A 144,179-nucleotide genomic window follows, 5' to 3' on the forward strand; every position below is an offset into this window, starting at 1 on the left:
ATCTTGTAACTGGTTGAAGGATGTCACGTGGGATTTGTTTTCCTTTTTGTGTGTGTGTGTGTGTTGGAGCATATTTTGCATTTCAGTTCTGGCCCTTACTCCTGCCTATGACCCATTTTGAGGTAAATCATATTATAATTTTTTGTTAATTTGGACGATCATATGTTTTTATACTGGGTTGGTTAATTGCAGCTGCATGTCATGCTTGTGCGGTCTCTTATTATGTTATAGCGTGAAGGTGAACCCCATAAATTCTTAACTTTATAATATGTATTTAATGTCTGTTTGAATTTTATGATATTGTTTATGATATATGTATTCTAGTGATGTTAAATTAATGTTGTTATGGGAAATCGCTAATTAGTCTTGTAAAGGGTTAAAGCTCAACTGTCATGAGTTTTTAGCCCCCCAGACTATAACAATGTTGTTACAGATGTCCATAACATGAGTGTAATCATACCTTTATGGGTCTTCCTCCTTTTATAACTTATAAAATACATTTATCCAGCGGTCTGACACAGTCGGATAGGTGTGTCTTAGGGTTCGCAAAGCCCTGCCACGCCTATCCTCTCCTTTCAGCGCTGGGATCGCTGAATAGTAAGATGCAGCACATGCGCCCCTCCCTTCCTCTAGTACTGCACATGCACAGTGAGCACATAGGCAGCGGGAGGCAGCGCTCGCTCTGTCAATGCAGGGCATGGCACGTGCACGTCAGGAGGGGCGCATGCGCTGTGTCTTACTACACAGCGATCCCAGTGCTGAAAGAGGATAGGCGTGGAGGAAGCGGGGCTTTTCTAACTCCAAGCCACGCCTATCGACTGTGCCAGACCACTGGAAAAATGTATTTTCTAAGTTATAAAAGAAGGAGGAAAACCCATAAAGGTATGATTACACTCATGTTATGGTCATCTGTAACAACATTGTAGTAGTCTGGGGGGGCTAAAATCTCATGACAGTTGCACTTTAATCGTCTTGGGTATATAGCCTGAGTGATTCCCCCTATTGACATTCCTGATGAAGCTGCGCATGGGCAGCGAAACGTGTTGCATCACTGCACATTAAATATCCATTCCAGGAAGGCTGCGGACACCACATTGGTTCCACGCTCTCTCCATTGTCATGTGTGAGTTCACACAACCTAGTTTGGTAAGCAGCTGTTGGTTTCCCTCCCCCAACCCTGCCAGCTCGAGATCCTGTTTTTCTCTTATTGTAAATATAAGGAAACCAAAGAGAATGGGGGAGATTCTCAAATAATTTTGCACCCCAAAAAATCAATTTTGCACCAAAATTTTGGCACGAAAAGTATCGACCACATTTTCAAAGAGCTTTGTGCTGTAGTTTACACCGTTCACGTCAGTTTTGTAAAAGTGGGCGTGTCCACATATATTGTCTGCTTTACATTATATTTTCAAAGGGATGAGAGTCCAGTTTACATCAAAAATTTCACACCAGCTTTTTGATTGTTGATTTTGATTTTTATTGTTATTGTTTGTTTTTTTTCTTAGTTTTTGGGGGGGGGGGAAAGGTGTTATTTGAGTAATTATTAAAAAAAAAGAAATAATTATTGAAAAATATTATTCATTTCATTATGTCATCAAAAAAATTCCATATTAACTTTCTAATATGATTTTATTTAAAAAAAAAGTTCTTCCTTATATGTCTTTTTACATTTTAAAAATGTGGCCACAAGGGGTCTCCCTAGGAGTCCCTGGCCGCAAGTTTTTGCATTGATTTCAGACTCACGCCGGCCTGGTAGTGAGTCCAAAATTGCAGACCGCTGGCTGAGTACGAGACCAGCTCAGCGCAGCTCTCTGCCTGTCAATCAGCTCTGTACACAGAGGACAAGCAGCGCTCTGTGCAGTGAGGGCAAGCAGCAAACACTTTAATGCCCAGGACGGGAAAAGGGGTTAAATAAACCAAGAAAAACCTCCAAACCCCAGTCACCAAAGTGACGGGGTAAAAAACCCCTATTGAAAATTCCCTCCCTAACTATATATATATAAAACTTCACTTTTATTGTACTAATATTAAAAAAGTCCCCTGTAGTGAATAAAATTAGCAGGCTATTCCCTCAACTAGTGTTACTTCTCCTATCTGGAGTTCACAGTAATATGTACTTGACAGTGGCTGCAGACCACTGTCTATTGGGGAAAGTGCTGCAATTAAAATGTAATCAATCTGTCTCCCCTACATGTTTCGTGGTATGACCCACATCCTCAGGGGTTAAGAGACAAATGGCCACGTGTATATGCAAGTGCTTCCTTTTATAACGTCCTGGGAGACGCTTTCCTAGGAGTGTATCCACCTTTTCCAGCCCACCGGAGCACCTGAAGGCTGAACTAATTTACGCAGGAAAAGTCATCAACTGCCGAGCCGAGAAGTTCATGACGAATCGAATTAACTGTAAGTTCGCTCATCTCTAGTGACTACAGCTGGGAAATCTATCAGGCTGGTAACTATACTTCCATTTTTTCCATCTATATTTTGCTGCATCGGAATCCTATCCCATTTGCGGAACATTAGAACATTGTCTGGACTATCAGTTGCCGGATCACCAAAAGATTTATTACTATAACATTCTATAGCAGTGCTTGATATCGGTGTATTCTATGATACAATGATTTTATTACATATGCTTTTATAATATTTGTTTTACCTCTGCACAAGGGCCCTGTGCTACGAGGCTCAATTGCATTTATTGTACAGTATTTTAATAAAACTGTATAACAATTTTGCATCATTAAATTGAAGCACGATCCTAATACACATTTATAATTACTCAATCATGTATCAGGCTATCTGATACTAGCCTTGAGGGGTTGGTTATTGTTTAAATTCTTTCTTTCAGATTTGTAAATTACTTCTATTAAAAAAAAATCTTTACCCTTCCAGTACTTATTAGCCGGTGTATGCTACGGCGGAAATTTTTTTCCTTTTTGAATTTATTTTTTGTCTTGTCCACAGTGCTCTCTGCTGACACCTGATGCCCGTATCAGGAACTGTCCAGAGCAGAAGCCCCATAGAAAACCTATGCTGCTCTGGACGGTTCCTGACACGAAAAGAGGTGTCAGCAGAGAGCACTGTGGACAAGACAAAAAATAAATTAAAAAAAGAGTTTCCTCTGTAGCATACAGCTGCTTAAAAGTACTGGAAGGAATAAGATTTTTTAATAGAAGTAATTTACAAATCTGTTTAACTTTCTGGCACCAGTTGATTTAAAAATAAAGGTTTTCCACTGGAGTACCCCTTTAAGGATCTGCAGCATTAAGAGAATACGTGGCACATTTTTTATGTTGCAAGTAATTGGGATTTGTTAAAACTGAGGTTGGTGGGGACTTGCCAAAAAGCTAAGGGGTTAGTCAAACAGGATCTAAGGTTTCCCCCAGATCCTGCTGTTGGTAGAACTCTAAAGACTTTTACTCCAAACAGTGGCGGAATACAAACAGGCTCTATTACGAACTGGTCCGGAAAAGGCTGCAGCAGACTTCGTCACCTGTGTATATTACATATCCCAATGTTATGCTTGTAATTTGAGTGAGCATAACCTTGTGAGGCAAAGACAGAAAATAGCTCCTGGTATTTTGCCTAAAGGAGCTTAAAGGGGTACTCCGCGCCTAGACATCTTATCCCCTATCCAAAGCTGCGATCTATGGCCAGCACCCCGGCGTTCTGAACATTTATATTCAGAACGCTGGGTTCGGGCTGCTGTGGTCGTGAAGTCACATCATGCCTCCTCCATTCAGGTCTATGGAAGAGGGTTGACGGCTGTGGTTGTTCGTCACGCCCCCACCCATAGACATGGAGGGGGCATGGCGTCATGACCAGGGCCGTCTGAATACGGCATTCTATAAATGTTCAGAAATCGCTGGGGTCCCAGTGGCTGAACCCCCCTCGATCAGATATCTTATCCTCGTAGATTTTACTTTTATATTTTAACACCTTACTAAATCCAATCATCTATAAATTTTATTCTGCTAAAGATCCAGATTACTTGGTCTAGCACTATAAATCTCGCATATGTACTCTATTGCATGTTAGAGGAAATGAAACAAAGCACAAGTGCAAGAAGATGCACCTCAATCCATCAAATGCCTCAATGAAGAAGACATGGAGTTTCCACACCCTGTGAAAGGCCCATTGTACAGCTTCCAACAAGTAACACATCTTTGGGGATGATCTGTTCTAGTCCTAGCCACTTTCTTTTCCATGCATTAGGTATAAAAATCTCAGCTGTAGTGACCAGCATTCCAACACGTTCTAGTGATGACGAACTCCTTCTTCAGGCTAGTTACCCAGCAATGATTGATGATACCTCAGACCAACAGTAGCGGATAGGGAAGTTTGGCTGCAGTTCAGTGTTATTGTAAGAAATCTCAAATATTTATTCCATCTCCTGCACTCACTGTAATCACATTTTCACCATGTTGCCAGGAAGGGAGCTTTGACATAAAGCCATAAACTGACACAGGCGACCATTGTTGCACTTATGCAATTCTAATCACTAAAATATTATTAAATACTTCTATATTTTCCTAACTGTAGAAGTGGGGCATCTTAAATATCATTTTAAATTCAAAAGTCATAAAAACATCCTTTTATTATTGCATTTAATTTGTTTATTTCAAACAGACTGCTTAGAATGGTTTCCACTGAAGTATCTCAAACACGTGGAGTCATAACCAAGTCTAATATTACAGGTATAGAGCTAGAATATAAATCTGACAACTTAAATTAAAATTAAGCAAATACAAAAATGTATTGTAAAAAGCAGCTGTGGAGACCATGGCAACTAATCAAAAATTAAGAGCAATATAAGGGCAGACTAGATGGACTATGTGGTCTTTTTATGCCATCAATCTACAAATGATTGCTTATAGTCCGTATGGAGGGACACTTTCAAAAAGGCTTGACAACAAGCGACCCTTCTGGCAGGTGAGTATTGTCTGCTTCTAAGGGCTCATTCACACTATGGAATTTCTGAGATCCCAGTCACAGATTTTGCTGCATACAGAATCTTCCCCCGGAATATCTCTGGTTCTGTAGTGTGAATGGGCCCTAACTGGGACTTGTCGGTGAATATTAGAAGATACTCAAACATGTGATTGTATGGTAGATATAGCATGTTGTTATCGATCTACCAACCACATCTACTAAGTTTATTCCAAACGGACTTTTAGTAAAATAATATTTTGTTCCATTGGTTCTGATCTTTCCACTAACTCAGATGGTGCTCCTTGTTCTTGGGAGCACCGTTTCTAAGCCAGAATGTGGGTGCCCTGCGGGATTACTAAGGGGACATGGAGGTTTGATTTGTAAGCCATGGCTTTCTAGTTTTTGCCTTGGTGCCAGCTCTCCACCAGAAGTCTGCTGGACAGTGCTGAACACAAGCATCAGAATAGGGCTGAGAGCATTTGTTAAATGGATTAATAGGATGGACCATTTACCGGATGGAGGCCAGGCATGTCAATAGTGCTCTTTTTTTTTTTTTAAAACCATGAACCCCTGTGTATTACAGATACCACTAAGCAGCATCCACCATAGGTATCCATTGGATGTATGCATCAGGTTTTCACCCCGGTCAGATCAGATACTGAAAGATAAATAAAACACTGTGTCAATTAGCCTTTAGTAGACTAAACAGTTTATGAAGCAACTTGTATTATGGTCTATTCACACGTACAGTATTCTGTGCAAATTTGATGCGCAGGATTTTCTGCTGCAGATTTCAATGTAAACTGACTGAACACAGCTTGAAATCCTGCCTCTCAAATCTGCGCAGAATACTGTACGTGTGAATAGACACTTAACCTTTAAAAGGACGCAGGGCGTACCTGAACTCCCTGAGCCCGGGTTCCGGTATATAACGCGGGGTCACGCTGTGGGACCCTGGGCTAATAGCATGCGGCACTGATCGTTGTGTCGCGTGCTATTAACCCTTTAGACACGGCGTTCAAAGTTGATCGCCGCATCAAATTTTTGGGGTCTTTTTTTCCTTTTACCTTTTGTGAAAATAAAAAGTATGGGGCAACACCAGCCTGTTAGTGTAAAAAAAACAACAACTTTTTTTTACACTAACCGGCTGATGTAGACCCCAACTTTTCCTTTTCATAAGGGGTAAAAGGAGAAAAAGCCCCCAAAATTTGTAACACGATTTTTCCTGAGTATACCCCATATGTGGCCCTAAACTGTTTCCTTGAGATACGACAGGGCTCCGAAGTGAGAGAGCACCATGCGCATTTGAGGACTAAATTAGGGATTGCATAGGGGTGGACATAGGGGTAGTGTAGTGTTTTTAGGGTACATTCGCACTGACGGGTTTACAGTGAGTTTCCAGCTAGGAGTTTGCGCTGCGGTAGAAAATTTGCCGCAGCTCACACTTGAAGCAGGAAACTTACTGTAAACCCACTCGTGTGAATGTACCCTGTACATTCACATGGGGGGGGGGGGGGGGCAAACCTCCAGCTGTTGCAAAACTACAACTCCCAGCATGTACTGACAGACCGTGCATGCTGGGAGTTGTACTTTTGCAACAGCTGGAGGCACACTGGTTGGAAAACCTTCAGTTAGGTTCTGTTACCCAATTCAGTATTTTCCAACCAGGGTGCCTCCAGCTGTTGCAAAACTACAACTCCCAGCATGTACTGATCGCCGAAGGGCATGCTGGGAGATGTAGTTATGCAACAGCTGGAGGTACGCAACTACAACTCCCAGCATGCAGAGACAGCTGTTTGGGCATGCTGGGATTTGCAGTTTTGTAAAATCTGGAGGGCTACAGTTTAGAGACCACTGCCCAGTGATCTCCAAACTGTGGACCTCCAGATGTTGCAAAACTACAACTCCCAGCATACCCAGACAGCAATTGGCTCTCTAGGCATGCTGGGAGTTGTAGTTTTGCAACAGTTGGGGGCACACAACTACAACTCCCAGCATGCCCAGACAGCCATTTGCAGCCGGGCATGTTGGGAGTTGTGGTTTTGCAACATCTGGAGGATCACAGTTTGGCAACAACTACACAGTAGTCTCCAAACAGTGGTCCTCCAGATGTTGCAAAACTACAACTCCCAGCATGCCCAGACTGTCTGGACATGCTGGGAGTTGTAGTTTTGCATCGTCTTGAGGGCCACCGTTGACCACTCACCAGCCAGTCAGATCCCTCTGCAGCCTGCCGGATCCCCCCTCATCGGGAGCCGCCACCGGGTAAGCAACCGCTTTCCCTTCTCTCTCACCCCGCTGTGCCCCGCTCTCCCCGGACTTCCACACTTGGGCGGAGGTCCGGCAGCAGCGACAGCGGGTGCGTGGCGATGGCGGGGGCACTTACCCAGCACACCCGATGGCTGATCGGGTTAATCAAACGGGATCCCGGGGTTTTGGGGCGGGAGTGGTCTCCCGCGGACACCCCGGGACTTTAGCGGGAGCGCACACTTCATGAACGCCGCCTTTATACGGCGGAATGCACTAAGTTATCGCATTATCCGCCGTATAAATGCGTCGTTCTGCGCGAAGGGGTGAAGCCGATCTTCTCACCTGCCGGAAACAACCGGCGGTGAAAAGTTCTGCCCCCGGGATGCAGCAGCAGCTGCAAATATGTGAACGACGGGTATACCCGTCATTCTGCGCGAACGCACTTCAGCAGCCGACGGGTATACCTGACGTTTTGCGTTAAGGGGTTAAGCTAACAATCGGAGTTTACAAGTTTTTAATAGCCTTAGCTGAATGGCAGCAGTTTTTCCAATGGTTTACAGCTTCAGTCTTGAACTATTGACCCTCCATTCCCTTCACTTATACAAGTGTCTCTAGTCCTGCAAAAAACATATTTACTTAATCCCTTATCAGTGAGAGGCTAGGTTACCCATGGGTTCCTGTAACAGCAGAACACAACACTATAGAAAGTATAAGTATTGCCACTCCTAATTGTGCGTTGCGTGCCATATAGTGAAGCACATGAAAAGCATGCTTCTTCACGGTTACGTGAGGCACTGCATGCATTGGTCTTTATTCATACATTAATTATAACTTTTTGTGAATTGGGACATTTTTTATTCCAATCTAAATTTAGTACCCAAAATTTAGTCCGACTCCTCGACTCCGCAGCCCTTCTCTGGACAGTTCCTAAAATGGACAGAGGTGTAAGCAGAGAGCACTGTGGTCAGGCAGAAAGGAAATTCAAAAAGAAAAGAACTACCTGTGGGGCATACACTGCTTGAAGGATTAATATTTTTTGATTAGGGAGCACAGCTAGCCATCATTGAAGCCGTCGGGGCCACAGCCGCAGCTAACGGAGCTGGTAAGTGTAAGTCCCCGTCCAGGGGACTACTTGCCGGGCGGCCCGAGAGGGACTTTATAAACGTAATATCTTCACCATCCCTGGGGGCATGAACAACCCCCGGGGATTGTGAGGATAATGATTTTAGCATATATAAAGCATTGCCAAGCTTTATATGCTAAAATCTGCTGATTAGTTCCCTTTAAGGTCACTTTTATTGCAGTTTTTTTGGTGGACAAGCATTAAATGTATCATGTATGTAATAAATAAATTGCAATTCCACCCAAACTAACAATTTTTACAACACCATTTCTTACTTTGTAAACCAAGTTTCTAGAGCAGCACTGAAGGTGGTCTATGATAAATGAAATGACCACATAGACAAGTCTTCAGATGGCCTAAAAAGACAAGTCTTCAGAAATCAGTTATAAGGTCAGTTTAAAAAAAAAAATGCACAAAAAAATATGCAAATTAGACAAAGTAAACAAAAAAAACAAAAAAATGTATAAATCCCCCCCAAGGACAGAAACAATAAAGGACTTCTATGTTCTCTTTGCTTGCTTCTTGCTGTTCCTCATTCTTTTATTGCTGAATAATTTCAGAGGTAAAAGTAGGAGCTGGATATTGCTCAAATACACAGTGATATTTGTTCAGTATACAACATTGCTTGCATAAAAACAGATTCAATACAAAAGTGACACAAATTTAGAGGTAAGCACAAGGAAAAGACCAGCAAACCAAAAGTCAATCAAAAAATAATAAAAATAACATTATGGCCGACATTTATCAGTCTTTAGACAGTTTTTGTGTCTAGAAAAGGCGCAAAAAAAGTCAACATGCGCTATCTGGCAAGCGAGCCGGGGGCCCCGTACAGGAGAACGCGGGGAGGCCCAGCGGTCTGACCCCCGCGATCTGAAACTTATCCCCTATCCTTAGGATAGAAGATAAGTTTTTCACCACTGAACTACCCCTTTAATAAATGCGGTGCTCCTACACATTACCAGCACACAAAAAAAAAAAAAAGTGTAGAAAAATGCTTCACTTACACCTACAATGATAAATGCTTCACTTACACCTACAATGATAAATGCCAGCCTATATGACGATGAATTTTCTACACTGCCCTATTTGTTCTAGATCTTATACAAGATTCTAGATACAAGATTCTATATCTTATACAAGATTCTTCCTTAGGCACTTGATATGTGAGGTAATTGAAGCTTACCACTGTTCTTTTGTAACATAACAGAATGGCAAGCATGGATATTTTATCATGTGCATCGGGTTATTTTTAAAAGGAGGCCATTTTTGAGAGTTCTCTGTTCATCTGTGCATACTGCTCCTTTAGACGCGATACAGCTTTATTGTGCTCCTCGTCTATCGCCAAACGTCTCTGCTCCTGTTCCTTCATGAATGTCTCCCACTGCGAGCGAAGCTTCTCATGTCTAATTTTTGTTGCTGTGTTACTCTAAATGGAAATGAAAAAATATATATATAAAATTTATTACAATGGAAATACAGATACATAAGTGCTAGTACACCAACCACAGCAAGGTCAAAAAGGCCTGTAAAAATGTTTTTTCCTCCACCAATACCCTCATTTCCCCCTCCAGGCATGAATCAGGATCAGTTTTAATGGTGTTTTGAGGAAAACATCACACAGTTGACAATTTCTTGTTTAACCCCTTAAGGACCACGGGTTTTTCCCACTTTCATTTTTTCCTCATCACTAGAGATGAGTGAACTTACAGTGATTCGATTCGTCACAAACTTCTCGGTAGTTGCTGACTTTAGCCTGCATAAATTAGTTCAGCTTTCAGGTGCTCCGGTGGGAGACTCTCCTAGGACTGTATCCACCTTCTCCAGCCCACTGGAGGACCTGAAAGCTGAACTAATTTCCGCAGTTGCTGACTTTAGCCTACATAGCCGAGAAGTTTGTGACGAATAGAATCATTGTAACTTCGCTCATCTCTACTCATCACCTTCTAAAAATCATAACGCTTTCAATTTTGCACCTACAGACTCATAAGGGCTTGTGTTTTGTGCCACCAATTGTACTTTGTAATGACCTCAATCATTTCACCACAAAATTTACAGCGAACCCAGAATAAAATATTTGTTGGGCAAAATTGGGAAAAAAACTACCTTTTTTTTATTTTGGGGGGCTTCCGGTTCTACTCAGTGCACTTTTTATAAAAATGACAACATATCTTTAGGTCCATACGGTAACAAAGATACCCAATTTACATAGGTTTTCTTTATGTTACTACTTAAAAAAAATAAAAACTTATAAATACATGCACCAAAATTTGTATGTTTATAACTTTACTTTAGGGTATGCAAAGTGACCAAAAATACGCAATTTTGGATATTGGAATTTTTTTTTATGTGTACGCCATTGACCGTGTGCTTTAATTAACCTTATATTTTTATAATTCGGACATTTACGCACACGGCGATACCACATTTATTTTTATTATGTTTACATATTTTTTATATGGAATATGGGAAAAGGGGGGTGATTTAAACATTTAATAAGGAAGGGGTTAATGTTGAAAAAAGTCTATTTTTTTTGTTTTGTTTTTTACACTTTTAAGAGGAATCATTTGATTCCTCATACAGATCAATGTGGTGCCATAGAATGGGGAGATCCACCCCATTGGACCAGCAGGGAGCAGTTAAAAGGTACCTTAGATGCCGCTGTCAGCTTTGATATCGGCGATCTAAAGGGTTAATAGCCATTTGCGGTGATCGCCGCATGTCTGCTATCTGCCGGCCGGTATGACGCGGGTTCAAGTCGGGAGCCCGCTCCATACTGCGTTAACAGCACAAAGACGTGTATATGTCCTTGGTCGTTAACCAGTTAAAGAGTACCTCTCATTATTTTGTTATATTTTATAATCCTCCCAGTTCACTGCCCCAATCATGATTAACCACCCCCTGCCTTTATTTTTATTATTTGTTAGGTTTCTACCTTGATATTGCTCTGCATTTTCTGCTCAGTCTAAGTCAGATTCACAGTCAGGGAAGGGGCATTCCCCAGCAGGCATGATATCATCTGAAGCCATACAGGGCAGAACGTTCACCCTCACTCTGCTACGCACAGCCCAGAGCAGTTCAGTGTGTGAGATGATCTCTGATTGGATAAGGCTGCACACACACCCCTCAGCATTTCCTGATTTTGGACTTCTGCCATGCCAGCAGGAGTCCAAAGTCTGTGCAAAAGATGGGGGAATGTGTGCTCTGGACAAGTAGGGAGACACCTAGTAGCAGCTTTTTTAAACACAAAACATTGAAAACTTCATTTTTAAAACTATGTACATTAGAAATAAATGTTTATTTACCATAAGGAGTGCAATAGCAAAAATTAGTTTTAATGAGAGTGCCCATTTCATTAAAGGACTCATGACCCATTCATACTTTACTATAAAAAATGTTCTACCTCTATGATTATTATTTCAAAAACACCAAAATCTTCCATCTCTTGAGATCCTTCCTAAAACCCAATTAAAGAGGTACTCCAGGATACAAAACCGTAGGGGATAAGTGTCAGACTGCTGTAAACACAACCACCTCCCCCCACCCCCTTACGGGGCCCCGACTCTCCTTCCAAATGGAGTGTGTCGACCATCACACAAAGCGGCCGACGCGCCCCCTCAATGCATCTCTATGGGAGAGTCGGAGATTGAACAGTGCAGCAATCTGGCTCTCCCATAGAGGTGCAGTGAGGGGGCGTGTCAAGAGAAGGGGGGGGGGGGGCAGGTGTTGACCACTGCTCCATGAGGTGGTCGACATAGCTCCATGCCAGTGTACAGGTGATATCAGGGGTCTCACCCGTCAGACCCCCCCCATGATCTGACACTTAGGGGATACTCTTAACTGACTCTCCCTAAACTCTAAGGCTTCTTTCACACTGCCATTAGGACACGGCAGTGTTATTGCCATCGGGGGAGCTGGGGGAAAATTGCGGGAGAAAAAAAAGATATTGCTTACACAGTCTTTTTCTCCCGCTACAAAATAATGGTGCCCGAAGGACTCCTTTATAGTAAATGGGATCCATCGGGACCCATTATTGCCCGTTATGCCCCTCCCCAATAATGGTCGTTAAAGGCTGGAAAAAAAAAAAAAAGAGCCCAATGGCAGTTTAGGAACGGTACATAACGGCAGTGTGAAAGTAGCCTAAGCTAGAATTCTTGCTTACAACGAAGAATCTGAGCAACACTTCTAAAAGTTAGGTATGAGAGTATGCAAGCAGTCACAACAGCCGGATCAAAGGCTCCTGAAGGCTAGACAAAAAAATAACTAGTATTAAAGATGAGAAAACAGTTTATTCCATCCAAACAGATTTCTTGCTTAGCTAGGAGACCGATATGGATCTTTCAATCAGAAAGTGGCACAAATGAGGTATTATATTTGCTAGAAACGACATTGTCCCAACCAGTTTTCATATATTTTTTTTTCTTTTTTTTTCCACATTTGTTTTTAATACAGATTAACAAAACAAGACTTTAACTTCCCCCATCCCCCTTAACCTCCATCCCCCCCCCCCCTTGCTGCAGGAAAGAGTGAAGAGAAGGGAAGGGAAAATAAATGATTTCAAAATACGTGAATATTTCTGACCAAGCTCTAACATCCGGGGCCTAGGGGATATCCACCTTCTTGCTATGAGCAATCTAGAATAAAAGAGATATCTGGTTACCTTATGTCTACTATCTTTTCTTTGATCCTTATTATCCCCTTCTCCACCAAGGATGGCCATCTTGGGGCATATCTTAATCTCCCTTGCAACCTTCCTACCAATTTCCATATATACATCATACTATTTTCTAATTTCAGTGCACCCCCACCACATATGGTATAAATCGGCATCCTGCTCCCCACACCTTGGACAACTAGAGTCTGGTCGTTTCTCCATTTTGTGTAGTGTCTTAGGGCAATAATAGATTCTATGTAGAATCCAAATTTGCCTTAACCTGTGATTACTATTAAATAAGCTCCTAATCACATTCCTGTATATCCTCCCTCTATTCCTCTTCTTCGATCTCCCCTACATCTCTATTCCACTTTTCTTTGCTTTTGAATTTAGTCTTTTCTGTTGTCTTTACTACCAGGTGTTTATATAAAATTTGCTACTACTTTTTTTTTCTTTTAGCATATTTGTACCATGCTTTTTCTTCCAAATCGAACTTTTCTTTTAGATCCTTCCATCTAATAAACTTACCGTCTTATCAAATAAGACATTTTCCTAATTCCCTTCTCTTCTATAATTTTTAATGATCCTAGTTTATAGAATTCCTCACTTTTTATTATGCCATATCGTAGATATTTCCAGGCTATGTTGGACTCCCTCGATCTTTTTAAGCCTTGCCCAGGTCTTGATCAAACAAACAATCCACCCCTGGGTTTTTCCTGTACTCCCCCACTTCCATTATACCAGATTCCAAAATTTCTAATATATTTTTAAACTGCCCTTGGAAACCTTCGAATACATATCTCAACAATCCATCATTCCACCAATCAATAAACCAAGCAAGTTGGGTGGCTAAAAAATTATTTTTAATGTCTGGAAATGATAATCCACCTTTATCTTTTTGTACACTAAAGGTATTCCTTCTTTATTCTTGAATGCTTCTTCCCCTAAATTAAGGAGTTAAAAATAGCAATAATTTGCTTAAATATTTGATCTCCAAACCATATGGGAGTCCCACAGAACAAATATAACAGTTTTGGAATTATCATAGCTTTTATAAGCACTATTTTATCTGCTTTACGAATTGGAAGCTTATTCCAGGCTATAGCCTTCCTTTCCACTTCCCTTACCTAAAGGTATTTAATTGATGGAACTCCTGTACACTCCTCGACATCTGTATCCCCAGGTACTTACTTTTTCATTCTCTTTTAAAATTTTTACTACGGGGTTGCCCAAATCTATACCTGGTCCTAAAAGGAATCAAAATGGATTTTCCCCAGTTTATGGTGAATCCTGCGTATTTTCCAAATATTTAGATTTTTTTCCATAACCAAGGGCAGCGAGGTATGAGGGTCTTTAAGATAGAGCAGAAGGTCATCCGCATATAGGGATATTTTATCCCTTTTGCTCTCCACTCCAAAACCTATCTTTGGGTCATCTCTTATCTGGGTTGCTAGGGGTTCGATAAACAGGGCGAACAAAAGAGGGGACAATGGGCAACCCTGTCGAGTCTCGCAAGAGAAAGAGAAAACCATCTTGAGGAGTCTCCATTCCCCTCTCCCTCATGCCAACCAATCTCACCCTCCAACAAAGATGTGGTCTCAAATGGCAGGAGGTGCTCAACCCCAAATGCTGAGTTGCATATATACTGGGGGAGCAGTTCCTGCCCTTGTGGTCTGTTGCTAAGGGCAATCCCCAGATTAAAAATGCATACAATGGGGGATGCCTGCAACAGACTACAAGTGCCACAATGGCATCCTACACCAGATAAACGGTGTGGATGTGTAACAATTAGAATAATACAATACAGGAATTTAGGTGCACTACTGTGGTAGATGTATACAATGACATTGGCTATCCCTCAACAGTGATGTTAAAATTGAGAAATTTGCCAGTATATCCTTAGATGAAGGACATACCAGAGCCCGCACACCAATGCCAAGGTTTCTCAAGTGGCATGGGACCTAACACTAACCTAGCTGTGCGTGATAACCAAAACCAGGGGCCAGTGGGCAATTACAGCGGCATTAGGCCCGACTTACAGCCTGCTCCCAGTAACTTCCAGTGTGGCTGGGCACACATACAATGGGAGGAGGGAGGCAGACTATAAGCCCCACCTAAGTTGGCTAATATGTTGCCGGCCTCACCTTGCCTTGATCACTATTAAGGCAGCATTAAGGTCCACCTGTGAGTCCGGGAACATATTAGCCAATTTAGGTGGGGCTTATAGTCTGCCTCCCTCCTCCCATTGTATGTGTGCCCAGCCACACTGGAGGTTACTGGAAGCAGGCTGTAAGTCGGGCCTAATGCTGCTGTAATTGCCCACTTGCCCCTGGTTTCGCTTATCACGCACAGGTAGGTTAGTGTTACGTCCCGTGCCACTTGAGAAACCTTGGCGTTGGTGTGCGGGCTCAGGTATGTCCTTCATCTAAGGATATACTGGCGAATGTCTCAATTTTAACATCAGTGTTGAGGGATAGCCAATGTCATTGTATACATCTATCACAGTAGTGCACCTAAATTCCTGTATTGTATCAATCTCACTCTCCCCCACAAGTATTCCCACTGCATCCTGTCAAATGCCTTTGCCGCATCCAAGGACAGGATGAGTGGGACCCTTTCTCTCCATTCATTTTCATATTTGTGTACAATCTCCTAAAGATTAAATTTGCCCATACGTTCTGGGATAAACCCATTATGATCTTTATGAATTAATTGACTAATTATTTTTTGAAGCCTATTTGCTAATAGTCTAGCATATATTTTATTATCAGTGTTTAGAAGTGAAATCGGTCTATAAGACCGAGCATTGATCTTGGAGCATTGATCTTGTGAGAGTACCATTTTCCAATGCGTCTGTCAGTACTCCAAAGAGACATGGGATAAGATGTTCCTTACATCTCCGGTATACTTCATATGGAAACCCATTCGTTCCAGGAGAAGCGTTCCCTCTAACTGATTCTAGAACACCATTTAGCTCATTTACATTTAGTGGAGCATCAAGTTCTATTCTTTCCTGTTCAGATATTGCCAGGAAATATATCTGCTCTAAATATGACCGAACCTCGATCTCAGAGCAGGATACTTCAGAGGAATATATTCTCTCAAAATGCTCAGCAATACTAGAGAGGATAATCTAAAATAGTAGCGGTAATGAGTTATATTAAGAAATATATGCCTGGGATAATATGTTTGACAGACATTTTACGAAGGACAAAATAAGGATAGCGCATAATAGGTGGGGGAAATCAATATCATGCGACATTTAAGGGGGGTATCACTGCTTGTCCACAGGGGTGTTAAATGTGAAGAGAGGGAAGTTAGAATTGATAAGGAGGGTAGATTTATTGTCATTCAGGTAAAATGGGATGGAATTGAATGGGGTGATGGATGAAAGTGTTGATAGATTTAGGGTACGGAGACCTAACCCAAATATGGGCCCAACCCCATTGGTGATTATTAGTAAGGAATTGGGACTAAGATCTATGGAGGGTACGTAAACCCTGATGATTAACCCCTTAAGGACTAAGGACGTACCGGTACGTCCTTGGTCCTGCTCCCGTGATATATCGCGGGGTTACACGTTAACCACGCATCATATCACGGCGGGCCCGGCGTCATATTGAAGCCGGGACCAGCCGCTAATAGCGCACGGCGCCGATCGCAGCGCCACGCGCTATTAACCCTTTAGCCGCGCGCTCAAAGCTGAGCCGCGTGGCTAAAAGTGAAAGTAAAAGTGCCCGGCTAGCTCAGGGAGCTGTTCGGGATCGCTGCGATGAAATTGCGGCATCTCGAACAGCTATACTTCAGGAGCAAGGTCTCTTACCTGGCTTCCTGAAGTCCGATCGCCGATTGAATGATTCAAGCCTGAGATCCAGGCTTGATCATTCAATCGCCGAAAACACTGATTGATGCATTAGGGAGATGCATCAATCATTGTTAAAGATCAGTAAATGCAATGTTATAGCCCCCCCTAGGGGCTATAAAACGGCATAAGAAAAGTGTTAAAAAAATCACTAACCCTTTCAATGATCCCTTCCCCTAATAAAAGATTGTATCACCCGACATTTCCAAGAATAAAAAAAAAAACCAGTGTAAATAAAAATAAACATATGTGGTATCGCCGCGTGCAGAAATGTCCGAATTATAAAAAATATACCGCTTTTTAAACCGCACGATCAATGGCGTACGCGCCCAAAAATTCCAAAGTCCAAAATAGCGTGTTTTTGGTCACTTTCTATATCATGAAAAGATGAATAAAAAGCGATCAAAAAGTCCGATCAATGCAAAAATGGTACCGACAAAAACTTCATATCACGCCCTGAACACGGAAAAATAAAAAAGTTATAGGGGTCAGAAAATGACAATTTTAAACGTATACATTTTCCTGCATGTATTTATGATTTTTTTTCAGTAGTAATACAAAATCAAACCTATACAAGTAGAATATCATTTTAACCGTATGGACCTACAGAATAAAGATAAGGTGTCATTTTTACCGAAAAATGTACTACGTAGAAACGGAAGCCCCTAAAAGCTACAAAATGGCATTTTTTTCTTCAATTTTGTCGCACAATGATTTTTTTTTCCGCTTCGCTTTAGATTTTTGGGTAAAATGACTGATGTCACTTCAGAGTAGAATTGGTGGCGCAAAAAATAAGCCATCATATAGAATTTTAGGTGAAAATTTTAAAGAGTTATGATTTTTTAAAGTTAAGGAGGAAAAATTGAAAATGAAAAAACGGAAAAAGCCCCGGCCCTTAATGGGTTAACCCCTTAAGGACTCAGGGTTTTTCCGTTTTTGCACTTTCGTTTTTTCCTCCTTACCTTTTAAAAATCATAACCCTTTCAATTTTCCACCTAAAAATCCATATTATGGCTTATTTTTTGCATCGCCAATTCTACTTTGCAGTGACATTAGTCATTTTACCCAAAAATGCACGGCGAAACGGAAAAAAAAATCATTGTGCGACAAAATCGAAAAAAAATCGCCATTTTGTAACTTTTGGGGGCTTCCGTTTCTACGCAGTGCATATTTCGGTAAAAATTACACCTTATCATTATTCTGTAGGTCCAGACGGTTAAAATGATACCCTACTTATATAGGTTTGATTTTGTCGCACTTCTGGAAAAAATCATAACTACATGCAGGAAAATTTATACGTTTAAAAATGTCATCTTCTGACCCCTATAACTTTTTTATTTTTCCACTTACAGGGCGGTATGAGGACTCATTTTTTGCGCCGTGATCTGAAGTTTTTATCGGTATGATTTTTGTTTTGATCGGACTTTTTGATCACTTTTCATTCATTTTTTTAATGGTATTTTTTTGCGCGTACGCCATTGACCGTACGGCTTAATTAATTATATATTTTTATAGTTCGGACATTTACGCACGCGGCGATACCACATATGTTTATTTTTTTACACTTTTATTTTTTTTTATGGGAAAAGGGGGGTGATTCAAACTTTTATTAGGGAAGGGGTTAAATGACCTTTATTAACACTTTTTTTTTACATTTTTTTTGCAGTGTTATAGGTCCCATAGGGACCTATAACACTGCACACACTGATCTCCTATGCTGATCACTGGCGTGTATTAACACGCCTGTGATCAGCATTATCGGCGCTTGACTGCTCCTGCCTGGATCTCAGGCACGGAGCAGTCATTCGTCGATCGGACACCGAGGAGGCAGGTAAGGGCCCTCCCGGTGTCCGATCAGCTGTTCGGGACGCCACGATTTCACCGCGGCGGTCCCGAACAGCCCGACTGAGCAGCCGGGATACTTTCAGTTTCACTTTAGAAGCGGCAGTCAGCTTTGACCGCCGATTCTAAAGGGTTAATACCGCACACCGCCGCAATCGGCGATGTGTGGTATTAGCCGTGGGTCCCGGCCGTTGATGAGCGCCGGGACCGAAGCGATATGATGCAGGATCGCGGCGCGATCCCGCTTCATATCGCGGGAGCCGGCGCAGGACGTAAATATACGTCCTGCGTCGTTAAGGGGTTAAAGGACAAATCTCACAGTAAAAAATTGTTCAGCTTTTAGTGCAGAAGGTAAAGTTATATAGGTTTGTAAATCACTTCCATTGCCAATGCTGCTTAGAAACAAGCTTTTTCTGCATTCTTCTGTCTGACAGGAAATTCAGCCGTTACAGGTTTTCATGACTTTCGACCCCCTATTCAGGCTGTTATCAGCAGCATCCCGGGGGCTGTGACGTGACAATTACCCAGAAAACCCCTGTGCTGCAGAGAGCTCCCTGTGCTCGGCCTTAGCCCCTCCCATCTGATGAATATTCACACTATCCTCCCTCTGTTCTGCAGTGATTGGCTGAGCAGCACTGCCTATATGCCGCCTGATTCATATCATAGCAGCCCCAGCAAACAGGCTGATTCTCTCCCCTCTCCTTACTAATGTTTTTACACTGAGAACGGAGGAGAGGGGGGGGGGGGGAGGGGAGGGAGCTGCCAGTATAGAGCTGTCACACTGAGAATGGAGGGGAGGGAGAGTAGAGCTGTCACACTGAGCACTGGGGAGAGAGGAGTGCAGGGCAGAGAAGGGGGGAGGTGATTGTGCCACTGTAAAGCTGTTTCACTGAGAGGAGGAGGGGGAGGGACTGATTTTACTGTGTAAAACTGCAGCTTCAACTCCATGGTCCCTCTCTCTGAGCACTGAGATTAGTTTGTTCCCTCGTGGCCACCCTGCTGTATAGGGCTATGATTGGAGCTCAGTGTTATGCGGGAGTGAGCTAGCAGAGCTGTGGGAGTGGCTAACATAAGTTAGGGGTGGTAACAAGCTCTCTGCTCAGGCAGCTGAGAGCAGGAAATGTGAGCAGTGCATGCAGGGAAATGTAGTCTTTGAGATCACAGGCATAGCCACCATAACCAGGAAGTAACTGGAATTTATGAGCTGAATAGCCGGTGAATGGGGGCCGGAAAAAAAAATCACAAATATGTCAGAGAGGTGGTAGGTGAATGTACTATGGAATGGCTAGGTATTTTTTTTTCTTTGCTGCATGGGATATCTTCTTTAAGGATTCTCCTGTTGGAACAAAAGCCATCGGATATTCTCAATAATAGACTTGGCCTAAGGAACGTCCACATTTAAAAAGAAAAAAAATAGTTGAAATGAAGTATCTGTACCAAAGTATATCCGACCATAACCCCCTTTTTGTTAAATCAAAAAGGGAAAGCAATAGAAGTGCAGAAATAAAAATAAACGCCCATTGGTTTAATTTGTTAGGAAACACTGGAGATCTTGAAGGGAGGTTAAAAAATATGATTGAAGTCAAATGGGGGTCATCATCAGATGGGATTGTATGGGAGGCCATAAAAAGGGTATCTAAGGGGTGAATTATTTGGAACCATTTGTAAATTGAGGAAGAAAAATCAGGAAGAAGAGAAAAGGCTGTCGAGTAGGGTAAAACAAGCAGAAGAACTTTTTCTTAACTCGGCGAGAATAATAAATAAAGAGCAGTGGGAAAGGTGTCAGGGGAAATAGGATTAATGAGGAAAAAGTTAGAAATAAAATGTTTTTTTGCAGGGAAGCAAAGGCTTTGGGAGGGGGAACAAATGTCTCATATCTTTGATCAAAAATGAGAAAGATAGGAAAGGTATAACTGCATTAAAAACTAAACAATATTCATATTTTCTATCTAGAAATCCTACCACAATGTTTTAGTGGCTGCAAATATACAACTATAGATTATCCCTTTGGGCGACCCAAAAAAAAAAAATCCCTTAATTTCCAATACAACACAAATCATAAGCTTTATTAATTACTACATACATTTTTAAAAAGAGTCATCTAACATGGTTAGTTGTTCTGTTCATTATACATAGTAACCTGACCACTATAAATGACGATACATAACACTGAACTGTATGTCCTGCAGTGCACACACATATGAAATAGGGGCTATGCACAATGTTCAATTGTTCAGGGGGGCTGAGTGAACATAACTGGTTAGTGATTTCCTATTCTACTCTAGTACCAAGTGATTATCTTGCATACTTCTCTTTTGATATGCACAAACCTGACTACTTTATGCCAATGTTTGTCTATAGCCATTTTCTATTTGTAATGTTGAATTCTTTCTAGGGTAGGGTCACACGTGCCGTATTATGCTGTATATTTGCTGCTGCATGTTTTCCTACCCAATGAAGTCAATGGGTAGCAAAATTAGCTGCAGAAAATAGGCAGCAAAATACTCAGCAAAATATGTATGTGTGATTCTATCCTTAAACAGCAAAATAATCTTTGGTTGTAATTCTTAAATGGATAATGTAACCTTTTTTTTTGCTAAACCCTTGAAATAAAGCTGAAAGTCTACACCAGTCAAATGTTGATAGCTTTGTTTCAGATCCACTGAGGTGTTGTACACTGAATGCACTCTAAAACCAAATGTACAGTATCAATTACTTTAGCAATTGATAAAAGCAATTGAAAAATCTCCATACATGAATGCAAGTAGCAACTCCTTAATTACAAAGTTTGGGATATCTTTACATAACAGTGGAAATTAGACCAAGCCTTTAGTTGTGTGTTAATACTGACATCGGTATCTGTGGAGCAAAAAATTATATTTTTCACCCCTGGTGTAGCTAAATCTTCAAAATAACAGTCTGACAGCAAAAGCTATGGGTTACACAGTCCTTTTCCAGAGTTATTTTATACAGTGACCTTTCTAAGCATTTTCCCTTATTTTTCAGTAAACAGAGGGTGCACTGTTTTGAACAGGTCCTGTGGGCTTTCACCACTCTAGTCTTGGCCACAGACTGAAGACCACTGTTGATTTTTAGTGGGAGTGTATAGGTCATAGTGGTTTCCCGCTCTTGATCTTAATACAAACACGTAAGGTTTAATCTTCTTAGTTTAAAGAATGAAAATATACCCATCATTTAAGGAAAGCAGTTTTGGCAGTGTCCTACCAACCCTAAAAGGTTACTAAACAAATTTACTGAGCTGAAAAAAGCAGAACAGCTTTAAATTAAATGTTGTGTGTCAAGTGTTTTCCAAGGAGTCAAATATCTGAAATATATGAAGTAGGTAGGACATATTTTTGTTCAGTAATTTCAGTATATTGATGCCACGTCACTAGTTGGTCCTACACAAAGTACAACTTGATGATGGTATAAAGTTTAAAATGGAGCAAAAGCAAATAGTTTTTTTAAATGAAAATCATCATGAAATTGTAAACTTTACATCTTACAGGGACTTTTCTGTGCTGAAAAAACAAATGTTAAAAGGGCTCAAAAAATTAAAGGGGTTATCTGGGCAAAATTTACAGTATCTTCAGGATAGGCCATCAATTATAGATCATTAGGTACTGACACCCAGCATACCAGCTGTTTGCCAAAGCTGCTTTGCTGCCATACATAGAGAAAACAGGAAGCAGATTGCTCAGTACATTGTGTATTTAACCCCTTCAGGACGGAGCCCATTTTGGCCTTAAGGACCGGAGCGTTTTTTGCACATCTGACCACTGTCACTTTAAACATTAATAACTCTGGAATGCTTTTAGTTATCATTCTGATTCCGAGATTGTTTTTTCGTGACATATTCTACTTTAACATAGTGGTAAATTTTTGTCGATACTTGCATCCTTTCTTGGTGAAAAATCCGTAAATTTGATGAAAAATTTGAAAATTTAGCATTTTTCTAACTTTGAAGCTTTCTGCTTGTAAGGAAAATGGATATTACGAATACATTTTTTTTTGGTTCACATATACAATATGTCTACTTTATGTTGGCATCATAAAATTGACGTGTTTTTACTTTTGGAAGACACCAGAGGGCTTCAACGGTCAGCAGCAATTTTCCGATTTTTCACAAAATTTTCAAACTCAGTATTTTTCAGGGACCAGTTCAGGTTTGAAGTGGATTTGAAGGGTCTTCATATTAGAAATACCCCATAAATGACCCCATTATAAAAACTACACCCCCCAAAGTATTCAAAATGACATTCAGTAAGTGTTTTAACCCTTTAGGTGTTTCACACGAATAGCAGCAAAGTGAAGGAGAAAATTCACAATCTTCATTTTTTACACTCACATGTTCTTGTAGACCCAATTTTAGAATTTTTACAAGGGGTAAAAGGACAAAATTTTTACTTGTATTTGTAGCCCAATTTCTCTCGAGTAAGCACATACCTCATATGTCTATGTAAAGTGTTCGGCGGGCGCAGTAGAGGGCTCAGAAGGGAAGGAGCGACAAGGGGATTTTGGAGAGTACGTTTTTCTGAAATGGTTTTTGGGGGGCATGTTACCTTTAGGAAGCCCTTATGGTGCCAGAACAGCAAAAAAAACCCACATGGCATACCATTTTGGAAACTAGACCCCTCGGGGAATGTAACATGGGATAAAGTGAACCTTAATACCCCACAGGTGTTTCACGACTTTTGCAAATGTAAAAAAAAAAAAAAAATTTTACCTAAAATGCTTGTTTTCCCAAAAAATTTTTATTTTTAAAAAGGGTAATAGCAGAAAATACCCCTAAAAATTTGAAGCCCAATTTCTCCCGATTCAGAAAACACCCCATATGGGGGTGAAAAGTGCTCTGCTGGCGCACTACAGGTCTCAGAAGAGAAGGAGTCACATTTGGCTTTTTGAAAGCGAATTTTGCTCTGGGGGCATGCCGCATTTAGGAAGCCCCTATGGTGCCAGGATAGCAAAAAAACCCCCACATGGCATACCATTTTGGAAACTAGACCCCTCGGGGAACGTAACAAGGGGTTAAGTGAACCTTTATACCCCACAGGTGTTTCACGACTTTTGCATATGTAAAAATTATTATTTTTTTTTTACCTAAAATGCTTGTTTTCCCCAAAATTTTACATTTTTAAAAAGGGTAAAAGCAGAAAATACCCCCCAAAATTTGTAACACAATTTCTCCCGAGTACGGCGATACCCCATATGTGACCCTAAACTGTTGCCTTGAAATACGACAGGGCTCCAAAGTGAGAGCGCCATGCGCATTTGAGGCCTAAATTAGGGATTGCATAGGGGTGGACATAGGGGTATTCTACGCCAGTGATTCCCAAACAGGGTGCCTCCAGCTGTTGCAAAACTCCCAGCATGCCTGGACAGTCAACGGCTGTCCGACAATACTGGGAGTTGTTTTGCAACAGCTGGAGGCTCCGTTCTGGAAACAGTGGCGTACCAGACGTTTTTCATTTTTATTGGGGAGGGGAGGGGGGCTGTGTAGGGGTATGTGTATATGTAGTGTTTTTTACTTTTTATTTTATTTTTTGTGGTAGTGTAGTGTAGAGATTTTTAGGGTACAGTCGCACGGGCGGGGGGTTCACAGTAGTTTCTCGCTGGCAATTTGAGCTGCAGCAGAAAGTTTGCGGCAGCTCAAATTTGCAGCCAGATACTTACTGTAATCCTCCGCCCATGTGAGTGTACCCTGTACGTTCACATTGGGGGGGGGACATCCAGCTGTTGCATAACTACAACTCCCAGCATGCCCGTTGGCTGTCGGTGACTGCTGAGAGTTGTAGTTTTGCAACAACTGTAGGTACACTGGTTATGTATCACTGAGTTTGTGACCTAACTCAGTGTTTCACAACCAGTGTGCCTCCAGCTGTTGCAAAACTACAACTCCCAGCATGTACGGTGCATGGTGTAAGGTGACTGCTGAGAGTTGTAGTTTGCAACAGCTGGAGGCACACCGGTCGTGAAACACTGAGTTAGGTAAAAAAAAACTCTTGAGTTTCACAACCAGTGTGCCTTCAGCTGTTGCAAAACTACAACTCTCAGCAGTCACCGACAGCCAACGGGCATGCTGGGAGTTGTAGTTATGCAACCAGCAGATGCACCACTACAACTCCCAGCATGCACTTTAGCTGTTTGTGCAAGCTGGGAGTTGTAGTTAGACAACAGCTGAAGGTACACTTTTCCATAGAAATAATGTGCCTCCAGCTGTTGCAAAACCATAAGTCCCAGCATGCCCATAAGGGAATGCTGGGAGTTGTGGTGGTCTGCCTCCTGCTGTTGCATAACTACAGCTCCCAGCATGCCCTTTTTGCATGCTGGGAGCTGTTGCTAAGCAACAGCAGGAGGCTGTAACTCACCTCCTGCTGTTGCTTCATCGCTGGACTGTCCCTCGCCGCCGCAGCTGCTCCTGGGGCCCCGATCCCAACAGGGGCGCCGGGGATCGGGGTCCCCAGCACCGGGGGTCGTCTTCCCGCACCCGCCCTCCGGAAGAGGGGCGGAGCGGGTGCGGGAGTGACACCCGCAGCAGGCGCCCTGATTGGTCGGCCGGTAATCCGGCCGACGAATCAGGGCGATCGTGAGGTGGCACCAGTGCCACCTCACCCCTGCAGGCTCTGGCTGTTCGGGGCAGTCAGAGACGGCCCCGAACAGCCAGTAATTCCGGGTCACCGGGTCACCGGAGACCCGATTGACCCGGAATCGCCGCAGATCGCTGGACTGAATTGTCCAGCGATCTGCGGCGATCGCCGACATGGGGGGGCATAATGACCCCCCTCGGCGATATGCCGGGATGCCTGCTGAACGATTTCAGCAGGCATCCGGCTCCGGTCCCCAACCGGCTAGCGGTGGGGGCCGGAATTCCCACGGGCGTATGGATACGCCCTCGGTCCTTAAGGACTCGGGATGCAGGGCGTATCCATACGCCCTATGTCCTGAAGAGGTTAAAGGAGTAATCCGGCGCGCACTTTTCCCATTTTATCCGGTCCGGGCTGCAAAATAAAAGAAAACAAACTTTCTCTAACCTGCCAACGAGCCCCCGAAGCTCCAGTACACTCCGGTACAGGTGTTCGGTCCCAGGGCTGTATTCTTCTTATTTCCTGTTAGCCCGGCACGTCACACAGAGCTTCAGCCTATCACCAGCCGACATCGCTGCGGGACATCGCTGCGGTCGGGGATAGGCTGTGAAGCTCCGTGTGACGTGCCGGGCTAACAGGAAGTAAGAAGAATACAGCCCGGGGACCGAACACCTGTACCGGAGCTCCGGGGGCTCGTTAGCAGGTGAGAGAAAGTGTGTTTTCTTTTATTTTGCAGCCTGGACGGGATAAAATGAGAAAAATGCGCGCCGGATTACACCTTTAATGTTCTGGATTACTACAGCTCAACTCTAATTCACTTTACTGTGTGCTGAACTGCAGTAAACTAGCATGGCCACTACACAATATATGGCGGATGCTTCTGCCTCTGTTCACTGTGTATGGTTGTGCCACAGCTATGTGTCAGCACCCCACTGATCTTAAGTGAACCTGTCAGATAGTAATGGACATGCTTAGGAAGAATTTGTGCTCGTCTTGGGGCTAAAAGGGCTATGTTGTGAGATTACCATAACGCTGAGGCTCTCTTTTCGTGATTTGGCTATTTCCTGTTGGAGTTCGTTCTCTTAAACTACAAGTCCCAGAACTCAAAGTGTGAGGTTACTTTCCTCCCTTTTACACATCAGCCACCCCACCCATTGAAACACAAGTGAGCTGCATTCCATGCAAAAGACCAGTGTTTTCTAACCAGGGTGCCTCCAGCTGTTGCAAAAATACAATTCGGGAGAAAACAGTCATTTTGTATGTGGTTAAAAATAAAAATTGAAGCAAAAATCAGAGAAAAATTGCGAGACTACCATTACACACAGGTACAGACACTATTATAAAACTACACTAACTTTACAGCCCCTGTAGCATAGTCAAATAAAAAAAAAGAACCCCGGAAAAATGGCCACTAACCATCCAACCTGATAAGCTCAAAAGAATCTGCAGAGAAAAATGGCAGAAAATCCCCAAATCCAAGGTGGGCAAACCTTGTAGCACCATCTCCAAGAAGACTGGAGGCTATAATCACTGTCAAAGATGCTTCAACTAGTAAAGAGTTTGAATACCTATGTCCATGCAAATTTTTATTTTAATACATTTCCAGAAATGTCTTCATTCTCATGAGGTATTCAGTACAGATGGATTAAGGAAATTTTGCTGGTTTACGTACTTTAGCACAAGGACACAACATAACAAAATGTAAAAAGGAAAAGGGTCTGAAGACTTTCCAAATGCACTGCAGATACCTTATCTGTATAACATAAAATATTTAAATGAACACCTATGGTGAGTGCCCTGCATTTTTTTTCTATATGCTGTGTTTATGGATAGAGCCTTCATCCTAGCAGAGAGCACCACCTGGCAGGGGAGCTGTCAGGAATAGCAAAAACCGCACTCCTAGAGGCAGAGTACACCGCTTGCAGTGCAGAGTTTTTCTCTGTGTGTAGCTGTGGATTAAAATATTATGTTACTCTACCCAAACAATGTGCATTGTAAAAGATATTAGTATTCCAATATATTCGCATGACACTGGTGCCACTGGGTGCACTGAGCCCCGGCGCAGTGCATCACATTGTCAATCAGCCTATCGCCGGCAATTAGCTGAGCCTCAGTGTGACGTGTTAAACCAGGAAGAAGACAGCAGCAGAGCTGTGGAGCAGAGATACCGGGACACCTAAGGAGCGGCGGTAGGTGAATCCTGTTTGTTATTTTATATTCTGACAGCCCGGGCAAATTTGTCATATTTCGCCATGAGACTTCTCCTTTAAGGCAGAGTTTTCCAAACTTTTCATGTTGGTGACACACTTTTTAGACATGCATAGTTTGGTGACACAATCCTTGCCATATGGCCAATTGCACATATCCCTTTGTGCGTCGACGAAGCATAATGTGATACCAGTATTAGCATAACAAATGTGGCTGCTACCCCCATATGCCATTTCATCACACCCTTCATCACCCCCTGTGACATTTCATCACTCTCTTCATCACCTTCTGTGCCACATATTCCCCCCCACCCCTTAATCCTTCCCTGTGACTTTTCATCCCCCTCTTGATCACCCTGTGCCACAGGATTACCCTTCCCCCTTTTATCACCCTGTGCCAATCATTACCCCCACTTGATCCCCAGTGTAATTTCATCCCCCTCTTAATCACCCGCATGTGATTTCAACCCCCCTCCCCTTTACCACACCCTATGCCACATCATTGCCCCCTGTGCCATTTCACCCCCCCCCCCACCTTGACCCTACTGTGCCATTTCATTCATCCTTTTATCACCCCATGTGCCATTTTATTCTTCCCTGTGCCATTTTTCCCCCCTTATTCCCATGTAATATTATCCCCACACCTTATTCCAATGTGATTTTATTACCCCCCTTATCACTCCCACCCCTATGCCATTTTATTCATCCTTTTATCCCTCCTTTGCCATTTTAATTTCCCCCCTTTAACATGTGTCACATCCCTGCCCCCCCTCAGATCCCCTTGTGCAATTTTACCCCCCACCCCCACCCCCTTTTATCACCCCCGGTACCATTTTACTCCCCCCCTTTATTAGCCTCCATGCCACATAATTCCCCCCTCTGATCCCTTCTGTGCCCTTTTAATCCAACCCCCTCTTATCACCCCCTGTGCTACATCATTTATTCACCTCCTACCTCCCCCTTTGTGCATTACCTGACCTGTGTCCTCTGACTAAAGTGTATATAATATATAAAGTTGCATACTAGGACCCATAGAGGAAATGTTAGTTTCTATGACAAGGCCCCATATTCAAGTTAGTGGTTAATTTAAAGGGGTACTCCGGTGGACTTCCCCCCCCCCCTCAAATAAACTGATGCCAGAAAGCTTGACAGATTTGTAAATTACATCTATTTAAAAATCTTAACCCTTCAAGTACTTATCAGCTGCTGTGTACTACAGAGGAAGTTGTTCTTTTTAGCCTGACCACAGTGCTCTCTGCTGACACCTTTGTCCTAGTCAGTAACTGCCCAGAGCAGGAAAGGTTTGCTATATGGATTTGCTTGTACTCTGGACAGTTCGTGACATGGACAGAGGTGTTAGCAGAGAGCACTGTGGTCAGACAGATAAGAACTCTAGAAAGAAATACATTTTCCTCTGTGGTATACAGCAGCTGATAAGTACTGGAAGGATTGAGATTTTTAAATGGAAATAATTTACAAATCTGTTTAACTTTCTGGTATTCGTTTATTTGAAAAATAAAATTCCACTGGAGTACCCCATTAAAGTGTAGAATTGAAGTTTCACCTTCTTCCTATGTGCTATCCAATGTTCAGTTGATAATTTGAGGTCATAGGATCATAAGAACATCTAAAGTACTATTTCAGGTTTGTAAAAGATTACATGGAGGCAGTCATACAAGACCAATCTCTACCCATGCTTTTATTTTCGTCTGCCTGTCACCATGTGGCACTTAATATTTACCCCTGAGGATATATGAGAGGGAGCATAGTATGTATGGGACATTTACACTCTCTCTACCCATGAAGGCACTGGTTTGTATTATTAAGATTCCTTTTTTCTTCTTCTTTATAATTACAGCATTTTGCACTTTTGTCACTTGATGCTGCACTATTCAGGGTTACTTATGATAGCACTTTGCAACAACGATTTAATTGTAGGGGTACACAATGGGATCACTTGCCGTATCATGGACCAGTGATTGCTGTGCATTATTTTCAAATGTTATTAATCTTTTTCCTGGTGATGGTTATAATAAAGGTGATTTTTTTATGAGGTGCAATCCATTATATGCTAGCTTGGTAAGAGTCATTTTATATACACTATCCTGAGGATAGGTCATCAATAAATTTTGTCCCAAAAAATCCCTTTCAGCTATACTCCCCTGTTCAATCCCTCGCCACTGCACCTAAGTCTCAGTGATGAGTGCTTCCTGGTACCCATCGTGATGCACAGGAAATGCCTGTTCACAAAACCACTGGCTACAACAACCTATGTCATGTGTGGAGACATCACAAGAAAGCACTGATCACAGCCTAGGGACCAGGCACAGTCAGAATGGCAGTAGATCAAACAGTGAGAATGGTTTATTTTATAGCAAAGCCTTAAACTGTTTTTCTCCCAGACCTAAAAAAGTCCTTTAATGCTGATCTGTCCATATAATGTGCAAAGGATTATTTAGAGGTTGATGATACCAGCAGAAACATGTATGGTCCATAGTGTCTATAACACAGCAGGCTGACCTGCATATGGTTGGACAGCTTATAATATGTAGATATGAATTTGTGGGAAGCTTTAGCATGCTACTGGCAAAAAAACATCTACAAAACCATTAGTGTTGTTTTTTAGTAGATTATTTAGTCATTGATCTGCAGTTACTAATAGTATATTGTAAAGCTTATACAGACTAATATAGCAGCTCTCATACACTGTTTCATCAACCAGTTTTTCTAAAAACTACTAATACATTCCCTACTCCTCTGGTGCTGAATATCTAGATCATTATGTCATTTGGAGTTGTAGGAAGTCATGGCAGATAATCCGTTTGGTTGATACATTTTTTTTTTTCAAGGGAAAATGCACGAGCTTTGAAATTAGTAAATGTAAAAACTGTAAAATGACAAAATACATGGAAAAAGTTATTTTTTTCTTTCTTTCTTAAGGTCTTTAGAATAATGGCATGCACTGGATTTTCTACATACCAGTGTGACATTAAGGGTTTAAAAAATGAATGGTGGATGTACTGGAGGTCACAGTCCTGTTACACAGCCCTTACAACCTATATGTTCACATAAACAAGTTTGCTTAGTCTTCAAGTCAAACAAGCAGTCACATGGGACACCTAAGGGGTTCATGTATTTTTCTATAAATCAGCGCTGGTAATGCATAAAGACCTATAGTTGTAAGCTTTACCTTTCCACTGTAGTATTTTTCTTCATTCTGCAACACATCTAGTCTATACACTTAACTAACAAGTAAAAAAAATATAATAATAAATTCAAATGTAAAAAACAAAAGGGAACGTGGAAAAAATTAAGCCCTCACAGTGCAGCATGGGTTAACGTGGAAAGCAAAGATTTTGAAAAGTGTGTGCTGTATAACACTGATGCCCCCTTCTGGTTAAGATCAACGATTTTCCTAAAAAGTATCTTAAAAATCCTAGCTTTTTCAGGAAGAATAAAACAGGACTGCTAAGTTACATCGATCTATGGACAAAGATATTTTCAGGAAAGCCATGACATTCATGTTATCGGACAATTCCAATAGTGTGACATTTGTTTCCCCCTGTACAGAACCGCCTGATACTGACCATGATCAGCATAAGAGGACTGAAGTCCTAATCCAGGTGTTATTAAAAAAAAAGTTGTGTTTTTGTTTCTATCAGACTCCCACGCTTCTTTTCTTATGCCTTACAGACCTAAGAGAGGTTTTTTCCATTGCTCAGTCATGGGAGCACGATGACAGGAAAAAAATAAATCAATCAATCCTACACAAATGACACAAGCAGAACTACTGCACATCAATAATCATTCCTATAGACATCCCTGACAGGAGATTCACGTGGGGGGGGGGGGGGGGATTAACATGCCATAGAACCATGTCAAAAGTTTTGATCAGTCAGGGTCTGGGCGTTGAGACCCCTGCCAATCGCTAAAATAAGTGGCAAGAAGCACCGTTAAAGGGGTACTCCGATGAAAACCTTTTTTCTTTTAAATCAACTGGTGGCAGAAAGTTAAAAATATTTGTAAATTACTTCCATTAAAAAATCTTAATCCTTCCTGTACTTATTAGCTGCTGAATACTACAGAGGAAATTCTTTTCTTTTTGGAACGCTCTCTGATGACATCACGACCACAGTTCTCTCTGCTGACGTTATTATAATAATAATAATGCTTTATTTATTGTTGTCTTTAGTGGGATTTGAACCCAAGTCCCCAGCACTGCAAGGCAGCAGTGCTAACCACCGAGCCACCATGCTGCCCTTAGCATACATCTGCTATGCATGGTTGCTAAAATGGACAGAGATGTCAGCAGAGAGCACTGTGCTCGTGATGTCATCAGTGTTCCAAAAAGAAAGGAATTTACTCTGTAGCATTCAGCAGCTAATAAGTACTGGAAGGATTAAGATTTTTTATAGAAGTAATTTACAAATATGTTGATTTAAAAGAAAAAAGGTTTTCACCGGAGTACCCCTTTAAGCACTTCTTTACACATTTCTCTCTTCGCTACATAACACAGACTTTATAGACTTTCTGTACAACCTGTCTCCATCAGCAAGGAAAGAGATGGGAAGCGCTTTACGGAGCTCTTCTCCCACCTCATTTTAGTATTGTAATCTGTGGGATCTCTGCACTCAGACCCCTAACAGATCAAAACATCTCTACGATGTGTCAAAGCATTCTCTACGAGAGTGCAGCAAAAGTAATAGAGGAGCATGGAGGAGGACTTTAAACTTTTTTTTAATATATCACTGGCTCCAGAAAGTTAAACAGATTTGTAAATTACTTCTATTAAAAAATCTTAATCCTTTCAGTACTTATGAGCGGATGAAGTGGAGTTGTTCTTTTCTGTCTAAGTGCTCTCTGATTACACGTATCCCGGGACCTGTCCAGAGTATAAGCAAATCCCCATAGCAAACCTCTTCTACTCTGTGCAGTTCCCAAGACAAGCAGAGATGTCAGCAGAAAGCACTGTTGCCAGACAGAAAAGAACAACTCAACTTCAGCAGCTGATAATTATTGAAAGGATTAAGATTTTTTAAATAGAAGATTTACAAATCTGTTTAAACTTTCTGGAGCCAGTTGATATAGAAAAAAAAAAATAATTTTTTCCTGGAATACCCCTTTAAGAATGTTCTGTATAGTGCTTGAGATACAGGTAGATCACAGCACAATCACATATATAAACAAGTGGGTTACTGGTACAAAATGGTGGGAAAAAAATGTTACAAGTGACTCAAATAATAGAGAATAAGAGAGGTCATGTGGGCAACTGTTTGATTGAGCTTTTCTTCATTTTGCTCGGATTATGCCTTTAAAAAAAAAAAAAAAAAAATTTCCAGCATTTTAATCAACTGGTGCAAGAAAGTTAAACAGATCTGTAAGCTACTTTTATTAAAACATCTTAATCCTTCTAGTACTTCTAAGCTTCTGTATGCTCCACAGGAAGTTCTTTTCTTTTTGCATTTCCTTTCTGTCTGACCACAGTGCGCTCTGCTGACACCTCTGTCAATTTCAGGAACTGTCCAGCGCAAGATAGGTTTGCTATGGTGATTTGCTCCTAAAATGGACAAAGGTGTCAGCAGAGAGCACTGTGGTCAGACAGAAAGGAAATGCAAAAAAGAAAAGAACTTCCTGTGGAGCATACAGAAGCTTAGAAGTACTAGAAGGATTAAGATTTTTTAATAGAAGTAGTTTACAAATCCGTTTAACTTTCTGTCATCAGTTGATTACCACTTTAGATGGGTTGTGCCATCTTTTAAGTACAACTGTTAGCTAGATCACCCACACTAAACCATATATACTGTGTGATAGTGAAGGTGAACTGGAGTCCAACAAAGGGTCACTTTAGTGTGTGCACTGGCCACTGAGTTCTCCATTGCTAAAGTTCTGTTTGTCCTCTCTGTAGTAGCGCTTTGAAGGCGGTCCCCCAGCATCCATATTTCTTTGAGTCCCAGAGGGAGGGGCCTAAGCCCACCCCCACGGCTTGAATATTTATTTTCTTCACAGGCCCCCGGAGCGCAGCGCTCTGTCTGCAGAGTGCATAAAGATTTTACACAGCTCTCACGTCCTGATGACGTGAGAGCTGTGCATCCCCGGAGAGTGCTCTGCCCAATATAACTGCGCATGCGCCGGGCCCTCGCTACTCCTGACTTCTGTAGCAAGGGCCTGGCGCATGTACAGTTACTATGGAAAAAAAGGCAACAAAAGAACTTTCTTCAGGTCTATTAACATGTACAGTATCATGTGCATATTTGATGCACAGGATTTGAAGCTGCAGATTTCATGCTGCAGAGTTCAATGTAAACTAAATGACTAAACATACAGTGGGGATCCAAAGTTTAGGCACCCAGGTAAAAATTTGTATTAATGTGCATAAAGAAGCCAAGGAAAAATCTCCAAAAGGCATCAAATTACAGATTAGACATTCTTATAATATGTCAACAAAAGTTAGATTTTATTTCCATCATTTACAAAAACAGAAAACAAAAAAATGGCGTCTGCAAAAGTTTGGGCACCCTGCAGAATTTATAGCATGCACTGCCTCCTCTGCAAAGATGAGACCTGCCAGTGTCATGGATTGTTCTCAATCGTCATCTGGGAAGACCAGGTCAGGGCCGGCCTTTGGGGTGTGCGAGCTGTGCGGCCGCACAGGGCGCCACAGCAGCAGGGGCACCCGGCGGCCGACACAGCTCGGCTTTTTTTTTTAACTGGCTTGTCTCAGTCCGGGGGGCTCGCCGCCGCCCGCACATTTCTACTTCTAGGACGCGGGCCCCCTAGAATCATTGCAGGGCTGGACAGGCCGAGGGCTGATTGGAGTAGAGACGTCACATGCCCCGCGCAGGCATGCACGTCTACTCCAATCACCTGACCTGTCCCTGCCTAAGTCTTGTGCGATCTTCTTCATCCTCCCCCGTGCAGTGACAGGAGCAGCCGCCTCACGCCGATGCATCGATCCGCGGCAGGGTAAGTAAACTTGCGGGGGGGGTTGGTTGTGGAGGTGATAAGAGGTGCAGGGGGGGGGGGGGTTAAGGGGTTGATGAGAGGTGCAGGGGGGTTATGGGGATGATGAGAGGTGCGGGGGGTGATGAGAGGTGCAGGGGAAGTTATGGGGATGAGGAGAGGGGGGTAATAGTGGTGATGAGGAGGGGTTTGGCGGGGGTTTTGGGGGTGATGAGGACACAGAGGTAAGAGGGGGTGTATATGTATATATAAAGTGTATGCATTACGCCACAAGGTTAGCTTGCACAGAGCGCCTGAACACCTAAGGCCGGCCCTGGACCAGGTGATGTCAATCTCAAAGGTTTTAAATGCCCAGACTCATCTGACCTTTCCCCAACAAAGCTGGAGAAGGCTATAAGAGGATAGTAAAACGTTTTTTTTTTCCAGATGTCAATATCCTCTGTTCGGAATGTAATTAAGAAATGGCCATCAGGAACAGTGGAAGTTAACCTTTTAAGGACGCCGGGCGTATGCATACGCGCTGCATCCTTAGTCTCCCGTGGCGTATCCTTAGTCCCCCGGGCGTATGCATACGCCCGTGTGAATTCCGGTCCCCGCCGCTAGCCGGTTGAGGACCAGACCGGAATGTCTGCTGAAATCATTGAGCAGCCCCCCCCCCCCCCGGCACATCGCCGAGGGGGGTCCTGAGACCCCCCCCATGTCGGCGATCGCAGAAAATCGCATGTCAATTCAGACATGCGATTTTCTGCTATTCCGGGGTGACCCGATCACCCAGAAAATAGGGATGATCGGAGCTGTCAGAGACAGCCCTGATCATCCTGAGGGATAGGAGCAATCTCCTCCTATCCCCTGCCATTGGTCAGAACTGATTCTGACCAATGGCAGGGCAGGACAGGGCAGGACCCCCCGTTCTGCACACCCCTGGATGTCGAGGGGATCGTGGGAAAAAGATGGAGGCCGGTACCTGGAGGAGAAGATGCCTGGGGACCCCGGATCGTCGCTGGAGACTGCTGGATCCTGGCTCAGGTCGGGAAACCACGTTTGGGGGGGGGGGGGGGGGGGGGAGTGAAAGTGGTGATCTTTACTGTGGCAACCACAAGGAAGGCCAAACTGCAACTCCCAGCATGCCCAGGGCATGCTGGGAGTTGTAGTTTTGTAACATCTGGAGGGTCACAGTTTGGAGACCACTGTTAGTGGTGCCCAAACGGTAGCCCTCCAGATGTTGCCAAACTACAACTCTCAGCATGCCTAGACTGCCCAGGCATGCTTGGGAGTTGTAGTTCTGTAACATCTGTCCCTTCAGATTTTGCAATTTTCATGAAATTTTTGAAAATTGCTGCTCTACTTTGAAGCCCTCAAATTTTTTCAAAAAGTAAAAATATGTCCATTTTAGAAGGCCAACATAAAGTGGACATAGTGTATTTGTGAATAAAAATAAAATGTATTTGTAATATCCATTTTCCTAACAAGTAGAGAGCTTCAAACTTAGAAAAATGCATAAATTTTCAAAATTTTCAGGAAATTATGGGATTTTTCACCAAAGAAGGATGCAAGTAACGCCGAAAATTTACCACCAAAATAAAGTAGAATATGTCATGAAAAAACTCTCTCAGAATCAGAATATTCGGTAAAAGAGTTTTCGAGTTATTAATTAGTAAAGTGACGGTGGTCAGAATTGCAAAAAAGGGCTCAGTCCTTAAGGTGAAAGAGGGCTGCGTCCTTAAGTGTTTAAAGCAAGATCTGGAAGACCAAGAAAAATAGAACAGCTCGCAGGATTGCGAGAAAAAAATATTAAAAACCCACGTTTGACTGCACAATCCCTCCAGAAAGATCTGGCAGACACTGGAGTTGTCTATTCCACTATAAAAGAGATACTTGTACAAATATGGTCTTCATAGAAGAGTCATCGGAAGAAAACCTCTTCTACGTCCTCACCACAAAAATCAGCGTTTGAACTTATAGACAAGCCTGATGCATTTTGGAAACAAGTTCTGTGGACCGATGAGGTTAAAAATGAACTTTTTGGCCGGAATGAGCAAAGGTACGTTTGGAGAAGAAGGGGAACAGAATTTAATGAAAAGAACCTCTGTCCAACTGTTAAGCATGGGGGTGGATGAATCATGCTTTGGGGTTGTATTGCAGCCAGTGACACAGGGTACATCTCATGAGTAGAAGGAAAAATGGATTCCATGAAATTTGGTGTCCCATGGCGCACCAAAACCATGAGATCCCGACCATGAGATGCGCCATGGGACGCTGTGGTGCATCGGTCATGTGACTCCGGCTCGATGACGTGTGGGTCAGGTGATCGGGAGCCGCACCGGATGTGGCGCTGGAGGAAGTGACGTCACCCGCCGAGCGGCGGGCACCAGCGCCACAGGCGGTGCATGTCCTATCACTTAGGCTGTCTGAACCGATGCGCATCTACAAGTAGGTTATTTTATAATACACTCACCACCATTGGCTGTAACAGCCGCCCCTCTACCTTACCCTAACCAATAATGTTTAGAGGATCACTATAAATAGGGACGCTCTTTAACATTAGACACGCCCCCTGACGAAGCCCATACGCGAAACGCGCGTTGGGGTACAGGTAGTGATCTCCCCTTTTGGTGTATGGCAGGTATTTGTTATGTTATTTTATGCTGTCCTTTATGCTCTTATCTATTGCTGCTGACTAACCTCTGAATAGGGCTAGGTGCCTTACTATTTGTTATTTGCACTTTACCTATAGCCTTTTTGAGGACATTTATCAGCTTTACACATCCATTATATGTATGTTATACTATTTATTTTTTATTACTTATGGGCATGTTGCAATTTGACATCTGTGGACTGTATTCCTGCCGTCTGTATTGTCTACCATTGTGGATCTAGTATCACTACCTTTCTTCTGTAGCCTTCATCTGTATAGTACCTTGTATTTTATGTATGATTTTATTATGCACTTTAATAAAGCTTACCCACTATTTTTTGTATTCAAATAAGTTTACTGGTATCTTCTTCTTTTGGTGTAGTTAAATGGATAATGATCCTAAACACACTTCGAAATCCACGGGGCATTACATCAAGAGGCGTAAACTGAAGGTTTTGCCATGGCCTTCACAATCTCCTGACCCCAACATAATTGAAAATCTATGGATAGACCTTAAAAGAGCAGTGCTTGACAGTCAGCCCAGAAATCTCAAAGAACAGGAAGACTTTTGTAAGGAAGAATGGGCGAAGATACTGCAAACAAGAATTGAAAGGCTCTTGGCTGGCTACAAAAAGCGTTTACAAGCTGTGATACTTTCCAAAGGGGGCAGTACAAGATATTAACTCTGCAGGATGCCCAAACTTTTGCAGATGCCATTTTTTGGTTTTCTGTTATTTTGAAAGTGTAAATGATGGAAATAAAATCTAACTTTTGTTGACATATTATAAGAATGTCTAATCTGTAATTTGATGCCTTTTGGAGATTTTTCCATCTTTCCTTGGCTTCTTTATGCACATTAATACACATTTTTACCTGGGGTGCCCAAACTTTTGATCCCCACTGTAGCTAAATGACTGAACATAGTCTACTGTAAATATCAGCAGTAACTAATGCTTACATTCTAAAGAATAGAAATTAGAATTTGAGTTTCATTTGATGTACAGTAATTATTTTTTTTTGGGGGGGGGGGGGGGGGGGTGTTATGATCTGCCCTACAACTTCAATAGTGGTTGTTATTTAACTTTTTGTTAATTCTGTGTTTTCTTAACTAGGCAGATTTTCTACATAGATGTGTGTTCTTTTAAAATTACATCTTTTAAAATTATATAACAGGCATACCATAAAAAAAATCTGCATTTAAAACAACAATGAAGACTTTACAAGATATTTCAGCTTCTCGGCAGGTCTCCTGGATGTTTTGGGAATATCTGAGTTCTGTTACAACACGTGCTGTGCGTCACGTTTACCTTTTCAGTCTCCTGCTCTTGCTGCTGGAGCCTATGGATGGCGTGATTGGCAGTTTCCACTGAAAGAAACAGATATGAATGGATTAATCAGCTGTCCTCCTAGAGAAACTGTGTCCATATCAGTGTGCGGTACACTGCAGACTGGCTGTAGTAAAACACTTTAGCAGTATGTTCAGGAAGTGCCCATAGGTGAGAACTACGAATCCCTGGTTCAGTGCACTACACCCCGTTGCTTTAGAGAAACCAAAGCAGGAAAGGATATTAAGGCTCTATCACTTTATACTGCTGACAAGCAATGGGAATTTGGAGCTCACTGTGCACATGGAAGGAAAGGCTTGTCAAGTCACAGATTGTTAACAGATGGACGAAGACTCAAATACTTCCTTTATTTACATGTTCTAGAACGCTCCAACAAGCATTCAAAGGAGTTCATTTGTTCTTCGTCTATACCAAGCTCTGTGCACAGACTTTGTCATAAGCAAATTATTTCCACATAAATAAATGAATACATAAATCAACATTTTATTCCAGTTATAACAACAAGATAACATACTTTTACAAATGCCATTTTTTTTTCAATCAAAATTGTGGAAAGTATATGTATCTCTATTTAATAACTCATTCACACTAATCTTAGAGGAAACATTTGCTGACCCAAAACCAAAATCACATGAAGTGGATGGCCTCCACCATGTGGAAGCAGGAACCCCATATGTAACCCCAACAACAGCAGGGATCACTGTGTTGGATTGAAAAGAACTACACAACTTCCTCAAGGACATACAGCAGGTGATAAGTACTGATTTTTTTTTGTTATTTTAAATAAAAGTAGTTTACAAAACTTTCTGCCACCAGTTGATTTCAAAATAACTGCATTTCTTCAGAATATCAATTTAAAGGACATCTGCAGCGTTACAACCACTCATCCCCTATCCTCAGGATGATGTTGCGGCCGGCACGCCTCCTCCATACATCTCTATGGGAGAGGCGGGGAGGCAGCATTCGTGCCTCCCCCATAGAACTGTATGGGGACGGGGAGGAGACGGGCGTCACCGTCGACCTCTAGGTCGACGCTATGTCACCACGGGCGCTAATGCCGGCGCCCCGTTAGGGAGATCGAGGGGGGTCCCAGCAATCAAACACTTATCCCCTATCCTGTGGATAGGGGATAAGTGTAATTCCGCTGCAGTTGTCCTTTAAGCTTTAGCACCACACAGCACCTTCATATTGTCCTGATTGTTGGGGTCGTGGGCATATGCCTTAACTTACTATGATTGGATTATCCTTTGAAGATGCGTAAATCAACTTTAAGATAACACATACAAGGCATCCATGTTTGTTACCTGGAAAATAAGGAGTGTTCTAAAAAAATATATATACTCTACAATAGTTCATTTTTACTGGTTGCTGATAAGAAGAGCACTTTGTAACATCAAATGCCAAGTATCGTATATACTCGAGTATAAGCCGAGTTTTTCAGCACGATTTTTCGTGCTGAAAACGCCCCCCTCGGCTTATACTCGAGTGAACTCCCCCTCGGCTTATACTCGAGTGAACTCTCCGCCTGTCAATCCCTTCTCAGTGGTCTTCAACCTGCGGACCTCCAGATGTTGCAAAACTACAACTCCCAGCATGCCCGGACAGCCATCTGCTGTCCAGGCATGCTGGGAGTTGTAATTTTGAAACCTCTGGAGGTCTGCAGAATGAAGACCACTGCGGACTTCACCCCCGTCATCATTCTCTCCCCCCCCCTCATCATCACCGCCTGTCAATCCCTTCATCAGTGGTCTTCAACCTGCGGACCTCCAGATGTTGCAAAACTACAATTCCCAGCATGCCCGGACAGCCGATGGCTGTGCGGGCATGCTGGGAGTTGTAGTTTTGAAACCTCTGGAGGTCCGCAGGTTGAAGACCACTGCGGCCTTCGTCATCATCCAGACCCCCCCCCTTTTGTTTTCTACTAACTTCCCCTCGGTGGGAAGGAAGGGTGAGCTGGTCCGGGCCATCTATGCTGCAGGGACCGTCTGGTGGGGAGGGTTAGTCGTTGCGGGCTGTCCATTTTCACTGCGGGGGCCCTCTTCTCCGGGCCTGCCCCGGACTAGTGACGTTGCCTTGAAGATGCTGCACAGGGACATTAATTTGCAGCCTGCATATGAACATCCCTGTGTGTCGTCGTCAAGGCCGATGGCTGTCCGGGCATGCTGGGAGTTGTAGTTTTGCAACATCTGGGAGGTCCGCAGGTTGAAGACCACTGATGAAGGAATTGACAGGCGGTGGTGATGAGGGGGGGGGGGGGAGGGTTGATGATGGGGGTCTGGATGATGACAGCGGGGGATGATGTATTTCCCACCCTAGGCTTATAGTCGAGTCAATAACTTTTCCTGGGTTTTTGGGGTGAAATTAGGGGCCTCGGCTTATATTTGGGTCGGCTTATACTCGAGTATATACGGTAGTATAATATCAGTCTATGAATCTTTGTGATACCAACAGGCTCGTATTGTACAAGTAGCCTTTATAAACAAAAACTTCTCAGGTCAAGAGATGCCAGTTTACTGAAAAATAAAAAAAAAGGTGTGTTATAAAGATGTGAGACACCTGTTATTTGTATGAAACGGTTCTTTTCTGCAAAACCTATTACCATATGAATTATGGGAATTTGCTTCTACTCTGGACAGTTTCCGAGACATGTGTCATCAGAGAGCACATAGACAGAAAAGAGCAACTCAACTTCAGCAGCTCATAAGTACTGAAAGGATTAATTTTTTTTTAATAGAAGTAATTTACAAATCTGTTTCACTCTCTGGAGCCAGCTGATATATATAAAAAAAAGTTTTTCCCTGGATAACCCCTTTATTAAATCTCATCCACTGCATAGTCAAGAATGAAGCACTGCATTGCACAGTCAGTTTTGACAAAGTTATCTACATTGAAATTGCACAATTGTCAGGAAGGCAGTGATAAAGCTCCCCCTATGTCTTCTATTCGCCAGAGCACAGACCTGCTGCAGAATACTGAAGTTGATCACCCTTTAACTTAAAGGGGTACTCCAGGGGAATTTTTTTTTTTTAATCAACTGGTGCCAGAAAGTTAAACATATTTGTAAACTACTTCTATTAAAAAAATCTTAATCCTTCTTTATTAGCTGCTGAATACTACAGAGGAAATTCTTTTTTTTTTGAACACAGAGCTCTCTGCTGACATGACGACCACAGTGCTCTCTGCTGACATCTCTGTCCATTTTAAGAACTGTCCAGAGTAGGAGAAAATTCTGATAGCAAACATATGCTGCTCTGGTCAGTTCCTTAAATGGACAGAGATGTCCGCAGAGAGCACTGTGGTCGTGATGTCAGAAAATAATTTCCTCTGTAGTATTTAGCAGCTAATAAGTAGTGGAAGGATTAAAATTTTTTAATAAAAGTAATTTACAAATCTGTTTACCTCTCTGGCACCAGTTGATTCAAAAAAATAAATAAATAAAAAAAAAATAATAATAAAAAGAAGTTTTCCACCGGAGTACCCCTTTAAATAGATGTCAAGCAATACTACACTTGCTGCAGGTAGAGCTATTGCTGGAAGAGCCATAGGAGGAAAGGTGTCTCCACAACTTGTAATGATAAAGTATGCAGTTGTTTAAAGGGTACCTGTCAAATGAAGAATTCTGCCTTCCTGGGCAAGAAAAGAAGTGCTGGGCGGTATGACCAAAAATGTTTATCATTGTATTATTCAAACCTATGGCGGTTCCACGGTATTTGACGATTTTTTCCCCCACTCATTTCCCCCTTACCACCATACTCCCCCTCCCCCCCCCCCTTTTATGAATTATCAGCCGCAGTGCGCTGGGGAACTAATCATACATGACCCACGGGTGCTGCTCTGCTTTTCCTCCCCCCACCGAATGAATCAGCCGCAGCGCTGTCCCCACATGTTACCCGCAGGCGCTGATCTCCTTTTCCTCCTGTGAGCCGCGGCGCTGGAAATGAATGAGTTGTGAGCCGCGGGCGCAGGACAGAGAACGGAAGCTGTCACCTCCCCCTGCAAGCGCTGACAGCCAGTGGGCCGCAGGCGCTGCAGAATTTCTGATCAGAGGTTCTGCAGAGCCTGCGGCCCACTGGCTTTCAGGGGGAGGTGACCGCTTCCGTTCTTTGACCTGCGCCCGCGGCTCATTTCCAGCGCCTTGGCTCACAGGAGGAAAAGGAGATCAGTGCCTGTGGGTAACATGATTAGTCCCCTGATGTGGGGACAGCGCTGCAGCTGATAGTTTGTTCATTTGATGGGGGGGGGGGGAGGAAAAGCAGGACAGCGCCCGCGGGTCATATATGATTAGTTCCCCAGCGCACTGCGGCTGATAATTCATTCATTCTAGAGGCCCGACTGGTATTGCGTTATAGGGAAAAATTCATACCATACAGAGAAAACACACCGGTATTCGGTATGAACCTGCATATCGCCCAGCACTACAAGAAAGTTTAATTTATATCTAATAAAAGTTATAAATATATAATAATCATAAACCCAAGGTGACTACCATCACTTTCAGGCACAGGATTAATACACTGGTATGGGCACCTTTCATACAAATCAAGATCTGGCTGCATCCCACGTCTATCATGCATGAATCCATAGGTGCCTAAACAAGCCTTTTTTTTTTTTTTTTTTTTTTTTTAAGTATAGAAAAATATATATTTTTCTGGTTAAGCATCAACACTCAGGAAGAAAAAAAAAAAAAAAAAAGTTTCTCAGCTATTTCACAAGTGTGAAAACTTTGCCAGGTGCCAGATTTAAAACCACAACAGGACCAAATTTTACATAGCTCAGGGATATTCTGCCAGCCCCTGTCACTCTTCTTTTCTGGCAGGAGCTGAAGGCACACTTTTTTATGTAGACTTTTCAGCATATGCAGTATATTTTGGTTGATCCCTGGAATGCAAGGCTATGCAGAAACAATTAATACTTTACAGCATGTTGGAATGAGACTGTCTGGTGAACAGGACAGATGTTACATACTCCAATAGTTAAGGCTTCAAGCCCCAGATTCTTCCTAATTCACCACAAGGGGGGTATATTTCATATAGGTGGTCTTAAAGCATAGAACTATACTGAAACATCATAACACTGGACTAGAAGCATTATATTGTGAAAGTTGTATAATATGAACCCAATAGAAGACTGGAGAGGACGCACTCACTACAGGTACCGATGCAGCATAATTCAAGCTTTTATTTCATGTCGGCAGCAGACAGCTTCATTACATGGGACAGACACACAAGGAGCTGATGGTGATACCGGTGAGGCGGGGGTGTAACACAGGGGTGGCAACAAGTTTTGCGCTCAACGGCACTTCCTCTGGCCCGTACGGGCCAGAGGAAGCGCCATTGAGCGCGAAACTTGTTGCCGCCCCTGTGCGTGTCTGTCCCATGTAATGAAGCTGTCTGCTGCCGACATGAAATAAAGCTTGAATTATGCTGCATCGGTACCTGAGGTGAGTGAGTCATCTCCAGTCTTCCATTGTGTACATGTTTTGCCATTCACAAATCTTTTGGATAAGAGCACCTCCACTACCGTTGCCATTTTTTGGACAGATACACGTGCTGTTTGCCTTCCACATGACAGTAGGACTCTTTAGCCGACTTGATTAGTGGTGCCGGACTTTTCTTTCTTCTGTTTATAAAGTTGTGGTTAGATACAGTACAGACCAAAAGTTTGGAAACACCTTCTCATTCAAAGAGTTTTCTTTATTTTCATGACTATGAAAATTGTAGATTCACACTGAAGGCATCAAAACTATGAGTTAACACATGTGGAATTATAGACATAAAAAAGTGTGAAAAAACTGAAAATATGTCATATTCTAGGTTCTTGCTACCTTTTGCTTTGATTACTGCTTTGCACACTCTTGGCATTCTCTTGATGAGCTTCAAGAGGTAGTCACCTGAAGTGGTCTTTCAACAGTCTTGAAGGAGTTCCCAGAGATGCTTGGCACTTGTTGGCCCTTTTTGCCTTCATTGGGTTCAGGGGGCTATGATGCAGCAATAATGACTCGTCATACAAAGTTACATAAGACATGACGTGCGGTAACCTGGCTCCTAGATTTATAACAAAGTTGTCAAGCTCTGTCATAGAACATCCCAACCCAACACTGAACAATATTACAAGATAAAATTACATTTGGTCAAAGGGGTGGGGATAGCTAAAATTCTGTTCCTAAAAAAAGCCATTTGAGCAAATGTCATGCATGTATTACATTACTGGATTTTACTGCAGAACAATAACAGGAAGCCATAAAGTTAAGGCTAAATTGCCCTGAAATTTAATTTGAGATTTCAGAATAGTTTGTTTTGTCAGGAGAAGCTCACGTGTGACACGCTGTTATAATAGCCATAATCCAGGCTGACGGCAATACAAGGTGCAATCACTTTGGAAATTGATCCTCACATAAGATATCAGCACAAAAATAATTTGCAATATGGAAAGAAGATTGACACATACGGCAGTGAATTACTATGTGTGACCCAAGCAGCAACCTGCTGCCATCTGCTCAATACAATTTTTCTGCTGCATGTACTTTTCTTAGATTTGTTTGGCAGACTGGTTAACATTCTAAAGTGGAAACACAACTCACATTCTTTCAGGCACAGAGTAGGGTGCCAACGTACAACAAAACTGACAACTGAAGTCAATTAACTGAAAAACTGACTTTACCCTTCTCCATGGAAACCATGCCAGTGTTATCAGCTCAATTTTCTGTAATGCCAAGTCAACACAAGTTTTTGCTCAAAAGCAGCTATACATATACAAAGGAAGGCGTACCGTATATACTCGAGTATAAGCCGACCCGAATATAAGCCGAAGCCCCTAATTCCACCCCAGAAACCCAGGAAAAGTTATTGACTCGACTATAAGCCTAGGGTGGGAAAATCATCATCCCCCCCCCCTGTCATCATCCAGACCCCCATCATTAACACCTTCCTCATCATCACCCTGTCATCATCCCCCCCTTCATCATCACCGCCTGTCATCATCCCCCTGTCATCATCCCACCCACCCCCCCTTCATCATCACCACCTGTCAACAGTGGTCTTCAACCTGCGGACCTCCAGATGTTTCAAAACTGCAACTCCCAGCATGCCTGGACAGCCATCGGAGTTGTAGTTTTGAAACATCTGGAGGTCCGCAGGTTGAAGACCACTGCGGCCTTCGTCATCATCCAGAAACCCCCACCCCCTTTAGTTTTGTACTCACCTCCGCTCGGAGGGAAGGAAGGGTGAGCTGGTCCGGGTCATCTGTGCTGCAGAGACTGTCAGGTGGAGAGGGATAGTCGTTCCGGGCTGTCCATCTTCACCGGGGGGCCCCTCTTCTCCGGGCCCGGTCCCGGACTGGTGACGTTGCCTTGACGACGACGCACAGGGACGTTCATGCGCAACATCCCTGTCCGTCGTCGTCAAGGCAACGTCACTATTCTGGGCCCGAAGCGCGGAGAAGAGGCCCCCAGCATGCTGGGAGTTGTAGTTTTGAAACATCTGGAGGTCCGCAGGTTGAAGACCACGGAGGGCGGAGAGTTCACTCGAGTATAAACCGAGGGGGGTGTAATCAGCACGAAAAATCGTGCTGAAAAACTCGGCTTATACTCGAGTATATACGGTACAGTCTTGGCGGCAGCAAGCGAAGTCTCGGCGGCAGCACGAAAAGTTTTAGTAAGGCTGTCAGCACCACTCTACTCCCGCCCGCGATTCTCAGGCTCAGGATTTTGACCCTGCAGGTCTGTCGCTCCGTTTATTTATATATGTTTAGGGGGGGTGAGGCCTGCACCAGGAGCTACTGAGAGGTACTACTGAGAGCAGGAGGAGTGGGGCGGGCATAGTGGGTCCTGCATTTGTGAATGCTGTGTGTCTATCCGGCTACTCAGTGTTTAGGGTGTATTACATTTATATTTAAAGTGTATGTATATCTAATTATATGTGTATATTTAGTACCTGTCCCATATGTGTATATGTTCTCTCCCCAACCTGTCACTCTCTACTAACTACAACTCCCATCAAGCTCTGGCAGATATACAGGCTGTCAGGGCATGATAGGAGCTGTAGTTATAGGACAGCTAGAGAATGACTGGTTGGGGATGTATCCCCTAAAACTTCTACTTCCAGCATACCTGGACAGGACATGTGTGAGCATGCTGGAGGTTGTAGTTTTGCAACAGGCATAAGAACACAGCTTGCTGCAACACTGCTGTAAATCATGTGCCTCCAGCTGTTGCAAAATTACAACTCCAAGTATGCCAGGACAGCCAAATGATGTACGGGCATGCTGGGAGTTGTAGTTTTGCAACAGGCGGAGGAACATAGATTGCAGGAAAACTGCTGTAAATAAGAGTTTTACCAATCATATGCCTCCAGCTGTTGCAAAACTACAACTCCAAGTATGCCTGGCCAGCCAAATTATGTGTGGGCATGCTGGGAGCTGTAGTTTGCAAAAGCTGTAGGCACACAGCATGTGTATGTTGCGTAGCATAAAACCAGAGAGGAAAGGATTACAGATCACAGTGCTGTAATTGGCTGACTGCCAGGCTCCAGAGACCAGTGACTCAGAGCAGAGTTAAGGGGGTTATCACAGTGAGGAGAAGAGAGAGACCCACCCCATAAAAAAAAATAAAAAAAAATAAAAAAGTCTCAGCGAGCAACTTCTGCAAGTAAATAAAAAGGTAATTCTTAGAGATATATAGGAAGGCGACAAATAAAAATGACATGTACATGATCAGGACGAGGTACTGAGCAACATATAACAGTATAGCTTTTTTGGGTGATCTGATAGGTACGCTTTAAAGACTAATGTAGAGGTTCTTAAAAGGTTATATTTTTTTTGCACCTTTCAATGGTCTATTTGGGGATGGCATTTCATTGTATGTAGCAAATATATATTGTACTGCGGTTACTGGGTTCATTATAAACCCCTAATTTATTATGTATTCTCCCCCTGGCTGTATATTATTGCCCAGTAGTGCATATTTATTATATTTAATCAGGTAACTATTATTTCTTTGTTCCTTATGTGGCGTATACTTTTTTTTAAACTATGTTTTAGGTTTATATTTCAAAAAAAAGACTAAGATACTTTTTACCTATTCACTGTCTCCGGGGTCTTTTTGCAGCGCTTTGTGCGCTTGTAGGTGTAAAAATATTGTATTTTTGTGACATCTGGGTTTTATCATTGTGTGGGAGTTCAAATTTAGCGGTAACTATGCTGGTTCTTGATGTGACATACGTGGGACACCTTCCTGTTGGCTCCTTACCCTCTGATGCAGTCTTAGGATGCATTCACACTGAGGAATGCACGCTGAATTTCCGCTGGCGGAATTCAGTGAGACGAGATTCAGCCACCACCATTGATGGCTATGCAGTGCTCGCGGAATTACACACAGAGAATGAACATGTTCATTCTCTGTGCGGAACAATTTCAGCAGCGAAATTGTATCACGGAAGACACATTCACACTGATGTAAACTTCGCACTGCATTCCGCGGGAATTACGTAGCGTGAACGCACCCTTAGGGAATCCTGGAGACATTACACAGGCAGTGGGCACTGGCAGAACATGTTGGAACTTTGACAGCATGGAAATTCGCTGTCTCCATAGACAGCAATGCATTTCCAAGCTAACACTGCAGAAAGAATTGGGATTTCTGCCATGGAAATCCCAATTCCATTGTGTGCACAGTGCTGCAAAATCCCTTTGAAATCAATGGGAAATTTCTGAGTGAAATATTCCTGCAGAATTCTGCTGGGAAACTCTGAGAACTTGGCCTTCATGTTGAACTGCAGCCTACATCATGCCTCTGGTTCGTCAGAGGTAGGAGGGAAGAGTAACATGACTGAGGTGCCCAGGGTGCTTAATGGTCTATGCATATGTACAGTATTCTGCACAAATTTGATGCGCAGGATTTTCTGCTGTAGATTTCAATGTAAACTGAATGACTGAACACAGCTTGAAATCCTGCGCATGAAATCTGTACGTGTGAATAGACCCTAAAGATGATTTTTGGTCATGCAAGGTATGTTTAAAATGTACCTGTCAGATCCCACAAAAAAAAAAAAAAAAAAAAAAATAAATAAATAAATAAATACAAAATTAATATGCAAGGCTGGGTTCACAATACGTTTTGTCCCATACGAGACCACATACGGCAGGGGGAGCTGAAAACTTGAGCTCCCGTATGCCTTTGCATGCGGTCCTGTATGTAATTCATTTCAATGAGCTGACCAGAGTGAAACGCTGACTTCGGTCGGCTCATTTTTGCCCCGTATGCGGTTTTCCACTGGACCTAAAATCGTAGTCGACTACGATTTTAGGTGCGGTGGGAAAACCGCATACAGGGCAAAAGTGAGCCGACCGGAGTCAGCGTTTCACTCTGGTCAGCTCATTGAAATGAATTACATACAGGACCGCATGCAAAGGCATTCGGGAGCGCAAGTTTTCAGCTCCCCCTGCCGTATGTGGTCCCGTATGGGACAAAACGTAGTGTGAACACAGCCTTACACAGTAGCCAATCCTGACCATGTACATCTAATTTTTATTCCTCTGTCACCTATATTATAAAAATACCTCTTTTCATTAGTTCACAGCTTTAGAAATCCTCTAGTGCGCCTGCTCATGCAGCCATGTCCATGAGTCATCTCTCTTGTCCATGACTGATGCTCCTGCAGGACTGGTTAGTGTCCCAGTAGGTATGGGGACCCCTAGTGGTAGGATTTTCAGGAGCAGTTTCCTTTATTAAATGTTCAAAAATAAATTTTAACAACCATATTACAAAAGGTCTTTATTCAGTAACAACATATAAAAAGTTTTTGGATCTGACAGTGCCCATTTAAACTCTTATCCACTATATGGAACTGTATATAGTTTGGAGGACTCAGAACCGCTTACAGGAAAGAAAGAAAAAAAATAAAATGTCCATGCTCCCCCCAGTGCATCATATCGCTGCTACAGCTTCCGTGCTGCCAGCGATTTGCTGAGCTGCATTGTGGCGCATTGACCCCTGGAACCAGGAAGATTGCACTGAAGCAGCAATAGTGGAAGCACCAGGGGAGTGTGGGAGGAAAGTAAATATACATGTAGTAGGGGAGCTGGTATTACATATGGCAGAATGACTTCCAGTGCTTTAAGTACATATTACAGCAGGGTCCTAGGCTGTAATACCTCTGCAATAAACTTAGATGTTGCAGAACTGTCAGTTATTAGGCAGGGAATGTACAAGTCACGATTCACTTGTTATATAGTTGTTATGTTATGAAGTATAGCTATGATAATGATGTATATCTTATATCACATAATTTAAAGTAGTGATACTAGAGCTGGGGAAAGATTCAATATCACCCCTCTTCTCCTACAGCCAGAGTTTGAAAAATAAATGGGTTGCGCAAAAAATAAGCCCTTATATGGCTCTGTAAATGGAAAAAAAAAAAAAGTTATTGCTTTTAACCCCTTAAGGACTCAGCCCATTTTGGCCTTAAGGACTCAGACAATTAAATTTTTACGTTTTCATTTTTTCCTCCTCGCCTTCTAAAAATCATAACTCTTTTATATTTTCATCCACAGACTAGTATGAGGGCTTGTTTTTTGCGCGACCAGTTGTCCTTTGTAATGACATCACTCATTATATCATAAAATGTATGGCACAACCAAAAAACACTATTTTTGTGGGGAAATTAAAACGAAAAACGCAATTTTGCTAATTTTGGAAGGTTTTGTTTTCACGCCGTACAATTTATGGTAAAAGTGACATGTGTTCTTTATTCTGAGGGTCAATACGATAAAAATGATACCCATTATTATATACTTTTATATTATTGTTGCGCTTAAAAAAAAATCACAAACTTTTTAACCAAATTAGTACGTTTATAATCCCTTTATTTTGATGACCTATAACTTTTTTATTTTTCCGTATAAGCGGCGGGATGGGGGCTCATTTTTTGCGCCATGATCTGTACTTTTTTTTGATACCACATTTGTATATAAAAAACTTAATACATTTTTAATAATTTTTTTTTTAATAAAATGTATTAAAAAAGTAGGAATTTTGGACTTTTTTAATTTTTTTTCATTCACGCCGTTCACCGTACGGGATCATTAACATTTTATTTTAATAGTTCGGACATTTACGCACGCGGCGATACCAAATATGTCTATAAAAAATGTTTTTTACGCTTTTTGGGGGTAAAATAGGAAAAAACGGACGTTTTACTTTTTTATTGGGGGAGGGGATTTTTCACTTTTTTTTTACTTTTACTTTTACATTTTTTTACATTTTTTTTTACACTTGAATAGTCCCCATAGGGGACTATTCATAGCAATACCACGATTGCTAATACTGATCTGTTCTATGTATAGGACATAGAACAGATCAGTATTATCGGTCATCTCCTGCTCTGGTCTGCTCGATCACAGACCAGAGCAGGAGACGCCGGGAGCCGGACGGAGGAAGGAGAGGGGACCTCCGTGCGGCGTTATGAATGATCGGATCCCCGCAGCAGCGCTGAGGGCGATCCGATCGTTCATTTTAATCGCGAACTGCCGCAGATGCCGGGATCTGTATTGATCCCGGCACCTGAGGGGTTAATGGCGGACGCCCGCGAGATCGCGGGCGTCGGCCATTGCCGGCGGGTCCCTGGCTGCGATCAGCAGCCGGGATCAGCCGCGCATGACACGGGCATCGCTCCGATGCCCGCGGTTATGCTTAGGACGTAAATGTACGTCCTGGTGCGTTAAGTACCACCTCACCAGGACGTACATTAGGGGATAAGTTTGAGATCGTGGGGGGTCCGACCGCTGGGGCCCTCTCAATACATCTCTATGGCAGAGCCGGAGATTGCCGAAAGCAGCGCTTCGGCTCTGCCATAGAGTTGTATTGAGGGGGCGTGTCGGCCGCCGCTTCGTGCGGAGGTCGACACGCCCCCTTCCCGCGGGCTGTCGGGCTCCGTACAGGAGATCGCAGGGGGGCCCAGCGGTCGGACCCCCCCGCGATCTCAAACTTATCCCCTATCCTTAGGATAGGGGATAAGTTGTTCACCACTGGACTACTCCTTTAACCTTTCCAATATACCGTATTTTTCGCCCAATAGGACGCACCGGCATATAAGATGCACCCTATTTTAAAGGTGCAAGATCTAGAAAAAAAAAAAAAAAGATTCTGCATCCAACAGTGAGCTTCAACCTGCAGACCTCCAGACGTTGCAAAACTACAACTCCCATCATGCCCGGACAGCCAACGGCTGTCCAGGCATGCTGGGAGTTGTAGTTTTGCAACATCTGGAGATCTGCAGGTTGAAGACCACTGGATAGGAGGTAGTACTCACCTGTCTCCGCCGCTCCGGACCCGTCACCACCGCCCTGGATGTCGCTCCATCGCTGTTGCCACGTCCCCATGGTGTCCCCGACACTCCAGACGTCTTCTTGCCCGGGATCCAACCTCTCCGTCGCAGTCATCACGTCTCTATGCACACCACTCCTATTGGGTGACGGGACGGTGTGCGCGATGACGTCGAAGGAGAGCGCCGGCCATGCAGGGGATCCCGGCACGGAGCAGACACCGAGGAGGCAGGTAAGGTCCCTTCCGGTGTCCTGTAAGCTGTTCGGGACGCCGTGATTTCACGGTGGTGGTCCCGAATAGCCCAACTGAACAGCCGGGTTAGTGTCACTTTCCCTTCAGACGCGGCGGTCAGCTATGATTGCCGTGTCTGAAGGGTTAATACAGGGCATCACCGCGATCGGTGATGTCCTGTATTAGCCGCGGGTCCCGGCCATTGATGGCCGCAGGGACCACCACGATAGGTGTGTATTCGCCGTTTAAGACGCACCAACTCCCCCCCCCCCCCCCAGTTTTGGGGAAGAAAAAGTGAGTCTTATACGGCGAAAAATACGGTCCATCATAAGAAAATTTTACTTCCTTTTTGTAGAAATCACGGCTTATAAAAAATAAAAAAAAACACCACTAGCGGTCTCTATACCATCCAGAACATCTTCCTGTCCGTCTGCAGCATTAGCTTTGTCCAAGCTAAAGCACAAGCACTGGGTGGGACTAGCACTCCGCTAAGATTACTTTTGTTCTATCAGACTTCAGCATGAAAACCAAGAGAAGGGGGTAACAGAGCAGCCTGCAGTGATTGGATGAAGAGACTCCGCACAGCACAGTAGACTGAAGGAGAAGGCGGAGACTGTGTATAACATAAATAAGGTGAAGCTGGAGAAGGTACAAAGTAACCATAGTAATTAAGGGGAATGGTAGGACTGCAGTACCCAGAAAGATCATCAGAATTAGGGTTAAAAAAAAAAAAAAAACGCTTAGGGGGCGACCTAATAACTGTCTTAAAAATACTTTGGGGGACAGTTATTGTGAGTACACTGGTTTTCTGTTCTTTTACATTGTGTTTTTTTGCGCAGTGTTTTTTGTACGAATTTTTGGACTTTATTTAGGAAATCCTGTACGCCATTTTGGTAAATTTTGAGCAGCAGTGCAAAAAATACTGCAAGCAAAAAGGAAAAAGCTATACTACCTCACACCAACATTGATAAATGTCCTTCTATGTTACCAGGCAAACATTCTGACAGCTCAATGACCAGGCACAGCGCTTTACCTCATTTAGAAAGAAGTAGTCATGGGATCTGATGCTGCCAGATCTCCCTGACTTTGGACAATAAGACACAAGGACTTTTTAGCAAAGCTTTTTCAAGTCTTAAAGTTTAAATACAGTAACTGCTTATATTTTTAATTTCACTAGCTTAGATAAGCTCTTCTATTGTCTTAAATGTCGCTTGTCTCCACTAGCCACTTGCCTTAACCCCTTAAGGACCAAGCCCATTTTAACCTCAAAGGGGTACTCCGACCCTGAGACATCTTATCCCCTATCCAAAGGATAGGGGATAAGATGGCTCACCACGGGGGTCCCGCTGCTGGGAACCCCCGCAATCTTGTATTCGCCACCCACCTGTTTGAGCTGCATGCGGTAGTGCCAGCTCACAAACTGCCAGGTGGCGACCACGGGGCCGGAGTATCGTGGCGTCCCGACTCCGCCCCCGTGTGACGTCACCCCCCTCCCATAGACTTGCATAGTGGGGAGTGAAGTCACACGGGGGGCGGAGTCGTGGTCGCCACCCGGCTGTTTGTGAGCTGGCACCACGGCGTGCAGCTCAAACAGGGCATGCAGCTCAACACATCTTACCGTGGTAAGACATCTTATCCCCTATCCTTTGGATAGGGGATAAGATGTCTCAGAGCCAGAGTACCCCTTTAAGGACCAGGCCAATTTTATTTTTGCGTTTGAATTTTTTCCTCCTCGAATTCTAAAATCCATAACTTTTTATATTTCCATCTACAGACCCATATAAGGGCTTATTTTTTGCGTAACCAATTGTACTTTGTAATAAAACCTCTCATTTTACCATAAAATGTACGGTGAACCCAAAAAATTACTCCGGTGGAATTTTATTTTATTTATTTTTTTTTAAATCAACTGGTACCAGAAAGTTAAACAAATTTGTAAATTACTTCTATTTAAAAATCTTAATCCTTCCAGTACTTATCAGCTGCTATTTACTACAGAGGATGTTCTTTTCTGGCTGGCCACAGTGCTCTCTGCTGACACCTCTGCTCATGTCAGGAACTGTTCATAGTAGGAGCAAATCCCCATAGCAAACCTATCCTGCTCTGGACAGAGGTGTCAGCAGAGAGCATTGAGTACAGAAAGAAAATAAATTCAAAAAGAAAAGAACTTCCTCTGTATTATACAGCAGCTGATAAGTACTGGAAGGATTAAGATTTTTAAATAGAAGTGATTTACAAATCTTTTTAACTTTCTGGCACCAGTTGATATTATAAAAAAAATATATATGTTTTCCACCGGAGTACCCCTTTAACCCCTTAACGACGCAGGACGTATATTTACGTCCTGCGCCGGCTCCCGCGATATGAAGCGGGATCGCGCCGCGATCCCGCATCATATCGCGTGGGTCCCGGCGCTAATCAACGGCCGGGACCCGCGGCTAATACCACACATCGCCGATCACGGCGATGTGCGGTATTAACCCTTTAGAAGCGGCGGTCAAAGCTGACCGCCGCTTCTAAAGTGAAACTGAAAGTATCCCGGCTGCTCAGTCGGGCTGTTCGGGACCGCCGCGGTCAAATCGCGGCGTCCCGAACAGCTGATCGGACACCGGGAGGGCTCTTACCTGCCTCCTTGGTGTCCGATCGACGAATGACTGCTCCGTGCCTGAGATCCAGGCAGGAGCAGTCAAGCGTCGATAATGCTGATCACAGGCGTGTTAATACACGCCTGTGATCAGGATGAGAGATCAGTGTGTGCAGTGTTATAGGTCCCTATGGGACCTATAACACTGCAAAAAAAAAGTAAAAAAAAAGTGTTAATAAAGGTCATTTAACCCCTTCCCTAATAAAAGTTTGAATCACCCCCCTTTTCCCATAAGAAAAATAAAACAGTGTAAAAAAAAATAAAAATAAACATATGTGGTATCGCCGCGTGCGTAAATGTCCGAACTATAAAAATATATCATTAATTAAGCCGTACGGTCAATGGCGTACGCGCCAAAAAATTCCAAATTCCAAAAAAGCGTATTTTGGTAACTTTTTATAACATTAAAAAATGAATAAAAAGTGATCAAAAAAAGTCAGATCAAAACAAAAATCATACCAATAAAAACTTCAGATCACGGCGCAAAAAATGAGTCCTCATACCGCCCCGTACGTGGAAAAATAAAAAAGTTATAGGGGTCAGAAGATTACATTTTTAAACGTATAAATTTTCCTGCATGTAGTTATGATTTTTTCCAGAAGTGCGACAAAATCAAACCTATATAAGTAGGGTATCATTTTAACCGTATGGACCTACAGAATAATGATAAGGTATAATTTTTACCGAAATATGCACTGCATAGAAACGGAAGCCCCCAAAAGTTACAAAATGGCGTTTTTTTTTCGATTTTGTCGCACAATGATTTTTTTTTCCGTTTCGCCGTGCATTTTTGGGTAAAATGACTAATGTCACTGCAAAGTAGAATTGGCGACGCAAAAAATAAGCCATAATATGGATTTTTAGGTGGAAAATTGAAAGGGTTATGATTTTTTAAAGGTAAGGAGGAAAAAACGAAAGTGCAAAAACGGAAAAACCCTGAGTCCTTAAGGGGTTAAAGGCTGGGAAACTTCTGTAAAGGGTTGGTTGGACTCCCTATAAACACCTCTGCATGCAACAAGAAAGTATATCCAGTGGATATATCCAGTAATTTCTCATTGGTAAGGCCTGTAGTATTCCTTTACTCTTTGGGTAAGGCTATGTCATACATTTTTGGGTAGGCTGTTCAAAAGAAGTATTTTTTATTTAGCAAAAGCTTGACTTAAAATAACTTACATGATTTCAGCACCAGTCCAAGCTGATCTTGCATTACATCTGTAGATTTTGGAAGAACTTGATCGTTAATTTCAGATACGCTGTTTTTAACATTTTCAAGAACTCTCAACTCTCTATGTCCACGTTTTTCCTTTAAAAAAAAAATTTGAAAAATAAATAATATTCACACAGAAGACTATTACATTTTGGTTTGGCAAGGGGAACGTCCATTATACTCCAAAGCCTAATTTGCATATATTTTTAAATGCTGAAATCACAATTAACCTATTGGCCTCATACGCACACCTCCCTGAACCTAAATTCACATAATCTCAGCCTTATATTCACTCCCCCTTGAGCTTAATTCATGTCCTCTCAGCCTCATATTCACACCACCCCAAGCTTGAATCAAGCCTCTCAGTTTCATATCCACACCCCTTATCCCGATTTATGCCCCACACCCCAGTTTGACTCCTGCCTCTGAAGCTCATGTTTATGCCGAGTCTTATATTAAAGGGGTATTCCAGGCCAAAACTTTTTTTTTTTTATATCAACTGGCTCCAGAAAGTTAAACAGATTTGTAAATTACTTCTATTAAAAAATCTTAATCCTTCCAATAGTTAGTAGCTTCTGAAGTGGAGTTGTTGTTTTCTGTCTAACTGCTCTCTGATGACTCACGTCCCGGGAGCTGTGCAGTTCCTATGGGGATATTCTCCCATCATGCACAGCTCCCAGGACGTGACATCATCATTGAGCAGTTAGACAGAAAACTTCAGAAGCTAATAACTATTGGAAGGATTAAGATTTTTTTTATAGAAGTAATTTACAAATCTATTTAACTTTCCGGAGCCAGTTGATATATAAAAAAAAAGTTTTTGCCTGGAATACCCCTTTAACACCCCTCCATTAAATGAGGTTCCATGCCAATCTGACTATTGCAGTGTTTATAAACGGACCAAAGGTGAAAATCTATGCACCAGGTATATTAGAACAGATAATCCATTATTTCCCAACCAGGGTGCCTCCTGCTGTTGTAAAACTACAACTCCCAGCATGCCCGGACAGCCGAAGGCTGTCCGGGTATGCTGGGAGTTGTAGTTTTGCTACAGCTGGAGGCACCCTGGTTGGGACACACTGTGATAATATTTCATTATAGGATAAATTAGGTTTATCGCTTTTATTTTCCATTTGATGTAAACACTAATTAGTCAGATACAGAAGCATTCAGGTATAAAAGATACATTTAGTCATCGAAAGCAGGCTGGAAGAGTAGTATTGTAGGGGATAGCAGATTTTCTATTTGTACCTGAGATTTGCTTTACCAGTGCCCTCTTTCTGCTTCACAGTCAAGGAAAGACATTCAGATAGTTTATTATTACAGAGGGTGTAGGATCAGACTACTCCTACTGTAATTGCACCAAAAACCCATGAAAATATACAATGCATTAAAGGGTACCTTTCATCAAAAAAACTTTTGATATATTATAGATTAATGTATGCAGAACAACTTTCCAATTGCATGTTATTAAAAAATATGCTTTTATTTAAATTTTCCATTTGGAAAAAAATGACCACTAGGGGTCTCTCTACCAGTCCTGTCCGTAAGCCTTTTTATAGATTTCAAACTCATGCTGGAGTCCTAAATCTCAGACTGTAGCCGGGACACAGACAAGCTCAGCAATGCTCCCTGCCTGTCAATCAGACAGGCAGGAGCCAGCACTGTGCTTCTAGCACAGCAGGGCATACTACTGACTCTGCCTTACTGCATGCCCTCATTCATTTTACTATCTGAGCTCCGATCTTTCTTCCCTCTGCATATGCAGTTGTAAACAGAGAGGAGAAGATTCAGAGCTGCTGGCTGCTGTGTTCATAGCTTCTATGCTGGGCCACGCCCCCCCCCCCCCCCCCTTCCTCCCTCACATTAGGACAGCTGAATGAGCAGCCAAGAAGACAATAAATCAGGTAGAAAGAGGGGGGGTTTGAATGAAAAGGAACACAGGGATAGTGTCAGTGAGAGTCAGGGACAGAGGGAAGGGGGGGGAAATTAGGAAGAGTTTAGATCATGATAGGTACTCTTTAAAACATTACACAAGAAATCCCCACTCTTGTTTGGGAGCCATTTGTATTTAGTGACCCTGTGTCTGCAGAAATATCTGTGCCCTGGTTACAGTGATACATGAACTGTCAGACATCTGGAAACATACGAATAGGCCAAGATTTATCAATCTGTGTAAGATAAAAGAGTGGAGTGATTTTTCCACAGCAACCGATCACAGCTCAGGTTTCACTTTACCAGAGCATTAGCTGAGCTGTGATTGGTTGCAGTGGCAAAATCCCTCCACTTTTTCTCTCACACAGTTTGATAAACCTGGGTCATAGTATATAGGCCAGCATTTATCATTGTAGGTGTAATGAAGCATTTTTCTACATCTTTTTTGTGTGCTGTTAATATGTAGGAGCAACAAATGTATTAAATGGTCACAGAGCTTGTGATACATTTTGTGCAGGTCACATTTTCTGACATTTCTCTCTTCACATACACCAAAAAGCTAAGTCTGGGCTGGTGTAGTTTTAGAGACTTTTCAGTGGCTTTGTGCCTTTTTTGTGCCTTTTCACAAAAAGTAGCAGTTCATAAAACCTTCCATATCATGTATATCGCCAAAATCAGTGGATTGAAACTCAAAATCAGCAGAAATGTGTAAACCAAAAGGCGCAAATAAACCCTGCTTGCGCCTATTGTAGACACAAAAACTGTCTAAAGACAATGATAAATGTAGGCCATAGTGAATAAAGGTAGACCAGATTCATAAAGCAGCAGCATTCACCAAAACATCTCACGCCCTGCACAGAGCAGAAGATGAGTTCTGCAGGCCTGGAAAATGGTTCAAAAGAATCTCCACTACAAAGAATACGAGAGTTTTAATAAATCCTTGGTGGAATGAAACACAGACCCAGCGGAACACTGGAAGATATTAGCTCACAACTGCACCTCACACAAACTGCTCAAAGGACATCTGCTCAGAACATGTGTTTGTCGTGTCTGCGCTACATGACCCGCCTTTCTGAGGTGAAGAACATTAAAAGCCACAAAGAAAGAGCTATGCTAACAGGATAATAGTAGCATAGTAAATCTGTCAGCAGCACATCAAAAATAATTGTCTACTTCCATCTAGTGGTATCATTGGGTTGATGCAATGACAGTGATTTTCCAATTAGAAGTGCCTTGTAAACTGTAAAAACAGTAAGACAGTACGTGTTACCACATTGGGGCAGATTTACAACTCCAAAATGTGCCAGAATGCATGTGCTAGTCTAAATTTCTCCTATTCTTTTAGACAGGATTAGTAAATTTGCCCAGTGAAAGTAAACATGGCATACATCTATACTGAATGATCACTCAGCAGGACATCTTTCCATAGGGTGGCCGCGTCCCAATCAGCAACAACGTGCAAGACTGGATGAACCAGACAAAAGATCACAGAGCAACATGCCATGCGGGTTTGATCCAAGTGGCAAGCGTTAGGTGACTAGTTTGGTATTTCAGCAACCACGTACCATAGTGTGGACCCATAAGTACAACAACAGGCAAGTAAGACAAATTTCCATAATACCCATGGAGTGTACCTTGTGGCTGGGGTTCAATTGAAGAAGACAATTAAGAGTGCCCGGACGGACCCCACATCATTGCAAACAACATCTCACATTGGAGGGATAGATGTAAATGGACCTCAAACCTTACAGAAGATCGTCTGAAGTGACAAGTCACTTTATTCAGCTAAACCATATGGATAGCTGTGTTCACATCTGGTATACACAGCATAAAGCTGTATACTGTGGGTGCACCGTTGGGGTTTAACAGGTCAGTGATGGCAGTGTGATGGTCTGAAGAGCATTTTCCTATAATGGCCCTCGTTTACTTAGAAAACCGGGTTGTAAGTCTATCTTGCTTTCTTACCCGACTGCTTTTTTCCCCTGGTATTTATTATTATGTCGCATCCTGTTTGTCGCACATGGTTTTTGTTGGTTTTGGTTTCCAACTCCTCTGAGCCGTCGGGAAAAAATCCACAACAACTCAACAAATTCGGGTTGGAAACCTTTATAAATACGTGGGAAAGCTCAGAAATGTCGGGTTACGCCCCTTTTTCGGGTTTGGGAGAATCCACATTGGGTCCGTCGGGAAAAAAATGTCGCATCGTGTCGCAGACTGGCGCACGATGTCTGCGACATGGCGCAGACAAAGATGCGACAAAAAAACCCAACAAAAGAGGTCGGGTTTAGAATAGTAAATGAGGGCCAATGTCTTTGGACTGTTTGTCATCATACCACAATCCCTGAATGGTGACCAACATAGGGACCCATCATAGCAAACCATCTGCACCCATATCTTCAGGCAGTCTTCCATGACCACAGGACAATCCCTCATGTTATCTGGCTTGGATCACAACAATTACATTTTCACAATGCCTTGGCCCCCAAATTCACCAGACTGTAACCCCTTTGAACATCTTTAAGATATGATGGAAGAAAAGAAGCACCAACTGACTGAGCGGTTGCAGGGGGCGTGGGTCAAGTTCAGTAGGTTTACCACTGTCTACAAGCGGAGACTGCCCAAAACAGTTTGAGTAGGTATTCCTAATTAATTGATCAGTCTGTGTATTGAGCTGCTTACAGAAGTGACAAATAAGGTGCCATAGAAATTGTTACAAAACAATATAACAACCAAACTAATGTAAATGGTAAGTGTTGTCCACTGCAATTAACCAAATCCCTTTTTCAATTGAAAAAGAGGCGAGACCCGGTGTGAGGTGGTAGAGCAAGGGGAGGGAGGAGGTTCACGCCCCCTCCCTCATCTCCCCTCCCTGAGCTCGGCTGGACGCAGATCTCTACGGCACGCCCCCTCCCTGAGGACATAGATGGCCACGGCAGGTCCCCTCCCTCATCTCCCCTCCCTGAGGACGTAGAGCAGTGCTCCCAATGAGCTCTATGTGTAAAGGGGGACATTTAACCCGTGCAGTATGTCCCCCTTTAGCCCGTGCAGTATGTCCCCCTTTAGCCCGTGCAGTATGTCCCCCTTTAGCCCGTGCAGTATGTCCCCCTTTAGCCCGTGCAGTATGTCCCCCTTTAGCCCGTGCAGTATGTCCCCCTTTAGCCCGTGCAGTATGTCCCCCTTTACACATAGAGCTCATTGGGAGCACTGCTCTACGCCCTCAGGGAGGGGACCTGCCGTGGAGATTTACGTCCTCAGCTCGGGGAGATGAGGGAGGGATCTGCCGTGGAGATTTACGTCCTCAGCTCGGGGAGATGAGGGAGGGGACCTGCCGTGGCGATCTATGTCCTCAGGGAGGGGGCGTGCCGTAGAGATCTGCATCCAGCCGAGCTCAGGGAGGGGAGATGAGGGAGGGGGCGTGAACCTCCCTCCCCTTGCTCTTCCCTCCCCCAGTTCTAGCTTCGGAAATGTTCGGAGAGCTGGGGGAGGAGCGGACGCATGGATCTACGGGGGCGCAAAAAACCACCTCACAGCGGCCTCCATATGCCCGCACACCTTGCACTCACATGCGTAAAGATTCTAGGAATATTTATAAGGTGGGCGGGCATATGAGAGCAGAAGGGCAGGGAAGGAGGCAGGGAAGTTCTGTATACCGACTCCCCTCCATTTCACAGGCGGTATTAGCAATAGTAAATGTATACAGCCTGGATCTCTGGAACCAGACCACCAAACTACCGGGTTCACCCCGTACTATAACCCTGGTAACAATTTCCCTTTAAAGTTATGTATTATAGGCATGTTTAAATGGGTGAAACCCAATGCAGCAAGAGCAATACACTAAGCCTTATGGATGTTATTCACTTCACACCATTAAAAGGGTTATCCAGGAATAGTAAACAGAGCTAATTTCTTTAAAAGACAGCACCATACCTGTTCTCAGGGTGTACGTGGTATTGCAACTTGACTCCATTCACTTCAGTGGAACAAAGATGCAATACCACATGCAACCTGAGGTCAGGGGTGGTGCGGTTTTGGAAAGAAATCAGTTCTGTTTTTTCTTATCCTGGATAAACCCTTTAAAAACCAGCTCACAAAAAGGAAACTAGTATTTTTAGACAGTGTTTGGACTCTTTCTGTACTACTTACACGTATGGGTTTCCCCCCCCCCCCCTTTACTAAAAGCTTTCTTTATGTCCAAGGATGCTTTGATCATGGAAGGCTTTTGGAATTGGTAATAATTGGTATATTTTCTCACATAAACTTAAAGGGGTTCTCCGCTGCTCAGCGTTTGGAACAAACTGTTCCAAACGCTGGAGCCGGGAGCTAGTGATGTCATAGCCCTGCCCCCCACATGACATCACGCCCCGCCCCCCTCAATGCAAGTCTATGGCAGAGGGCGTGACATCAGTCATGCCCCCTCCCATAGACTTGCTTTGAGGGGGGGAGTGACATCATGAGGGGGAAAAGAGAATGAGGGAATAAAAGAAAAGAGGGCAGTGCCTCGTGTGATACCGTAAAATCAAGTGAACCCAGGTGGATCCCCCAACAGGGTGTGCTCTCACCTGGTGACCCTCGAGGGTTAAGCGTGAATCCCCGTTTGAGGGGTATTGATGATGTCCGTGCTGCAGCCGAAGGTGCCTAGACCGGTGTCCAGTGCAGGAACCCGTAAGGTGCTTGAATAAGGAAGGAAAAAGGAGGCCCTTGCGTCCGGCGCTGCTCGGTCCAGAAATGACGTGGGTTACATTAAAATGATTTATTTATATATAATAAATAAAACTATTTTTTTTAAATGCATGCAGGCAATAACGTGTTTCGGGATCAGCATATCCCTTCTTCAGATTGCAGATATATATAGGAATAGTGGAAATGAACATTTAAATAGACAGCAAATAGGCACCAAACCGATATTCCAGGTCAGGGGGCGTGTATCCGACCCGGATCTGGATCAGAAACCACTCGAATGTCATAAATCTTTGCCATTGTTGAGACACATTAAAGAACATAATATACAAGACATATTTTATCAGAATAAAACAAATATATAATATATGAGAACAATGTGGTTTCCGTTCCAGATCCGGATCGGATACACGCCCCCTGACCTGGAATATCGGTTTGGCGCCCATTTGCTGTCTATTTAAATGTTCATTTCCACTATTCCTATATACATCTGCAATTTGAAGAAGGGATATGCTGATCCCGATCTTTGCGCTGCGCCTGCATTTACTAGAGTGCTGGCTATATGCAAAACCACTTATTCACTTTACTGCCAGTGGTTTTAATGTTATGACTGATTGGTGTATATACGCTGTCAGCGGTGTATGAGACTTACCAGCATTGTTTCAGGCTTAGACTTACCTATCTGACTAACCAACTAGAGCTTTACTAGAAAAGGGCTATAAGTACACATACGTTTAGACCTATGGAGGAGACAATTTTCCCACTTCGTTGTTGTAGCCAGTAAAACAGTCCCTAACGCTGGGGGGGGGGGGGGGGGGGGGGGATCTACTGTTCTCTGTTCCGAAGACCCCACTATCTAACCATAATGAATATAACCAGGTCATAGACATTACAGATCTCAGCAAACTTCAGTCCTCCATAAAACAGCTGTACAGCTGAGGACACCACACACCCTGACTATTGTATAAAAGATCAGACATGATGTGCAGTTGTGTCTTGCAGGCTATTACCAGTCCTTGCTTTATATGTTGCAATCACACAATAGGAGACCTCTGAACCTCTGAGACATACAGTATTGCTAATGGGGCGACGCATTGTCTGAGTCTGCCTATAAAATTAACAGCAGCCATATATCTATTTGACAAGTCTAATTCCATCGAATATTTTTTCTGCCCAGCAGACTGTAAATTAAATCATTTTAACTGCATACAGTATTTCACATCTCTAGAATTCATAGCAAGTCACAAGCCAAATGCATTGGAATTAAACACCATATTTTTAAGGTAAAACCTCCATCATTTGACTTGTGAGGTAATAGCATAGTCTACTCTATGGTCTCATTTCACACCCACAACCAGTGAGGGAGATGTATGAAGTTCCTGCAGCTTCAGTGTAACTGCTGTAACTAAACTAAAACCGTTCCCTGGGAGCAGTGTTCTAGATAAGCATTCCCTTTTCAGGACATGTCTCGCTATTAGGCAGTGTGGTTACGTAATTGTATTTCACTCTGGAGGACCTCTAACTAGTTCAAGATTTGGCCATTTTCCCCTACTCAGGACCTGCCTCCTCTATTAGCCAGAATATTTACATATTGTATCTCCATTTGGGAGGACCTCTTTAAAGGGTTTGTCTGAAATTCATGAAATAAAATCTTTAATATACATGCACCCTATGTGGTTTTAAAATGAATAATTTTCTTTATGGCCCATTATGCTGTTTCTCCCAGACACAGAATGCAGTCCTCTTCTTCATGTACTCTGCTTAATAACTACAATTTCCATGATGCATTTCTCCTTCAGGGTCTCCCAGCCCAGTGCTAACGTGCCCTGCCACTGTTCATTTCCCCATCCCACTCATTGGCCCTCATTTACTATTGCAAACCCAACATGTTTTGTCGGGTTGTGCGCCAGTTTCAGGCGCATTGCGCCTGAAATTCTGTCTGTGCCTGAATGTGCGCCTGAATTGAAGAAGAAAAAAACAGAAAAAGGGGCGTGGTCACAGAAAAGGGGCGTGTTCCCAACATTTTCACAAAATCCCAACATATTTACTAAAGTTTCCACATAAAATGTGGTGGATTTCAGCTGAGGAAAACCAGACAGATCAGAGCATGTGTAAGAAAAGCAAAATGTAGGGAAAGTGGAAAATGTAGGGAAACCTTAGTAAATACCGTGGAAAATAAATTGTAGGGAATTAAAACCCACAAAGAAACCTACACAACACTCTTAGTAAATAAGGGCCATTATCTGTACAGTACTCCAAAGCAGTCTGTTGACACTTTGGCCCTCATTTACTAAGAGTGTCGGGTTTATCTCTGAGTGTTTCTTTATTTACTAATGTGTCGCACGGGTTAGAAATTATGTTGCACGGTAAATTTTATATATGCCCCCCGTACAGCGCAAACATATGCTCCTGGCGCATCTATATACATATGCCTCGAAGCGCTATCAAGGACAAGCATTTTATTAGGAGAGCATCACTCTGGGAAGCCGCTGCCCGATGCTCTGCTAATGCTCCGCTTGTCAATCATAGCGCTTCAGAGGCATATGTGTATAAAAGTGAAGTGGGGAGCAGACATATAGCCGTATCTGGTCCCCACTTCGCTTCTATACACAATCCTCAGCAAACACCTCAGCTGCCCCATCGCCTCCCCCATCCCCGGTGTTATAATTACCTGTTCCCGGGGCACGCGCTTCTTCTGGCTCCGGCGCTGTGGCTGTGCAATGACGAGTGACGTCGCCAAACGCGACGTCACCGTCAGTGCGCACAGTGACAGCGCCGGAGCCAGAAGAAGCGCGGGCCTCAGGAACAGGTAATTATAACACCGGGGATGGGGGAGGCGATGGGGCAGCTGAGGTGTTTGCTGAGGATTGTGTATGGAAGCGAAGTGGGGACCAGATAACGCTATATGTCTGCTCCCCACTTCACTTCTATACACATATGCCTCTGAAGCGCTATGATTGACAAGCGGAGCATTAGCAGAGCATCGGGCAGCGGCTTCCCAGAGAGATGCTCTGCTAATAAAATGCTTGTCCTTGATAGCGCTTGAGGCACATGTTTGCGCTGTGCGGGGGGCATATATACTGTATATACATGCGCTGCTGGGGGCATATGTTTGCGCTGTGCGGTGGGCAAATATATATATATATATATATATCTCTCAACATAAAAAAACTACTTTGTACAAACGTGAACATGTTTTTTTACAACAGCTTGCAGCTGTCGGAGAAAAAAAAAAAAAAAAAAAGGACAAAACCTGAGTAATGTGGTCGAAAAAATTGGTAAATCTGTGTGAAAGTAAGGTTTTGGTCGGAAAACGCCCCTTTTTCGCTTTTCAGCAAGCAGAGTCGGGTGGTTCGGGAATTCGTGTCGCAACATGGCGCACATGGTTTGCGCCATGGCACAGACAATGTGCGACAACATAAACCTGACAAATGCTGTCGGTTTGGTGATAGTAAATGAGGGCCTTGGTGTCTGTTTACACTGCTCTGGCACCTCCATCTAACAGCTGCCTCTTCTGCTAGGGCGTCAGAGTGATAAAGTGCTTCTACTAAGGCTAAGGCAGTTTAGGGTGTTTATTTTTGCCGGACCAATCCCTTTAACCAGTTCAAGACCATAGGACCATTTTTTCCCTATGCACGGCTAGGCACATTCTGGGTTTTGTTTAGTTTTTTTTTTACCACATGCAAGTTTAAAAGTTAAAGATTCTCCTCATATGGTTATTTTAACCCCTTAAGGACTCAGCCCATTTGGACCTTAAGGACTCAGACAATTTTATTTTCACGCTTTCGTTTTTTCCTCCTCCCCTTCAAAAAATCATAACTCTTTTATATTTTCATCCACAGACTAGTATGAAGGCTTGTTTTTTGCGCGACCAGTTGTCCGTTGTAATGCCATCACTTACTTTACCATAAAATGTATGGCGCAACTAAAAAAATACTATTTGTGTGGGAAATTAAAAAGAAAACCACAATTTTGCAAACTTTGAAAGGTTTTGTTTTCACGCCGTACAATTTATGGTAAAAATTACGTTTTTTATTCTCTGGGTCAATACGATTAAAATGATACCCATGATTATACACTTTTCTATTACTGTTGCGCTAAAAAAAAAAAAAAAGGCAAACTTTTTAACCAAATTAGTACGTTTAAAATCCCCATTTTGAAGATCTATAACTTTTTCATTTTTCCGTATAAGCGGTGGTATGAGGGCAAATTTTTTGCGCTGTGATCTGTACTTTTTATTAATAAAAGTTTTGTATAAGCAAATATGGTATTACTTTTTTTATAAAATTTTTTGGGAATAAAATGTTATAAAAAAGCAGCTATTTTGGACTTTTTTTTTTTTTACGTTCACGCCGTTCCCCATACGGGATCATTTACATTTTATTTTAATAGTTCGGATATTTACGCACGCGGCGATACCAAATATGTATATAAAAGAAAAAAAAATGAAAAATTTTTGGGGGTAAAATAGGGAAAATTTATGTTTTTATTGGGGGAGGGGGGGGTTTTCACTTTTACACTCTTATAGTCCCCATAGGGGACTATTTATAGCAACCATTCGATTGCTAATCCTGTTCAGTGCTATGTATAGGACATAGCACTGATCAGTGTTATCGGTCATCTTCTGCTCTGGTATGCGGGAAGGCAGATCAGAGCAGAAGACTCCCGGAAGACAGCGGAGGCAGGTGAGGAGACCTCCGTCTGCCGTGCAGGATGATCGGATCGCCGCGGCAGCGCTGCGGGCGATCCGATCATCCTGTTAAGTGACTGATGCTGCAGATGCCGTGATCTGTATTGATCACGGCATTTGAGGGGTTAATGGCGGACATCCGCGGGATCGCGGGTGTCCGCCATTACCAGCGGGTCCCTGGCTGCGATCCACAGCCGGGACCTGCCGCGCATGATGCCGGCATCGCTCCGATGCCCGCGGTTATGCTCAGGACGTAAATGTACGTCCTGGCGCGTTAAGTACCACATTACCAGGACGTACATTTACGTCCTGCGTCGTTAAGGGGTTAAATATGTTTTTTTTCTGTGATAAACAGGGCTTTATTTTTACATTCTTTTTAAATTACTTATTTTTATTTATTGTGACAATGGGGGGGGGGGGGGGGGGGACTGTTAAATGGGTACTCCCCCCCTAGACATCTTATCTTCTAAAGGATAGGGGATAAGATGTCTGATCGCGGAGGTCCCGCCGCTGGGGACCCCTGCAATATAGCACACAGCACCCACCTGTTACTGCTCCGGAAGCGCTGGAGGATCTGGGTCCCGACCACGGGGACGGAAGATCGTGACGTCACGACTCCGCCCCATGTGACGTCTCGCCCCGCCCCCTCAATGCAAGTCTATGGGAGGGGGCGTGACAGCCCATAGACTTGCATTGAGGGGGCAGAGTCGTGACGTCACGATCTTAGACTGCTTTCGGAGCAGTAACAGGTGGGTGCTGCGTGCTATATTGCGGAGGTCTCCAGCGGCGGGACCCCCGCGAACAGATATCTTATCCCCTATCCTTTGGATAGGGGATAAGATGTCTAGGGGTGGAGTACCCCTTTAAGTAGTTTTAACTACTCAGTCCTCAGCCTCATGGCTTCCTGGTAAACTGTATACACAGAGCTCATTCATTGCTGAATATACAGTAATAGCGTCAGAAATGTCTTCTCTCTTTTGGCGGTTCAGAGGTGCTTAACCAGTTCTTTGACATGGGATGTGGCTTACAAAAAATTTAAAAATTAAAAAGGTGTACTTTTTTAAATTTATTTATTTTGGTAATAGGGTGGAAACACCATTTATTGTTGATGCATATATTAGATGGACACGATTATGTATGGCCATATGGTAGATTTCTGAGGTTGGAGTAGGTCATCCTCTCTGGGGATAATTCAACAAAAAAACAGTATCTGTTAAGAACATTTCCTACATCTTGGCTACTATGTCCAGATTACTAACCATATGATTCATTTTAAGTATTAACTTTCCTCCGCTTCTCATTTGACACTCAAGAGCATTAAATTATTTACATAAAATCAATGTCATCATCAAAGTTCAATACAGAAAAATAAGAGAACTTTCTTTTTTAAAGATACTCTACATTGGACATGTATAACATGTGGCTGGGACACACAGGTCCTTCTGTGCTATCCACGGAGAAGGAGATAGCCATTGTATTAGCCTCCATTGCCAATAGTCTGCTTTGCACAACAGAGATATGACCCCAGCATACTCAGCAATACCGTCTAGTAGCGCCTCTCTACAGTATGGGGAAGTAGTAGAACATGTACAGCATTATCCTGACCTTAACCTAGGAAGTGATTTACAGCTTCCAGTAGCTATTACTGTCTTTTATATGTTAGGACTTGCCTGTACTAGTCATTAGATGGACCCTTAGGAGCAGCAAAGCGAGCCTGCGGGCTCCACAATGCGATTATGCAGTAAAAAGGCTATATCACATATTAGTCACAGAACTACGTAGAGGTCACCAACTAAAGACAGGGAGTAATAAACCAGGAAAAAAAAAAAAACAATGGTAGAAATAGGTCTTTCCTAGATGAGCTAATGGGGGACATAAGACTAAGTGCCACTATAACCATAGGTCCACACACTATAAAGACCATCACAATACATATAGAAAAATGGAAGGGTATAAGAGGAAAAGATAGCATTCATAAGAAAAGCGAGAAAGTCCAGCCAGGGCTACCATAAAGCAGCCTGTTGACCTGGTTCGCCTTTTGCATGCTGGAAATAAAATATGGATTCTCTTGTTTAGAAGGCTACCAAATGGCAAAGTGGCATTCAACACAGCCAGAGGAAGTTGCAATCAACTCCATTTTATACAGATGAAGCACCTCAGTATACCAATGAGAGATTTGCAACCATCAATGGAAAGCGAGCAAGGACTCTGGAAGAGGCCTTACGGGATAAGGGAAGCATGGAAAGTAACAGGGTACCTGGGTCATTAGGGATCAAAAGTCCCTAATTCTCTTAAATGTGGACACCAACATTCCCTAAAACGACAGGACAGAAGAGAGGGACCGCAACAGAACATATTGTCCATTTTATCAAGAAACCGTTAAGGCAAAAAGACAGATATAATCTGGAAGAAGTATAACAAGTGTGGGAGGACATTCATTTTAAAGGCAATGGGTCACCCACATTTTGTTATTTATTTATTTATTTATTAGAGGCGGATACTGAAACTTTTTTTTTTCTAATCTGTTAATCTTGCCTGAGAAGTTTCAATTGCATTTAGTGATAGGCTTTATGGCCGGACTCTTGGACATAGACCACAAGAGGTCCTCTACAGGCAGAGGGAAGCGGTTCCCTGAGCAAAAGCTACTGGGAGAGATTTATCAAAACCTGTCCAGAGGAAATGATGCTGAGTTGCCCATAGCAACCAATCAGATTGCTTCTTTCATTTTTTAGAGGCCTTTCAAAAATGAAAGAAGCGATCTGATTGGTTGCTATGGGCAACTCAGCATCTTTTCCTCTGGACAGGTTTTGATAAATCCCCCCCCATTGTGTGTATCTATCTGTGTCGCCATTCACGGTACTCCTCCTCTTTGGTGTGAAGAAAAGCATTACTGGGAAATGATCTGTAACAGGAAGTCTCAGCCTAGTTTTAGGCCTAGTGACCAGAATGGAAAATTGCAATAATTCAATGATTAAGCAACAAGGGAGCAACAAGGGATAAATCTCTACACAGATACTGGCAGGGTCACCTTTTGGTTACCAAAATAGGACCAAAACATGCTCTGTACACAAAATGTTCAACAAAGGGGACAAAGGGCACCCTTGCTGATCGATATCGAGGTGGACAAAGAGCCATTAATCTGTATCTGAGCCTGGGAGTCATGACACAGGGCTGGAATCATACTTAGCATCACCAGAGCAAAGCCTCAAGAAACCTTGCCTTTTAGCCCCTCAGTCTGCCCTAAATGTCCCCCTCCGTCTCCACCTTACCCTCCAGTGCTTTTGAGTGCCTTTTTGAAGATGCTGCTGGCCTTCAACATCTGTGGCCTGAGACCGTGGTCCGGATTGCAGTCCAGAAGCTGGCGCCAGCTTTATTTTTCCACTGTGCCTTTAGTCACAAGAAGCTTACGTTCCTGACATCATGGGAGCCCCCTGTCTGGCTAGAAGCTCTTTGTGCAGTGAAAGATCTTCCTGGTGCAGTGAGGACAGCAGTCACTTAGCTCTATAAATTTGCTCCTTTACCCCTGCAGCAAGATTCATATATTAACCTTTCAGGTGCTGTCCCCTCATTTATTGTTAAAATTTGTTTCTCGTTCTTACACTACAGACAGAAAACAAAAGAATACCTGCCATGTATGCTACCTGCAACCAGACCACCTATGTACTCCAACGTATGTTTAGATGTAGGGCTTCGTCTAGGGGCGTCACACCCCCTGATGAAGCCTTGATGAGAAACTGGGGTACGTAGGTGGTCTGGTTGCAGTAGGCATATATGGCAGGTATTCTTTTGTTTTCTGTCTGTAGTGTACTAGAGCTATTCCTCTTCTTGTGGTGCATTGTAAGTCCAGTGGTTGTCCGACATCCATTTTTACCGCGACCTTTATACATAATGAGGGGAAGATTAATCAAAACCTGTCCAGAGGAAAAGTTGCCCATAGCAACCAATCAGATCGCTTCTTTCATTTCTCAGAGGCCTCTTCAAAAATGAAAGAAGCAAGATGATTGGTTGCTATGTGCAAATCATCAAGAGGGAAGGATGCTGAGTTGCCCACAGCAACCAGTCAGATCGCTTCTTTCATTTTTGAAGACGCCTCTGAGAAATGAAAGAAGCAATCTGATTGGTTGCTATGGGCAACTCGGCAACTTTTCCTCTGGACAGGTTTTGATTAATCTCTACAAATATATATTTGAATCGCAATTTATCACCTGTATATCACCATAATATGTACCCTGTGATCACCACCTTCTCTTCTATATTTAGGAAAAAGACACAGCAGGTGGCACGGTGACCAATTCGGTTATAGCTTGGCACCTCCAAGCGGAAAATAGAGCGAAAACAGTTCCTGCACGGTCCTGAAATTCTGACTTGACCAGGTGCTCAATCCTCAAAATTAAAGCACCACATAGTAGAAAAAAAATAAAATAAAAAATAAATAAATAAAAAAACGGAGGCACTTACGATACTGTAGATCAGGTGCGGGGTTTGTTTATTCGTGGTGCATAACTTCAGTTAAAAGGAGCAGGACGCCAGACACACTCAGTTAAGTGCAGTAATAGTTATTTCGCGCTACTCAGAATGAAGAAGCGCTCTTAGTAGCGCAAAATGGCTATTATTGCACCTTTTTCTACTCTTCTACTGACTGTAGTCTATATGCCTCTAATCTGTGCTTATGCCCCTATTTTTATGTTTATGTGTTTGTTGATTAATAACGTTTTGTACTATTTTGTGATAAAAAATCGCGACAAAATCATGATGTCCCGATCAGCTTACCGGACGACGGGAGGGTCCTCACCTTCCTCTCCGTTGTCCGATCGGCAATCTACTGCTCCATGTCTGCGCAGCAGGCAGGAGCAGCAGAGCGCCAGTTACACTGATCAGTGCTTTGCAATGATAGAGCACTGATCAGAAGATTGCATGTTGCAGCCCTCTATGGGGGCAAAAAAAAAAAGTAAATAAGTTTTTTAAATAAAAGTTCATTAACCCCTTCCCTATTAAAAGTTTAAATCACCCCCCCCCTTTTCCCATTTTTTAAATAAAATTAAGAATAAAAATAATCATATGTGGTACCGCCGCATGCATAAGTGTCCGAACTATTAAAATATTAGGTTAGTTAAACCACACAGTCGATGGCGTACACGTAAAAAAAATACCAAAGTCCAAAATTGTGCATTTTTGGTCACTTCATATACCATAAAAATAATAAAAAACGATAAAAAAGTCCCGTCAAAACAAAAGCGGTATCTATAAAAACTGCAGATGACGGCGCAAATTTTTTTTCCTCATACCACCTTGTACACGGAAAAATAAAGTTATAGGGGTCATAAGATGCCAATTTTAAACATACTGGTTATATTCTAAAATAAGTGATGTCATTGCAAAGTACAATTGGTAATGCAAAAAACAAGCCCATATATATTGGCCTGTAGGTGCAAAATTGAAAGAGTAATGAGTTTTAGAAAGGAAGGAGGAAAAAGCGAAAATGCAAAAACAAAAGGTGTCCTTAAGGTGAAATTAGGCCGAGTCCCTAAGGGGTTAAGTTATAATATATCCCAGTCTCCTATTCTTTTCTGCTTAGTCTTTGCTATTTTACTACAGTAGAATGCTACTGCCACCTATTGTATACAACTGGAACTGAAAGGCATGAAGCCATCTGTTTCTTGTACATGGTTCTTGAAATATTAAACTACAGAGCTGAGAACAAGTGGTATGACTGACCTCAAACTCCTTGATGAAGTAGCGGGTTTCCCCCTGAATGATCGGACGGTGATCTAACAGTCTCGAATGAATCTCTCCAACATCTGTAAAATAGTTTAAGAACAATGCAAATTTCAATAAAGTTTTTTCTTTTTACTGTATGTTGCCGTTTTATGAAGACCATAAATACTAACTAAATGTTACCACTAACTTATGGGAACAATGTTTTTGGAATAACAAAGCCGTTAAAGTGCATTAGACAGTTTTTAAATTTACATAAAAATTTGGTCCTCTTATCCACAATTGCTGACCTAAGGGCTGCAGGCCATTGGCGCTCAGCCCATCAATCAGTAGGACATCACTGTGGTCAGCAATTAGCTGAGCTGCAGTCTGACGAGTCGACCACAAGAATGAGGAGATGGATCCCTGTGGAGGCTGGGAGCAGGAAATTGGAGGCATCGGGGAAGTGGTGGCAGGTTAGGCTAGTTTTTTATTTTTTATTTTATTTTTTTATGTCTGCATTCTGGGAAGTATGTTATATAAAAAGAGAGAAAGAAAGAAAAAAAAAGTTTAAATTCTGGAGAACCCCTTAAAGGCCAGGGTTACACTGCGACTTTCTATACTTTTTGCACTATAAAAAGGTTGCAGTGTAGCCCTGAACATCCCCTAGTGATAAGACATCCACAGGGTATCCCAAGGATGAGGCTTAATCAATATCTACCTTTTATTACAACACAATAAAGAAAAGAAATTGTACTTTAAATGATGCATATCTATATCCATGGGTGCACTGTATACTGAAATAACACTCAGGTCCTCTAGATGGGCCTTCTAGAACTAAATACATCATGCGCAGTTTCCTTATAACATATGGGACCGGCCTATGATGTGCATCAGCGGCATTATAGTAGTGCTGACCCACAGAAACAATAAGCATCCCCACACATGGTAGCCACTGCCTCTATATACTTCTGATGATGCTGGAATATCGAGAAACATGTTGAGAGGTGCATATTAATATTTTAAATTTAGTATTTCCCTGTGTACTTATAACAGAGTACTGCAGCCTCTGTTTACTTAGATCAGTAGAAATTGGACATTATCCCTTACTATAGGACATCTATAACTAATATTTATACACAGCGAAACGGGGCTTTTAATAATCTTTCTCATTTGTTGGTCACAAATTAAAATTTCTGTTTTAATTGGTTATAATAGGTAGATTTTTTCTGACCCCGTGTGTGTGTTATATTGTTTCACAGATCAGCTGCTTAAAGGGGCACTCCCGTGGAAAACTTATTTTTTTTAGATCAACTGGTGCCAGAAAGTTAAACAGATTTGTAAATTACTTCTATTAAAAAATCCCAATCCTTCCAGTACTTTTTAGGGGCTGTATACTACAGAGGAAATGTTTTTCTTTTTGGATTTCTCTTATGTCACGACCACAGTGCTCTCTGCTGACCTCTGCTGTCCATTTTAGGAACTGTCCAGAGCCGGACAAAAATCCCCATAGCAAACATTTGCTGCTCTGGACAGTTCCTTAAATGGACAGCAGAGAGCACTGTGGTCGTGACATAAGAGAAATCCAAAAAGATAGACATTTCCTCTGTAGTATACAGACCCTAAAAGGTACTGGAAGGATTAAGATTTTTTTAATAGAAGTCATTTACATATCTGTTTAGCTTTCTGGCACCAGTTGATAAAAAAAAAAAAAAAAAAGTTTTCCACAGGAGTACCCCTTTAACCCCTTAACGACGAAGGACGTATATTTACGTCCTCCGCCGGCTCCCGCGATATGCCGCAGGGTCATGCGGTGTACCCGCAGCATATCGGGTCAGTCCGGGCGGCTATCAACGGCCGGGACCCGCGGCTAATACAGGACATAATCGATCGCGGTGATGCCCTGTATTAACCCTTCAGACGTGGCGATCAAAGCTGACCGCCGCATCTGAAGTGAAAGTAATCCGGCTGCTCAGTCGGGCTGTTCAGGACCGCCGTGGTGAAATCGCGGCGTCCCGAACAGCTGACAGGACACCGGGAGGGCCCTTACCTGCCTCCTCGGTGTCCGATCGGCGAATGACTGCTCCGTGCCCGAGATCCAGGCAGGAGCTGTCAAGCGCCAATAACACTGATCACAGGTGTGTTAATACATGCATGTGATCAGGATGAGAGATCAGTGTGTGCAGTGTTATAGGTCCCTATGGCCCTATAACACTGCAAAAAAACAAAAAAAAAAAAAACTAAAAAAGTGTTAATAAAGGTCATTTAACCCCTTTGTGGAACGACCTGGGGGTTACCTGCCACAGCAAGTCCCTCCCGCTTTGCAGCGGGCTCTGGTGAAAACCAGTAACCTCTTAGATTCCGTTCCCCTGGTACGGCCCACGCCATCACCTCACGGACACAGAGGATCCACCACCAGTATCCTCCCTGCATATCAGTCCGGATCCTGACAGTATAAATTTTCCTGCATGTAGTTATGATTTTTTCCAGCATTACGACAAAATCAAACCTATATTAGTAGGGTATCATTTTAACCGTATGGACCAACAGAATAATGATGAGGTGTCATTTTTACAGAAATATGCACTGCGTAGAAACGGAAGCCCCCAAAAGTTACAAAATGGCGTTTTTTATTCTGTCGCATAATTATTTTTTTTTCCGTTTCGCCATGAATTTTTGGGTAAAATGACTAATGTCCCTGCAAAGTAGAATTGGTGATGCAAAAAATAAGCCATAATATGGATTTTTAGGTGGAAAATTGAAAGGGTTATGATTTTTAAAAGGTAAGGAAAGTGCAAAAACTGAAAAACCCTGCGTCCTTAAGGGGCTAATGATCAAAATATTAGGCCATCACTCTTAGGTTCACACTGCATTCCTGCCCCCGTTAATCATATCCTTCAGCATCCCGTTGCAAAGGATACCGACGTAACAGGAGCAGCGGACCCCGCTCACTTCTATGGCCAAACGGAGTCACCAGAGTCACTAATTTTAACCAAACTCAAAAATGGGGTCTGTTTCACTTTCAAAATAGAACATAAGACTCAAAAGTAGTCAATAGGAGAGCCCATATGACAGTTAAAGTGAGTGGGGGTCCGCTGCTCCCAGTATACGTCGGAATGTCGTGGCAGCTGTCCGGACATGCTAGGAGTTGTAGTTTTGCAACAGCAGGAGGCACCCTGCATGGAAAAACTCTTTCTTAGATTGTCGTGGGGACCGTGTCCCAGTACAGTACTTGAATGGGACAACGTTGCAGTTCCTTACCACCCCACTAATAGCATGGCAGCCAGGGCACTTCTTCGGGATCGTTCTTCTTATCAGTGGGGGTCTCAGCAATGAGACACCGGCTGATGAAAGATGTTGACGTGTCACTTTGTTGAAATGACAGGGACCTTTATAACCACCAGCTTTAGGTGCACCAAATGTAATAAGACGTGTGCACCTCCACATATGGCGGATCTAAGGCTCACCCCAAACTTCAATGCCAGCTATAGTTCCCTATCATTCGCCACAATTTTTGGTGTAAATAATAGTAAACCTGGCAGACGATTTTGATCACATCCCCCCCCCCCCCCCCCCCAATTCAAGTGACTGGGGCTGTGCTGTAATTCCAGACACAGCCCTCTCACAGAAGTGGCGCAGTTGTTATACTGAACAACCTACAGGTGCAAATGTCTCCCCTTTTCCCATAGTGCACTGCTCATTTCCCCCTACCCTTGATGATGAGCTGGGTCGCCTGGCCCACACTGTAGCCGTTCTCCCGCTTAGGGCTCGGTACGAGCGGGACAGTGGCGGCGGCTCTAGCCGGTGAGAGGCCGCTCATCTCCGGTAGTAGTATGGCGAGCGCTCTCTATGTCACATGAGTCTGCTCCATACTATCTAAAGCCATCCGCTATCCTTCCTATTTACTCCAGGCTCGGCACTCCACTGTAACGAGGCTTCTGATTGGACACTGACTGAGACTGTAACTGCTGAGGTTTGTGTCGCGCGCTCTGATTGGTTCACTACAATTCCCCGCCCATCTGTATCAGGAAGTGCAGCCCTGATTGGAGCCCAGTGTGTCCCTTGCGTCTGAGCAGTGTTTCCCAACCAACGTGCCTCCTGCTGTTGCAAAACTGCAACTCCCAGCATGCCCGGACAGCCAACGGCTGTCCGGGCATGATGGGAGTTGTAGTTTTGCAGCAGCGGGAGGCACCCTGTTTTGGAAACACTGCTGTATAGGCTGCTGACAATGATTGGGCTTTTCCTTTATTAAACTGTTATCTATTGTATTATCCGAGGTCAATGTATCATTTCCTAAAGATTATACATAGATGTTCTAAAAGGGGGAGTCCAGTCTTAGTGATCTAACAAGGCAGTACCATCCTGTCATGTCTCCTTTGTATGACTGTCATCTGCTGCACTAAAAGCGCAGGGAGTCCGGGGCTAGAGGGGTCAGTGCCAGGAGGATGTGCCCCTGCCTGGCCTCTGTCAGCCCCATGGGTCAGGCTCTTATCCTGCAGTATATACCTTTGTGTTTCCCAATCATGCCCGGACAGCTGGGGGTTGTACTTCTGTAACAGCTGGAGGTACACTGTTTGGGAAACACTGTGCTACCTTAAAAGGGAAGTCTTGCAGGAACTCATGGGAACGGAGTTCCTGCACTTTTTCCACAGCAGGAACGCAGTTCCCATTAGCAGGAGTCCGGCAGGACCAGCCCTTAAAGGGGTACTCCGCCCCTAGACATTTTATCCGGGGGGTCCCGCCGCTGGGGACCCCAGCAATCTTGGCTGCAGCACCCCAGACATCCGGTGCACCAAGTGAACTTCGCTCCCTGACTGGCGAAGGGGGGCCGAAGCTTGTGATGTCACGGCCATGCCCTCTCAATTCAAGTCTATGGGAGTGGATGCACACTACAGACACACACTACAGACAGATACACTTACAGACACACACTACAGACAGATACACTTACAGACGCACGCTACAGACAGATACACTTACAGACACACACTACAGACATACACTACAGACACACACTACAGACACACACTACAGACATACACTACAGACAGATACACTTACAGACACACACTACAGACAGATACACTTACAGACGCACACTACAGACATACACTACAGACAGATACACTTACAGACGCACGCTACAGACAGATACACTTACAGACGCACACTACAGACAGACACACTACAGGCAGATACACTTACAGACACACACTACAGACAGATACACTTACAGACGCACACTACAGACAGATACACTTACAGACGCACGCTACAGACAGATACACTTACAGACGCACACTACAGACAGACACACTACAGGCAGATACACTTACAGACACACACTACAGACAGATACACTTACAGACGCACACTACAGACAGATACACTTACAGACGCACACTACAGACATACACTACAGACACACACACTACAGACAGATACACTTACAGACACACACTACAGACACACACTACAGACATACACTAAAGACAGATACACTTACAGACACACACTACAGACAGATACACTTACAGACACACACTGCAGACAGATACACTTACAGACAACCACTACAGACAGATACACTTACAGACGCACACTACAGACACACACTACAGACACACACTACAGACAGATACACTTACAGACGCACACTACAGACACACACTACAGACAGATACACTTACAGACACACACTACAGACAGATACACTTACAGACACACACTACAGACACACACTACAGACATACACTAAAGACAGATACACTTACAGACACACACTACAGACAGATACACTTACAGACGCACACTACAGACACAAACGCTACAGACAGATACACTTACAGACACACACTACAGACAGATACACTTACAGACACACACTACAGACATACACTACAGACAGATACACTTACAGACACACACTACAGACAGATACACTTACAGACACACACTACAGACACACACCACAGACACACACTACAGACAGATACACTTACAGACACACACTACAGACAGATACACTTACAGACACACACTACAGACATACACTACAGACAGATACACTTACAGACACACACTACAGACAGATACACTTACAGACACACACTACAGACACACACCACAGACACACACTACAGACAGATACACTTACAGACACACACTACAGACACACACTACAGACAGATACATTTACAGACACACACTACAGACAGATACACTTACAGACACACACTACAGACAGATACACTTACAGACACACACTACAGACATACACTACAGACAGATACACTTACAGACACACACTACAGACAGATACACTTACAGACACACACTACAGACACACACTACAGACAGATACATTTACAGACACACACTACAGACAGATACACTTACAGACACACACTACAGACAGATACACTTACAGACGCACACTACAGACACACACTACAGACAGATACACTTACAGAAACACACTACAGACAGATACACTTACAGACACACACTACAGACACACACTACAGACAGATACACTACAGATGCACACTACAGACACACACTACAGACAGATACACTACAGACACGCACTACAGACAGATACACTTACAGACACACACTACAGACAGATACACTTACAGACACACACTACAGACAGATACATTTACAGACACACACTACAGACATACACTACAGACAGATACACTTACAGACAGATACACTTACAGACACACACTACAGACAGATACACTTACAGACACACACTACAAACAGATACACTTACAGACAGATACACTTACAGACACACACTACAGACACACACTACAGACAGAAACACTTACAGACGCACACTACAGACACACACTACAGACACACACTACAGACAGATACACTTACAGACGCACACTACAGACTCACACTACAGACAGATAAACTTACAGACGCACACTACAGACTCACACTACAGACAGATACACTTACAGACGCACACTACAGACACAAACGCTACAGACAGATACACTTACAGACGCACACTACAGACACACACTACAGGCAGATACACTTACAGACACACACTACAGGCAGATACACTTACAGACACACACTACAGACAGATACACTTACAGACGCACACTACAGACAGATACACTTACAGACACACACTACAGACAGATACACTTACAGACACACACTACAGACAGATACACTTACAGACGCACACTACAGACACAAACGCTACAGACAGATACACTTACAGACGCACACTACAGACAGATACACTTACAGACACACACTACAGACAGATACACTTACAGACACACACTACAGACAGATACACTTACAGACACACACTACAGACAGATACACTTACAGACGCACACTACAGACACAAACGCTACAGACAGATACACTTACAGACGCACACTACAGACACACACACTACAGACACACACTACAGGCAGATACACTTACAGACACACACTACAGACAGATACACTTACAGACACACACTACAGACAGATACACTTACAGACACACACTACAGACAGATACACTTACAGACGCACGCTACAGACACACACTACAGACACACACACTACAGACAGATACACTAACAGACGCACGCTACAGACACACACACTACAGACAGATACACTTACAGACACACACACTACAGACAGATACACTTACAGACGCACTTTACAGACACACACCACAGACACACACACTACAGACAGATACACTTACAGACACACACCACAGACACACACACTACAGACACACACTACAGACAGATACACTTAGAGACACACACTACAGACAGATACACTTACAGGCACACACTACAGACACACACTACAGACACACACTACAGACATACACTACAGACAGATACACTTACAGACACACACTGCAGACAGATACACTTACAAACACACTACAGACAGATACACTTACAGACACACACTACAGACATATACACTTACCGACACACACTACAGACAGATACAGTTACAGACACACACTACAGACAGATACACTTACAGACACACACTACAGACACACACTACAGACATACACTACAGACAGATACACTTACAGACACACACTACAGACATATACACTTACCGATACACTTACAGACACACACTACAGACACACACTACAGACAAATTGTCTTCTTAACTGGGCAATCAGTTGTATCCATCAGTGTAGTGCTTTTAGGTGAGTATGTTATATACAATGTCCTCATTCACTCGTAGCACTGAAATATTATTGCACTATTAATTATTGCACATGCCACTTAGCTTTTTTTCTTCTTTTAGGAGATAAGGTGCGTCTTTTTCATCCTTGGAGCTTGGGTATGCATATTATGCCGATCCTGCCTGACATGATACAATAGAAGACAGAAGCAAGATACATGTCTCTTCAAGTATTTATGTTGAAGGCTAGAAGAAGGCAGCTAAGGTGCGATCTACAATAATATATACACCCGATAAGTGTTCAAAATAATTGTAATAATAAAAGCAATTTTAAAAGGTTCCCTGTTCGTGAGTCTATATTAAAACCTGGGAGACCTCCAAACTAAAATAACGGGTTAACCGATCAGTGATATTATATATATATATATACACGTCAGTGCAGGGGACCATAGAAGAGCGGCCGGCCGCATCTATACATTATACAGTAGGATCGCAACGGGCGATCTGTCAATTAGTACAGGTACTAGTACTCCCATCGTGGAACAGTGTGTTCCATGCTAGGAGTAGTAGTACTACCTATAAAAAAAATTTACACTACAGACAGATACACTTACAGACACACACTACAGACATATACACTTACCGACACACACTACAGACAGATACACTTACAGACACACACTACAGACAGATACACTTACAGACACACACTACAGACACACACTACAGACATACACTACAGACAGATACACTTACAGACACACACTACAGACATATACACTTACAGACACACACTACAGACACACACTACAGACACACACTACAGACACACACTACAGACAGATACACTTACAGACACACACTACAGACAGATACACTTACAGACGCACACTAGACATACACTACAGACAGATACACTTACAGACGCACACTACAGACAGATACACTTACAAGCGCACACTACAGACAGATACACTTACAGACATACACTACAGACAGATACACTTACAGACATACACTACAGACAGATACACTTACAGACGCACACTACAGACAGATACACTTACAAGCGCACACTACAGACAGATACACTTACAGACGCACACTACAGACACACTTACAGATGCACACTAAAGACATACACTACAGACGCACACTACAGACAGATACACTTACAGACACACACTACAGACAGATACACTTACAGACGCACACTACAGACACACACTACAGACAGACGCACATTACAGACGCACATTACAGACACACACTACAGACACACACACTACAGACAGATACACTTACAGACGCACACTACAGACACACACCACAGACACACACACTACAGACAGATACACTTACAGACACACACTACAGACAGATACACTTACAGACACACACTACAGACATACACTTACAGACACACACTACAGACAGATAAACTTACAGTCGCACACTACAGACAGATACACTTACAGACACACACTACAGACATACACTACAGACACACACTACAGACATACACTACAGACAGATACACTTACAGACACACACTGCAGACAGATACACTTACAGACACACACTACAGACACACACTACAGACATACACTACAGACAGATACACTTACAGACACACACTACAGACATATACACTTACAGACACACACTACAGACACACACTACAGACACACACTACAGACACACACTACAGACACACACTACAGACAGATACACTTACAGACACACACTACAGACAGATACACTTACAGACGCACACTAGACATACACTACAGACAGATACACTTACAGACGCACACTACAGACAGATACACTTACAAGCGCACACTACAGACAGATACACTTACAGACATACACTACAGACAGATACACTTACAGACATACACTACAGACAGATACACTTACAGACGCACACTACAGACAGATACACTTACAAGCGCACACTACAGACAGATACACTTACAGACGCACACTACAGACACACTTACAGATGCACACTAAAGACATACACTACAGACGCACACTACAGACAGATACACTTACAGACACACACTACAGACAGATACACTTACAGACGCACACTACAGACACACACTACAGACAGACGCACATTACAGACGCACATTACAGACACACACTACAGACACACACACTACAGACAGATACACTTACAGACGCACACTACAGACACACACCACAGACACACACACTACAGACAGATACACTTACAGACACACACTACAGACAGATACACTTACAGACACACACTACAGACATACACTTACAGACACACACTACAGACAGATAAACTTACAGTCGCACACTACAGACAGATACACTTACAGACACACACTACAGACATACACTACAGACACACACTACAGACATACACTACAGACAGATACACTTACAGACACACACTGCAGACAGATACACTTACAGACACACACTACAGACACACACTACAGACATACACTACAGACAGATACACTTACAGACACACACTACAGACATATACACTTACAGACACACACTACAGACACACACTACAGACACACACTACAGACACACACTACAGACACACACTACAGACAGATACACTTACAGACACACACTACAGACAGATACACTTACAGACGCACACTAGACATACACTACAGACAGATACACTTACAGACGCACACTACAGACAGATACACTTACAAGCGCACACTACAGACAGATACACTTACAGACATACACTACAGACAGATACACTTACAGACATACACTACAGACAGATACACTTACAGACGCACACTACAGACAGATACACTTACAAGCGCACACTACAGACAGATACACTTACAGACGCACACTACAGACACACTTACAGATGCACACTAAAGACATACACTACAGACGCACACTACAGACAGATACACTTACAGACACACACTACAGACAGATACACTTACAGATGCACACTACAGACACACACTACAGACAGACGCACATTACAGACGCACATTACAGACACACACTACAGACACACACACTACAGACAGATACACTTACAGACGCACACTACAGACACACACCACAGACACACACACTACAGACAGATACACTTACAGACACACACTACAGACAGATACACTTACAGACACACACTACAGACATACACTTACAGACACACACTACAGACAGATAAACTTACAGTCGCACACTACAGACAGATACACTTACAGACACACACTACAGACATACACTACAGACACACACTACAGACATACACTACAGACAGATACACTTACAGACACACACTGCAGACAGATACACTTACAGACACACACTGCAGACAGATACACTTACAGACAACCACTACAGACAGATACACTTACAGACACACACACTACAGACAGATACACTTACAGACGCACACTACAGACATACACTACAGACAGATACACTTACAGATGCACACTACAGACAGATACACTTACAGACGCACACTACAGACACACTTACAGACGCACACTACAGACAGATACACTTACAGACGCACACTAAAGACATACACTACAGACGCACACTACAGACACACACTACAGACAGATACACTTACAGACGCACACTAAAGACATACACTACAGACGCACACTACAGACGCACACTACAGACGCACACTACAGACAGATACACTTACAGACGCACACTACAGACATACACTACAGACACACATTACAGACAGATACACTTACAGATGCACACTACAGACATACACTACAGACAGAAACACTTAGTTTTTTGTGCTGCGTTTTTTGGGATGAAAAAACGCCAGTGCTATTTTTCTGCGTCTGGCGTTTTTTCTGGCATTTTTTCATTTGTGTGGAAATTGCATCTTGGCAGTTTTTTTTGGTACCCAAAATTTGTTGGGTACCAAAAAAAAAAAAAAAAAAAATAGGATGCAGCAGTGATGGAAAAAATTGTATTCGACGAAATGTATATATTTTCTAACAACATTTTTATAATTTTTTAATAAAGTGTGTGTGTTTCACTTTTTTTCTCTATTTCTAACATTTTTTAGGTAGTACTACACACTGTTCCATGATGGGAGTAGTAGTACCTGTACTAATAGACATATCGCCCCGGGTGTCAGTCTGACACCCGATGCAAGCGTCCATAATATAGCAGAGATGCGGCTCTATACAGCGCTCGCATCTCTGCTCTGTACTCCGGCCAGTGATGTGAATAGAACTCATTCATATTTTCCGCCCAGAGCTGTGATTGGCCGGTTGGTTGCAGCCAATCACAGCTCTGAGGGAAATATGAATGAGTGAGTGGCCGGCCAGAGTACAGAGCAGAGATGCGAGCGCTGTATACAGTCGCTCCATCTCTGCTATAGACAGGACAATCACACCGGATGTCAGTAGTGATACCCGCTGTGATCTGTTCTTACCTGCAAGTACTACTACTCCCAACATGGTGCACACTCTTCTCCATACTGGGAGCTGTGGTACCTGCATTAATAGACTGATCGCAGTGAGTGTAACTTCTGACACCTGCGATCTGTCTATTAATGCAGGTACTACAGCTCCCAGCATGGAGCAGAGTGTACTCCATGTTGGGAGTAGTAGTACCTGCAGTTAAGGAAAGATCACAGCGGATGTCACTACTAACACCCGCTGTGATCCTCCTGTATAATGTATAGATGCGGCCACTCTTCTATGGTCCCCTGCACGGCCATATATACACATTTTCATATATCCCACAGAGAGCTGTGATAGGTTGGAACCATCTAGCCAATCAAAGCTCTCTGTGGAAAATATGAATAGGTGTATACTGACGAACAGGGAACCTTTTAAAATTGCTTTTATTATTAAAATTATTTTGAACACTTATCGGGTGTATATATTATTGTAGATCGCACCTTAGCTGCCTTCTTCTAGCCTTCAAGATAAATACTTGAAGAGACATGTATCTTGCTTCTGTCTTCTATTGTATCATGTCAGGCAGGGTTCAAACTGTGCATATGTCATGGGTGTTTTTTGCTGTGCACAGATTAATTGCAAGGTGGCTATGTGCAAATTGTCTTCTTAACTGGGCAATCAGTTGTATCCATCAGTGTAGTGCTTTTAGGTGAGTATGTTATATACAATGTCCTCATTCACTCATAGCACTGAAATATTATTGCACTGTTCACAGTCTATTATTGCACTATTAATTATTGCACATGCCACTTAGCTTTTTTTCTTCTTTTAGGAGATAAGGTGCGTCTTTATCATCCTTGGAGCTTGGGTATGCATATTATGCCGATCCTGCCTGACATGATACAATAGAAGACAGAAGCAAGATACATGTCTCTTCAAGTATTTATGTTGAAGGCTAGAAGAAGGCAGCTAAGGTGCGATCTACAATAATATATACACCCGATAAGTGTTCAAAATAATTTTAATAATAAAAGCAATTTTAAAAGGTTCCCTGTTCGTCAGTCTATATTAAAACCTGGGAGACCTCCAAACTAAAATAACGGGTTAACCGATCAGTGATATTATATATATATATACACGTCAGTGCAGGGGACCATAGAAGAGCGGCCGGCCGCATCTATACATTATACAGTAGGATCGCAATGGGCGATCTGTCAATTAGTACAGGTACTAGTACTCCCATCGTGGAACAGTGTGTTCCATGCTAGGAGTAGTAGTACTATCTATAAAAAATTTTAAAAATAAAGAAAAAAAGTGAAAAACACACACACACTACATTTTTATTATTGTCGGCTAAATTTTTTGGTCCCCGCCCGCCCACATAAATTGATATAAAAAAAATGTTGTTATAAAAAAGATACATTTCGTTAGATACAATTTTTTCCATCGCTACTGTATGTTAAAAAAAAAAATTAAAAATTTTAATGGTACCCTACGAAATGTTATATAAAAAAAGGTATCTCCATCACTTTTTTTGGATCGCTAAAGTCCAAAAAAGAATAAAAAACCACCTGCAAAAACGCCAAAGTTAAAGCCCACATATAATTTTTCTTGGCGTTTTTTCACTCCCATAGACTTCTATGGGAGAAAAACGCCACAATTTTGACAAAAAAATCGCCAGTGGCTCAACATGCTGCGATTATCAACGATCTGAAAAACGCCAAAAAAGAGTGAAAAAACGCCAAAAGGATTAAAAAAAACGCCAAAGTGAAAAACGCCAAGTGGAATAAGAATTTTGCTATTTCTCAATGATTTACAGCTAACGTCTGGCTGCAGCGTTTTTTGCCATGCGGCAGAATTGCGTTTTTCTTGGCGTTTTCACAAAAAAAAAAAAAGAGTGGGATACCAGCCTTACAGACACACAATACAGACATAGACTTAGACACACACTACAGACATACACCTACAGACATACACCTACAGACACACACTTACAGACATACACTTACAGAAACACTCACCTGGCCGTCCGTGGTTTCTTCTTTCCTTGCGGCGGCCGGGACTGACGTGTGACATCGCAGACGTCCTCCTGTGCGGGTCTGCCATCCCCCATCATTCCCGGCCCCAGGCTCACTGTTTTAAAGGGTGCAGCACCGCTTTAGAACAGTGAGCCGCAGTGCAGCAGCAGGGCCGGCCCAAGACATTGTGCTGCCTGGGTCCAAGAATGAAATGCTGCCCTCATTAACCCCCCCCCCTCCGCTGCTGCCTCACCTTAACACACAATCAGGTGGTGCACTGTGTCCGCAGTGTGCGCGCCTTCTTCTCTCCTGTGGCGGCCGCGACTGACGTGCGACGTCAGTTATGTTCTCCTGCGCGTGTCAGCGGAGGAACGTCCCAGATGCCACAGGAGAGAGGAACATTGGTGAGTAAGTTGGGGCAGGCTTAATTAAATTGGCCGTGGCGCCGGCCCTTCTGACTATCTAGCAGTATGGGCTGTGCCGCAGACGCTTTACAACAGCGGCAGCCAGGGCCGGCCCTACTCTAGTGTGGGGTTAAAGGGCTAGCTGCTTTGGGCCCCCAGGAATGACAGGGCCCAGGGCAGCTGCCCCTTTTGCCCAACGACAGAAATAGCTCCGTGCATAGGGAGAGCCAGGGTTCCAGGCAGGAGATTGCTTGAGGTCCCAGCAGTCGGACCATGCCGATCAGACACTTATCCCTTGTCCTGTAGATAGAGGATAATTACTAATATACCAGAGTCCCCCTTTAATTGGGTGTGATTACAGCCTGAGCAGATGGGACTAGCAGAGGGTGGCTTCCCACCCAGGAGACTACTTCACGGGCTGGTGAGGGGATATGTTACAAACTGCAGCGATGGTGAGAATATGCAATTTGAAAGGTGTTCCCCCACCATCCTCTGCTAGTCCTGGCTGCCCAGCTTTAATCACGCCCACTTAAATTGATTGGCAGTACGACAGCTCAGCTCCCTAAGCAGACAGAGCAGAGTGATGAAGCAGGCCCTAAGGGGGCGTGATTACAGCCCGAGTAGATGGGACTGACAAGTTAATTAAAATGATTCTGACTGCCGATCAATATATATTAACACTTATATACTTATATACCATTGCTAATGCTGCAAAAAGATATTTGTAACCCTTAACCTATAAATCAGCTTGCTATTTGCTTGTGACTATGATGGAGACCTTGGGATGATGCCAAAAGAACCAAGATGAGAAGTCAAAAGACAACATATTTGAGGAAGATATAGACTGTATAGAAGGGCAGAGAAATCTGGAATTTTCCAGTATGAGAGTGAGAGGGCAGCATAAGTGAACTTTGGCCAAGAGAGAGATGTGGATGTTTAAATATGCTAATATATACACTGGCACAAAACTCAAATAACCAATCAAAATATAACATGATGATTTTGACGTGATAACTAACCTCCCCTTTTTGTCAAATGAAAAAACCAATGTACTTCCGTGTAATAAACAGAATTCTCTGAGAACTCTTGGGAACAGTTCCTGGGTTTCTTGCTGAGAAAGAGTTTTATACCAACTTTTTTGTCTGGTGTATACTTCTTGTGTTGACACTCAGCAGTATACAGCAGCAGTCACGCACATTTTAAGGCCTCATCCGCACCCATCCCCCCCCAAGGGGACTGCAGCCGGGGGGGGGGGGGGGGGGTACACTTTTCAAACTGCATATCCTTATCATTGCTGCCAGCAGGAATGTCTCCTGGGCATGGTGAGGAAGAAAATTTCACTATACATAACATGTTGCCACGCAATATATATAGTAAAATCTGATGACAGACTCCCTTTAATTGGAGTTACATAAACTGCGTAAAACAGCCTGCTTGTCTGTTATGTGGACTTAGTTGGTCTGCAACTACAACCAGGCCAGATAGGGCACATGTTGTAGAGATTCAGTTGTCATTGGTAACCCTTTAAAGACCAAGCCATTTTTAATTTGTGCATTTTTTTTATTTTTCCCTCTTCGCCTTTCAAAAGCTATAACCCTTATACTTTTCCATCTACAGACCAATATAAGGGCTTGCTTTTTGCGGGACCAATTGTACGTTGTAAAATGACATTAAAGAGTAAAAACAAAAAACTTTTTTTTTTCTTCACACTTTAAGTCCCTCTAGGTGACTTGCATAAGCAATGCTTGGGTTGCTTATAGTGATCAATACTATGTTAAGGCATAGCACTGTTCAGTGAGATCTGCACTCTATTAGTAGGTTGCCCTGTGGCAGGCACAAAGGCCTAGTGAGACTTTTAGATGCCATAGCAATTGAGTAACACTGCGCAAATATGTTACGGAATGGGCATCTGACCTGTCATTTAGGCTCTCCTAATTGCCCTAATCCCTATTGATCACTGCACTTAAGGGGTTAAATGACGGACATATGCATGATCGCAGATGTCCATTATTTACTGTGAGTACCAGATGCTGCTTGTGCACTTGCTTCGTAGAACTCCGGCACTGCATAGTTTAAATGTAAGGCATGGTGCATTAAGGTTCAGGCAGCCATGCTTTACATTTACCTCAGTTCTTAGGAATTGGTTATACATGTATTCACAAATAATACTTTACAGATTTTTCACCATTCCCTTAAAAAAGAAGAAAAAAAAAACAGTGGAAGGAAAAACACAATCACATGGTCAGGGACAGGCCTACCCCCACTTTGCAGCTGGGATAAGTGTTCTTTACTGCTATCTAAAAAACAATATACCAATATCAAGCCAAACAGTGACTGTATAGTGACTATGGTGACTGTAAAATTTTCTTTTCCTTTTTTCCCTCTATCCAGCCCAGACCACCATGAAGACTTCTTCCAACCAAGACTCATCTAGGCTTCACACTTTTCAGGCACTCTCCCCACCCTCTCCCCACCCTTAGTGCCCCAAACGGTAATATTGTAATATTGAGGAAATAAATGGTAATATTTCCTCACACAGTAATAATTCAAACCGGGCCCCCACACTATGAGTGTTGTCTTCTTTAGTATGTATTCTTGATAAAGGCTAACCCTTAGACAAAATGTTGCATTTGGGGAACCAATAAACTACAGCTCTTTTGCACATACCTGAAGCCTTCCATATTTGGTGCCATGGGCTTGGACTTTGTTGCATGTTTGGTATCCATATTGGCCATCCAAACGACAACGGGTGCAGTGGATTAATCCAGTGCTGTCTTCTACTGCCTTGTTGTTTTCTTTAGTAGGTAGCTAGCAGGTAACCTTCCCTCATATTAGCTAATCAGGTATGTAAATCCCCCCACACACACACAATATTAGCCAGACAGGTAGGTAGTAAACAGCCCCCCTCCCTTACTAGCTTTGCAGGTAGTGGGTACCCCTTCGCTCAAATATTGCCCCCTTGTGGCATAAATTTAAAGGAAAAAAAAACATTTGTGGCCCACAGCACAGGGTGGAGGGGTAGGGACCTTAACCCCTTAAGGACGCAGGACGTAAATGTACGTCCTGGTGAGGTGGTACTTAACGCACCAGGACGTACATTTACGTCCTAAGCATAACCGCGGGCATCGGAGCGATGCCCGTGTCATGCGCGGCTGATCCCGGCTGCTGATCGCAGCCAGGGACCCGCCGGCAATGGCCGACGCCCGCGATCTCGCGGGCGTCCGCCATTAACCCCTCAGGTGCCGGGATCAATACAGATCCCGGCATCTGCGGGAGTTCGCGATTTAAATGAACGATCGGATCGCCCGCAGCGCTGCTGCGGGGATCCGATCATTTATAACGCCGCACGGAGGTCCCCTCTCCTTCCTCCGTCCGGCTCCCGGCGTCTCCTGCTCTGGTCTGTGATCGATCAGACCAGAGCAGGAGATGACCGATAATACTGATCTGTTCTATGTCCTATACATAGAACAGATCAGTATTAGCAATCATGGTATTGCTATGAATAGTCCCCTATGGGGACTATTCAAGTGTAAAAAAAAATTTAAAAAAATGTAAAAGTAAAAGTTAAAAAAAAGTGAAAAATCCCCTCCCCCAATAAAAAAGTAAAACGTCAGTTTTTTCCTATTTTACCCCCAAAAAGCGTAAAAAACATTTTTTATAGACATATTTGGTATCCCCGCGTGCGTAAATGTCCGAACTATTAAAATAAAATGTTAATGATCCCATACGGTGAACGGCGTGAACGAAAAAAAAAAAAAGTCCAAAATTCCTACTTTTTTAATACATTTTATTAAAAAAAAAATTATAAAAAATGTATTAAGTTTTTTTATATGCAAATGTGATATAAAAAAAAAGTACAGATCATGGCGCAAAAAATGAGCCCCCATACCGCCGCTTATACGGAAAAATAAAAAAGTTAGAGGTCATCAAAATAAAGGGATTATAAACGTACTAATTTGGTTAAAAAGTTTGTGATTTTTTTTTAAGCGCAACAATAATATAAAAGTATATAATAATGGGTATCATTTTAATCGTATTGACCCTCAGAATAAAGAACACATGTCATTTTTACCATAAATTGTACGGCGTGAAAACAAAACCTTCCAAAATTAGCAAAATTGCGTTTTTCGTTTTAATTTCCCCACAAAAATAGTGTTTTTTGGTTGCGCCATACATTTTATGATATAATGAGTGATGTCATTACAAAGGACAACTGGTCGCGCAAAAAACAAGCCCTCATACTAGTCTGTGGATGAAAATATAAAAGAGTTATGATTTTTAGAAGGCGAGGAGGAAAAAATGAAAACGTAAAAATTAAATTGTCTGAGTCCTTAAGGCCAAAATGGGCTGAGTCCTTAACCCCTTAAGGACGCAGGACGTAAATGTACGTCCTGGTGAGGTGGTACTTAACGCACCAGGACGTACATTTACGTCCTAAGCATAACCGCGGGCATCGGAGCGATGCCCGTGTCATGCGTGGCTGATCCCGGCTGCTGATCGCAGCCAGGGACCCGCCGGCAATGGCCGACGCCCGCGATCTCGCTGGCGTCCGCCATTAACCCCTCAGGTGCCGGGATCAATACAGATCCCGGCATCTGCGGCAGTTCACGATTTAAATGAACGATCGGATCGCCCGCAGCGCTGCTGCGGGGATCCGATCATTCATAACGCCGCACGGAGGTCCCCTCACCTTCCTCCGTGTGGCTCCCGGCGTCTCCTGCTCTGGTCTGTGATCGAGCAGACCAGAGCAGGAGATGACCGATAATACTGATCTGTTCTATGTCCTATACATAGAACAGATCAATATTAGCAATCATGGTATTGCTATGAATAGTCCCCTATGGGGACTATTCAAGTGTAAAAAAAAATGTAAAAAAATGTAAAAGTAAAAAAAAAGTGAAAAATCCCCTCCCCCAATAAAAAAGTAAAACGTCCGTTTTTTCCTATTTTACCCCCAAAAAGCGTAAAAAATTTTTTTTATAGACATATTTGGTATCGCCGCGTGCGTAAATGTCCGAACTATTAAAATAAAATGTTAATGATCCCGTACGGTGAACGGCGTGAACGAAAAAAAATTTAAAAAGTCCAAAATTCCTACTTTTTTTATACATTTTATTAAAAAAAAAATTATAAAAAATGTATTAAAAGTTTTTTATATACAAATGTGGTATCAAAAAAAAGTACAGATCATGGCGCAAAAAATTAGCCCCCATACCGCCGCTTATACGGAAAAATAAAAAAGTTATAGGTCATCAAAATAAAGGGATTATAAACGTACTAATTTGGTTAAAAAGTTTGTGATTTTTTTTAAGCGCAACAATAATATAAAAGTATATAATAATGGGTATCATTTTAATCGTATTGACCCTCAGAATAAAGAACACATGTCACTTTTACCAGAAATTGTACGGCGTGAAAACAAAACCTTCCAAAATTAGCAAAATTGCGTTTTTCGTTTTAATTTCCCCACAAAAATAGTGTTTTTTGGTTGCGCCATACATTTTATGATATAATGAGTGATGTCATTACAAAGGACAACTGGTCGTGCAAAAAACAAGCCCTCATACTAGTCTGTGGATGAAAATATAAAAGAGTTATGATTTTTAGAAGGCGAGGAGGAAAAAATGAAAACGTAAAAATTAAATTGTCTGAGTCCTTAAGGCCAAAATGGGCTGAGTCCTTAAGGGGTTAAGGGGTTAAAGGGGTACTCCCATGGAAAAAAAATTTTTTTTTAAATCAACTGGTGCCAGAAAGTTAAACAGATTTGTAAATCACTTCTATAAAAAAATCTTAATCCTTCCAGTACTTTTTAGGGGCTGTATATTAAAGAGAAATCCAAAAAAGAAATGTATTTCCTCTGATGTCATGACCACAGTGCTCTCTGCTGACCTCTGCTGTCCATTTTAGGAACTGTCCAGAGCAGGAGCAAATCCCCATAGCAAACATATGCTGCTCTGGACAGTTCCTAAAATGGACAGCAGAGGTCAGCAGAGAGCACGGTGGTCATGACATCAGAGGAAATGCATTTATTTTTTGGATTTCTCTTTAGTATACAGCCCCTAAAAAGTACTGGAAGGATAAAAAAAAATTAATAGAAGTAATTTACAAATCTGTTTAACTTTCTGGCACCAGTTGATTTGAAAAAAAAAGTTTTCCACGGGAGTACCCCTTTAATTCTCCCTGTTCTTTTACAATGGAGAGCACGCACAGAACTTCCTGTTGCTAGCTACCACCAGGACGTTTTGTGTGTGCAGTGACCGTAGTGGGGAGCAGAGGAGACCCATCAAACGAGAGGATCAGAAATGCCAAATAGGCAGAAAAGTGTAACTGCATTCATAACAAAGCACACACCAGCATAAAGTCTAAAGCTAGCTAATAGCTCTTGCTTGATTTCAGACGATGCTCTCTGAGAAAAATGGCCTGGACTCCAGATTGAAACGTTGTAGCAAACTAGCAGAAACATTTGTTAAGCTGCTACTCTTTGTCTCACAGAGCATTGCCTAGACTAGATCCAGTTGTACCTGCTTGCAGTGTCTGCATGTTAACAAGTATTCTCATTTACTGACAGCAAATTAACATCTTCAGTCTGAAACATAAAGAATATAAGAAAATACATACCGTGCTTACACTTATTTACCTAAAACCAGAAAATCTTTACCAGGGGTTATATCATAGATTAATCATGTAGGGACAATGACACATTTCCTTACTGCAAATATAATATGATCATCCATAATGTATCAAGAGCTTATTATATTTATATCATTTAGAAATGAAATGCCTTTTAAAGCTGTTTTATGTCATTGCCTTCCCTGGAAAGCTAGAAAATGTTGAGATGCTTAGAAAGAATTTCTATTTAGGGAACCTATGGGAGATATAAAAGGAAAGACAGATTTTCTGAACCCAGAGGCAAGATTTGTATGAACTGCAGTATATCCTAATTACTTACGCATTGTGGCAGATATAAGGCCTTGCATGTGAACATCTGCGTAATTCTGCTCAGTGACGGGAAAATCATATAGAATACTTTGAGTTAGCAATAAGGAATGTAACAACCATGAAATACACAGGTGTTTGTACATATATCTTATCTGAATTATTTAAAAAGACATTAAACCTAAGCTAATCTTCTCTATGGAATCTTGTGTTGTCTGTAAGCAGCTATTATCAGCTTTTTGTGTCCTTCCATGAGATTACTTTCTGGGGGGCCATAAAATGATTCCTTTACCTATAAAGCTGAGCATATACATAAGATTAAGTTGGTCAACTTTGCCCATTTCGTCAGGAACAAGTGTTGGGGAAAAGATAAGTCTTGCATGTTGCTTTCAACATCCCCAGTCCTTTTGTTCTTGGGGAGATAAGTCGCTACCAGAGGTGTCTGGCAGAGGCTTTCTCCTCCCCCTACCCCCCCCATTCAGAATACATGCAAGCTTGACCACGCCAAATGTGCACATGTATGGGGGGGGGGGGGGGGTGCGGAATAGATAGCTGTAGGCTGACAGATATCTATAGTGTATGGCCAGTGTAGAACTTTTAATATGTTTATTTGACCTTGTTCACTCTGGTCTCCACCCATTTTCTGTGGTTTATTTATTTTTTATGTTAGAATTGGTACTTGAAAGACAATGGGGGTGCTATCAGGGTTGCGAGCTTGCATATTTCATTCTAAACATCAACAAATACTAATGCCTAGTGATTGTGGAGCAGGCAGGTAGCGCATTGAGCTCTCGTCTCAGAAGCAGAAAGAAGACTGGGGGACTTAAAGGAGCTGAATGGGAGATGTGGAGGACTGGAGGTAGGTAAGTATAGTTTTTTTCCCCTGATTTTTCCCCAACCCCATCAACCTATGATTTTTTCCCCAAATGCTAGGATCAAAGCTGAGAGGACGGCAGGAGGGCCCTTACCTGCCTCCTCGCAATCCGATCTGTGGCTCGATGCTCCCAGCCAGCCATGCAGGCTGGAGCAATCGAGCACAGATAACACTATGCCTAAGCAAATTTTTGTGCGAATTTTGGCTGTAAGCAAAAAGCAACAAAAGAGCTTACTAAAGTAAATTTCAGTTTTCACTTTGCAGTGGTCTGGGATTTATCAAGTGCGAAAGTCGCACCAAAAGTCGCAACAGCCTCAAAAGCAGCATAAATGTAAGCCAACCCGGACTTGGCTTACAAAACTTGCTTTGGAGAGCGATATTTCATATTTCCTGCCGGGATTGAAGACTTCCCTAATTTATTCCATCCCTGCTACCCCCCCCCCCCCAGCTCATCTCCCCCCAATTTGGGCATCTATTCCTCTGGAGGTACGTTCTCCAGTACTGCGCACAATACTCCAAGTGGGATCTCAACAGTGCTCTGTACAGCAGCATGGGCACTGCTCTATGACATTGTCTGCCTACATTTTAATCCCTTCGAAATACACTGCTCAAAAAAATATAAAGGGAACACTTAAAGGGGTACTCCGGTGGAAAACTTTTTTTTTTTTAAATGAACTGGTGCCAGATAGTTAAACAGATTTGTAAATTATTTCAATTAAAACATCTTAATCCTTTCAGTACTTTTTAGCAGCTGTTTGCTAGAGAGGAAAATCTTTATTTTTTGAATTTCTTTTTTGTGTTGTCCACAGTGCTCTCTGCTGACATCTGATGCCGTATCAGGAACTGTCCAGAGCAGGAGAAAATCCCCATAGCAAATCTATGCTACTCTGGATATGTGTCCACTCAAACGGTCAGAAACAGACTCCGTGAGGGTGGTGTGAGGACCAGACGTTCACAGGTGGGGGTTATGCTTACAGCCCAACACCATGCAGGACGTTTGGCAGTTGCCAGAGAACACCAAGATTGGCAAATTCACCACTGGCACCCTGTGCTCTTCACAGATGAAAGCAGGTTCACCCTTTCACACTGAGCACATGTGACAGACGTGACAGAGTCTGGAGACACTGTGGAGAACGTTCTGCTGCCTGCAACATCCTCCAGCATGACCGGTTTAGTGGTGGGTCAGTAATGGTGTGGGGTGGCACAGCCCTCCATGTGCTTGCCAGACTGCCATTAGGTACCAAGAAGAGATCCTCAGACCCCTTGGGAGACCATATGCTGGTGCGGTTGGCCCTGGGTTCCTCCTAATGCAAGACAATGCTAGACCTCATGTGGCTTGAGTGTGTCAGCAGTTCCTGCAAGAGGAATGCATTGATGCTATGGACTGGCCCGCCCGTTCTCCAGACTTGAATCCGATTGAGCACATCTGGGACATCATATCTCGCTCCATCCACCAACACTCGTTGCACCACACACTGTCCATGAGTTGGCGGATTATTTAGTCCAGGTCTGGGAGGACATCCCTCAGGAGACCATCCCCACCTCATCAGGAGCATGCCCAGGCATTGTAGGGAGGTCATACAGGCACATGGAGGCCACACACACTACTGAGACTCATTTTGACGTGTTTTAAGAACATTACATCAAAGTTGGATCAGCCTGTAGTGGGGTTTTACATTTTGATTTTGGGTGTGACTCCATATCCAGACCTCCATGGGTTGATAAATTTGATTTCCATTGATAATTTTTGTGTGATTTTGTTGTCAGCACATTCAACTGTAACTGTAATGTAAAGACGAAAATATTTCATACGATTAGTTCATTCATTCAGATCTAGATTGTGTTATCTTAATGTAACCTTAATTTTTTTGAGCAGTGTTCAAAGCCTGAAAATTCTCAGGACAGGTCCTATTGTTTTTAATAGGCCAAGTGTACAAGTTATTTTGAGCCTTGGCAACTGTACTGCCTAGCGGGCTTCCTAAATCTCTCCACACCTTATATTCCACAACAGAAATATAGGAACACTTAAAGAAGCACTCCAGGTTAAATTTTTGCCTATATTATGCATACTCACCATCAACAGTCCTACAGCACCATTTGTTTTTCCCAGCACTTCTGCATCTATATGTTTTATTGCAGTACCTTGGTGATCACCAGTCTGTCTCTCCAAACCTTCCAGTGCTTAATGTGTCAGAACAGGATGTCAGTTCTGCGTTCTGACTTTCTGTGAACTAACTACAGGATGACATCATCACCAGATCCCCTCCTGCTAACGTTCGGATTCCACTCTTCTCCTCCCAGCTCCATTTCCTATCTCTATGGGATTAGAATCCATAGTAGTTATAGACCTCTCCTGAAGCTGTGATGCATTTCTTGCTGCAGTTTTTCAGTATTTGCCATGATTTTCCCCAAATTACCATAAAAAAGTTCAATTTACCACAATTGTACAAATCACAGTAAAAATATGTAATTTTTTTAACTGCTATTTTGGGAAATTTGAAAAATTTAGTAAAATGTCAGCATGAAAACAAAGACTTCAAAACACCTCAATTGTTGTTATAAGTGAAATCACTTTTGCCTGATTGCAATATTTATCTAAAAAAAACACACACTTTGAATACAAAAACACATCAAAACTGCATATAGTATGAATTGACACAAACCCTCTCTAATGAGTTCACCTGAGCGAGTACTAGCAGTCTGATTGGATGAACAGGCGCAATGATCAAATGCTCCACCCAATATCTCTGTACAGCCAGAGGTTCCATGGGAAATGTAGGCTACATTATTAATTCATTTCAGTTATGGATTTGCAATGAGATATGGCTGAAAACCCACGCCAGCAACATTAGCTAAAACAGGTAAACAGGTACACAAGAACTTATACATTATTCTCTAATACAGTGGGGATCAAAAGTTTGGGCACCCCAGGTAAAAATTTGTATTAATGTGCATAAAGAAGCCAAGGAAAGATGGAAAAATCTCCAAAAGGCATCAAATTACAGATTAGACATTCTTATATGATGTCAACAAAAGTTGGATTATTTTCCATCATTTACACTTTAAAAATAACAGAAAACAAAAAAATGGTGTCTACAAAAGTTTGGGCACCCTGCAGAGTTAGTATCTTGTACAATTGGCAATTATCAGAGCTTGTAAACGCTTTTTGTAGCCAGCCAAGAGTCTTTCAATTCTTGTTTCAGGTATATTTGCCCATTTTTCCTTACAAAAGTCTTCCAGTTCTTTGAGATTTCTGGGCTGTCTGTCACACACTGCTCTTTTAAGGTCTATCCATAGATTTTCAATTATGTTTAGGTCAGGAGATTGTGAATGCCCAGGCAAAACCTTAAGTTTACGCCTCTTGATGTAATCCCCCGTGGATTTTGAGGTGTGTTTAGGATCATTATCCATTTGTAGAAGCCATCCTCTCTTTAACTTCAGCTTTTTCACAGATGGCATTAAGTTAGCATCCAAAATTTGCTGACATTTTATTGAATCCATTTTTCCTTCTACTAGTGAGATGTTTCCCTGTGCCACTGGCTGCAATACAACCCCAAAGCATGAATGATCCACCTCCATGCTTAACAGTTGTACAGTGGTTCTTTTCATTAAATTCTGTTCCCCTTCTTCTCCAAACGTACCTTTGCTTATTCCGGCCAAAAAGTTCAATTTTAACCTCATCGGTCCACAGAACTTATTTCCAAAATGCATCTGGCTTGTCTATATGTTCATTTGCAAAGTTTAAACGCTGATTTTTGTGGTGAATGTCACGATTCGGCAGGCTGGAAGTGGATCCTCTGTGTCAGAGAGGGATTGGCGTGGACCGAGTCGGTGGACCGGTTCTAAGTTGCTACAGGTTTTCACCAGAGCCCGCCGCAAAGCGGGATGGTCTTGCAGCGGCGGTAGCAACCAGGTCGTATCCACTGGCAACGGCTCAACCTCTCTGACTGCTGAGATAAGCGCGGTACAAGGGAGTAGACAAGAGCAAGGTCAGACGTAGCAGAAGGTCGGGGCAGGCGGCAAGGTTTGTAGTCAATGGTAATAGCAGGAGGTCAGGAACACAGTAGTGGTAAACACAGAGTAGCTTTCTCTAGGCACTAAGGCAACAAGATCCGGCAAGGAAGTGCAGGGGAAGTGAGGTAATATAGCCAGGGAGCAGGTGGAAACTAATTAGGGTGATTGGGCCAGGCACCAATCATTGGTGCACTGGCCCTTTAAATCTCAGAGAGCTGGCGCGCGCGCCCTAGAGAGCGGAGCCGCGCACGCCAGAGCATGACAGCCGGGGACCGGGACAAGTGAGTGACTTGGGATGCGATTCGCGAGCGGGCGCGTCCCGCTCTGCGAATTGCATCCCCGCCGGCAATGTCAGTGCAGCGCTCCCGGTCAGCGGGTCTGACCGGGGCGCTGCAGGGAGAGAAATGCCGCGAGCGCTTCGGGGAGGAGCAGGGACCCGGAGCGCTCGGCGTAACAGTACCCCCCCCATAGGTCTCCCCCTCTTTTTGTCGGGATGTCACTCCACATGGGACGAGGACATTGGGAGCGATTGTAGAGTCTCCTTCTGGGGGACAGTGAAGTCCTGGGTATGCTCATGCACGGCAGACAGTTCAGAAGGAGTGGGAATGGGGAGGGGGGGCAGAGAGTGAGGCTTGGCACGGGGCAGAGTGTCACCAGGACGGGGGCTATGAGGAGGCACGGCACAGTCCTGATAGGCCTTGGGGAGACCAGGCACAGGAGGAGACACTGAGGCTCGACAGACGGGGCTGGGAGCAGACGTGAGGCATTTCTTGCGGCAAGCAGGACCCCAATTCTTGATCTCCCCGGTGGTCCAGTCAAGGGTGGGAGAATGATGCTGGAGTCATGGCAGACCGAGGAGAACTTCAGAGGTGCAGTTGGGCAGAACCAAAAATTCGATTTTCTCGTGATGCAGTCCAATGTTCATAAGCAGGGGCTCTGTGCGGTAACGCACAGTGCAGTGCAACTTGACTCCGTTGACCGAAGAAATGTAGAGCGGCTTGACGAGACGGGTCACCGGGATGCAGTACCTATCAAGCAAAGAGGCCAGAATAAAATTTCCAGAAGAACCAGAGTCCAAGACGGCCACGGCTGAGAAGGAGGAGTTGGCAGAAGGAGACATCCGCACGGGCACAGTGAGACAAGGAGAAGCAGACTCCGTACCAAGAGACTCCAGACCCACGTGAGCTGGGTGCGTGCGTGCGTTTTCCAGACGTGGAGGACGAATAGGGCAATCCACCAAGAAATGTTCGGTACTAGCGCAGTACAGACATAGATTTTTATCCCTACGGTGAGACCTCTCTTCAAGAGTCAGGCGAGACCGATCCACTTGCATAGCCTCCTCGGCGGGAGGCACAGGGGTAGATTGCAAAGGATACCGTGAGAGAGGTGCCCAGGGATTAAGGTCTTTTTCCTGGCGGAGCTCCTGGTGTCTCTCAGAAAAACTCATGTCAATGCGGGTGGCCAAATGGATAAGTTCATGCAGGTTGGCAGGAATTTCTCGTGCGGCCAGCACATCTTTGATGTTACTGGATAGGCCTTTTTTAAAGGTCGCGCAGAGAGCCTCGTTATTCCAGGATAATTCAGAGGCGAGGGTACGAAATTGGATGGCGTATTCGCCTACAGAAGAACTACCCTGGACCAGGTTTAACAAGGCAGTTTCGGCAGAAGAAGCTCGGGCTGGTTCCTCGAAGACACTGCGAACCTCAGAGAAGAAGGACTGTACAGTGGCGGTGACAGGATCATCGCATTCCCATAGTGGTGTGGCCCAAGACAAAGCCTTCCCAGACAGGAGACTAACCACGGGAAAGCCACCTTCGACCGTTCTGTAGGAAATTGGTCCGACAACATCTCCAAATGTAGGGAACATTGTGACAGGAAACCACGGCAGAGTCTAGAGTCCCCATCAAATTTGTCCGGCAGGGACAAGCGGAGGTTAGGAGCGGCCGCTCGCTGCGGAGGAGGTGCAGGGGCTGGCAGAGGAGATGGTTGTTGCTGCTGTAGCTGTGACTGAAGTTGCTGTAGCTGTGACTGAAGCTGCTGTAGCTGTGACTGAAGTTGCTGTGTCATGGTGGTCAAGTACGACAGCTGGTGATCTTGTTGGGCGATCTGTCGGGATTGCTGGACGACCAGCGTGGAAATGTCAGCGATACTTGGCAGCGGCACGTCAGCGAGATCCATGGCCGGATCTACTGTCACGATTCGGCAGGCTGTAAGTGGATCCTCTGTGTCAGAGAGGGATTGGCGTGGACCGTGTCGGTGGACCGGTTCTAAGTTGCTACAGGTTTTCACCAGAGCCCGCCGCAAAGCGAGATGGTCTTGCAGCGGCGGTAGCAACCAGGTCGTATCCACTGGCAACGGCTCAACCTCTCTGACTGCTGAGATAAGCGCGGTACAAGGGAGTAGACAAGAGCAAGGTCAGACGTAGCAGAAGGTCGGGGCAGGCGGCAAGGTTCGTAGTCAATGGTAGTAGCAGGAGGTCAGGAACACAGTAGTGGTAAACACAGAGTAGCTTTCTCTAGGCACTAAGGCAACAAGATCCGGCAAGGAAGTGCAGGGGAAGTGAGGTAATATAGCCAGGGAGCAGGTGTTCTTTAGCCCCTTGGTCCACTGGTATGCCTGCCCTGGTGGTCTGTAAACAACAACCCTTTTATAAACATTCATTACCCAGAAACATGAAGCTGACCACGAGCATTACTGCGCATGCGCTGCTTCCACATTGCATCCAGAAGTGAAGATTGAAGTGGCCATCTTTGACTTTAACAGACAGACAAGGCTTCTCATCTGAACGCACTTCACTCGTCACGTCTGGGAGTAGTTTGGAAGCAGTACATGTGCAATGATGAACCAGACTGGCTACATGCTTATGGGGACAGTTATGAATACTTATAAGGGGGTGTTTTTCAGAGACTAGCTAGGGGGGTGCACCAGTGCACCAAGAGGCTAGAGAACATCCCCAGTTTACCAGAGCGAATTTATATTTTTAAAGTTTTAGTTATATCCTTGCAAAGGCCCAACATACATGGAGGTCAAAAAAACCACCTTTGTGGTCAGCATCACGTGCATCAGCCAGTACAAGCAGGTCAGTGCAGGTGACCATGCCGTCAGTTTCCTTTTAATAGCAAAATGTAATTCTGTTTGTGATATATTATATTTTTGGATTGTACTTTGCTCTAAAAATCCATACCAAGAAAACCCCCAAAGGTTGTGAATGCGTTTATAAATAAATTGTTCCTACAAAATTACAGCATTTTTGTGTAACAAACATATAAACCATAATATTATTAAACATGTAAGCCTGTGGTTATATTATTAGAAAGTCACAAAGTGTACGTTAAAAAAGAAAGCGCTTAGCCTTGAACAATAGCATATGCCTTCATTGTGCATTTTACTTTGATGGTATACCGTGCACTTATTGTCACTTTTATGTTGCCGTAGACTTTAGATGATGGGATAACCATGCCATGTGCTATTAGTATTTACTACGCTCTGCCGTGCAGTGTTTTCAGTCTTTGCTACCAAAGCATGTCATTTTACCACAGGCTACTTACCAATGGTAATCCACTACAGCACTACTTCATCCAACTGGCGCAAATCCAAGTGAAATGCCGGCAGTAGGCAGGCAGGGAGACCCAAACCTGTTGAGGCATTCTCTTCCTGGCAATAGGAGATTAGGCTGACAGTTATTACAATAAATAAGTAGGGGAGGGAGAGGAATGCAACTTGTGTGAGCAGAATAAGTCCATAGGCTGCATCTCGATGGAAGATCAGGGATGCTGCAGTCATGATAGCTAGAAGTTGTTGGGATGTTATGCTGATCTTGGTCAAAGCCAGCCCCGGGCTGCTTTGTTTGGAACGGTGCCGTTTTTGATTATTCGTATGGCTACTGTGTTTGATGCTCAACCTGGACAGACAGGCCTGGCAGGCAGAAACTGCTCAGGCAGATGATGTCAGGAAAGACAAAAATTATTTAGCGCAAGTCTAAGAAGACAGATGACACCCAGCAGGAACAGCAAACCAAATCTGTAGAATCCACAATACAGCTGGCTAGCCCCAGGGGGGATGCCTTTTTGAAGTGGAATAGACATCACCAATGAGCTGTCAAATTAGCTCATAAGGCTGGAAAGTCTGCAGAGATTGAGTTCCTCCAATGGAGAAACAGTTTAATAGATAAAGAGCTATCGTGTATAAAATGGGGAGAAGCTTAAAAATATGAAGTAATCCTTGGTGTTTTTTTATCAACTATTTTTAAGACATAGATACAAGGCAAGCCTGTAGGACAGTGAGCAACAAGTAATACTTTTTAGACGTCTTTAATCTAATCTACTATGAGATTTGGTATAACCCTAGAGCTTGACTTTAATTGCAATGGGTTGGTGTAATAAATCCAAGATCTGAGACCAGAATTAGAAGGTACCTGTCTATCCAAGGGCTCAGTGCAACGCTCAGATATATGGTCACATATTCGCCTCATCATTTTTGCTATAAAACTCACCTTCTGCCTGAAGAAAGCTATAATTCAGTTTTAATAAATCAAGAATAACATTAGGCATGGACAATATAGCGGAATGTTCCAAGGTAGAATTTATAGAATTTAGAGTTTTGTAATAAAGACAGTCAGAATGTCTTATAGCAAAAACAGTGGAAAATATTGGTCACAGAGGGGAAAATAAAGTTAGGTTGCAAACTTGTACATGTGAATAGATTATTATATTTGTATTTTAGATTCACATTACATTAAAAATAAATGTACACTATGTGAAGAAAATTATTTGGACAACTCCTATGTAGTCAACATTTCTAAAATGAGAATAAAATAAAATAAAAAACTCCACTTATTCTCAAAAACCTCTGGCGCTGTTAATATGGAGCATCCAGACATTCCCTACAGCGGCTTCTAGAGGGGAGCGGTAGTATTACATGTTAGGTTCATTCCACCAAGGCTGATCTAATAGAGGGGTACTGGCTTCTATGATAACCACATGCCCGAATAGGTCTCGTTTAGACAACCTAGTCTTTCTTGTCTTAAAGGGGTACTCTGCCCCTAGACATCTTATCCCCTATCCAAAGGATAGGAGAGAAGATGTCTGATCACGGGGGTACTGCCGCTGGGAATCCCCACAATCTATCCTGCAGTATCCCTATCATCTGGTGCACAGAGCGAGCTTCGCTCCGTGCCTGATGACCAGCGATGCAGGGGCCAGAAGATTGCGATGGCCACCACGCCCCCTCCTATAGAATTGCATTAACCCCTTAAGGACCAAGCCCATTTTCACCTTAAGGACCAGAGCCCTTTTGGCACATCTGACCACTTTCACTTTAAATGGACACTGTCACCAAACATTTTTTTTGATATGTTGTAGTACTACAACATATGTCTAATATAGATATATTATATTTTTTTTTTTTACCATTAAACTAGTTTATTTTACATCTGAAAACCGGTCCTAGGGGTCTCCCTCCTAGTGGCAGGCTGCAGGCTGGCGTGACGTCACGCATGAATTCGGACCGATGCCGGACGGACATCGGTCCTAATTCATTCAGCCTGCGCTCGCTCCCTGCCTGCCAATCAGACATCGGGGAGCGAGCACTGAGAGCGCATTGGCTCCCTGGCCTCACCCGCCTCCCGGCATATACACGGTGCTGCTGCTGGACACAGCACTTGGGTATGTCTGGAGCGGGGAGGTGGGGGTGGTTGGTAGCACTGCGGCCATGGTAAATTTATTGTTTTCGGCGTGGGCGGCCACGGGGGGGGGGGGGGGTCCTTATGTGTGTATGATTAGCACCGCGGCCATAACAAATTTACTGTTCTCGGGGGGAGCTGCCCAGGGTGCCTCAAGCCGTTTCACCACTACAACTCCCAGCATGGCCTGACAGCCAATAGATGTCAGGGCAGTTGTAGTGGTGAAACAGCTGGAGGCACCCTGTGTAGATGAACCAAGGGTGGAAGTCGGCCCCCCCAGCAGGCATCAGTGATGTCGTGCCTGCTGGGGAAGTCTGCCTGGTAGTGAGCACACTACCAGGCAGACAAAAATGAATTTTTTATATAGTAAAAAAATAAAAATGAAAAGCAGGGAGGGGGTTAGGGAGAGATGGGCAATAGGCAGGGACAGAAAAAAAAAAAGATGGTGGGAGCTACCCTTTAAGCATTAATAACTCTGGGATGCTTTTACTTTTCATTCTGATTCCGAGTCAATTTTTTCCCAACATATTCTACTTTATGTTAGTGGTAAATTTCCGTTGATACTTGCATAATTTCTTGGTGAAAAATTTCAAAATTTGATGAAAAAATTGAAAATTTAGCATTTTTCTAACTTTGAAGCGCACTGCTTGTAAGGAAAATAGACATTCCAAATAAATGATATATTGATTCACATATACAATATGTCTACTTTATGTTTGCATTATAAAGTTGACATGTTTTTACTTTTGGAAGAGATCAGATGGCATCAAAGTTCAGCAGCAATTTTTCAATTTTTCACAAAATTTTCTAAATCGGAATTTTTTAGGAACCAGTTCAGTTTTGAAGTGGATTTCAAGGGCCTTCATATTAGAAATAACCCACAAATTACCCCATTATAAAAACTGCACCCCTCAAAGTATTCAAAATGACATTCAGTAAGTGTGTTAACCCTTAAGGTGTTTCACAGGAATAGCAGCAAAGTGAAGGAGAAAATTCAAAATCTCCATTTTCTACACTTGCATGTTCTTGCAGACCCAGTTTTTGAATTTTTACAAGGGGTTAAAGGAGAGAAATCTTCCTAAAATTTGTAACCCAATTTCTCTCGAGTAAGGAAATACCTCATATGTGTATGTCAAGTGCTCTGTGGGTGCACTACAAGGCTCAGAAGGGAAGTGGGATTTTGGAGAGTGAGTTTTTCTGAAATGGTTTTTGGAGGGCATGTCACATTTAGGAAGCCTCTATGGTGCCATAACAGCAACCCCCCCCCTCCACATGGCATACTATTTTGGAAACTACACCCCTCATGGAACGTAACAAGGGGTACAGTGAGCCTTAACACCACACAGGTGTTTAACGACTTTGGATGTGTAAATATAATAAAAATTTCACTAAAATGCTGGTTTTCCCCCAATTTTTTTATTTTTACAAGGTGTAATAGGAGAAAATGCCCCCCAAAATTTGTAACCCCATGTCTTCTGAGTATGGAAATACCTCATGTGTGGACGTCAATGCATTTAGGAAGCCCTTATGGTGCCAGAACAGCAAAAAAAAAAAACACTTGGCATAATAATTTGGGAACTACACCCCTCAAGGAACTTAACAGGCAGTACAGTGAGCCTTAACACCCTACAGGTGTTAGATAAATGTTCATTAAAATGTGATGTGAAAAGGAAAAATTAGAATTTTTACACTAAAATGCTGGGGTTACCCCAAATTTTTCATTTTCACAAGTGGTAATAGGAGAAAATGTCACCGTAAATTTGTAAATACATTTCTTTGGAGTAAGGACATACCTCATATCTGGACATAAACTGCTCTGTGGGTGCACACCAGGTCCCGGAAGAGCAGGAACGCAGTCAGGGGCCTTGAGCATTTACATAGCTGCCTATGGAACCAGAACAGCGGGACCCCCGCTCAAGGAGCAATACATGGGCTAAATTACTAAAATGCGGTACAGTGGGACAGGTTATGTTACCAAAACGATGACCCAGAGCATAGCCAAAACTAAAAAATATGTCCACCCCAAACCCTACGCACTGAATGATTATTCTGGGAATGTGATGTGTGTGTCCGTCCCTAACCTGTTGCTTCAAATGCCCACACCGTTCAGGAGCGCTGCACATTTGAGGCAACCTAAAGAAGTCCCAGATGATAGTGACCCATGACCCATTTTTGGAAAAAATACCCCCAGAGGTCTAATCATTTTTTTTTTTTTTTTTAATAAAAGAGTTTTTTGGGCAATTTTGTGGTTTTATTGGGTTAAAATTTGGAATGTACTCTGGGCTTGGTACATTGGGTCAAATTATGGGAAATTTAAATGAATAGGGAAAATTTTGTACTGCGTGGAAGTGTGATACACCCTGAAGCAGTTTTTAATGGAGAGGCCCGGATGATCGGGGCAAGTGTCACAGTGGGAGCGACAACATGCAGCATTGTCAGTGTAATGCAGGCATTTCCGAATAGCCTCGAACTGCCTCCGTGCCATGACCATACTGTAAAGCGGGGTCTGGTAGAGGATGTCCCCGCTCCAGTACTGCCTGACACTGGGTTTTTTGACCAAGCCCATATGCAGCACGAGGCCCCAAAATGTCCTCATTTCGGCTGCATCAATGGCGTACCATTAATTGGGCCTAGCCAAAAGTGAATCTGGGTGGTGGGCGATGAACTGTTGGACGTACAGATTCGTCTGCTCCACCATTAGATTGACAAAGCCGTCACTGAAAAATAACTAAAATAGTCAATTTCAGTGTATCCGGTCTTGTCAATCCGGATTCCTGAGTCGCCAACAAACTCAAGAATCCGTGGCTGATAACCCTCTGGGGTCTCCAGACAGATTCACCGGAAGGGGGCTCCAGTAAGCTGGTCTGGGGGGACCGACTATTATTACGAGCGGCATGGACGCTCGTACTAGTGTCAGCCACTGGGTCACTTTCATGGGGGATGCGTGGCCTCGCCTGGCGGCATTTCCGCCGCCATACAGGGGACCCATCATCAGTGCTAGATGAGGAGGACGAGGAAGAACACAGAAAAGTAGGATCTTCCTCGTCCTCACTGGCAGATTCGGATGCGTATGCCTCCTCCACCGAAAATGCCCGGCGAGCCATTGCCTTTTTTCTACGGTGGCGGGTGGGGAGGGTGTGTGTGTGGGGGAGGGAAGTGTGTAGTGTGTGTGCTTGGTGTAAGTTTTGTATATAACGGTGTGTGATCATAAGTCACACACCGTTATATGGGGGGAAAAAATGCTGCGGCCAAAAGAAAAAGGGGGGGGGGGGGGGAAATGCAGTGCCCTGGGCCCCTAATAGGGCTTGGGTCACGCTGAAAAATCTACGGCAGACCCTTAAGGACCTATATATTTTTTTTTTACTTGGCTCCTTCTCACAGCTCTGCCTGCTGACTGAACTCGGTGGGCGAGCAGAGCTTCGAGAAGGGGACATTAACCCCTCCTCTGCCGGCTGCAATTGGTCAGACGATCGTCCGACCAATAGCAGCACTCCTGGGGGGTGACGGGATCGCCAACTCCCCCTAGCTACAGGAAGTGATTGGCGGTGTATACTACACTGCCGATCACCATGTGACCCGTATGACCAGAATCGCCGCAAAACGCCTCAGGTCTCAAGACCCCCTGGGCATTGGCACGGGATGCCTGCTGATAGATATCAGCAGTCATCCCGGTCCCCACCCTCCGGGGACCGAAGTTCCCACGGGTGTACAGGTACGCCCTTGGTCCTTAAGTACCAGGGTGTCAGGGCGCACCCATACGCCCGTGATCCCTAAATGGTTAAAGGACATATGCAGCGCACAACAATTGCTTTTCCCATACAGCAGAAACAAAAGTTATATAAATTTCCAATAAACTTGCGTTTTCTGTCTTTCACCGTTCATCTGTAATTCCTTCCTGAGCTGTGTACAGGAAGCTCAGTAGTTCTCCCAGCTAGTGTGACTTTCGAGCCCATAGAGCTGCATTAGGCAGCCATATTAGGCTCGGAACGTCACTACTCCCACTATGTACCAGGGTTTTATCCCTCCCGTCCCCCTCCTGCTCTCCAGCCTGACGAGCCGCCCCTTATGAATATTCTGTGGAGTCAGGGTGCAATGCAGGTTAGATGCAGGGCAGATGTTATGTCCCAAGGGGCAGATGGTATTAACCCCTTCTTGTCATGATGCCATGGCGTGGGAAACCGCTGATCCTGGGTTAGGCTGGGGCAATGAAGACACCAATGCCAGATTAAGGATAACAGCAGCTTTACTGAGGCAAGACAGGTGATATAGTCTTTGCAGTACAACCAAAATATCCCAGGGAGGTGACCAGTCACATAGGGAAACCTCGCAGGCTTGCTGGGACTTGCAGTAGTTAGACTGACTTTAGTGCAGGCCACGGTGACTACAGATGGACTTGACAGAGATGGTGACTGACAATAAGATGACTTGACTTACTGATGACCGACTGGTGGCTGCAGGACTTTATGCTTGAGACCTCCAATGGTCTGGACACAGACACTGGAACAACTTGACTGCAGGAAAGAGAGAGATTGCAGCCACTCCCCTGGTTATAGAGGGGGGCTGTGCAAAGAGCCCATAGATCACTTGGGGTTCACCTGCTCAGCCCTCTGGGTAACAATCATGTGGTACAAACATTAAGGCAGCAGTACATTAAATGAGGCAAACCTATATACATAATGGGGGTATGCTGCAGGGGAGCCCTGGGGACATGCAGGGACTCTGCCTGACAGGGCAGGAGGACAGTACGGGGCCACATCTTTCCATACTGGGACATCACAAACTCCCCCACACTTTTCCCAATTTGTCTTGTCTTCCTTCTTTATCTTGTTTTTTTTTTTTTTTTTGTAGTTCGGGGTCCCTTTCCTTCTTCACCTCTTTGGTATGAACTTGGATCAAGATAAACAAGTTTTGGTTCAGCACACATTTTTATAGCTAACAGGTGTGCATTTTATGAGATTTACCATGTTCAGTAGCTATTTCTGTGTGAAACGTAATCAGTTTGATTTTGGAGTCCATCTTATCCCAGTCATAAAGCTTGATTTGATTTACATACTGTTTGTTAACAGTAATATTTTATTGCCTTTATGTTAAAAAAAATCTCATTTTTGAAAAACCAATATGACACAAGATGAAGGATGCACTTACCGCAGTGGCAAACAGTATGAACTTCGCTTTATTTCAGTGGAATCCAAACGGACAATAGCAGCATATAGTGGAGGACAGGGAGTGCAGCACGCCAAAGACACTGGGAAGTTACATCCTTTTCACCCACGCATGCAAGTGACCACACCTGCCAGTGACGTGAATGCAGGAAAATACCTCCCAGTAGACATGTCACTGGTCAGGTGTTTCAGGTAAATCATGTGACATAAACACATAAAATCCTTATTGATTACATTACTGCCCCCTAGATTGTAACTAACACCAGTGTGGAGTTTCAGACACCATTTACAACTCCCACATCTATGGGTGCCATTTGGTATAGATTTCTTTAACCAATCTTCATTTTTCTTTTTGTTCCCATACTTGCTTCTCATAAGGGTATCACTTAAATTAGGAACGCAATTAAGGGGCTCTTGGTACTGTATACCATGAGGATGGGGTCTTTTTGGATCAAAAAACAATTTTTCTCAATCACGTTTCACAGTGCTAGACATAGGGCTGTGTTTGAAAGTGAAACAAAATCTATGTTCACTACTGTCAATCTTTTTTTGTGGTTGCTTTTTATGTAGTTGTTTTCTACCCGAGTTATGAATGAGTTTATCCCTATCCTGTCTTCTGGCTCTTAAGTAAGCTGTATCTAAGATATCTCTAGCATATCCTCTAGCTAAGAGGCAAGATGTAAGAGTGCTGGCTTGTTGGTCAAAAGTGTCAAGGGTACTGTTTATTCGCTATAGTCTCAGATATTGCCCATAGAGCACTGCCTTTTTTTTTTTACATGTGGGGGATGGTAACTAGTGTAATGCAGCAGCAAATTCCCTGCCGTGGGCTTTCTATATCCCACCTTTTGCAATGATTCTCCTTTAACCTGTACAAAAACATCAAGAAATTAAAGTTCTGTGTAACTTGTTTTAAAAGTAAAGTGTAGGTTCATGTCTTTGATTAAAAAAAAACACAAATGCAATGAAGTCTGTCTCTGATCCTGTCCATATAATTAAAACGTCATCAACAAATCTTACGTAATTCAGAATATGTGACTGAAACGGGTTTCTTGAGAATATATATATTTTTTCTCCAACATTGCCACATACAAACAAGCCAGGGTACACGCCACTGGCGTACCCATGGCCACTCCATTTTTTTTGAGTGTACCATTCTTTGTTAAATTGGAAGATGTTATTGGACAGGACCAGAGAGAGCACTTCAATGATAAATTCCACGCATTCTGCAGTTCAATAGTAGCTCTGAGATGCACTGTAATGCTTTTTCTTGATTTATGCTAGTGAACAAACTTTCTAGATCTAAAGATGTTAATAGGCAACCCTGTTGCCAAGGAATTTCACTTACTGCTTCAAGAAATTTGTTAGTGTCCTTTACTAGCGCTGGTATATCCTTTATGAGGGGATGTAATCTATGTATTTAGACAATGGTTCAGTTGGAGACCCCACACCGGAGACAATAGGTCGTCCGGGGGAAGTCTCTAACGTTTTGTGAATCTTTGGCAAAAAGTACCACTGAGGGTACTTACGGGTGGTGGGGAACAATTTGGTGGCAGTAGCATGTAGTTATAACACCTCTTTCTATATTCTTTCTGAGGAATGTTTATAATTTTGTTAGTACTTTTTAGAGATGAGCGAACTTACAGTAAATTCAATTCGTCACGAACTTCTCGGCTCGGCAGTTGATGACTTATCCTGCATAAATTAGTTCAGCTTTCAGGTGCTCCGTTGGGCTGGAAAAGGTGGATACAGTCCTAAGAAAGAGTCTCCTAGGACTGTATCCACCTTTTCCAGCCCACGTGAGCACCTGAACTAATTTATGCAGAATAAGTCATCAACTGCCGAGCCGAGAAGTTTGTGACGAATCGAACTTACTGTAAGTTCGCTCATCTCTAGTACTTTTCTTAAAGGATTCATGGAAAGACGCTCATAATTAACAGGGTCTGATAACTGGCGTAGAGCTTCCTTTCTATAATATTCTTCGAACATCAAAACTATATTTCCCCCTTTGTCGGCCTTTTTTTTTTTTTTTTTATAATAACGTAAGGTAAGTAATGCTTTCAATTTCTTGAGGGCTTTTTTCAGCAAGCATTAGATTTGGACCATGCTCATGATATTTTAATGCTCTAAAGGTATACCCTTACGTGGAGCAAGTATTGTAACAAAAAGAGAAATGAAGATTGGTTAAAGAAATCTGAACCAAATGGCAACTAGATGTGGGAGTTGTAAATGGTGTCCAACTCCACACTGGTGTTACAATCTAGGGGGCAGTAACGTAATCATTAAGGATTTTGTGTGTTGTCAGACAAATTTAGTGTATGCAATAGTATGTGATTGAGAGCATTTCTATGTGGGCAGTACCACTCGCCCGACGCATACCCGGTTCCGAGAACACATTTATTCTTTTAAGTCCAAAAAAGGATCCCCCCCCCCCATGTTATACAAAATGTTAATGAAGTGCACGGAGGAAACCCACTCTTTTTAAAATTCTTTGGACTAGAAAGGATCCCCATAAAAGAAGGCACAAAAAGAATACCTTACTGCAAACATAAGCAGTTTGGATATTGCAAACCATAGATCTTGGTATCTTCTTATAAGTTATTCATACTCATTGTAGTAATAATGCATCTCTTGTGAATTTAAATTTTTTTTTTTGTATCATGGTTTTTAGGTCACATGATTTTCCTGGAAACACCTAACAGTGACATATCTGCTGGAAGGTATTTACCTGCATTCACATCACTGGCAGGTGTGGTCTGACAAAGCCTGCATGCGGCGGGGGGGGGGGGGGCGGGGGTTAAACGGCTGTAACTTCCCGCCATCTTTGGGGTCCTGCCCTCCCCATCCTCCACTATATGCTGCTATTGTCCGTTTGGATTCCACTGAAATAGTTCACACTGTTTGCTGCTGCAGTGACTGTATCCTTCATCTTCTGTCATATTGGCTTTTTTTTTTTTTTTTTTAAGCGTTTTGTGCTATATTTGGGAAAGCACCTCCGTTTACATGGTTATACATTCTGTGCCTGCTGGTGAAGTCCAGTTAGTGATTGTAAAATTTGCTGTGGCAGGAAGAGGTTAAAAATACCAATGCCTATAAAACCCCTCCATGGTGCACAGCTATCTCTCTATATATTTTAGTGGGTTTGACCAGAGCTGGACATTTTGTTATCAGTAAACAACCCTGTTATGGTATAGCACAGTTATTGCTAGAGAAAAGTACACTGCTTACACAGAACAGGCTGGCATTACTTTTGAGGAATGTATTACTGTACAATAGTATGGATGGCACATGGTTGATGTACTGTGTTTGCAGGGTGCTGTGTGAGCAGAAAAAAAACAAGCAAACAGTAAATCATGGAGGATCACAGCAAAGTGAAAGTAGGTTTGCATCACAAAAGCAGCTCTAGTCTAAGCAGTGCACGTCAACAAATCACGATTAACAGTCAGACAAAAAGGTAGGGAGATTACATTTAGGAGGCAGCACTGCACAAGGTAAGAACACAAGTACTTTCACAGGGGACAGTTGTCCAGACCCGAGTTGTAGAGGATAAAAAGGAAAGCATAGATTTATCTTTTAGGCAGAGCATCTAAAGGAGATTAACAGACTTAGGATGCATGCAGTATTTAACCCCTCTAGGAATAGGGATCAACCGATTATCATTTTGGCTGATATTAAAGGCCAATATTCACGATTTTGGACATCGGTATCTGCAATTACATTGCCGATAATGCCCCGCACCGCCTCCCCAGCCAGAGACCACCGCCACCCCATTGCCTCCCCTATCCCCGGTTTTATAATTACTGGTTCCTGGGGCCCACGCTACTTCTGGCTCCTGTGACGTCCTGTGCAGCGCAATGACAAGTGACTTCCTCAACGCGACGTCAGTCAGTGCGCACAATGAAAGCTCAGGATGCTGCCGGAGCCAGAAGTAGCGCGGACCCCGGGAACAGGTAATTATAAAAACGGGGATGTTGGAGGCAATGGGGCAGCGGTGGTGGTTGGACTAAGGAAGACCCCAGGACATGCAGGGGGAGAGAAGTGGGTGGCGGGGGGAGAAGGAAATAGCCGATAACTTATACCAGAATATCGGTATAAGTTATCGGCTATCGGCCTGAAAGGTCGCAGATTAATCGGTATCGGTCCTAAAAAATAAAAAAATAAATAGATATCGGTCGATCCCTATTTAGGACGCAGGGTTTTTCAGTTTTTGCATTTTCATTTTTTCCTCATCACCTTCTAAAAATCATAACACTTTAAATTTTGCACCTACAGACATATATGGGGGCTTATTTTTTGTGCAACCAATTGCACTTTTCAATGACAATCATTTCACTACAAAATTTAATGCAAAACAAGAAAAAATTTGTGGGCCAAAAAAAAAAAATATGCAACTGTAACTAACTTTTGGGGGCTTCCTATTCTATGCAGTAAAATGACACCGTGGCTGACATTTATCATTGTCTTTAGACTTTTTTTTTTTTTTTTAGAAAAGGCGCAAGCAGGGTTTATTTGGGCCTTTTGGTTTACACATTTCTGCTGATTTTGAGTTGCAATCCACTGATTTTGGCAATACACATGATATGGACGTGTTTTATGAACTGTGCACCTTTTTGTAAAGAAGGCGCAAAGCCAATGAAAAATCTCAAACTACACCAGCCCAGACTTAGCCTAGCTGTGTGGTGTATGTGAAGAGAGAAAATGTGACCTGCACAAAATTTATCAAATGCTCTGTGACCGTTTAATAAGTTTGTTTCTCCTACACATTATCAGCACACAAAAAAAAATAAGGTTTAGAAAAATGCTTCACTTACATCAACAATGATAAATGCCGACCCATATCTTTATTCTGTAGGTCCATAGTTACAAGGATACCTCATTTATATAGGTTGTGTTTTATTTTACTACATGCACCAAAATTAGTATGTGTAAAATTGTCATCTTCTGACCCTTAAACTTTTATTTTTCCATATACGGGAATGTGTGAAAGCTAATTTTTTGCACCATGATCTGAAGTTTTTATCAGTACCATTTTCGTTTTGATGGGACCTTTTGATCGCCTTTTATACATTTATTTAGGGTATACAGAGTGACCAATAATACGCAATTTTGGACTTTGGAATTTTTTTTATGTGTATGCCATTGACTGTGCGGTTTAATTAATAATTAATAAATAATTACATTATTAAATGTAAACAAAATGTTCGTGTTACTGTATGACTGAAGTGACAAAGCAGAACATGGCTCTCAAAAGCATAAGGTTAGAAATAGAGATGAGCGAAGTTACAGTAATTCGATTCGTCACAAACTTCTTGGCTCGGCAGTTGCTGACTTTAGCCTGCATAAATTAGTTCAGCTTTCAGGTGCTCCGGTGGGAGACTCTCTCCTAGGACTGTATTCACCTTTTCGAGCCCAGTAGAGCACCTGAAAGCTGAACTAATTTATGCAGGCTAAAGTCAGCAACTGCAGAGCCGAGAAGTTTGTGATGAATCGAATCACTAACTTTGCTCAACTCTAGTTAGAAACCTCTGCGCTCAAACTTTATTGAAGCAGTTTTGTTAAGACTCAAAGTCAGGAAAGCTGAAACAAAAAGATACTGGAAGAAAATCACACAGAATAATACAAAGACATAAAAAGTTTTTGGTGACAGATACTCTATGGGGCTGCAGGCGATAGAAGGGAGCTATAATTCGCTATCTTTGGCAGTCCCAAACTCACTGATTGGAGCTTAAAGAGGCTGTCATTATGAAAAATGGTTTTATATTTTGTAGTACTACTGATAAAAAAAAAAAAAAAAAAAAAAAAAAAAAAAAAAAAAAAAATGGAAATATACATTAGAAAAAAAATAATTTTTACTAAAAAATTTAAATAGCTGCCACTAGGGGTATCTATCTTTATCACAGACTACTCTGTATTTTGCAGAATACTTGATACCGGCAGTAAAGTGTGTTGGTATCCAGTATAGGAGATCACCATTGCACCACTACAGCCTTCTGCTGTTGCTAAACTACAACTCCCATGATCCCATGATGGCAGTTGTAGTTTTGCAACAGCTGGGGATACAATCTTTGTAAAAAAAAAAAAAACTGTTTTAGAGCTGTGTATTCTCCAGCTGTGTGCCTCCAGCTCTTGCAAAACTACAGACAAAGGATGTGTGGGCATGCTGGGAGCGGTAATTTTGCAACAGTTAAAGGCAACACTGCTCTAACAGTGCTTTACAAACACTCCCACTCCAGCTGCTGCAAAACTACAACTCCCAGCATGCTTGAACAGTCAAATATTTATCTCCTGAATGTCCAAGAAGCTGATCAGACATTCAGGAGTCTGTGAAAGCTGAATGACACACAGTGACAGCTATGTTGAATAGCATCCAGCTTTACTAGGAACATATAGAAAATGTATGCATACGAACTACTGTGCAGTGATTTGCAGACAGCCAGGCTGTTCCCAGATTCAGAGCAGATGAGTCATCCACAGTGAGGGAGCGAGATGGACACGCCCCCTCCATAAGGCAAGAACACAAAGCAACTGAGCAACATATAAATGCCATTTGTTAGGGATATATTGGTCCTAGACACATACAAATGATATGTACATTATCAGGACTAGGTACTGAGTAACATCACTTTTTTAGCACTATGATCGGTACGCTTTAAGCGCACATGCTCGACTGTTGGTCTGTTTGAATCAGGATACGGGAACACTACTTATTCCGCACCTCACTGCCGTGTTAGATCTCCAAGTTTAGTGAGCCATAAGTAGGCTGTACTACGAGACCACAGAAATGACAGTACACTGCAGTACAATAGTACAGCAGTAAAACAAAAACTATATAGTACCAGAATTGTACTGACCGGCAGTATAAAGTTAACATTTTGAAAAAAGGAAAAAAATATTCACACATTTTTTGTAGGGATCCACAGATCTCGTTTTTTTAGGGCCGATACCGATAATCGGTGGAGGTCAGGGCCGATAGCCGATAACTTATACAGGAATATAGGTAAAAGTTATCGGCTATTTATCCCCGCTCGACACCGCTGCAGATCATTGATTTAAAGCAGGCGCTTTAAATCAATGCATTGCAGTGGCTTTTGCGGTTCCATATGCCACTGCCGCCACCACCCGCTTCTCTCCCCCTACCTGTCAGGGTGGTCCGGGCCATCCATCCTTCCTGTAGTGTCCGGCGGCATTCCGGGTGGAGGGTGAACCGGTCCGGGCTGTCCTTCTCTGGGGGTTCTCTTCTCCACTCCGGGCAGGCTCCGGCCTAGTACGCTGCATAGACGCCGCTGCGCAGTGACGCCCGTGCGCAGCGACGCACCTGACGTCACGGCGTAGCGGCGTCTATGCAGCGTACTAGGCCGGAGCCTGCCCGGAGTGGAGAAGAGCACCCCCGGAGAAGAAGGAAAGCCCGGACCGGTTCACCCTCCACCCAGAATGCCGCCGGACACTACAGGAAGGAAGGATGGATGGCCCGGACCACCCCCATTACGGGCAAGTTTATTTTTTTTTATTGACTCTGAGGGTGGGGGAGGGGCCCGATCGGTATATCGGTATGAGCAAAAATCCATACCGGTATACCGCCCAGCACTACGGTGGGGGATGCGGTGCGGTGGGGCGGTCGCGGTGCAGTGTGGCGCGCCGGGGCATTATCGGCAAGGTAATTGCCGATACCGATAATGCCCAAAATCGTGATTATAGGCCATACCCATAATCGGTCGATCCCTAATTTTTTGTTTTGAAATACATGAGATCATAACCTGGCAACAATATAGATAGGAATCTAAAAAAAAAAAAAAAAAGACACACACAAAAAAACTAAGTCAGCAGTAGCCACCTTTATTGGCACAGTGTTCTATAAAAACAAACAAAATGCAACAATAAAAAAAAGTTACAAAGTCTAGATTTAACATAATACAGTGATTAAGTATTATGTAAACTATTGTTAATTTGCATATATTATGTTTTGCATTCTGTTGACTTTCCAGAAGGTTAACTGCTTAAAATAAATAAGAAAATGTTGCCTTGCTAGATGCTTTGCAAATACTTTTTAGACCTGTCATATGCAAATGCAGTATGGACATAAAGGAAGAGAACACACACATCTGTGCCTGTAGCTGCGCAGCTAATGCATATTAGTATAGATTCTGTTCTTAATAAAGACCAAGGCTGGGAGGTGCTGACGAATGCCAGGATAATGCTGTATATGACTAAACCACCGAGACACATTGATGTAACTCTCTTTTTCTTGGATTGAAAGGTCCGCCTGAAAGAAAAGGAAAAATCTTTAAAATCTGAATTCAATCATAAAAGTTATGAATCACACTAAAACCTGTTCCTTTGTAACCACGTTATGATCTACAATTTTGTTTACATTATTGTCATGGCTTCTAGATAACTGGCCAGTCAGGAGTCTGTTTAGGTATCCGTATATTTGATGGAGGTGTGAACAAAGCCCAAATACAAAACACTGTTGTAGATTTACTGCTCAGATCCTTAATTTGTGAATTTTTATGCATACCAGCTACTGATTGCTTCCTGTTCATACACAACAGGTACTTTACCTCTTCTCAACAATAGGAATTTGGACTAGCATGGAGGACTATCCAAAACACTGGAGCTTTAGTTGGGACTGGTACTTAGATAAGCTGTAGAAAAGTCAACTTAAAAAAGTTAAACTTAAAGCATACCTGTCCCCTCAAGTGAGTTTACATAGTAAGGCTGAGTTCACACCATGTTTTTGCAATACAGTTCCCGTATAAGTTTTCAATTTGAAAACCGATGGAACCTTATTAAAAAGCATATATATTGACTCTCCCTCGAAAACCGTATGTCAAACGATGCATCCGGTTGTGCATCTGTATGGTTTTGTCCATTTTTTCCCCATACCCAAAACCGTAGCCTACCACGATTTTTGATCTGGGTGAAAAACTGTATACTTTTATCTTTTTTTTTTTTTTTTAACATGGGAGTCAATGTATGTGCGTACGGTTCCATCCAGTTTGCACCATACGGTTTTTGACTTTGCACATGCGCAGTGCACACCGAAAGATTTTTTCTTGGAATTTCAATCAAACAAGTGAAACTTTATTCATAATGGAATGAAAAGTTAAAGACTTAAGGTTTTTTTCTTATTTAAAAAAAGGGATGTAACTGGACATCAATTTCCAAACCGTATACGGGTTAAAATTTGTACACACCTTTTGATACAGTTTAGTCCAGTTTTAAGGAATCTGTTTTTTCATCAAAAACCTGAAACGGGAACTGTATTGCTAAAACCTAGTGTGAACCCAGCCTCAGCTGTTCTAGGTGTACATCATGAATAATATTTATGGCCATTATAGGACTTGAATCTGGCATTTTTTCCCCCTGATCTCAGATTGAGAGTAGTTAGAGACTATAAGCATAAAAGACATACAGCAGTCCTGAATATAGATATGAGTAAAGCTCTGGAAGTGGGGGGGGGGGGGGGGGTGGATGCTGTACACACATCCCTCTCTTTCTCCTCTCCTTGGACATCTATGCAGTAAATTGAGAGAAAACAAAGGTACCATCACAACATTTCCCAAAAAGCATGTGACACCAGTGTTGGGTATTAAGAACCGGTGAACAAGGTCACCTAATGCGTACACCAATGATGGGATCAGAAATAATATACAAAAATAATATTGTAATATTAGTGATCAGCTATTTCTAAAGGAAGGATTTGGGGGGGGAAGACTAAGGGAATGGAAAGGGGGAGGGGAATAAGGGAACAGGGGAGGGCCTAGTGTGTACAGCCCATAGCTAGATATCCCTACTAAGAGTCCCTTACTCTACCCCTATATCCTAGGCGGATTTGACGCCCTGATAAGGGCAGCCCCGCAATGGAACCTATACCTCCTCTTTCCTAGTGTCCCTGATTAAAGACAATGGCCCTGATTTACTAAGAGTGGAGTTCTCTTTGTGGGTTTTAATTCCCTACAATTTTTTTCCACGGTATTTACTAAGTTTTCCCTACATTTTAATTTTTTTTTTTTTTTTTTTTTTTTTTTTTTTTTTAACATGCTCTGATCTGTAGAGTTTTCCCCAGCTCAAAACCACCAAATTTTCTGTGGAAACCTTCGTAAATCTGTTTTTTGTGTGAAAATGCCCCCTTTTCGGGTTCTCGCAATAAAAGAGAGTTATCGGGTTTACAATAGTAAATCAGGGCCGATGTAGGAATAGGGTGCTCTCTGTCTGACTAAAGGAATGCTATCTATCTAGTAGGATAGGAGAAGGGCAACAATCCTGCAAAAGCCTAATGCTTTTGACACATGGTGTGAAAATAAAAACAATGAATTTTAGTGACATGTCAATGTGGCAAACTGTACCCTTAGGGTGCGTTCACACATCGGAATTCTCGCGGATGAATTCCGCGAGCGGAGCTTCTGCCTGGTGGCCGCCGCCGAAAGTACTTCGGTGCTAGGGCCGCAGGGCACTGAGCTGTCACCATTGACAGCTATGCAGTGCTCGCGGAATCCGCGCAAAGAATGAACATGTTCTTTCTTTGCGCGGAACACTTTCAGCGGCGGAAATGTCCGCCGCTGAAATTCCGCAGTGTGAACGGGTCTCGCGGAAACCCGTTCACACTAATGTTAAAGTTCACACAGCTGAATTCCGCCAGGAAATTCCGCGGGAATTCCGTAGTGTGAACGAGGCCTTACATGGTCGCAACACTTGTAGATGACCCATGCTGCCTGATAAGTAGCCACAAATATACCTCTTAACAAATTACCTAGGCAATAGTCATATATTGTAGCCTTGTTGCCACACTAAAACACACAGGAATTTAAATATGCAAACTGCAACTTATCTGATCACAGACAAATCACTGCCACGAGTCCCGACGCATTTCTAGCCACAGTTAGTGAGGGGACGATGGGGGGCTCCACTGGTACATGTAACTCCATAGTAGGGTGATGGCTGATGAACATAGCCTGCACGTGGTGGGGAAGGGAGGACCAAAATTTTTGTATATTATTTCTGATCCCATCATTGGTGTACGCATTAGGTTACATAGTTCACCGGTTTTTAATACTAAACACCAGTGTAGGTGATGATCTCTCTTTATTGAGGGTATCTGTGTCACATGTATCTGTGATGCTTTTTGGGAAATTTTATTATGGTACCTTGTTTTTATTCTAGGAAAATAATAAATGTTAAGTTTAACAGTGATATTGTTGGTTGGAGAACACTAAAGTAATATTGTAGTTACAGTGATTTGGTTGAAATTGAGAGTAAATAATCAGTGCAAGTGGCAGGGTGGAGAAGTTGCCTCTAGTAAGATATATTACAAAGCTTCTGTTATCCTTTTGTATTATTAATTTATGCAAGTTTTTTTTTATTTTTTTTTTAAGTTGACAGACACAAAGTTGGCAAAAAAGCAGTCATATGCCTATACTGCAACAGTGAAAAGGACTTTGAATGGTGTGGTGGTGAAGCATGTATGCTACTACAATAAAGTTTATAGGACTGCCCGACAGCCGAGTACTCTAAACCCTAGAGAGTCCGTTTAAAACACCGAGGGGAATTTATTAAACCATTTAGACTTTTTTTTTTAAGCACTTTGTGCAATGGTCACTCATTTATATTGTGTGTGACTTTGTGAAATGTCACACAGGCAGATTCAATAGAAGTTATCACAGGGCAGGTCAACCCTGCCCTATGGAACTGGTTCGAAATGGCTGTATGCTGTAAAACTATTTTTTTAAGGTCCGTGTGACATTTGATACAATTGTCATGCCCCCGCCACTTCTCTGCAACATTTAACTAGAATATAGTAGAACAGTTCTGTGGCGATTCATCAGTGTGCTATTTGATACATTTGGCACATGTCTACCACTTTCTCTGCAACATTTGCGGACTAATAACTGCCAAAACTCACACCAGATTTGATACCTTGCCCTCTGTATCCCAAAAGAAGAACCACCACCACCACCACATTAAAGGGCTACTCAGCTGCTCAGCATTTGGAACAAACTGTTCCGAATGCTGGAGATGGGAGCTTGTGACATCATAGCCCTGATCCTAATGATGTCATGCCCCACCCCCTCAATGCAAGTCTATGGGAGGGGGCGTGGCAGCTGCCACGCCCCCTCCCATAGACTTGCATTGAGGGGCGGGGCATGACATAGCCCTGTCCCATCATGACATCATGCCCCACCCCTCAATGCAAGTCTATGGGAGGAGGCGTGACAGCCATCACGCCCCCTCCCATAGACTTGCATTTAGGGGGCGGGGCATGACCTCACAAGCTCCCGGCTCCAGCGTTCAGAACAGTTTGTTCCAAACGCTGAGCAGCGGAGTACCCATTTAAGTGTGACTTAGCACACTATTATATTGCCTCTGTCTGTAAAAATACTTACTATGATCGGATGCAACCCATAATAGATTAAGATATCAGCCAAAGTGATTTTATTTCCTGCCATGTACACTTTATCCTCCAAATAGGAATTTAGATCCTAGAAAAAAAAAAAATATTAGAGTAATAGATTAATATTAGATAGTACATCCTATAATATAGTACGTTCTGCACAGCATTCTGGGATAGCTAGTTATTTTTTCATTAGATGACTGCACAGTAGCAAATAAGCAAACCTAACTGAGGAGAAACACACTGGTACGGGAACTTGTGAGCCCGATGGAAAGCAAAAATGTGAATGCAGCTTTATTTGGGAATTTATAGTAAAGACTCAGTGGCAAAACTCATAATAGACAGTGTCAGACTCAATGTAGAGCCCCTAATGCAGCCAAAGGCTGTCCGGGCATGCTGGGAGTTGTAGTTTTGCAACAGCTGGAGGCACACTGTTTGGAAAACACTACCCTAATGAAAGCCTCACAACAAAATCCCCTTTCCGTGCCTTTTTTTTTTACCTTCTATTAACAGCTGTTGTGAATAACATCCATTTTCATTATAACAAGGTGGAGGGTTCCCTTTAGGGGGCTCCTACATGAGGCGGTGCTGTCCAGCCACTAGCACACATGATTTACCACTAATACTTAGAGGCACACCATTTGGAGAGTTCAGCTACAGTCAGCAAATCAGGAACGCATCACTGTGTGTAAGAGCGCCCTTAGGCAACCGAATAGTTAATCCAAACAAGTACATAAGCCTTTAACTACTATTAAAAGTGTGCCTTCATTTATACTAACAATAAAAACTCCATCCTACTATAACAGAATTCTCCTGACTGACCTTTAGTGTAGTTCTGATGTCTTCCCTGGAGGATAATCTGTCTATGCGTGTTGTTCGGTATTCGAGCCATTGCTGCACAATTGCCTTCTCTTCCAATGAAACACCCAACAGTTCCTCTTTCTTGGCTTGTGCAACTAGATGGGAAGCAATGGTGGCAAGACCGGCTAAGCTGGGACCTTTATTGGTCTGAAGCATAGGAATCTGCACATAAAGAGAAAAGAATTAACAGTATTTTAAAATATTGAGTAACATTCTAGCTGACTGCACACTATTCAGGCCAACATATACCGGTATGCTCCTCTGCTACCTCTAGTGACTGCAAGTAATCAGACCCTAAAAGGCTTTAATCTGTACATAAATTCACAGCCTGGTGAACTTACAGCCAATGCTTTTTCAGTCGCACACGTGTCCCCGGCCAAGCCTGCTGTGATGAAATCACGTACATTGTTCACGTGACGCTACAGCCAATCCCTGTGCCTCTCCCCATTTACTCCGCACGGGAGGTCATGGAGGCCACACACACTACTGAGCCTCATTTTGACTTGTTTTAAGGACATTACATCAAAGTTGGATCAGCCTGTAGTGTGGTTTTCCACTTTGATTTTGAGTGTGACTCCATATCCAGACCTCCATGGGTTGATAAATTTGATTTCCATTGATCATTTTTGTGTGATTTTGTTGTCAGCACATTCCACTATGTAAAGACGAAAGTATTTCATACGATTATTTCATTCATTCAGATCTAGGATGTATCATCTTAGTGTCCCCTTTATTTTTTTGAGCAGTGTATTTTATGCTGGTTCCAGGTAGTGGCTGATTTTAAAACAAAACAATTTTGGAAAACCTCTTTGACTAATAATGGACCAAAATTAATTTGTTATTCAGCCATACCTATCTACACACTTTTTAGTACACAGTTATATTTATTTAGGGCATGTTAATGTGGTTCACTATTCAGTTCAAACCTGAACATACATTGATAAGGTGTCGATTTGTCTGTCTTAAACATAGATCCCTTTCCAAGAGTAGAGTGCTTGGGAAGTACATGCATGTTTTTTATTTTATTTTTTTTCAGCCGCCATTTTTCAGTATGTTATTATTTTCAATCTCTTAAAGATGCAGCAATTTTTCATTTTTTGGAGGTTCAATTCTTTCCTTCTCACCTTTTAATAGCCATAAGTCTTTTAAGTTTCCACATACTGGGCTCTATGAGGGTTTGTTTTATGTGCAGGGATGTGGAATTCCTATTGCCCGACGACCGGGACTTGCAGCTCCGGAGTGCCAGGCAGGTGAATTTTTCAGGTCCTTAGCCCTGATTTGGGCAAGCAGGGCCAGACCTGAAAGCCCCCAACAAGCACTGCAGCGCTCAGAGGGGTGTATGGAGCGGGCTCTGGACACATGCCCACTCCGTATTGTGCAGCTCCCGGCTGTTTTCAGTAGAGGGTCCTATTAACTGACAACCCTCAGGGTAGCCAGGGGTAATCTCAAATATTAACCAAACCCTGGGCAAAAGCCCGGGGTGAAAAACCCCCTGATTAATCAACCCCTAAAAAAACACTTATTTATTGTATCATAAAATGTCCCCAAAAAGAATGTTTAAAATTGACACCGGCAGGTGGTGATAGTGGTGTTGTGTTATATATTTTTTTGAGGCACTCTGTGCTCTCTCATATGATCTCTCGCAGTGGGAGATCATATGAGAGAGCACGGAGTGCCTCAAAAAAATATATAACACAACACCACTATCACCACCTGCCGGTGTCAATTTTAAACATTCTTTTTGGGGACATTTTATATGATACAATAAATAACAAAGTGTTTTTTAGGGGTTGATTAATCAGGGTTTTTTTCCCCCCGGGCTTATGCCCAGGGTTTGGTTAACAGTAGGGGGTCCGCCACTAATAGCCAGCATGCGGCAATCCCTGCGGCGGGCTATTAACCCTTTAGATCGCCGCTGTCAAAGCAAATAGAGGTAGCCGGAGGGCTTACCTCTGCTTCCCTGTGTCCGTGGCTCGGTCATTGATAGAGCCTGGCTGGACTAGGCTCTATAAATTGATCGCAGAGCACACAGATCAATGGAGTTCAATAGAACTCTATTCATTTGTATGAGGAATCTAATGATTCCTCCTAAAAGTCCCCTAAGGGACTAATAAAGTGTGAATTATTATTATTTTTTTTTAAAGAAAAGTTTAAAAGCACTCCCTTTTCCTATATAAAAACATGTAAACATAATAAAAATAAACATATTTGGTATCGCTGCGTGCATAATTGTACGATCTAATAAAACAGAACATGTATCCCGTACGGTAAATGATGTAAATGTAAAAAAAAATACCAAACCACAGAATGGCAGTTTTTATAATATTCCATAAAAAAAAAAAAAAAAAAAATAAGTTAAAAGCGATTAAAAAAAAGTCAGATCAATAGCAAAGTGGTACCAATACAAAAAACGGATTATGGCACAAAAAAGGAGCCCTCAATCCTCATGGCACAAAGATAAATATCACTGAAAACAATCTCAGACACCTGTGATAATGAGATTGCCAGGTGAGCCCAATTTAAGGAAAAACTACTAAATGTGGGTGTTCCACATTATAAGCAGAGCACTATGGGGAAGAAAAAGGATCTCTCTGCTGCAGAAAAAGAGTGAAATAGTTCAGTGCCTTGGACGAGGTATGAAACCATGATATTTCACGAAAACTTAAGCGTGATCATTGCAAGAGATTTGTGGCTGATTCAGAGTACAGACGGGTTCGTGCAGATGAAGGCACATTGAGGAAGATTTCTGCCAGATCAATGCATCGGATCAAGAGAGCAGCTGCTAAAATACCATTACATAGCAGCAAATAGATATTTAAAGCTGCTGGTGCCTCTGGAGTCCCATCATCACTGATGAGTGCCATGTAACCCTGGATGGTCCAGGTGGATGGAGTAGTGGATGGTCACCCTGTTCCAACAAGGCTGTGACGTCAGCAAGGCGGCGGAGGAGTCATGTTTTGGGCCGTAATCATAGGAAGAGAGCTGGTTGGCCCCTTTAGGGTCCCCGAAGGTGTAAAGATGACCTCTGCAAAGTATGTGGAGTTTCTGACGGACCAATTTCTTCCCTGGTACAGAAGGAAGATCTATGCTTTACGTAATAATAATATCTTCATGCATGACAATGCACCATCTCATATTGCAAAGAATACCTCTGCATCAATGGCTGCTTTGGGGATAAAAGGAGAGTCAAGGTGTGGCCTCCATCCTCCCCTGACCTCAATCCTATTGAGAACCTTTGGAGCAGTCTCAAGCAAAAGATCTATGAGGGTGGGAGGCAGTTTACATGCAAACATTATGACATCTTGCAAACAAATTCAAGCAGAAAATGTCCAAAAACTCACAAGTTCAATGGATGAAAGACTTGTGAAGCTGCTATCAAATAAGGGGTCCTATGTTAAAATGTTGTTCAAAGTTTGATTGATATAGCTTTGGATTTCAGTAAATATGCTGCAAACACAAATGACACTTCAGTTCTTTACAATAGGGATCGGCTGATAATCACGATTTTGGGCATTATCGGTATCGGCAATTACCTTGCCGATAATCCGATAATGCCCCGCCCCCACCGTGACCGCCACCCCCCCACGACCCGCCGCACCGCGTCGCACCTCCCACCGCACCAGCTCCATTGTCTCCCCCATCCCCGGTTTTATAATTACCTGTTCCCGGGGCCCACGCTACCTATGGCTCCTGCTGCGTCCTGCGTTATGCTGTGCGCAATGACGAGTGACGTCAGTGCGCACAGTGAAAGCTCAGGAGGACGTCACCGGAGCCAGATGTAGAGTGGACCCCGGGAACAGATAATTCTAAAACCGGGGATGGGGGAGGCAATGGGGCCGGGGCGGTGCGGTGGGGGGTGCGGCGAAGTGGAGCGGTAGGGGGCGCGGAGCGGCGGTGGGGGGGCAGTGGCGGTGATAGGACTCCGGACCCCCGGACAGGCAGGGGGAGAGAAGCGGGCAGCGGAGGCGGCGGTCTATGGCACCGCAAAAGCCGCTGCAGTTCATTGATTTAAAGCACCCGCTTTAAATCAATGATCTGCAGCGGTGTTGCGGGGGGATAAATAGCCGATAACTTATACCGGAATATCGGTATAAGTTATCGGCTATCGGCCCTAACCTGCACCGATTATCGGTATCATCCCTAAAAAAAACGATATCGGTCGATCCCTACTTTACAACCTATAAAGTGTTTTGTGACTTACAGTGCGTAATAATTGGGAACAGTGCATTATAAGATTTTTTATGTTAAAAAAAAAAAATACTGTTATTAGGAGGTTTGTTCAATAAAATTTGAATTGTACTCTTAATAGTTGATAACATGAGAATTATGCTGACTGTTATTTACATCAATTATTTAGGTAAATGAGAATAATATAATTTGCATAATTTGGAACAGGGTGTAAAGTAGGGGATACCAAATATACCGTATTTATCGGCGTATAACACGCACTTTTTAGGCTAAAATTTTTAGCATAAAGTCTGTGTGCGTGTTATACGCCGATACACCCCCAGGAAAGGCAGGGGGAGAGAGGCCGTTGCTGCCCGCTTCTCTCCCCCTGCCTTTCCTGGGGTCTAGAGCGCTGCTGTCGGCCCTTCTCTCCCCCTGGCTATCGGCACCGCTGCCCGTTCTGTCCCCCTGACTATCGGTGCCGGCGCCGATAGCCAGGGGGAGAGAAGCGGCGCCGACAGCCAGGGGAGAGAAGCGGCAGCGGCACCCATTGCCGGCGCCGCTGCCCCCCCCCCCATCCCCGGTGGCATAATTACCTGAGTCGGGTCCGCGCTGCTGCAGGCCTCCGGCGTGCGTCCCCGGCGTCGTTGCTATGCGCTGAACGGTGCGGCGCATGACGTCAGTGCGCCGCGCCGTGCATAGCAACGACGCAGGGGACGCACGCCGGAGGCCTGCAGCAGCGCGGACCCGACTCAGGTAATTATGCCACCGGGGATGGGGGGAGTCAACGGGGCAGCGGCGCCGGCAATGGGTGCCGCTGCCCCTTCTATCCCCCTGGCTGTCGGCGCCGCTTCTCTCCCCCTGGCTGTCGGCGCCGGCAATGGGGCGCCGGCACCGATAGTCAGGGGGACAGAACGGGCAGCGGCGCCGATAGCCAGGGGGTGAGAAGGGCCGACAGCAGCGCTCTAGACACCAGGAAAGGCAGGGGGAGAGAAGCGGGCAGCGACGGCCTCTCTCCCCTGCCTTTCCTGGGGGTATATCGGTGTATACACGCGCACACACGCACCCTCATTTTACCATGGATATTTGGGTAAAAAACTTTTTTTTACCCAAATATCCTGGGTAAAATGCGTGTTATAGGCCGGTGCGTGGTATACCCCGATAAATACGGTATTTATTTTTGTTTACATTTTTTAATTAGAAAAAATGGAAAAAGTGATTGGGGGAGATTTAAACTTATCAGAATAGGGTGTTATGCACATTTATTAAAACATTATTTGTTCTCATTGTTTTCAAGTCCCCATACATCTTCCAATTGCAAACACTGTTCAGTGCTATGCCATAGCATAGCATTGATCAGTGTTATTAGCTCTTTGCCTTTTCACAATGCTGAACCACACGGGTGAGTCGCTGTGTGCATGGACAGGAGATTGCGGGGGTCCCCGCAGTTGGACTACCCAAGATCAGACACTTATTCCCTTCTCTGTGGCGGGGGAATTTGTTAAAGGGGTGGAAAACTTTTTATTTTTTTTAAGGTCTTTTTAACCCCTCAAGTACCTTTTTTTGCACTTAAGTTTTTTCCTCCTCCCCTTTAAAAAAAAATTCTTTCAATTTTGCACCTAAAAATCCACATGATGGCTTATTTTTTGCTCCACCAATTCTACTTTGTAATGACATCAGTCATTTTACCCAAAAATCTACAGCGAAACGGAACAAAAAAAACTGAGCGACAAAATTGAAGAAAAAAACGGGGGGGGCTTCCGTTTCTACGCAGTAAATTTTTCGGTAAAAATGACACCTTATCTTTATTCTGTAGTTCCATACAATTAAAATGATACCCTACTTATATAGGTTTGATTTTGTCGTACTTCTGGAAAAAATCATAACTTCATGCACTAAAATGTATAAGTTTAAAATGGTCATCTTCTGACCCCTATAACTTATTTTTCCGTGTACGGGGTGGTAGGAGGGCTCATTTTTTGACCTGAAGTTTCTAGCGGTACCATTTTTGTATTTATTGGACTTTTTGATCGCTTTTTATTAATTTTTTCAGGATATAAAAAGTGACCAAAATTTTTTTTGGGCGTGTATGACATTGACCGCACGGTTTAATTAACTATATATTTTTATAATTCTGACATTTCTGCACACTGTGATACCACATATTTATTTTTACTTACCTTTTTTTTTTTTTTTTTTAATGGGAAACGGGGGAGGGGGGGGGGGGGTGATTCAAACTTTTATTAGGGAAGGGGTTAAATGATCTTTATTAACTCCCCCCCCCCCATAGGGGGCTTTAACACTGCACATACTGATGTTTTACATTCATCATTGTTATCCCATAGGAGAACATTGATCGATGATTCTGCCGCTTGACTGCTCATGCCTGGATCTCAGGCACTGAGCAGTCATTCGGCAATCGGACAGACAGGAGGCAGGTAGGGGCCCTCCTTGTGTGTTACAGCTGTTCAGGAGGCCGCCATTTCACCGTGGCAGTCCCGAACAGCCAACTGAGCAAGCTGGGATATGTTTACTTTCACTTTAGACGTGGCGATCAACTTTGAACGCTGCGTCTAAAGTGTTAATAGTGCCGCGTGCTATTAGCCACGTGCCCCGCCCGTTGTTAGAGGCTGCGCCCGACCTGCTATGACGCGGGGCCGCGCCATGGCCCTGCGTTATAGAAAGGAAGCGGACTCAGGGCGTACAGGTATGCCCCGAGTCCTTAAGTCAACTGGCTCCAGATAAACAGGGTTGTAAATTACTTCTATTAAATTTTTTAATCCTTTCAGTACTTATTAGCAGCTGTACACTACAGAGGAAATTCTTTCTGTTTGACCACAGTGTTCTCCGCTGACACCTCTGTTCATGTCAGGAACTGTCCGGAGCAGGAGAAAATCCCCATAGCAAACTTCTCCCGTTCTGGACAGTTCCTGACAAAGACAGAGGTGTCAGCAGAGAGCACTATGGATAGACAAAATAAATTGTAAAAGGAAAAGAACTTCCTGTGAAGCATACAGCTGCTAATAAGTACTGAAAGGATTAAGATTTTTTTAATAGAATTTACAAATCTGTTTAACTTTCTGGCACCAGTTGATTTAAAAAAAAAAAATGTTTTCCACCATTGTACCCCTTTAAGGACTGCTCATGCAGGGAGTTTTAGTTTAGCTGAACACACACTGGTTGGGAAACACTTTCTAACATGTGCAACATCAAATAGCACAAGCCCCAGTGATATACAGATGTCATGCTCACCCTTAAGAGTGCGGTGGCACATCATGGTACTGCAGCACACACACCCTGCGCCGTGTATGCGTCTTACACCTGGCCCGTGAATGTAAAGAGCGATGATACAGTGTATGTATTACAGCTCAGTACTGTACAACAGCCAGCGACCAGCAATAGGAATATCTGCGCCGTGTATGCGTCTTACACCTGGCTGTGAATGTAAAGAGCGATGATACAGTGTATGACAGCTCAGTACTGTACAACAGCCAGCGACCAGCAATAGGAATATCTGCACCGTGTATGCGTCTTACACCTGGCTGTGAATGTAAAGAGCGATGATACAGTATGTATGACAGCTCAGTACTGTACAATAGTCAGTGACCAGCAATAGGAATATCTGCGCCGTGTATGCGTCTTACACCTGGCCCGTGAATGTAAAGAGCGATGATACAGTATGTATGACAGCTCAGTACTGTACAACAGCCAGCGACCAGCAATAGGAATATCTGCACCGTGTATGCGTCTTACACCTGGCTGTGAATGTAAAGAGCGATGATACAGTATGTATGACAGCTCAGTACTGTACAATAGTCAGTGACCAGCAATAGGAATATCTGCGCCGTGTATGCGTCTTACACCTGGCTGTGAATGTAAAGAGCGATGATACAGTGTATGTATGACAGCTCAGTACTGTACAACAGCCAGCGACCAGCAATAGGAATATCTGCGCCGTGTATGCGTCTTACACCTGGCTGTGAATGTAAAGAGCGATGATACAGTATGTATGACAGCTCAGTACTGTACAATAGTCAGTGACCAGCAATAGGAATCTCTGCACCGTGTATGCGTCTTACACCTGGCTGTGAATGTAGAGAGCGATGATACAGTGTATGTATGACAGCTCAGTACTGTACAACAGCCAGCGACCAGCAATAGGAATATCTGCGCCGTGTATGCGTCTTACACCTGGCTGTGAATGTAAAGAGCGATTATACAGTAGGTATGACAGCTCAGTACTGTACAATAGTCAGTGACCAGCAATAGGAATCTCTGCTTCAGTACGCACATTTCGTGGCACACTAAATGCCAATAGTGTAGTGCACCAAGGAAACAGATGAACATGCCGACAATCATGTTAGAGACTGCTTCATCTGTATATGGTGGATCCCTGACCGCGCTCATCATAACTTTAGGCTGGATTTTTTAAGCCCATAATTCTAATTCCTCTGGGAACTCTGGTCCCTCCTCCCCCCACACTCTATAAACATACTGATCGGTTAGTTTGGGATTTAAACTGAACCATATCAACGTCATGGACCAATTTAGGTGATGACAAGCTCTGTACAGCATCGTGGAATATGTTGGCACCATATAAATAAGGTGATGAGCCACAAAGATGCGCAAATTAAGTGAAACAATCGTTGCTCCTGTCTCCAGTTATAAAATAAACTATGGTGCTTCACAATTGGAGAGTGCCGCAGAATTCTTCTATATCCAAGTTATACAGATTAATAAATTACTTCTATTAAAAAATCTTAATCCAGTACTTAACTGCTGTATGCTCCAGAGAACGTTGTGTAGTTCTTTTCAGTCTGACCACAGTGCTCTCTGCTGACACTTCTGTCCATGTCAGGAACTGTCCAGAGCAGAAGAGGTTTTCTATGGGGATTTGCTCCTACTCTGGACAGTTCCTGACAGGTGTCAGCAGAGAGCACTGTGGTCACAACTTCCTCTGTAGTATACAGCAGCAGATAAGTACTGTATGGATTAAGATTTTTTAATAGAAGTTACAAATCTGTTTAAAGGGGTATTCCACTTTATTTTATTTTTTTTAAATCAACTAGTGCCAAAAAGTTAAACAGACTTGTAAATGACTTCTATTAAAAATAATCTTAATCCTTTCAGTACTTAGCTGCTGCATGATCCACAGGAAGTTCTTTTCTTTTTGAATTTACTTTCTGTCAGACCACAGTGCTCTCTGTCAGGAACTGTCCGAAGCAGCATAGGTTTGCTATGGGGATTTGCTCCTACTCTGGACAGTTCCTAAAATGGAAAGAGGTGTCCGCAGAGAGCACTGTGGTCAGACAGAAATTAAATTAAAAAAGAAAAGAACTTTCTGTGGAGCATATAACAGCTGATAAGTACTGGAAGGATTAAGATTTTTATATAGAAGTAATTTACAAATATGTTTAACTTTTTGGCACCATTTGATTTAGAAGAAAAAAAAAAAAGGTTTTCCAGTGGAGTACCCCTTTAACTTTCTGGATCCAGTTGATATGAAAAAAGGTTTTCCACCGGAGTACCCCTTTAACCAGAGCACAGTGGCAGTGTGAACAAAGTAGGGATCGACCGATTATCGGTTTGGCCGATATTCACGACTTTGGAAGTTATCGGCATCGGCAATTACCTTGCCAATAATCTCCCGCCCCCTGCACCGGCCAGAGACCGCCACCGCCCCATTGCCTCCCCCATGCCCGGTTTTATAATTACCTGTTCCCGGGGTCCGCGCTACTTTTGGCTCCTGCGGCATCCTGTGTTATGCTGTGCACTGCGCAATGACAAGTGACGTCCTCAACGCGAGTTACGTCAGTGCGCACAGTGACAGCTCAGGACGCCGCTGGAGCCAGAAGTAGCACGGACCACGGGAACAGGTAATTATAAAACCGGGCATGGGGGAGGCAATGGGGTGGCGGCGGTGGTTGGACTAAGGAAAGGCAGGGGGAGAGAAGCGGGCGGCGGCGGTCTCTGGGCAGAGGGGGGGGGGGGGGGGGGGGGGGTTTGGGTTAGACTCAAAGGGACCCCAGGACAGGCAGGGGGAGAGAAGCGGATGGTGGCAACGGTCTCTGGCCCCGCAAAAGCCTCTGCAGTTCATTGATTTAAAGCGCCCGCTTTAAATCAATGATCTGCAGTGGCGTCGCCAAGGGGGGGATTCGGATAAACAGCCGGTAACTTATACCGGAATATCGGTAAGTTATCGGCTATCGGCCTTTACCTCCACAGATTATCGGTATCGGCCCAAAAAAAAAAAAAAAAAACATATCAGTCGATCCCTAGAACAAAGCCCAAGTACCTCCTGAAACAGTGCATTCGACTTTTGTGGTTATGCTAAATAAATAAAGGAATAATTATTAATATTCTAGCACTTGGAAATAGGCGACGCAGGGAATATGGCGGTTGCTTAGCTGTTTCCAAAACAGCTGTCAGTACCACCGGGTGGCTACCTCCAGCTGTTGCAAAACTACAACTCCCAGCATGCCCGGACAGCCAAAGGCTGTCCGGGCATGCTGGGAGTTGTAGTTTTGCAACAGCTGGAGGCACACTGGTTGGAAAAAATAGCTGTATACAGATGGCTTTTATGTTAACTGTTTATATACTGGCTTCCTCTGAACATGCCGGGTTACTAACCCCAGAGCTCTATGCAGCCACACACCGTCCCTTTGCTTCCCTAACCCTAGTACAGGAGGGCCTCACACAGCGAGCTCACCTGGCTGCTCCCCTGGGCACGGCTGCTGTACTTCCCTGCCTTCAACCCTAGACATTTCTCCAACGCGGTCAGCTCGTCCACCGCCATCTTGGTTGGCACGTCACAAAGGAAACATACGCTGCCAACCACCCAGCTGCCGCTTAGACCCGCCTTTCCGGAAACAGCGCTATTTGATTGGTCCGAATATAGGCAGTGGCCCTGGCCAATGTAGGATGCTTGCGCTGATTGGTTGATGTCACTGGCGAAGCGGTCTCTGGAGAACCATAGAGTTGTAGGAAGAGGGGAATTCGCCTGCAGCGTTTCCTGTTCCTAGCTTACTAAGTTGTGTAGCTAGTGTTTCCTCCAGTAGAGGGCGCTCACTCTTTCTCACGTGTTTTCTTATTGATGGACCTGTCTGTAGTCGGGGTTGGCTGTAGTTTTACAGTTGGTAATAGACAACAATTACTGAAGTTGGTTTATATTACGTTTTTTTTCTTGTAGTAGCTGATAAAATAATCTGGAGCCACAGTGTCTTGGACACCCTCGATCCCCTTATTTTATTGCGGCGCCGCCGTTGGTGGGCAGGGGGAGAGCGCTCCCCCTGCAAACACCATAGATGCCGTATACATTTTCCTGCATGTAGTTATGATTTTTTCCAGAAGTACGACAAAATCAAACCTATATAAGTAGGGTATCATTTTAACCGTATGGACCTACAGAATAATGATAAGGTGTAATTTTTACCGAAAAATGAACTACGTAGAAATGGAAGCCCCCAAAATTTACAAAATAGGGTTTTTTCTTCTATTTTGTCGCACAATGATTGGAATGGATTTTTTAGTAAAATGACTGATGTTATTACAAAGTAGAATTGGTGGCGCAAAAACTAATCCATAATATAGATTTTTAGGTGGAAAATTGAAAGGGTTATGATTTTATAAAAGGTAGGGAGGAAAAAAATAAAATACAAAAACTGAAAAACGCTGAGTCCTTAAGGGGTTAAAGGGATACTCCGGTGAATTTAAAACAAAACATTTTTTAAATCAACTGGTGCCAGAAAGTTAAACAGATTTGTAAATTACTTCAGTTTAAAAATCTCAACCCTTCCGGTACCTATCTGCTGCTGTATGCTACACAGGAAGTTCTTTTCTTTTTAAAGGGGTATTCTGGCTTTATACATCTTATCCCCTATCCAAATAATAGGATTAGATGTATGATTGCAGGGGTCCCGCTGCTGGGGACCCCCACGATCTCAGCATGAATAGGGGGCGTGATGCCAGGTGCTGCACCAAGATCGTAGGGGTCCCCAGCGGCGGGACCCCTGCGATCATACATCTTATCCCCTATTATTTGGATAGGGAATAAGATGTATAGAGCCAGAATACCCCTTTAAAAAGAAAAGAACTTCCTGTGGAGCATACAGCAGCTGATAGGTACTGGAGGAATTAAGATTTTTTAACAGAAGTAATTTATAAATCTGTTTAACTTTCTGGCACCAGTTGATTTAAAAAAAAATAAAAAATCACCGGAGTAACCCTTTAAGTTGTCCGACCCCATGAATAATTTAAAAAGCAGCTCAGAATGTGGTAAAATAATAAAAGAAGCTACTCCTATACTGACAACTTCCGGGTCTGGATTTTCAGGACATGCGACCACTGGAAGCATCAAGTGATCAGGAAGGCAAGTATCCCTTTTATTTTATTTACAGACACACCTTCAAGGACACAGGCTATTTTGGACTTTAACCCCTTAAGGACTCAGGGTTTTTCCGTTTTTGCACTTTCGTTTTTTCCTCCTTACCCTTTAAAAATCATAACCCTTTCAATTTTCCACCTAAAAATCCATATTATGGCTTATTTTTTGCGTCGCCAATTCTACTTTGCAGTGACATTAGTCATTTTACCCAAAAATGCACGGCGAAACGGAAAAAAAAATCATTGTGCGACAAAATCGAAAAAAAAAACGCCATTTTGTAACTTTTGGGGGCTTCCGTTTCTACGCAGTGCATATTTCGGTAAAACTTATATAGGTTTGATTTTGTCGCACTTCTGGAAAAAATCATAACTACATGCAGGAAAATTTATACGTTTAAAAATGTCATCTTCTGACCCCTATAACTTTTTTATTTTTCCACGTACAGGGCGGTATGAGGACTCATTTTTTGCGCCGTGATCTGAAGTTTTTATTGGTATGATTTTTGTTTTGATCGGACTTTTTGATCACTTTTTATTCATTTTTTTAATGGTATAAAAAGTGACCAAAATACGCTTTTTTGGACTTTGGAATTTTTTTGCGCGTACGCCATTGACCGTGCGGTTTAATTAATGATATATTTTTATAGTTTGGACATTTACGCACGCGGCGATACCACATATGTTTATTTATTTTTTTTTTACACAGTTTTATTTTTTTTATGGGAAAAGGGGGGTGATTCAAACTTTTATTAGGGAAGGGGTTAAATGACCTATATTAACACTTTTTTTTTACATTTTTTTTGCAGTGTTATAGGTCCCATAGGGACCTATAACACTGCACACACTGATCTCCTATGCTGATCACTGGCGTGTATTAACACGCCTGTGATCAGCATTATCGGCGCTTGACTGCTCCTGCCTGGATCTCAGGCACGGAGCAGTCATTCGTCGATCGGACACCGAGGAGACAGGTAAGAGCCCTCCCGGTGTCCGATCAGCTGTTCGGGATGCCACGATTTCACCGCGGCGGTCCCGAACAGCCCGACTGAGCAGCCGGGATACTTTCAGTTTCACTTTAGAAGCGGCGGTCAGCTTTGACCGCCGCTTCTAAAGGGTTAATACCGCACATCGCCGCGATCGGCGATGTGTGGTATTAGCCGCGGGTCCCAGCCGTTGATGAGCGCCGGGACCGAAGCGATATGATGCAGGATCGCCGCACGATCCCGCTTCATATCGCGGGAGCCGGCGCAGGACGTAAATATACGTCCTGCGTCGTTAAGGGGTTAAAGGGGTACTCCGCCCCTAGACATATTATCATTCTATCCAAAGGATAGGGGAGAAGATGTCTGATTGCGGGGGTCCGGCCACTGGGACCCCCGGGATCTCTTTGGGGGCACCCCTGCATTTTAAACATTATGTTTAGAACTCTGGGTTTGATCGGCTGTGGTTGTGATGTCATTAATGGAGGGGGCGTGGTGTGACACCACAGCCGTCCGGACATACCCCCACTTTAAGGGGTACTCTAGGGGTAAAGTTCCAAAGCTATTGGCATTAAAAACAAAACAACAACAAAAACTCTCTACTTACCTCCTGTTTCCCACCGTGTTCTGTAGTTTTTATCGGTTTTATATGTAACTTTTTGATAACTTTTTATTTTTTTTTTCTGTCATGTGATATGCAATTTTTGTATGTTTATGCCCTTCACTGTACGGGATAATCGAGGGACTCAATTTTTTTCTTACACCCCTATAAAAAAGTATATACATATGTAAATCTTGATTAGAAAAAAAAAACCTATATAAAACATGTTAAATTGGAGAAATTAAAGGAGATATCCAGTGCTGAAAAACGTATTCCCTATCCTAAGGCTAGGGGATAAGTTTCAGATCTCCTGTACGGGGCCCCGGCAATCTCCGGCTCTGCCATAGCGATGTATTGAGGGGGCGTGTTGCGGTGGTCGACACCCGCTATCTGGCCAGCGAGCCGGAGACCCATACAGGAGATCGCGGGGGGCCACAGTGGTCAGTGGCCACGATCTGAAACTTATAAATTTAGGGGATACGTTTTTCAGCACTGGACTACCCCTTTTAATGCAGAAAAAAAAAAAAAACTCAGCAACATAATCGGAAACCGCACTATAGTATATGATTCGCAATACCAAGGGCAAGAGTATACATATAGAGATGTAAAAAAAATAGAACAAGTGCAGGGTGATGCCACTCCAACACACGTTTGGCATGTGAGTGTGGGTTCACATTGGGGAGATTAAAACGTGTCCAGAGGAAAAGTTCATGAGTTGCCCATAGCAGCCAATCAGATCACTTCTTTCATTCTGGAAAAGACCTGTGAAAAAATGAAAGAAGCGATCTGATTGGTTGCTATGGGCAACTCAGCAACTTTTCCTCTGGACAGGTTTTGATAAATCTCCCCCATTGTGTTTTTGTTCTTGTTTTACCCTTTTCTATACATTTAATTTTGCTGTATGCAGAAATGAAGTCGACCTTGCCATTGTGTACAGCAAAAAAGTATACTGTGCAGTCTGGTTTTTTTTATAGTCTAAGGCTGCATTCACATCACGATTTCTCCAATTTCTCCATCCGACCTGAGTACACGATTTTTATAACTTAAAATCGTATGAAATCGTATATAAAGTTGGATCCATTGACCTCCATTAAAAAATCGGATCCATTACACACATCCGATTTGATCTGCATCCGATTTCACATGATTTTTGTTCAGGTCTGAAATCGTGGTCAACCCCGATTTCAGACCCGAACAAAAATCGTGTGAAACCGGATGCGGATCAAATCGGATGTGTGTGATGGATCCGATTTTTTAATGGAGGTCAATGGATCCGACTTTATATACGATTTCATACGATTTTAAGTTATAAAAATCGTGTACTCAGGTCGGATGGAGAAATTGGAGAAATCGTGATGTGAATGCAGCCTAAGTAAACAGGAAACGGAGTTTCTGCAGTATGGCACACAGTAGCATCCCTTAATGTATACCTTTCTTTCCTTTTCAACTCTATAAAATCCATTCATTAAATAAGTAAAAATGCAGTGTGAACCCAGCTTTACTTTGTTTCTTTAAAAGTGAATTGTGTGTAATGAAAAATGTAACCATGTAGTAAAAGAAAGGAGCATATATCTTCTGCTATCAAAGTCAATGTTGCAATACAAACTACCCAGGGATATATGTTATACGTCACATGCAATCATCCTGGCACATGAATCATAAAGGAGATAAATGTCCCTGGGTAAAGCCTGACAGGCTAGAACATGTCACATTTAGATATCTTGGCATGAGCTGTGCTTGTCAGTAAGATTAGACAGTGTCAGATATTACTTGGCGGGAGCTTTACTTTTATCAGGAAAACCTTAATACTTAAAATAATTTGTCCCCCGTGTTATTGAAATCTGGCAGGATGTTGCTTTTAGGTTCGGAAACCATACATCTCAGCACCTCCAACTCCGCATCAGCGTCTTTATCTGAAATGATGTGATGTGCATTGAGACTGTCAATGTGTATTTTGAAATGTATCATTCCTGAAATTGGGGCAACAGCACAAGATGTTTGAGGTTTTGGAAATTCAGTATATAATAACACTGACCATAGACTTCTCTGAAGAAAGGAAAAGTGCAAAAAAAGTTAGAGAGTTAAGATGACTCTGAAAATACTCGTGTCACCTTTATGTGGGTCAGGCAGCCATACGCCAACGCTTGTCAATGCATCCCCTAAGGCCAATTTTGACCTTAAAGATATGGCTGTTTTTTTGTGTATTTTTTTTTTTAAATATCTGCTTTCCAAGGGAAACTTGCAATTGAATTTATCACCGCCAAAAAACAGATGCAGATAAATGCAGACTGATCCAATGGATTCATCTAAAAACTGATGGTTGACCTTATTCTTGATTTTCATTTTTTACAAGCCATAACTCTTTCAATTTTCCATGTGGGACCAATTGTACTTTGTTTATTAATTAATATCCCAAAATCTCCTGGAAAATATTTGTGGTTCAAATTGAAAAAAAAAAAGCCTGCAGTTTTGCAATTAAAAACATTTTTTTTTAATTTTACATTAGAGCTTCAATGAACGATTATATTAAAAATGGATTAGTTGGCGGAAAGACAGGATTAGGGTTAATAGGGGGGAAAGAGTGGACAGCACTTGAAGAGTTAATAGGGGAGAGCACAGGAATGGTTCAAAGAGGAGAGAGGGGACAGCACCAGAAGGGTTAATGGGAGAGCGGGGAGAACACCTGAAGGGTTCACAAGGGAGCGAGGGGAGAGCACCTGAAGGGTTCACAGGGGAGAGAGGGGAGAGCACCTGAAGGGTTCACAGGGGAGAGAGGGGAGAGCACCTGAAGGGTTCACAGCGGAGAGAGGGGAGAGCACCTGAAGGGTTCACAGGGGAGAGAGGGGAGAGCACCTGAAGGGTTCACAGGGGAGAGAGGGGAGAGCACCTGAAGGGTTCACAGGGGAGAGAGGGGAGAGCACCTGAAGGGTTCACAGGGGAGAGAGGGGAGAGCACCTGAAGGGTTCACAGGGGAGCGAGGGGAGAGCACCTGAAGGGTTCACAGGGGAGAGAGGGGAGAGCACCTGAAGGGTTCACAGGGGAGCGAGGGGAGAGCACCTGAAGGGTTCACAGGGGAGAGAGGGGAGAGCACCTGAAGGGTTCACAGGGGAGAGAGGGGAGAGCACCTGAAGGGTTCACAGGGGAGAGAGGGGAGAGCACCTGAAGGGTTCACAGGGGAGAGAGGGGAGAGCACCTGAAGGGTTAACCTAGGGACTGGAGCCTCGCTGCAGTGGAGAAGGAGCAGTAAACAGACCTTAGTAATGTTGTCTTCCTCCCTGCACCAGGAATCTGTCACTGCACAGAGGATGGAGAACAGAGTTTCTGGACGGACCAATGGGACTCCCGCAACATCAAGACCATAGATACCGAGGAACAGGAGGCGGCACCCGGCCGAGGTCTCACTGCTCGATCTAGGCCACAGCTCAATAGCAGCTTCAGGTTGGCATAGGAAGGTAAGGAGAGGTACCAGAGAGGAAAGGGAGGCATTGGAGAGCAAGGGGAGGTGGAGGGGAACATGTAGGAGCAGGGGAAGTAGTAACTATACTTAGGCTTTTCATGTATCTAGGCCCCACCTCCTAATGACAGAGGCCACACCCCCTAGCTACCAATTATAGACGATTCCCTTTATCACTTTTTATTAATAGAGTCGATTAATTGTTGCAGCTCTGTTTTACATACATATTTCTGCCAGTAATTGGCAAAACAAAAAAAGGGCTGTAAAAATGCAGACTTTTTATTGCTGATTGTAAAATAAAATTTGTCATTACATTTTATCACATGTGACTGTGAAGTCTTAAAGGGGTACTCCGCTGAAAACATCGAAAGGATAGGGGATTAGATGTTAGATCGCTGGGGTCCCGCTGCTGGGAACCCTTGCGATCTCCGGCCCGTCAGCGGCAGCGTCCAGAACACGGAAGCTTGCTGCTTCTGTGTTCGTGATGTTATGCCAAGCCCCCTCCATTGCCATCATGTCTCCTCCCATAGATGTGAATGGAGGGGGCATGGTGGCTTGCATCACCAGTCATCGGGCTCCGTGTGACGAATGACTGGGTACGGTAGCGGAGATCGCAGGGGTCCCCGCAATCTACTATCTTATCCCCTATCCTTTGCTTCCGCTCCCCTGCTATGACGCAGGCTCGCGGGCTGACCCCGCGTCAAAGCCGTGTGTTCCCGTCGGCTATCAGCCGACAGGACCCGTGTCTAATGCCGGACATCACTGATTGCAGTGATGCCCGGCATTAACCCCTTAGACGCAGCAATCAAAGTTGATTGCTGCATCTAAAGTGAAAGTAAACCATTCCCGGCAGCTCAGTCGGGCTGTGCGGGACTGCTGCGTCGAAATCGCAGTGTCCCGAACAGCTGAGAGGACTGGGGAGGGTCCCTACCTGCCTTCATCTCCGTCCCATCGGTGATCTGCTGCTCCATGCCTGCTCAGCAGGCTGGAGCAGCAGAGTGCCAATAACACTGATCAATGCAATGCTATGGAATACCATTGAACAGTGTTTGCAATCAGAGGATTTCATGTAAAAGTCCTCTATGAGGACTAAAAAATGGTATAAAAAAAAGTTAAAAAAAGTTAATAAATGTTTAAGATTTAACCCCTTCCCTAGTAAAAGTTTGAATTACCCCCTTTTTCCTATTTAAAAAAAAAATGTAAACAAAAATAAACATATGTGGTATTGCTGCGTGTGTAAATGTCTGAACTATTAATATATAACAGTAATTAAACCGCATGGTCAATGGCGTATACATAAAAAAGAATTCCAAAGTCCAAAATTGCGAATTTTTTGTCATTTTGTATACTCTAAAAAATGTATAAAAAGCTATCAAAAAGTCCCATCAAAATAAAAATGGTACCTATAAAAACTACAGACTATGGCACAAAAAAATGAGCCCTCATTTAGTCCCGTATACGGAAAAATTAAAAAGTGTCAGAAAATGACAATTTTAAGTAAAAATAATTATACATGCACCAAAATTTTTATAAGTAGTATAATAAAATAAAAACTAAATAAATTGGGTATCGTAGTAATTGTATGTGCCTTCAGCATGATGTCAATTTTACCGAAAAGTGCATTGCGTAGAAACCGGCATTTTTTTAAAATTTTGTCCCACAATTTATATTTTTTTTTTGTTTCACCATAGATTTTGTGGTGAAATGACTGATGTCATTACAAAGTATAATTGTAGGTCTGTAGGTGGAAAACTGAAAGAGTTATAATTTGTAGAAGGTGAGGAGGAAAAAACTAAAGTGCAAAAACTGAAAAACCCTGAGTCCTTAAGGGGTTAAAGGATAACTCCGGGATGTAAAACTTATTAAGAGAGTTTTTATTTTTGCACTCTTTTTTTTCCTCCTCGCCTTCAATAACCTTAACCCTCGACTTTTCGACTTTAGATCCATATGAGGTCCACTAATTGTAATTTGTAATGACATCACTCATTTCACCACAAAATCTATGGTAACACCCAACAAATTATGAGGCAAAATTAAAACTAAAGTAAACAAATGCCTTTTTGCAACTTTAGGGGGCTTCTGTTTTTACACAGTGCACTTTTTTCGTTGAAAATGACAAGTTCCATTTATTCTGTTGGTCCATATAATTATAATGATACAGTTTTATATATGTTTTGTTTTATTTTACTTTTAAAAAATTATAACTTTTTGTACGAAAATTTGTATGCTGAAAATTGTCCTCTTCTGACAATTTTTTGGGTGTGATCTGTAGTTTTTATAGTTACCATTTTTGTTCTGATGGAACTTTTTGATAAACATCTGTGGCGGAAATCCCGCCTTGTGCACAGTGCAGCACAATTCTACTGAAATCAGTAGCTTAATGTCCATACAGAATAATCCATCGGAGTTCCACATGGACATTCCCCCGTGTAAACATAGCCTTAGAGAGGTGAGGATATAGAGCAGTGTTTGCCAACCAGGGTGCCTCCAGCTGTTGCAAAACTACAACTCCCAGCATTCCCGGACAGGCTTTGGCTGTCTGGGCATTTGGAAAGTTGTAGTTATGCCACAGCTGTAGTCACCCTTGTTGGGAAACACTGACGTAGAGGCTAAGGGGTGTGAGGGCATGGAGGCTGAAGACAAGGGAGACTATGGAGGCTAAGGAGGAAAGATGACATAAAGGCTAAGGCTAAGTTTCCATTTGGTTTGTTTTTCCTACATTTTTTTGTGTGAAAAAACCGCCAGAAAATATGCCAGTGCAGTTTCTTGCGTCTGAAGTTTTTTCTGGCATTTTTGCATTTCAGTGGAAATTGTATTTGTGGCCCCTTTTGGTGTTTTT

At 43.1% G+C, this 144,179-nt stretch overlaps 2 protein-coding genes across 2 annotated transcripts; both read right to left on the bottom strand.

The window, feature by feature from the left end:
• Positions 1-5,099: 5,099 nt before the first annotated feature.
• On the bottom strand, positions 5,100-76,755 carry BLOC1S5 (biogenesis of lysosomal organelles complex 1 subunit 5). Its single transcript, XM_056521125.1, has 6 exons — positions 76,500-76,755; positions 72,810-72,892; positions 55,759-55,888; positions 38,354-38,412; positions 8,581-9,731; positions 5,100-5,590 (listed from the first exon to the last, which is right to left on the bottom strand). The coding sequence occupies exons 1-5, from the start codon at positions 76,606-76,608 to the stop codon at positions 9,555-9,557; spliced, it is 558 nt and encodes a 185-aa protein (XP_056377100.1). The 5' UTR covers positions 76,609-76,755; the 3' UTR covers positions 5,100-5,590; positions 8,581-9,554.
• A 41,565-nt stretch (positions 76,756-118,320) lies between these two features.
• Positions 118,321-134,854, bottom strand: EEF1E1 (eukaryotic translation elongation factor 1 epsilon 1). The gene is made up of 4 exons (XM_056521126.1): positions 134,633-134,854; positions 123,718-123,918; positions 122,888-122,983; positions 118,321-118,767 (listed from the first exon to the last, which is right to left on the bottom strand). The coding sequence occupies exons 1-4, from the start codon at positions 134,717-134,719 to the stop codon at positions 118,627-118,629; spliced, it is 525 nt and encodes a 174-aa protein (XP_056377101.1). The 5' UTR covers positions 134,720-134,854; the 3' UTR covers positions 118,321-118,626.
• Positions 134,855-144,179: the final 9,325 nt, after the last annotated feature.

This window comes from Hyla sarda, chromosome 5 (assembly GCF_029499605.1).
Source record: "Hyla sarda isolate aHylSar1 chromosome 5, aHylSar1.hap1, whole genome shotgun sequence".
Taxonomy (NCBI): Eukaryota; Metazoa; Chordata; class Amphibia; order Anura; family Hylidae; genus Hyla; species Hyla sarda.

Bases quoted from the DNA above. Each gene is read 5' to 3' on its own strand.
- BLOC1S5 (XM_056521125.1), bottom strand. From the start codon at position 76,608: ATGAGCGGCCTCTCACCGGCTAGAGCCGCCGCCACTGTCCCGCTCGTA. The intron at 72,893-76,499 runs GTAGGGGGAAAT...ACTATTTTACAG, and splicing joins GACCCAGCTCATCATCAAGG to ATGTTGGAGAGATTCATTCG. The intron at 38,413-55,758 runs GTAAGTTATTTT...TGTTTCTTTCAG, and splicing joins TGGACTGGTGCTGAAATCAT to TGGAAACTGCCAATCACGCC.
- EEF1E1 (XM_056521126.1), bottom strand. From the start codon at position 134,719: ATGGCGGTGGACGAGCTGACCGCGTTGGAGAAATGTCTAGGGTTGAAG. The intron at 123,919-134,632 runs GTGAGCTCGCTG...CTTTATGTGCAG, and splicing joins GTGCCCAGGGGAGCAGCCAG to ATTCCTATGCTTCAGACCAA. The intron at 118,768-122,887 runs GTAAGTATTTTT...CTTTTCTTTCAG, and splicing joins ATGGGTTGCATCCGATCATA to GCGGACCTTTCAATCCAAGA.